Genomic DNA, 144,179 nt, shown 5'->3' on the forward strand with positions numbered 1-144,179 from the left:
AAACTAGCCTGAGATTGACCATTGCACATTTTGAATAGTTAAACATTTGTGTTATAAGAGACAGTGCTGAAAAATGAAATTTTATTTTGAAAAGTTGCAACATGCAAATGGCACCATCTGCCATTTAGAAAAACTGTAAAAAAAAAAAAAAAAAATAGCTTGAGATTGGCCATTGCACATTTTGAAAAGTTAAACATTTGTGTTATTAGATAGAGTCTTGAAAAATGAAGTTTAATTTTTAAAAGTTACAACATGCAAATGGCACAGATTTGGTTGAATGGTTCAAAGTTCTCTTTGAGATGACATTTTTTTCCGACAGCACTTAAAGGCGTCATTTGGCACGCTGAAGCCTGCAGCCGAAATCAGTGATGAAAACCAGCCAATCAGGAGCCGAGTTGAGCGGAGGCGTGGCTGTCTGGTGGCAATATGAACACTAAAGAGACTTCCAACTGTGTGTGGTAAGCTCAGAGAGGAGCAAGAGGGGAAGTGTACGTAAGAGTGAAACCGACTCCTATTGAACAACTGGTAACAAGCTAATACACACTTTGTCTGCTCATGCATAGTCCACTGTTGTTCAATTCTTGATGTTTCTAATCCTCTCTTTTTATGTTCCAGATATCCAGCTCCAGTGTGTCCACAACGAACATGTCCCAGCAGGCAGCGAACGGGGTCCCGTGCAGAGGCAGCAGGGTGCTGACTTTGGACAACATGAACCCCCATGTGAGGCGGGTCGAGTACGCAGTCCGTGGTCCCATAGTCCAGCAGGCTCTGAAGATAGAGAAGGAGCTCAAAGAGGTAAAGTGTGCTGCTGCAACATGTGTGCATGCAGTCGAGTTTGATAATGCACACATGTTACATGTTAATATTAGTGCTGATGTGTAGGACTTTATAGCACAGTTCCTATAGAAAGTTGATGCTTTAATGTGGCACATCACATTTGGGGTGTTATTGTTTTTTATCCATGGGGTATACTGTTATATATGTTGTATATTATATACTGTATATATGTTATATATACTGTATATATGTTGTAAATCCAAAACTGAATGTATGCAGATGAACTGTGTGTCACATTCTAGTCATTTTTTTTTGCATAAAGCTCACACCTTTTTTTCCAAACACCTTTTGGAAATTAGCTTTTTTTTTTTTTTTCATTATTAAAAAATCACTGCAGCTCCGAGAATATTAGAATCAGAAATTATTATTATTATTATTATTATTATTACTTTATTGATCCCTGGGGGGAACTGGGGTGTTACACTTCCCGCTATATAAACTTAAAGAAATGTAAGAAAATAGAAATAGTATGCAATATGTCAAATTGTGTACATAATGCTACTATATAATAACACAATATATGTAGAGAAATATAAGTAAATACTAAAAAAAAATAAGAAATAATAGGGCTAACCTGGATGCTTTGAAGATTCGACATTCATTGCCATGGTAATCGATCTCCAAATCACTATTAGAATGCTTAGGTTTTGTTTTATATAAGTATGTAATAATAATGTATAAATAGCCCATGAAATAAGGAATAATCCCACAACGTTATTCAATATATTCATATTCAGCATTAATTATTATTTAAAATTTACAGACGGATAACACTGTTTGTTATGTCTTGGGCACTGAAGCTGGGGAGATGGAGACAGACAGACAGAAGAACATGTCAGCCTGCCGCACCTCAAAAGTTTGAATGACTTTGAATACTTCTCATCAAAGCTTCGAAGTTCCAAAGAAATATGTTCTCTGATTTGCATGAACACATGCAATATATGATATATAACCATTAAGACATGCAATATATATATACTTAGTGGCACAGCTACTGTGGACAGTGAGCAAAAAGAGTGATTTCCCTGCTCTGTTTCCTCAAGATGTAGGAAGTTAAAGAGAGAGGAAAGACATGTTGTTAGCTCTGATCAATAAGATCCTTGCCTTGGACAGTTTTTGCTGACTGAGAGAGTGGAGGCAGGACGGAGACAGTAGGTCGGCTTTTAAAAGCCCTTACATGACATCAGTGATGGCCCTGTTATGTTATGCAGCACTCAACTCACATTACATTCTGCTGTGGTAATATTGATCCACCATGCTTTCCTAAGGAAGGGCATGCAGCGAGGCTGTAATGTAACCCTCTAGCAGTTACAGTATGTCCTCATCACAAGACACGTAACGACCTGGTGGGGGCCGTTCTAGCCAGGTTTGCCTACTTTTCCGCTCTTGCCTGAGGTGGTCTGAGAGAATGTGCATATCGTGGAGCGTTATTATGTAAGATGAGAGAGTACATTCTCTGTCTTCTTTTGTCTCTCCGGGTTTGCCCACCTCCCTCCCTCCCTCCCCACTGGGGAGAGAGTTCATTGGACGAAGCTGCAGCTGCGAGGCCCTGTAGCGTCACTGGCCTTTTCTCTGCAAGGAGGTCCATTACAAGCAAGCCCCAGTTCTGCTGAAAGTGCTCGAGTTCTTAGTAATCCACTTGTTTTTCCCTCCACTTTATAAAAGGAAAAAACAAGCCTAATGCGGAATGTCTGGAATAACTAGAATAATTTGCTGCAGTGCCATACAATGATTGCAGGTTCATTTTAGACAGGTCAAATACAAAGTCCAGAAGAGAGAGAGTGTAATTTTAATCACATACAGTAGTTTAACCAGCTTTATACATTTATTATGCTTGCAGCAATGCAAGTGCCGGTAAAAACAATCTGAAATGGAGTTTTCTGAGGAGTCAGAAGGGTTTGCATCACTGCAGTTCCAGTCATCTGCTTCCTGTCAGATCTGTGACTGGAACACTTTTACTGACGGCTCAGCAGATTTTATGCAAGTGTGTTTGTGCATGCGCGTGCTGGTGTGGTGATGACCCTTATAAATCCTCACGTAGACATCTGGAATGATAGTGCCTGCACTGCAGTAAGCTTTTTCAGGCTTTGATCCAAGCTGCTGGCAACTTAGTCGGTGTTGTCAGTGACAATGAATGGAAGGGTGACATTATAGAGCAAGAACAGAGGTTTAAATTACAAAGAGAGTGATTGGGAGGGTTACTTTCATCTCTTTTTAGAAAAAGTATTGAGTTAGACACTGTATGTCACATGAGCAAAGCAACCCGTGGTTATTCATCAATTTGCATCAGAGAGAGCTTGAATTATTACAGTTCCAACTATTCTGGCATGACTGAACACTGTTTTCGAGGGATGTCAGTGTCACGTTATATCATAAGACTCAGATTCAGGTCAGGCTCTATTCAGCCCGGTGACCCAGAGGGTTTCGTGGCTTGGCTCACTGGTCCGGCCGGTCTGTGTAATCAGTGCCTGGTGCTGAGTGAGCAGGAGAACGCAGCGCGGAGCCGGTGGAACCGACTGGCTCCTCTCTTTTCCCCGAGAACAGCAGCCTCTTTGTTGCTGCTCGAGAACAAGGAAGAGGGACGAGGGACTAAAAAGGAAACGTGCTGCATCTACTTAGGCTACTTGGATTTCAATCAAGCTCGTATCTGGTTTAACGTGAAACACGTGCTCTTGCCGTCAAGGAAGTACATAGAAATGATAATATTATTATTGACTCAAAAGGAAAGTCCTCCCTGTGCCCTTGAAGGCCTTTTGCCTGGTATTTTATCATGTAGAATGTGCTGAATCATGACAATGATCATGTCAAGAGCATAACTTTGAACTTATTTTTTTTTTTTTTAAATCCTATTGCATTGTAGTTTTTTTGCAGTCGCATCCTCTCCGGAGTGACACGGAAGACAAGATTAGGGAAATGTTATGAAGTATGTATGAGCTTAACATATGTCTTTGCAGCGTAGCTGTGGTCGCCCTGGTGGCCTTTTTCCCGAGCTCTCCATAAAGGAGGTCTTTGGGAATTCTGCCATCCTCCTTTCCTGGTGAGCTTTGAGTGTCTGTGTCTTGCTGGCATACAGGAGTGTGCTCACTATACAGGCCCTGTATTACACCGGCGGTTTGGTGTGCTCAGTGAGTTTATTGTTTGTCCACACCCTTTTGGTCAACCTTGCTAGGGTGGTAGAGGCCATTCCAATCTGACTGCTGAGCTCCGTCTCTAAATGCTGGCAAACAATAGAAGACAAAACAAGTTCATAACAAGGGGAATCAGAAAGATCTGGCACGGTTATCAGATCCATAAAAAGAATGAAAAGAGACACAAACACACCAGTTTTTTTCTGTTATTTTACTTTTTGTGTGATTTTATGTATTGACTTTGTGCAGCTTTGACTTGACTCGAAAAGGGTTGACGGCTGAGCTGCACATGAAAGGCTAAATATGGATGTGTGTGTGGTTGAGACACTTCCTCTGTGCTCTACAGCAAGAGAAGCAGCTGTGTAATAACTCACATATTATCATTTTTCTCCTGTCTGAGTAGAATTTTATGACAGAAATGATTGTGCTATGCAATTGTTTTTAAAGGGGACCCATTATACTTTTGTGCTTTTTCCCTTTCCTTTAGTGTGAGACAGAGTTTTTTGTGCATGTGACACATTATGCAAAGTTACAAAGCCCAAAGTCCACTTCAAAGGGAGTTACTCTACCACACATAAACACTGCTCCTGAACTGCCTGAAACGCCTTTTCTTTTGTTACATGGTGATGTCACCAAACAACACATTTTAATAGGTCTTTAAATTCAAGTAATTTTCAGTTGTGTTTGCCATTGTATTTCACATCAGCATGCAGTAAAACGTCATGATTTTGAATGCATAAATCATTCAGCCAAAAAGTGATTGATGGGATTTATCACGATAACATTATCTATTTAATCCTCATTGCTCAGCCTTAGTAGGAAGTAACAGGGGACATCTATTGTCCCATTACCTCATTTGATAAACAGCAACAGCTGCAGCATGCTGTGACCAGCAAACAGACCTACAGGCACCAAACCATAGTTTGCAGGCTCCAATTACGTCAAAGAGATGAAGATGAAGGACTTTCTGATTCGATGAAGATGAATGTTGACTTGATAGAGGGAGCAAATGGTTTAGATGTGGAGAGAAATGTAATGAAAAAGCCTCGAGCTTGTTATGCGATTGGATTAAGCCGCCGATTCTTGAGTGAATCCATAACCAGAAACAGAGGGTTTTTGTGTCTCCTGTGAGCCCCAGCAGCAACATGACCCCGGCCCAGGCCAGCGCTTCCCGCTCCTAAAGCCAAACCAGACTCTGTGCCGGGGTTTTTGCAAAACAAAAGGGTGCTACAGAGAGAAGATGCATGTGTGAGATTTACATGCTGAGCCATCAGGTGGCAACAACACAGATGTGATGTTATTAACCTTCTGTCTCTGGAAGATTTTATTTTCCCACCACAGAAGGCCTGTGAGAGACAATTTGAAGCGCTACAAGTACAAAACGTTCCTTAGAGTGATATCCTTTGACATTTGAAACACAAATGTTGGAAGAATGTCTGATTCCTGCAGCCAATATCAATGAATCACATTTGTATGCTGGGGTTAGATATGTAAACCGGTTGAGCAGAAAATGCACACGCGCAGAATTTTCTCTCTTATTTTACTCCGAGATCACAACGGCACAGTCAAGTAATAATAGTTGTTTTCCTTTATTATAGGAAGAAGGCAAAAGACAGAAAGAGGGACATCTGAGTGGGGGGAAAAGAAGCCTAACTTTTCTCCGTTCTGTCTTTTTCTTTCCAGGGAGTCAAGAAACCTTTCACAGAAGTCATCAAAGCTAACATCGGCGACGCCCACGCCATGGGTCAGAAACCAATCACATTTTTCAGACAGGTAGGACAGCTTTCTAGTCATCAAGTCGTTTCAGCTCTTATATTTGATAATCAGGCAGCATTCACATTTTCAAGTAAAACAGGATTTGCTACATTTATACACACGCTATTTTTTTTTTTTTATCCTTCCCTCTCAGGTTTTGGCTCTGTGTTCTTATCCTGACCTCCTGAAAGAAGACATGTTTCCAGAGGATGCCAAGAACAGAGCGCGGCGTATCCTCAATGCCTGTGGAGGCCACAGTATAGGTCCGACAACTCCCCCCTCGCTCCGCCAACCACATTTACATCCCTACACACGTCACTATCATCCACCTCCATTTGTCTACTCATTAATAATTGATTTGGATGGTACACTGTTTAAACAGAGCATCAATGTAGTGTGTTTTTTGTTTGAGTCAAAGTTCATTTTTCATGTGTTCAAAGGGGCCTACAGTTCTAGCCAGGGCATTGAGTGCATCCGTCAGGATGTGGCGCGCTACATAGAGAAGAGAGATGGTGGAATCCCCTCCAACCCCGACAGCATCTACCTCTCCACTGGAGCCAGTGATGCCATCGTGGTAGGTGTTAAACTTTTTATTGTCTCTTCTCCAGAGTGCTGTAGCAGACCAGGGCATTGATTTTATTTTTTTGCCTCAATCCAGCACAGGTGACATACTTTTGACACAGTTGTCCTATCTTTATTCAACTTCTGTTAATTATATACTCAGCTGTACTTTGCACATCTGTGGCTTTACTCCACCCACAGACCTTTGTCACCTTTGACACTGTCAATACAGCTTTCCCCAGTTTTATGCAACTTGATCAGGTTACTGAATGACCTAAAGATACACTCAACTACAGCACTGCAAGATAGCTACTGTTGTCTGTTGTCTACGATACTTATCATGATACAGGGGTAACGTTTCAACATATTGTGATATATTACGATACTGTAAGCAAGGCGTATTATTATTTAATTACATTTTAGGAAAACTGTCATAGTATAAAGAACACACCATAAATAAACCATTTTAGAATAGGCAAAAATAACATATTTATACTGCATGCAAAAAACTGCATGGTTTTTGCCCCAAACTGCATGTGATTATCATAAAGAGGGCGTGTCTGAAAAAGGGAGACTCGTGGGTACCCTTAGAATCCATTTTCATTCACATATCTTGAGTTCAGAGGTCAAGGGACCCCTTCAAAAATCACCACGCCAGATTTTCCCCACCAAAATGTTGCGTAAATTTGGAGCATTATTTAGCCTCCTTCTCGTCAATGGATTCCTTGGGTTTTATAGTTTCATGTGATGCCAGTAACTGAGCCCTCTACAACCTCCGAAAGATCGAATAGCGGCGGCAGGCCGTCGGATTTTAAGAGGTTAATTAAAAATGGATACAGTGTTTTGGAGATTCAATATAGTATCACACAACTTAATATCGCGTTACTCATGTGTTCTGATATTTTCTTACACCTCTATTGTGAAGTGAATTTTTATTGTGAAATGTTCAGTGGAGACAGTGTACATTTCAATTTCCAATACCCATACCACCATACTATTTAGTACGCCAGAACAAGATCTAGTATGTCCCAATACATAGTATGTCAAATGCAGCATGCATGGACGGCAGAGCAACACAGTTACCGTTGCTACTCAGCCGATTCAACGCGTAAAGCGGTCTCATGTCGTCCCTGGAATGTGGTCATTCAAGTTTGTGGTCTCCAGCAAGTTTGTCAGTCTTTTATTGTGTAACGGTCTGGGTGCCAAATCACCAAACCCGATTGGTTATATGTCTACCCTCCTTATTAAATACTGTAAATGCCTTCTGACACTGAGAGGAACATCCTGCCAGTCTACATACTGTATGTTCTTCCAAATATTGTCCTCTATTACTCCTACCACCTCAACGTACATGCTTTCTTTCTTCCTCTCCTTTCCTATGTCCTTCCTCCCTCTCTCCTAATCCCAGACCATGCTGAAGTTGCTAGTGTGTGGCGAGGGTCGTAGCCGTACCGGAGTGATGATCTCCATTCCGCAGTACCCTCTGTACTCGGCCGCCCTGGCAGACCAGGATGCCGTGCAGATCAGCTACTACCTGGACGAGGACAAGTGTTGGAGTCTGGATGTCAAAGAGCTCAAGAGAGCCCTCAACGCAGCCAGGCAGCACTGCAATCCCCGCGTCCTCTGCATCATCAACCCCGGAAACCCCACTGGTATGTCTGGCGAGTTTCTGTGTGTTAAGTGAAACAGTTGCTGGAATTGTGTCATTTTGTTGGCGTGTTTGTGCACGCCCGACTTGCATCATCAAACTCTGGTTGTCCTGTGTGATAGGTCAGGTCCAGAGCAGACAGTGCATTGAAGATGTGATCCGATTTGCTAAAGAGGAGCACCTCTTCCTCATGGCTGATGAAGTAATACACCAATTTCATTACCTCAATTCAGAAGTTTTTCACTCACAGTTTCTTCTGTGTTAAAGGTGCTATTGATAACATTCAGCCACTAGATGTCATGTTCTCCCTCGCCGGTTCCATTGCGTTTACTTCACAACAAGTCGTTGCCAAGCGCTTACCGTGAATCTCAGCCATTTATTCATTTTTTCAACACCAACTGACGACTCAGAGATACCACGTGATACCAATGTCGTCTTACTATTGGCTCTCAAGCCTTGTTAGAAGTGGGAACCAAAAGTCCGATATCTTCCACAAATATAAACAAAACTTTCATTTTGGACTCGCCAAATCTTTGAACATGATCAATTCACAATCATAATTTTTTTCAGGAAAAGCCATACTTTTATTCAGCCTCTTTCCAAAGGCTCTGTGGGTGTATTATTTTTTTTTAAATATTCTGCTACATAAAAATGTTATCAATGAGACCTTTAAAAGAGCAAAATTAGTGACGTTAAAGAAATTAGTGGCGTTAAAACGTAATTGCGTTAACGCATTATCGCGTAAATTTTGACAGCCCTACTGAATACATTTCGATTTGACAACTGATTTCCAAAATATTGAATGAAGTTAATTCATGACTCTATGTAAATACTCACTCAACATTTACCAACCCAATTAATTCATTACATTTCCAGAAGTTAAATACAGTGTATCTTTTGCTACGAGCACGTTTTCTTCATGGCCCTTAAATTATCCTTTTTCAGTCAACTCTTGAATATGTACTGCACATTTCAGTTCATTCCTTTATGGATGCAGGAGGTGTTTTTGATAAGCCGTTTACCAATTTCAGGTCTACCAGGATAATGTGTATGCAGAGGGCTGTAAGTTCCACTCCTTTAAGAAGGTGTTGTTTGAGATGGGACCAGAGTACTCCAGTACAGTGGAGATGGCCTCCTTCCACTCCACCTCCAAATGCTACATGGGAGAGTGAGTAGCTAAAGACACATACACACACACACACATTCTCACACACAAGTTGTCACTTGTACTAAGAGTACACTTTGTGTTTGACTTATTCCTTTCCTCTGTTTGCTTTTGCCAGGTGTGGATTCCGTGGCGGCTACATGGAGGTGATTAATATGGACCCTGAAGTGAAGGCTCAGCTTACCAAACTGGTGTCGGTGCGTCTGTGCCCTCCCGTTCCCGGACAGGCTCTCCTGGACCTGGTGGTCAACCCCCCGCAGCCTGATGAGCCCTCCTACAACACGTTTATGAAGGTCTGAAAACCACACCAGCTAGCACACATCATGGCAATGCTCGTGAGTGTATGCAAACACAGAATGTACTTATGTAAACACTTATAAAAACCACACCATCTAATCTAAGTGCACTGAGCCTGCATTGAGTGTGCTGAAGTTCTCACGTGGCACTGAATAATGAATAATCAGCTTTTAAATTCTGTGCTTGAGCTTTGTAAAGAGGATCATATAAATCAGGGGTCTTAAAAAGTATTAAAAGTTGATAAAACTATTTAGTTACAAATAAGGCCCTTACAAAGTCTCAAACGCCATTTCCGTTTCGTTTTCAATATGTATATTTGTCCAGAGAGGTTGTATGCTAAAGTTTGTGTGAATTGAATCATTGTGTAGGCGCATAGTGGGATTCTTTGTAGTTTATTTATAGAATCCTGCTAGATTTGACGTTATCTGAAACGGTCAACCGTTAAGGCGCTTACTGACCCACTGGCTGACTGTCTGGACTGCTTTATAACATGATGCAAAGCTCCCTTTACGCCGGGGTGTTGAACTACCTAACTAATGGTTGAAATGTAAGTTTTTTGAACAAATAGTTTGAGTACAAGGCGTTTGAACCATGGCTGAAGCACAGCGTTGCCAAATGTACGATAATCGTATTTGTACAATAATCTTGCCCTTTTTTCAGCAGTCTAAACTATGACTTTTTTCAACATACTATACTGTGGCTTTTTTTACTTTCTCGACATACTTTACTATCACTTTTTTATTTTTTTGACATACTATATTATGCCTTTTTTGTTTTTTCGACATACAATACTATGACTTTTTTTATGTTTTCCACATACTATACTATAACTTATTTTCAACATACTATACTGTGACTTTTTTATTTATTTTGTTTTCGATATACTACACTGACTTTTTTTCGACATACTCTACTCTGACTTTTTTTATTTTTTCAACATACTATACTTTGACTTTTGTTTTCGACATACTATGCTATGACTTCTTTTTAAATTTTTCGACATACTATAATATGACTTATTTTATCAACATCATATACTATGACTTTTTTTATTTTCTCGACATACTATACTATGGCTTTTTAATTTTTTCGACATACTGTACTATGACTTTTTGTATTTTTTCGATATACTATACTATGACTTATTTTCAACATACTATACTGTGACTCTTTTTTTCTTTTCTTTTTTCGACATACTACACTGACTTTTTTTCGACATACTCTACTCTGACTTTTTTAATTTTTTCAACATACTATATTATGATTTTTTTCGACATACTATGGTATGCATTTTTTTTATTTTCTCAACATACTATACTATGTTTTTTTGTTTTTTTTGACATACTGTACTATGACTTTTTTTTTTCAACATATACTATGTCTTTTTTAGGACTTTTTTTTCAACATACTATACTATGACTATGATGTGACCGTAATAAACCTTTTAACTTCTGTGCTTCTCCTTCAGGAGCGGACAACAGTGTTAGCAGATTTAGCAGAGAAGGCCGGGCTTACAGAGCAGATCTTCAATACAGTACCCGGTATCACCTGTAACCCTGTGCAGGGGGCCATGTACACCTTCCCCCGCATCGCTCTATCGCAGAAGGCCATCGACAAGGCAAAGGTTCGCACTGCACACACTCATCTCACTGATGAGCCCCCGATTTACTTGTTTGTGTGGACGTGTTCAAGTGTGGATGTTCCTCCACAGGCGGCAGGCCAGGTCCCTGACATGTACTACTGTATGAGGTTGCTGGAGGAGGAGGGTATCTGCCTGGTGCCAGGCAGTGGCTTCGGCCAAAGAGAGGGAACCTTCCACTTCAGGTTAGTACAGCTAAACACTCATTTACTTATTCAAACAGTTCCTCAACTTCATAGTGGAAAAAGAAGAAAACATCTTGCAATGATAATGTGATTTGGCCATTAATCTTGTTATGGATTTTTCTGCGTGCTTTAATCTGTACACTTACACAAGTTAATGTTCAAAATGTCTTTAGTATCCTTTACTGGCATTGCACTCATACTGCATAAAGTGTTTTTTAGCAGTATGCTTCTAAACTTAATCGAGGTCATGAAACTCATTTGGATCATAACTTAATCATTGTCTCAAAGTAATTCACACCTGTGACAGTATTGCCATTAACTCACATCCGTCTTCCTGCTGTGTATCCAGGATGACCATCTTGCCTCCCACTGAGAAGCTGAAGATTGTGCTGCAGAAGATCCGCGACTTCCACTTGCGGTTCACACAAGAGTTTTCATAACCATCATTTCAAGAACCAACTCATTCAGTGCCAGTATCTTCAAGTGCCTTTGTGTGAAGGAGGCAGTAGTCTTACTGTCACCTCCTCCAATACCCATCTCTCACCTCAAGGCTGTATTCACGCTAGATCAGTTTTTTTCAGATATTTTCACTGTTTTGCATCAGTGAAGAACGTTGAACGTTTCCTTGTTTAGACAGTTAGTGAAAGTTAGATGTTCGAAATGTTATCTAAAGAGTATAAGATAATTAAGATGTCCTTGTCAAAGATGCTTCCGCAGATGCATCTCTCCTGCCAAGATTTGTACAGCCAAATTAGTTTGGAAGTATCAATTTAACAACATGTTAGGTGAGTACTGCCATGTGTTTCAAAGCCCGTCTCAGATTGTAGGCATTTATAGTACTAATTTTTAAATTGTTCTTAAATATAAATAAAAAACTTGAATTTCTAGAACACTTGTTTTCTGAAATGTATGCACATTTGGAATATATTTACAAAACATTTTCCAGTTTGTATTGATTTAAAGTAACAAAGAGTCACATTTGAGTGCTGGCCCACAAAGCTGCCATCATTTTTTTAGTTTTATTTAAAAAGACTGAACTCTTAAACAGTGCTTACATGCTTTTTAGAAACGGAAAAAAGCTGAATCTCTTGGAATGAACAGAAACTAAAAAAAGATGATTGAACATTGTAATCATCACAGCAAAATCAGTAACACCGTTAAACACCACTGCGTTCCCTTCACCTTCACAGAGGCCTCCTAACACTCCCGAGCTCCGTTAAGAGTTCTTAGTTGCTCGTCGAGAGACATTTTCAAAGTTCGTCTCTATTCTGCGATAGCTTTGTGGCATGCTTTTCCACGAACTTGCTGAAGCCCTCTACTGTTCTGTCACCACCTTCAAATTTGATGGGGCTCTGCTTGCTGTTGCTTGGAGCAAAGTATATCGTTGGGAAGCCTTCTGTTTTGTAGTTCTCATTTGGCACGTCGTTGGCAGAGCCGTCCATCTTGGCGATCACCAGGTTCTTCTCACCCTTGTACTTCTTGCCCAGAGCCAAGTAATCAGGCTCCAGTTTCTTACAGTGGCCGCACCAGGGAGCATAAAACTCAATCAGGACATCCTTCTGGGTATCCATGACGATCTCGTCAAAGGTCTTTCCTACCACAACCGTAACTGGTCCTTTGTTGTTCTTTGGCACTGGCTGGGACTTGATAATGGGTTTGAGCTTTCCTGTAGACACGAGAGAGAAATACAGAGGATATGATTTTACTTCCATTTATCATTTACTTTTTTTGACTGTAATTTAAAGGTTTTGGTCAACGTTAGACTTAAGTGTCAATTAGGCCATATTTGTGTAAGATGATTCCTATTGATTCAGGTTAAATGTATATGCAAGCAACAGATTATGGCAGCAAATGAAATTAATTTGACACTTTCAAAAGTGAAACTTGGTTTTCATAATGCTAAAACAGTGCAAATTACGGAAGACTAATTGCATGTGCCTCAAATAGTCAAACCAAACCATGCTCCTTTTACATGATCCCATGTTTCAAAATTCATATAATTTACAAAAAACAAAAAAAAATAATCTCATTAATTTAACACTGACCTTTCTTAAAAGCCATAACAAAGTCTCTCAGCACATCAGCGTCAAACTCGTCCGGCTCCATGGCAAACTTTTTGCCTCCATCTGCCAGAATTCCCACATTCACTTCCTCTCCGCTATCGCTCAGGCCAAGGCTCTTCAGCTCATCTGCATAGTCCTCTTCATCACCGATGGCAAACATGTACTCTGGGAAGTCCATGGCCACCTCAAGCACCTTGGATCTCCAGAACTGCGTAGCTAAAAATGAAAAACAAGAGGTTTGTTACTGCATCATGAATCCCTCCACAGTTGTGTGTTAATTGTTAAGAGTAGTTGCTGTGTCAATAGACGCAACATTTGGAGGAGCCCTGGTATAGTATGCCATACCAAAAAAAAGGGAAAATGTTGTGAAAAATAGTATAGTATGTAAAAAAAAAAAAAATCATACTATAGTATGTCGAAAGAAAGTCAGTCTAGTATGTCGAAATATTTTTTGAAAAGTCAGTGTAGTATGTCGAAAAAATAAAAAGTCATAGTATAGTATGTCGAAAAAAAAGTCACAGTAAAGTATGTCGGAAAATAATTCAGCATAGTATGTCGAAAAAAAGTCATAGTATAGTATGTCGAAAAAGAAAGTCAGTTTAGTAAGTTGAAAAAGAAAAATTAGTATAGTATGTCGAAAAAAAAAAGTCAGTATATTATGTTGAAAAAGTCATAATATAGTATGTCGAAAAAAAGTTATAATATAGTAAGTCGAAAACAGTCATAGTATAGTATCATGAAAAAGTCAAAATATAGTAAGTCGAAAAAAAGTCATAGTATAGCATGTCGAAAAAGTCATAATATAGTATGTAGAAAAAAAGTCATGTCGAAAAAAATGAAAAAAGTCAGTATGTTATAAAAAAAAAAAAAAAAAGTAATTGTATAGTATGCAGAAAAGAAGTCATAGTATCGTATGTGGAAAAAAATAAAAAAGCCATAATATATATTGTATGTAAAAAAAAAAAAAATTAAAAGTCAGTACTGTATGTCAAAATAAAAAAATTCATAGTATATCGAAAAAATAAGTAATATTATAGTATGTCGAAACAAAGTCATAGTATAGCATGTAAAAAAAATAATAAAAAAGGCATTGTATAGTACGTAGGAAAAAAGTCAGTATTGTATATCTCAAAAATAAGTCATAGTATAGTAGGTCGCAAAAATAAACAAGTCAAAGTATAGTATGTTGAAAAAATAAAAAAAGTCATAGTCTGGTATGCCAAAGAAAAGTCAGTATAATATGTAAAAAAAAAATAAGGAAGTCATATTATAGTATGTCGAAAAAGTCATAGTAGTATGTCGAAAAAAAGTGATAAAATCACAGTACCGTATGTCGAGAAAAAAAAGTCATAGTATAGTATGTTGGAAACATTTAAATAAAGGTCATCATATAGTATGAATTGAAAAAAAAACAGTCAAAGTATAGGAGGTCATAAAAAAGTCATATTATAGTATGTCATAAAAAGGACAAACATGTCAGAGTATACTATGTTACAAAAATGTCATAGTATAGTAGGCCATACAAATGTATTAAAAACATGTAATTTTATAGTATGCCATAAAATGTAAAAAGAAAACATAGGATAGCATGATAGAAAAATGTCAATATTTTCCCCCTTGATACCAGGCCACATAAACAGCATTACAACAATTTAAAAAAGATGGCATACATACAACAATGAATGAGCAGACGCAGAACTAAACTCACATTAAGGACAGTGCAAAGTCAAATTCACACTCATAAGATCACTAGCTGTTTAGCAAGACCCCAGGTCAAACCTATTAACCTAAAAATATGAGAAACTCACCTTTCCGGTAGTCAAAACTGAAGTCAACTCCATAGTACACAACCACCAGGGGTCTTTTGGTGTAGCGCTTGGCATCATTGCTCGGTTTTCTGTGGCCCACCAGAGGAGTCACATGCTTTTTGAAGAACTCCTGCACTTCTGACACCGATGTAGAGTCCTATGTGATAAATAAATTAAGGTGCCGTGAGTTCAAAAGTGACTCTATCCAAATAAATCAGAAAATAGGGACTCTTTTTAGAGAGCCTTAACTTCAAGCACTTCTCATGTGAAACCCCTTACTGCTATTCTATTTTACACTGATACTAGAACTGAAAGAAAGTACAGTCAAATTCTGAGTTTCATACCCCATGAAGCTAATTCAAATCACAACTAGTGAAAAAACACTGAAAATGATCAAACAGACCGTACCGTTACTGCAAGTGTGTTTGACGCTGACTCGTACTTTGAGCGGAACTTTTCAGGCTGAACGATGACAATCTGACCGGGCGAAGCTTTGAGCAGTTTGGTCACTTCAGAGCTGAAGGAGTGACGGAAGGTGAAGTCTTCTCTCAGTGCATAACCTGCCAGACAGACAGACAGCAATGAGAATACCAGCCACATGTCCATTTGACTGGCATTTGAAGTTTTCAAGACAGCCACGCAGAGATATTAGAACTTTGACACTACAATAGATTACCCATCTCAAGCAAAGTTTCCTAGAACACACAGGCATGAAGAGAAAAATAACTTGGCCACATGCTTTGATTATAGCACTAAGCTCATGGTACTTACAGGCCTCAATGTAGATCTCATAGGCTGAATCCCGTTCAGTGGAGAACACGCCAACTATGACCGCATCGTCACCATCCTTGATGAGCTCCTGCACCTGTTTAACTGCCTGGACCTGCTTGGAGGGAGGCCCTGCCTGCTCACCCATGTAGTCAACGATGCCTAGAGTGAAAACGAAAGAGGTGGATCAACTGTGATTGGATGAACAGATATTAAATGTGCACACTGGCCTGCATGCGCACAAACATTAGCATACATGGTAAACAGCGACTCGCATTAGCGTCCACCTACCACGCTGCTCTCTGGGTCCGTTGTAGTCAAACATCTTGCCTCTCCTGAAGATTTTGATGGTGGGATAGCCTGTAACCTCAAAACGTGTGGCTATGTCATTCTCAACAGTGGCGTCCACCTTGGCCAGAGGAATGGGAGGAGAGCGCTGGCTCAACTCCTTGGCGGCCTTCTCGTACTCTGGAGCCAAACTCTTACAGTGTCCGCACCTGAAGAGGAGTAATAACAGGCAAATAATAAGGAACGCTTTTGTCACTTTTAAGTCAACACTGACATAGAGTGCTACAGGAATGAGTCCTAAAACACGGAAAATAGTTAGTATTTTAGCACTTCTGGTTCCAATGTCTGGAGGAGATTGTCGTGCGTTGTTATTGGCTCAATTTCAGCGAGTGCAGATCAGAATTTTCTGCGCATGTGTTGTACCCCAAAGATAGGACGCGTTGACGCGCAACATTTCCTCTTTACACCCTCCTTTGTTGGCCTACAAAAATACACCATCCCTGGAGCACTCTATTAACAGGTACAATTAAACCAACTGTATTATCTATCTGTTCTATGGATCTATTATTCTGTATAATTGACAGTCTGCTGACTGACCATGGAGCGTAGAACTCCACCAGGATGATGTCTGCGTTGTTAACAATCTCATCAAAGTTGTCCTTGGTCAGCACCAGCGTCGCCTCAGGAGGGGGCTTCCAATCTGGTTGAGCCACCTCTTTCACCCGGGCCACAATAGCTGCAACAAACAGGGATTCAACATATAAACGCCAATTCTTTTTAAAAAAAAGAGGTCAGGTTTGGTTTGAAATGCTGTGATGATGCTTAAATGACCCCTACCCGTCTCGGTTCTTTCTCCGTCATAGTCCAAAGCTTCCCCATTTTTCATGATCTTGATGGTGGGATAGCCCGATACTTCGAACCTGCTCGCTAAATCACCGGCTACCGTTGCATCCACTTTGGCCACAGGTATAGGAGGGTCGTTCTCCTTAAGAGCCTGAGCAATTTTTTCATACTCTGGGGCAAACTGTTTGCAGTGCCCACACCTAAAAAGGATAAACAAATAATTTTTTTTTAAATTTGCATGGATATGGAAAGTAAGAGGGATTGCTGTAAAAGAATAACAAGACGCACCATGGGGCATAAAACTCAACCAGAACTGTGTCTTTGCCCGCCATGAAAGGGTCATAGTTGTTGTTGGTGAAAACCAGCACTCCGTTCTCTTCTTTCACCTCTGTGCCATCATCTTCATCTTCCTCCTCCTCCTCCTCTTCACTGTCCTCTTCATCAGCATCCTCCTTCTCTGCAACATCTCAACAAAACAAGGAAAGGACAAAAACTGATTTCAGGAGTACAAGCTTGGACAGTGTCTTTAAAATGCTGCTTGCTTTGACTCCTTTTGGTTAAAGAAATAAGGCAGGTACGGACATAACTTACATGTGCTGTACCTTGTAAAAAAAAAAACTGAGGCTAAAACTGGGTTTTTATTTTCAAAACAAGTTGTGTCTATGGCATGCCAATGTTTTTAGCCCCCTTGTTGTACAGCTGACTCCCAGAAAAGTTTCTTTTTGTCCCCCCATTTGTCTTTAGATAGTTCTCTTTTAATGCAAATTTTAGTGCTTTTGTGAATTGTATTTTATCTCTATTTGTGTCTGCAACTTTGTGTTCTTGCTGCTGACCGTCTTGGCCAGGTCTCCCTTGGAAAAGAGGTTCTTAATCTCAATGGGACTAACCTGGTTAAATAAAAAAAAAAAAAAAAAAAAAAAATATATATATATATATATATATATATATTTATATTCTGTTTGCAAAATGAGGGATACACCTGTACTGTCACAATGCTGTACACTAACATGTGACGTTACAACAGTCAAATTGAGCTGCTGTGTGTTGCTGAGTGCTGTTGTTGGAATTATTGTGGGGTTTTTTTTGGTTCTTCTTCTTTGAGTTATTTATTTATTTTATCTTATCTTTTATTTTATTTATTTATTTTTGTTAGATAAATGAAATACATGAAATGTCATGTCTCTCTTTCTTTGAAATTCTGACTAAGCATTTCATTGTATAATTTAATTATTAATATTGTTAGTCTGTCTGTATGTGTATATATGTCTATATGTAAAATTCAATAAAACTATTGTTTTAAAAGAAAAAAACAAGAAAAAAAACATGTGATGGTACAACAGGGAAATTAAGATTTAGGACGTTGTTAAAACTCACAAGTCAAGTAACACCATATTTGTGTGTTGCAGTCCAGGTGACATCAGCTTACCTGTCCTGTTAGCTGTGGTGCTAACAGATCTAGCAGAGGTTTGCATACCAACAACAAGCAGGAAACACACACACACACACACAGCAGCTGCGACATTGCTTTACTTAAACAACTCATTCAGCTATTCAGGTTGTTAAAAATGGGCTATGACTTACCATCTTCACATGTGCAGAGAGTTGCAAAATGTGCAACGCCGAGCAGCACAATCAGCAGCAGAGCAAGCTTCTTCATTGTCCACAGAGAGATGATGACGACGTGGTTTTATCACAAGTAGCTGGCTAATTAACTTAGCTAATGATGCAGATGAATGTCATCGAAGATACTGTCTGCTAAACAGACCCGGGTCAATACTGATATGTGGCTGTAAACGCCTTTGGGCTCGTGGTTTCACACAAACTAATCACTTCCTTAAATCACACACTCACACACACACACACACACCGCCTCCTCCGTCTGTAAGTTGTCTGACTTGCCACGCTCTGATTGGTCCTCATCATCTGCTGTCATCCAATCACAATCCGCCACTCAATTATACGTTGTATGATGCTATTGGATACTTTTATTGTTTCCTTATTACTTTTATGGGCCAGTGGTTGACAGACTAAAACTTTTATTTAGTGGTAGATTGCATGATACATTTTTTTTTCTTAACCTCATATGATGCACAACAAGCAATGGATATTCATCACAATCTAGTCTCTGAAACCTAAGGGTCACAGAGTTCAATATTTATATAGCAAAATATATATATATATATATATAATATATATATATATATATATATATATAATATATATAATATAATATAATATATATATTATATTATATTATATATATAATCTAATATATTATATATATATATAATATAATTTAATATATTATATATATAACATAATGTATTATATATAATATAATATATTATATATATATATATATTATATATTATATATAATATATATATATATATATATTCATATATAATAGAATGAAGATATACCCTCAGGATATTTGAGGATACTGATTTGCTATAATTTATATATATATATATATCTTGAGGGTATATCTTATATATAGGGTATATCTTATAAAGGCATATCTTATATATATATAAATTATAGCAAATCAGTATCCTCAAATATCTTGAGGGTATATCTTCAGGACTATTCAGAAGGTATTCTTATAAAAAAATATATATATATAAATTGACACCAATGACTTTCATTTTTTTGCAAAGAAATAGTGCTTTACAAAACATGTTCAACTTTGATGCATCAATATAAATACATTAAAAATACTTTTTGGATTGCCAGTGCATTAAGGTCCCTTTATTTGGTGTGCATCGCCACGATAACATAGCAGTCAGCTCTTATGGAATCAGGTTGGGTGATTGATAAATAATATGCCAAATTGCAGATTTGATTTCTTATTGGAAAAGTGGAAAACAAATCACTTTATTAACAAGTTTTGCAACAATGCAAGTACTAAGTATCAAAAAATCTTATTTCAAATGGTTATGTAATCCAAGTTGTTTAGGTGACCAAATCGGCAAGGGCTAGAGACTAGGGACATTTAGACATTGGACATGAGGTAACCAGAATAAGGGAAAGAGAGCCCATAAATTCCACCAAAAAAGGACTTTATTTCAAATGAGTTTCCCCTTTGACATCACCAAGTGGTGTATCTGCATTAATACACAAACAAATGGAGATGCATGACATAAAACATTGCACATGCATCTACTATATCGTCTTAATTGTCAAAGCAAAGTCAGATAATATTTGAACATAAACAATATTCCAGTACATGGGAATTCAGTCATAAAGTGAACACAGAGGCATGACATTATCTAAGGCAAGGCAAGGCAAGGCAAGGCAGCTTTATTTGTATAGCACATTTCAACAACAGGGCAATTCAAAGTGCTTTACAGAAACATTCAAGAACATTGCGACAAAATGCAAAAGAACATTAAGAAATAATTAAAAACATTAAAACATTAAGGATTAGAAAATAAAAACAAGGTAAAAATAAAAGCTAGGATAGAAGCTAAAATTGCATAAAACTCAAAAGAGTAAAAGTTATAGTGCAGTGTCAGAATAAAAGGCACCCGCAAACAGGAAAGTTTTAAGCTTTGCGCTACTAAAAGGGCAGCTTTCCTCCTTTCAGTTTTCAACACGCTACTAAAAGGGCAGCTTTCCTCCTTCCAGTTTTCGTTACTAAAAGGGCAGCTTTCCTCCTTTTCAGTTTTCGTTACTAAAAGGGCAGCTTCCTCCCCTCAGTTTTCACTAAAAGGGCAGCTTTCCTCCTTTCAGTCTTTACCAAAAGGGCAGCTTCCTCCCCCTAGTTTTCACTAAAAGGGCAGCTTTCCTCCTTTTAGTCTTTACCAAAAGGGCAGCTTCCTCCCCTCAGTTTTTACTAAAAGGGCAGCTTTCCTCCTTTTCAGTTTTCGTTACTAAAAGGGCAGCTTCCTCCCCTCAGTTTTCACTAAAAGGGCAGCTTTCCTCCTTTTAGTCTTTACCAAAAGGGCAGCTTCCTCCCCCTAGTTTTCACTAAAAGGGCAGCTTTCCTCCTTTTAGTCTTTACCAAAAGGGCAGCTTCCTCCCCTCAGTTTTTACTAAAAGGGCAGCTTTCCTCCTTTTAGTCTTTACCAAAATCTAAGTGATAAACCTGAGGAATAACTCACTTTAGTCGAACTGGATAAAACAGGGTAACATGTCTGGCTGGTAGCAGGGCAAACAGAGAAATGTTCTTCCTCCTACCCTCCTAGTGATAGGAGCCCTGATTGAGCCTGTGGCTCCTCTCAGAGCACATCAGGATATGGCAGACATTCATTATTTGCTAATTAAGCAGATGAAATAAGATGCTGGGCACATACATCTTAATAGAATAGAAAATACAGACTTTGCAGATCTTGTCTTTTGAAATGCTTGTAGTGTCCCAGCCACAAATGTCATCTCCATAAGGACGCTACTGTTTATCTGGCTCTACACTCGCAGGCTCCTCATGGACCAGAACTTCCACCACCACCTCTGTATGTGTGGCCTGAGTCTTACTTAAGCAGCAGTTGTCATTTGTTTTAGTCCATTGGTCAGCTTGCTTCTCCAGAACATCTTCTGTCCAAACCCTGATTAGTGATGCTGACTCTGGTAGGGACGGATAGTTTTGTGCCTTTAAATAAGTCTGGAGCTCTCTGTCTTTTGGGTTTTCTTCGGCTTTTGTTCCAGGTTGATGTGAAGTATCCGATGCTAAAACATTGTCTGAGGCGGAATGGTCTCCCCTTTGGCCTCTCTGCTGCAGGAACTGCAGTGTTTCCAATTCAAGCTTAGACCTGGTAATGCAGTGTCATGCAGAAAAACATGAGAATTCGTCTTTTGCTTGATACTTTATGTATCGATTTTCAGTTTACGGAACAAAAACAAACATTTTGCAATTTATGATATTTGAATTTTGCTTAAGAATGGTCTATAGCCTAAGTAGATGCTAGACAAATGCTATTACCTGAGCAGGTGAGATACAGGAAGGGGTCCTCCATGGCCACTGACATCTGTGTGATCATTAATCATCGTCTCTTCTGTCTTTTGTGTTATTGCAAGGTCCTGTAACAGAATCACACAGTGTTCAAACAGCATCGGCTTTCCAAAATGCACCTTTTTAAAATAGTGTGTTTGAGAGCAAGTGTGCATGCACTGTATGCATATGTCTGTGTCTTTTTTTTCTCGATTTTTGAGTCTGGCTCACCTGTGCGTCCATGTTGGAGGGCTCCCGTGTGGGTGAGATGACAGGACTGTCCTCCTCCCTGTAGCGATGGGCTTTGGGTGGCAGAGTGTGGTGCGGACTGTTTGAGAGGGCGTTGAGTCTGAACAACAGTTCATCTACTAAGCTTTCAAACTCCTCAAAGTAATACGTCTGGAAAAACCAGAAGACAATGTTATTGTAAACTCTACAAATATAATGTATTACATTTGAGGAGGTATGATACAAGGCAACAGGATTTATGGGAAATGTGGTCTTAATTTTAAGAAACGCACACAGTACAGGAGATAATAATCCTGACCATAGTCTCAGATGTTCACACCAAGGTAATCTGACAATGTTCTATATTTAAAATGATACACAGAAACTTCAGTAGTCTGTAAAATGTATTTTTTTTTTATAAAGAATCTCAGATTTATCGTTGGCTTGACAATTTTTATGGACTGAGCAGCGTTTTCCTCACCCTCCGTTCCACATGATTTTCAATCCATGCTTGTCTATGCTGCCCAGAGACCCTCCGTCTGATGTAGCCGGCTAATTCTGCTATGGTGAAGACATTTCCTCTGCTGTGAGATCTTTTGGCACTTCTGACCAATGAGGATACCACACCTATCACCTACAAGAAAGAAAGACGGCTGTTCAGACTCTGACTGATAGTTTCTTCCACTGAGAATAAGTAGTGCAAAGACGTATTTGTATGCATAAATCAGCTAATCACACCCATTCAGTCACATTTTTTACAAATAAAAACAGCTTTATATCATATAGTATACTGTATATGTACCACTGCTGTCCACACCACAGAGGACAGATGGAGAGCTCCACGGTAAAGGATATCACGTCCAGAGAAGAGGAGTCCCCTAACGGCCCTCTGACCCCAGCAGTGACAGAGCAGGGTCTGAAGGGAGCGGGAAAGTGAGCTGAAGGCCCAGGAGCTTTGTACAAACAGGAGATTGCCCACGCAGGCCAGCGCCACCATCAGGATAAGACCTGAAATCTGGGACAGAAGATTGAGACCGTTTTTATCTTTTCTGTCTGTCTAGTGAGCTTGCTCTTTGCCTACTTTAGAATAATAACATCCAGACATTTTAGAGACGAATACCCATATGAACAGGTCTTAGACAGCTGCTTTAAGAGGGTGAAAATCTAGAAAGAATATCAGCATTTCATATGTGGGTAGGACACTGTATCTCCAGAAATAAATTGCCTTTATAATTTCCAGTCCTTTTCCAACTGGACAGGAGTGCAGTATATTAATTAGGCTAATGACAATCAAGCAGATCAATAATGTACCATTATGTCATCATTACCAAAGGAAGAATCTCAAACTGTAGCACACATGAAAGCATTTGGAATACCACACTGATGGTGTTATTATATTTCCCTACAAACAACACAATTTCTGATAAAATAATCATACATAATTTGTGACCTATACCTGTGAGTTAGGTGTTAAATAACATTTCAAGGTAGTTATTGGAATGAAGACCTTTCCTAACTGGTGGTAATGCTGCACAATGTGTTTACCGTTGGCCAGAAAAGGCTGGAGAGTGAGCGGGTGAGGAGTGTAGCAGAGGCGGCCAACGTCCTGTTCACCCTCAACACAGTTACACACTTCAGGGTGAGAAGGAAGAGCGTAGCGCCACGCAGAATACGAATATACTGCAGACACAAAAGACATCTTAATCCCTGTCAATCATTAAAACCCACACCATGATCTCTAAAGGCTTTCCTTGTGTATTTAATAAGAGTGTGTTTGACAAAAACAACAACCCTTGTACACAGTGTGTCTTCTTAAAAAGTATTATAAATACAATGTAAGGTTAAATGTAAATTTTTAATAATGCTCTGCCAATAAACATATTTATCTCTTTAAAGACAGAACTCTTTCATTTTCCAAAGGATGGCACTGAAATAAATTAAAGCAGGACAGGCAGTGAACTGTTTTCTCAACAGTAAATATTTGTTTTTGTCTCTTTCTTTCTCTCACTTGTTCCCAGGTAGCCAGGAGGCTGACATCAACATATCCACTGTAGTTGTGTCTCTGGAGCAGCTCTACAACCTCCAAGATAATAATGGAGTGATAGATGTAATAAACAAAGTACACTAAAGATACTGTCAGCACACTGACCTGCAAAACAGAGAAAAAAAGAGAAAGTAAGGTATATTATTACAGCGGTAAAAGCATAATCAGGTACATATCATTCCTCTGCAGTGTGCTTTGTCCTTCAAGCTTCACAGGTATGTTAGTTTAAGAGCAACAGGTTACTGTACCCTCTCAGTTAGGTCATTATGATCTTGTTTGTACTGGTGTGTGGCCGAGTGTGTGTGCCGTGCCTGTGCATGTGTCTACTGTATCTTCAAACTGTGTGCATGCAGGTCTTTTAATCTTTTTTTGAGTTTATTATGTTGGTATTAATCATTTTTGCCTGTGTATGTTTATGCATATGTGGCGGACTCACTTCCAACCAGTTGCAGGGCGTCCTCAAGTATCCCATCAGCCCTTGCTGCCCTACAGTGTGCACTTGATCACAGAGTTGCAGCAGAGACAAGAGAAGGAAGAGGAGCTGGAGGGGAGGAAGAAAACACACAGGGAACTTTAAAGGGATTGTTTTTTTTTTTTTAAATTGGGGTATGAGGTACTAACCTACAGTAGATGGCGAACAAAACGATATCAGTTTAAGTGTACGCTATATTTTGAATATTTTCACCGCTTTACCTTGCAGTCGGACAGCCCTTTCTGAAGAGGAACTTAAGCCGTTTTCTATGTTCTCTTCAAAAGCCACCAGACTCCTTTAACAAAAACAGTAATTTTACTTCGCAGAACACAGGAATTGCTGGTCTACCGCTGCCTCGATCTGTTAGTTTGTTTGTGTTATTGTGTGACTTTGGTGAATCCAAACTAACCTTTTAAAACACTAAAGTCACACAATAACACAAACAAACTAACAGATCAAGGCAGTGGTAACTCCTGTGTTCTTCAAGGTAAAATTATTGTTTTTATCAAAGGAGTCTGGTAGCTTTGAACAGAATATAAATAATGGCCCCAGTTCCCCGTCGGAAAGGGCTGTCTGATGGCAAGGTAAAGCGATGAAAATGTTCTTAATATAGCATACACTTAAACTGAAATCGATTTTTTTAGGTGAGCCTTTCTTTTAGGTGGTTAAAATATGTTTTGCTGCCGGCCCCGTCCACAGAAGTACATCGCTTATCTTCTGTGTGGTAACTCCTGTCTGCTTCTCGAAGCTTGGAGCGTGCCGACCGTCATCTACTGTAGGTAGTAATACACTGACTTATATGACATACAACCCCACTTCGAAACATGTAAACTATCCCTTTAAGGCTTTTGACAAAAACTGACCTAAAATCTCATGAGATGGAATCAAAATGTGCAGTGTTTTGTTTGTTTTTCCTTTTTACCTGGCACACCATAACGACATAGTCCCACACAGCAGGAGTGTGATACACCCTTACTGACTGGACTTTGACCGAGGGCAGCAGAACACCGGTGGGGCTCTGCTCAGCGAGCATGGTCACACTGGTGAACAAGTTGGGTGCAGGGCTGAACAAGGTGAAGCGGACGGACATCGTATGTCTGGCCAGCCAGCCACCTGAATGCAGGAGCTTTAGTTTGGACGCAGCGTCAGACCTGCAGAAGAGCAGAGGACAACTGAATGATGGCGGTGACAATATAACAGACATTAGAGTCATTTGGAAAAACTCAAATAACAATCCTTTCTACTTTATGTGTGTGTGTGTCTGTTCCTCACTTTGTGTGGCCTAAGCCAACTGTAGCACTTGGTCCCAAGTAGCAGCCCAGGTGACCACATGTCCTTGGAGGCGTTGCCATAGGAACTAAGACCTGAATGGTCATACACAGTACATAGACAATTTTGAAATTTTGGGATATTTTGCTTCCACAACATGTCTTTTTTCAGACTAGTGGAAAGAAAACACCCAAATTACACATTTTGGTGTTTATTTTACTACACTTTGTCTATTTGTGTCTGTAAATTTCTCCTAAATTCACCAAAAGATGGCATTAGATAATGCCTCATTTGCATATTTAAACATAACATTTCAGAAAACTTGAAATACAAAAAAATAAGTAATCAACTGGGGAAGTTTCATAGAGATATCTATTAGTTAAACATGTTTACCCTATTCACTTGTAGTGTCTTGCAAAAGGTATGGAACAAAATATTTTTTTTTCTCAGAGTCTGAGCCAGAAATCTCCACTTCAGTAGCACTTACATACACCAAACTTTCCAGTTTCATTCCTATCTATATTCTGAAGGTTTTTGCAAGGGAGTTTGTTCATATATCATTCATAGTTTGATTTATAGAACATTTTATTCCTAAAAACAGGGGGGAAAAATTTCTGATTTATAGAGTGATATAAAGAGATATCTCAAATTCCCGCTGCAAAAACGTCAACAAAATGAAACGATAATTTTGAAGCTGGCTTTATCCAATGTTCAGATTTCTGTTCTGTGTGCAAATTAGTATACTTCATAAGACAATGCCTCATTTGCATAAACATAAAATTTCAGAAAACTTGTAACACAAAAAAGAATTGCCTTAATGTAAGTAATCAACTTGGGGAGATTCATGGTGGTATCTATTAGTTAAAATGTTTACCTTATTCACATGGGGTGTCTCCCGTTAATAAACAACAGTACAATAATTCCATCATCTTTCAATATAATAAATGCATCACTGGACTACTACAGTATATACAGCCTGGGCCCATGTTTGTGAAACAGCGCTCTCTACAGGGGGAGTTAGAGCAAAGTGCAATGATGTTCTGTCTTGAATGATGTGTGAGAATACCATGTGACTGATTATACGCTTTAAATTGAAGCATTGCACTGGCTCATTCAAGAAATATGTGGTTGCTCTGCTGTTATTTCACAACATAAAACACATATTACATACTTTGGATATTATGGAAAACTACCACCAATCTTTGTTTTTTGTGTGTAAAATCAGAATTGTTTCCTCCTCATGCACATTTTTGTCAATCCAACATAAAAATAATCAGAATAATTTTTCCAGTAACTGAATTTATGATGACACAAAAATAGTGAATTTAGTTGAAATAAATAGTGGAATACTACATGTGAAAGCATGTCTCCTTTTGTTACTTACCGGGCCCTGCAACAAGCTGGACACCTCCGTCCTCCACAGGATTGGCTCTCCAATCAAGATGTGTGACTGTTGATGAAAATGTTTGTTTGGTTTCATAATGATGAAATAGAAAACACCATCTTTCCTCCACAGGGACATTTCTTTCAGTGGGTTGTAGAGATATGCATACATGGTCAACAGAAATTATTTTCATATTTCATTGAATGCCATTAGATGGATGAATCTTGTCATTAGATTTTGGAAACTTTCATGGAGTGATGAATCACTGCAGAGCTTTTGTAGCTTACCTCAGTTGCTGTTGATGCATTCTTGTACAGTAAATTGAGGAGACTGGTCTGTGCCCACTTCCACCAGTGCTCATGTTTTTGTATTGACATAAATGCATCATCGTGGCCCCTGTTGAAAGATAAAATTATGATTTTGGAGTGTGTCAGAGAGCAACAGGGATGAAGAGAGAGACAGCATGTGTGTGTGCACAACATATTACCTTATAAACTGTTTTCTGACAGCTTTATTGAGGTGGTAATGGTCAGTGAATGAGCTGCCATAATTTATACACAGCATCAGGAAAAGCATGGAGCCACAGACGGATAAATCCCTGGATGAAAAGAGAAGAAGATAATTCATAACACAGCTGTAAATCATATATAAACAGGTGCACACATGCATAAAAACACACAGACACACCTGAGAGTGTTATGGATGAGTGTCTCTCTTCTTCTCTTCCCACGGGTTTTCCTCAGCTCCGCTGGAGTCGGCGGACGCACAAGACGGAGGTACCGGGCTCGCTGACGAGCTCCAAGCAGCTGTCAATCAGAGATAATTGATTTAAATAATTATTTAATATACATATTTCACGTTTTAATAGAAAACGAGAATAACCGCCTCACGGTTGTATGCCTCCGTCAACCAGTCAAGTTGCAGTTTACATCCATGTCTGTTCAAAATTTCATCACTTCATCATTTTATCCTACTAGACATTTGTGTGAAATTGTCATAATTACTAAGAGTTATGGCCAAAAACGGGTTTTGTGAGGTCATAGTGACCTTGACCTTTGAGAACCAAAATTGGTCAGGTCATCCTTATATCCAAGTGGCCGTTTGTATCAAATTTGAAGAAATTTACTCAAGCCGTTCCTGAGATATAATGAGAATGGGACGGACGTGAGGTCACAGTGACCTTGACCTTTGACCACCAAAACCTAATCAGTTTATCCTTGAGTCCAAGTGGACGTTTATGCCAAATTTGAAGAAATTTGCTCAAGGCGTTTCTACGATTGCATTCACGAGAACCGGACAAAAGTATGTACGGACGTACAGACAACCCAAAAAACATTATGCTTCTGGCCAGGTGTGTTGCCGGTGCAGAGGCATAAAAAATGGATGAGAACAGAATAAAGCAGAGTCTGGCTATCACCTTTTCAAGGTATGAGCATCTTTCCTGGGGAAAGGCAGATGTCCCAAACTGCTCTGCTGGTTGCTTAACACCGTTGCTACTCCACAGTTTTATAGTATCTTTCTCAATCTCTCTTATACTGGAGAAACTATGAAAGTCTGATCTTTTCCTGTACCACAAGGAGATAGCCACGGCCACTGTAATTATCTGGAAAAGGAAAAGAACATGTTTTTATGTATAGTGTAAATAGTTAAGAGTAAATTACTTCTTTTTTTTTTTTTAGTTAATTTTACTTTAGGATTGCAGATTATATGTATATTCATTTGAAATATAGTTTACAAAAGGCTGGTATTAGTTTACCACGGCTGGCTGGATGATGAAGATGGAAGACATCAGGGAGAAGAAAAGAGAGTGTATCCATAGCAGAACCTTGCTGCTGCTGAACCTGACACATGAAAACACACACATGTACATAGGTTTGACTCAGACATGACATACAATAACACAGGCTTTAAATCATGTTTCAAAAAGTCAGAATTAATAATAAATCAATTAAGTAACATAATCCACAACACTGGCTTCATACATCGTCACAATCATCTAATTAATGCAATCAAACATCTGCTACCTCATTCCCAGCACTGCAGAAAGCAGCAAGCAGGAGAGGGCCAACAGCAGACACAGAGTCCAGGCCAGATAGTGACACCACTGAGATACTGGTCTGAATCCTCTCCCTCTCAGCCTGTCGATGAGTTGGTGACCAGGACACACTGCCTGGTGATGGCCGTCTTCCTCAAAGCTGCAGTCAGATGAACACTTTCCTTGAGGATCTTTCTCTTTCTCCTTTTTAATAGCTTGAACTCCATCCCTCCTACTGGACAAAACAGCTCTCTGGGTCCCAGGAAACCTGCTGCTTTCACTCAACAGATCAAACTCTTTTTCCTGAGGTGTTTGATCAACATTGTTCCTCTCAGTAATCAGCAACACATTTTGAAGCGTTGGTCCCATGTTGTTCTCAACTGCTGGAGCGTCCTCCTTTCGTAGGACTTCATCTGTTTGGATTACAGGTTCTTTATCTGTGTTTTTATTTTCCAGAATCATAGTGGACACTGACAGCAGGTCCGTGCCCTACAAACAGAAGAAGAAGGGTCAGATAGGGATGAAAAATATTGTGGGAGCAAAGATATAGAGAGAGGGAAACAGTGAGTTTAACCTGGTATTTCTTCCTCCAGGCTTCCTGCGCCCACTGCTGAAGACTGTTCCATGAGAGATGGGGGTCAAACATACTGTCATTCACTGAAAGAGCATCTGTGAGGAGGAAAAAACAACAATGAAATAACACAAAGGGAGGCAAGAAAATGCAAAAAGGGTAAATAAAAAATAATATATTGGAATGATAGACAAAGCAGATTAATTATGTTCTGATAAAAAAACAAAATCAAACAGCCAAATGGTAATTTATGTTACTGGTTCCCAACCTGAGGGTCCTGACCCCCACTAGGGGTCGCCAAAGCTTCACTGAGGTTTCGAGGCCTAGTTGATTTTAAGGGGTGTAAGACAACTTTTAAAAAAAATATGCAGTTGGCCTATATCTCAGCATTTCATTCATTTCTGTGAAAAAAAAACTAGATGAAATTATTATTTTTAAAGTTTAGATTATTATTTAAGTATGAATGATTGTTAAAAAATTTAAATAATAATAATACAGACAGAGAATAAGAGAAAAGCTCCTAAAAATAACAGGAAAACTCATCTCTGATGCAATATTCATAGGAAATAATCTGCTCAAAATTCATCCAAATCGCCTGTTTTACACACAATTCCTGCAGTTATTGAGTTCACTATTTGGATTAATTGTACAGTTCATCAGTTGTTCTGTGCTGTTATTGTTATGCACTGAATATAATATGAAATTTTGATCAAATATGTCACTTAGTCAGGAGTCGTCACTTTACTCAATGATAGAAAAGGGGTCCCATTAAGGAAAAAGATTGGGAACCAATGATCTATGTCATACTGTAGGAAAAAAAACTTTAAATTTCATTGTCCATTCTTAAGAAAGAGAAGAAATTCAGTGCTGAACCAAATCTCACTCTTTTTAAGTACAAACCTTCAAAAAGGTCCTTTTCAGTCTTTCTGCCCTTCGCGCGTTGGCCTCCTGACCCCGTCAGCTTGACCTCACGCAGTCGGAACAGGAATGATATAATTGCTGCTACGGGCAACGCTGCCACCACACCTAATACTCCAGTTGTCACAGAAACAGCCGATACATCTATGATTCCCAACTCGAAAGGCAACTGCAAACAAGTGATCAGGAAAAACAGCGTTATTACAGCATGTTCTCATTCCCAAGGCGTCAAATACCAACACTTTGTCAAGGCCGTCGGCGTTTGATACCGCCACATAAGGCACCCTTTTGCGGCGGTAGGAAACGCGACGGGCTTTCCATTAACTACAATATGAACCCATCTGTGGCAACAGTAAACGCACAGGGAAAGTGCTGTGGTGACGTATTGGAGACCGCTGTCCCGTGTGTTACGTTTCCCTTTCACTTTACAATCAGCTGATCGCTCGTGTCCCGAGTTCAAAACGTCAAGTCACATTTGCACTGTAAAAACGTAACAATTTTAAGCCCAACCATGTTGTATTTTCCTAAACCTAACTAAGTGTTTTTGTTGCCTTAACCTAAGCAAGTGTTTTTGTTTAATTCACAACATTAAGCCTGTGTTTAACTGCAACAAAAAAGTGACGCCGAGGGGTCTGACAAAGTGTCAGTATGTGACGAGCTGACATGAGAACGTGTTGGTTATTATGGGTAACATGTTTTGAAACTCTCATGCACCAAATGTCAAACTCTGAAGGTTTTTTTTTTTGTACCTACCCGATTATCCATTTGTGATATGATCACTGTGTTGACACAAGCGTTTCCCAACAGTAGCAGCAGGCTCACGCCAAGTCTTTGAGTGTGTGTGAACGAGTTAGGGCAGGGGCAGCTGTATACAGATATCCAGATGTGATAGTCGGCCAAGTAGTCAGATAGCTTGAGACACAACATCTGAAAGCATACAGGTGGAGACCCAGGATCACATGGGAGAAGAGATTAAAACATGTTTTTTTTGTATCTGTGTGTTCATATGTGTGTGTGTGAGCACTCTACCTTGAAAAAGCCTATTCCCTGAGTGCAAACTCGCAGCATTCTCTCCACCCGGCCATCAGCTTTGTTCACAGCCAACCAGCATTGACCGACAAAGAGCCAAGCAAGTCGTTTCACATGACACCTGCTCACCTGTATTAAAAGTAGACAAACAAACCATCTTGATGGTGAAATTGAAAGTCCACGCACCGAAGAAACAACACATTCATGAACACTTAACAGGTGGATCTTACCTCGGATACCTCAACTTGTTTGAGGTACCAGTTCGGGGAGGGTCCAGAGTTGTCATGCCAGATGTGAACCCCCCACACTGGGCCCAGGCTGTCTGCTGCACTGTGGCGACAGAGACAGAGAATACATTGAAGAGTTTATGAATGAGCAAACCAAACTTAAAGCTACTCTTAAGTATTATTGTAGTAAAAATGTATAGCATACTGTGTATTGATTTTATGTGGAAAACTAGTGTACTGCCTTGGTACATAGGACGTCGGCTCTACCAGGTGAGCTACCTGGGTGCCCCAACACTTTATTTTTTGTCTTGTTGAAAGTAATAATTGGAAATTTTGGGATTTTACCTGACTATAAAGGTGTCTTGAGAGTTCCTCCTGAACAGAGTGCATCCTGGGACTTGTAGTTCTCTTGTCTGAGAGAACCCATCTTCACCATTCAGCACTATGTAAACCTGGTAAACACGTAGAGATGGTTTCCCAGACACATTAATACAAGACTTGACTTTTATAAGAATAGCTTAGATTAATCTTAGTCTGGAAAATCAACCCATGCACACTGCAAAAAGATTGAACACTGCCATTTAGAGTTTAGCCATTAATGTTATTTTGAAAGCTACAATGGAAAATAAAAACAGCAGAGACTCGCAAACACTGACCAATCAGAGCAGACTGGGCTTTTTCGGGGGGGGGAGAGACGGGCGAGACTGGCGCTGAACCCAAGCTTTTCAGACAGAGGGTGAATAGGGGCATATTCAAGTAGAGAGTATGAGAAAAATAAAGAGGTTTTTGAACATTACAGCATGTAAACATGTTCCAGTGGAAAATTAAAATATGAACCTGAAAATGAGCATAATATGTGACCTCTAAGAACAGGACAGACCTACTATAGTCAGTGCTAGTACAATAGATGAATTTGGCAGGCTCAAAATAAGTTACCGTTGTGCTGCTGAGTTTTGCATCCCTGCTGACTCCTAGTATATTTTGCATGTATCAGCCTATTTGGATTACGCCTAGAACATAACTAGCTTTTCTATGTTCCTGTTATTATATTTCTCAGGAAACGGGAAATGGATATGTAGTCCCGAGAATCCAGTTTCCCAGGATAAAACCCTACTACTGTAAACACCCTACTCCAAGCAAAACTATACGGAGAAGAGTATAGAGTGCAATGCAGTCTGTATGTATTTGGACAGTGAATATTTTTTGTTGTGGTGGCTTTGTTCTGCAACACTACATGTGAAATAAAATAATGACAATGAGGTTACAGTGCTGACTGTCAGCTTTAATTTAAGGATATTTAAATCCACATAAAAAGAACAATCTCCTAACTTAACCCTTTACAACCTAAGTCTGGGAAATCAAACCATACACACTTAGACTAAAATTCTACATACGGTATTGTGCTCATGATCATTCAACGTTAATGTTATTTTAAAAGCATGCATTATGAATTAATTTAACAGAACATCATTCTAACTGTTTGTCGTTTACTTTAAAATCAGCTCAGTGTTCAAGGATCTTTTGAGGTATTTTTAAATTAGAGAGGAGGGGAGACAGGGAACGATATCATCCAGGCAGATGGAGGGAACAACAATATAGAGGTTCAATTTGAGCTTCAGGGTGATCAGAGCAGCAGCCAGACCAGCATCACCCCTGACATCTGGGCTGAGCTGAAGGAGCTGAGAGACATGGCCATTGAACACAGGAGCAAGATCAAGAAGCTGGAGCAATATAATACAGGTGACACATTTAATAAAACATACTGATTGTCAGTCACATAGTGCTGCACAGATTCATGCAATGTTCATAATGTCACTGATTACTTTAAGGACTAATTTATTGCTTTAATCCCAGCCACATAGGCCAGACTGACAGCCAGTGAAAGCAAGAATGCAGGTAAACATTTACATCTGTTTACGTTCATAAATATATATAAAATGAATTCATATTTGTGACAGTTTCCTATTTGGTCAACCTCCAGAGTAAAAAGTAACTATGTCTTTAAGGTTTGCAGTGTGTGCTGTTTGTATCTAGTGAAATTAAGATATAAGACTCATAATAAACCTTTTGGTGAAAAAGCTACTTCACAATGAAAAACATTAACTGTGTTCACAGTTTTGGAGGCCAGAATGAGCGCCAATGAAAATGTGATCAAGGAGCTCCAGAGAGAGAACATAGGTAAGTTACAAAATCTAAATGTATAATTTGGCATAATACTGTATGTTATGCAATGATAATATACTATAAGTGAGATAAAGAAAAGGGTAAGGGCATAATTAACCTTTTGGTGGGAAATGTTTTTGCAGTATTGGGGGCCAGAATAATCTTCATCATTTTATCCTGTTAGACATTTCTGTGAAATTGTCATAATTAGTGTATGAATTCTTGAGTTATGGCCAAAAACATGTTTTGTGAGGTCACAGAGGCTTTGACCTTCGACACCCAAATTCTAATCAGTTAATCATTGAGTCCAACTGGACGGTTGTGCCAAATTTGAAGAAATTTCCTCCAGACGTTCCTAAGATATCGTGTTCACGAGAATAGACGGATGGACAATCCGAAAACATAATGCCTCTGCAATAACATTTACATTTGAGGTTTTACATCCAGTTGTTGAACTAATCTATTTATTAATTTTTCCCTTGATTGCAGATCTTCTGGCTAGAGTAACATCAAGCGAAAATAAGAACACAGGTAGGATTACAAAGTGGTCAAAGAAAAATGTGAAAACTGACAGACATAATTCTATTTTACAATAAAAATGTTAAATGTGTTCAGTGTTGGAAACCAGAATGAGCTCCAGTGAAAACGAGGTGGAGGAGCTCAAGAGAGAGAATGCAGGTAAGTTACATGAACCATTATTAAAATCAAAATATCATATATTGTTAGCAGTGAGAATGGAATTTGTAAACTAATGAGCATATTCAGAGCAGCAAAATGCACAGTGATTTCAGTATTTATAACTACTGTTAATAAATTAAGCAGAAATAGTTTTATTCAGCTGTTACTGATTCTACTGGAATTCAAAGCCTGCTGGATATCAGCCTCCAAATGACTGCAGTGTCACTAAGCTGTATGGTTGAATATCATTATGACAATGAGGAAAACTATTTTCAACACAGTACATGTACAGGTACATTTGTTCATAGACTGTAAATCAGTGAAGTTTTCTCTATGTGCATCTTCTACATTCCCACAGACCGTCCAAAGGTGGCGTTTTCAGTTGGTCTTAATAACGTGGGAACTACTGGACCCTTCAATACTGACACCACACTTAAGTTCAGTAAAGTCTTCACCAATATCGGCCAGGCCTACAACCCAACTACAGGTACACAGCTCTTTCACCTACACACATATTATGTATGGCCAGGTGCGTCAGCACATTGGCGCGTTGCTATTTAAATGGCAAATTCAGCAAATTTGAGAAGCGAGCGGTTTTCTGCAGGTAACAGATCTGCTTGTGCATACAAGGCAACAAAACTAAACCCAGAGCTTTTGGAGAGAAACGCACTGATATAGCCGGACCAAAGCAATTCGAAAAATTTTTCCTACTGAATTAACAGAAGACATAATTTAATAGTGAGAAGGGTGAAAGACAGTTCTGACTCCTCGCTGAATTTCTCCTTTGTTGCAGGTATCTTCACAGCCCCAGCCAGAGGAGCCTACTACTTCAGATTCAATGGGTGGGGTGCAACATATTCAACTGCTATATATATTTCACTGTATCACAATGACAAGATAATTGCTAGAGGTTACAATGTAAATGATGACGTAGGTTATGTCTCTTTGTCTAATGCATTTGTTCTTCAACTGGAAAAGGGAGATGTGATCTACATGGTTCAGATGTCAGGCTATCATATTTTTGATGATTCGTTTAATCGTACCACTTTCAGTGGATTTCAACTTTTTGCTCTGTGAAGTCAGCTGTAAAACACCCAGTCCATTTTTATTAAGTTTCAACATCACACTATTAAAAATATGTGGGCTAAATAAATCAAGATAACTGTTTGTATGTGTTTATTTTTGTCTGGTTACATGAAGAAGACGGGTATTACGATAAGAAAGTCCTCTGACAATAACAAACAAAGTCTACACAGTTTGAAAACATGTTAAGTTCTAGTGTTAATAAATATGAATCAGATGTCATATTTACTTTTATAGTAGCACAACATTATTCTATGAGTCCATCCATGCACCAAACCTCATCAGAGCCATATAGAAGAAATTAAAACTGTTTCATGAAGGGAGACAAACACTTAACTCTGTGCTGCTTACTGTAGGAATATCCTAGTATATATATATATATATATATATATATATATATAGGATATTTAAATCTACATAAGAAGAACAATCTCCTAACTTAACTCTTTATAACCTAAGTCTGGGAAATCAAACCATACACACTTAGACTGAAATTCTATTAACGGTATTGTGCTCATGATCATTCAATTTTAATGTTATTTTAAAAGCATGCATTATGAATTAATTTAACAGAACATCATTCTAACTGTTTGTCGTTTACTTTAAAATCAGCTCAGTGTTCAAGGATCTTTTGAGGTATTTTTAAATTTGTTATCAAAGACACCTGTTTAATTCTCATACGCCTCTTCAGTGACCTGTTTTACGTGTATATAAAGAAGGAAAATGAGCGAGACGTGTCAGACTGCATCTCGCTGTCTAAACAGGTGATATTTCAGAATGAGGAGTGCTGCAGTCTGTCTGGCGTTGCTGTTCTGTCTGCAATGGACATGGGCTCAGAGTGAGAGAGGAGGGGAGACAGGGAACGATATCATCCAGGCAGATAGAGGGAACAACAATATAGAGGTTGAATTTGAGCTTCAGGGTGATCAGAGCAGCAGCCAGACCAGCATCACCCCTGACATCTGGGCTGAGCTGAAGGAGCTGAGAGACATGGCCATCGAACAAAAGGTGGAGCTGAGGTACAGCAAGAGCAAGATCGAGAAGCTGGAGCAAGATAATACAGGTGACACATTTAATAAAACAAACTGATTGTCAGTCACATAGTGCTGCACAGATTCATGCAATGTTCATTAATGCCACTGATTACTTTTAGGACTAATTTATTGCTTTAAACCCAGCCACTGTTCACTTTTATAAATATATATATATACATATATATATAAAATGAATTCATATTTGTGACAGTTTCCTATTTGGTCAATCTCCAAAGTAAAAAGTATGTCTTTAAGGTTTGCAGTGTGTACTGTGTGTATCTAGTGAGATTAAGATATAAGACTCATAATAAACCTTTTGGTGGAAAAGCTACTTCACAATGAAAAACATTAAATGTGTTCACAGTTTTAGAGGCCAGAATGAGCGCCAATGAAAATGTGATCAAGGAGCTCCAGAGAGAGAACATAGGTAAGTTACAAAATCTAAATGTATAATTTGGCATAATACTGTATGTTATGCAATGATAATATACTATAAGTGAGACAAAGATAAGGGTCAGGGCATAATTAACATTTTGGTGGAAAATGTTTTTGCAGTATTGGGGGCGAGAATAATCTTCATCATTTTATCCTGTTAGACATTTTTGTGAAATTGTCATAATTAGTGTATGAATTCTTGAGTTATGACCAAAAACATGTTTTGTGAGGTCACAGAGGCTTTGACCTTTGACACCAAAATTCTAATCAGTTAATCATTGAGTCCAACTGGACGGTTGTGCCAAATTTTAAGAAATTTCCTCCAGAAGTTCCTAAGATCATGTTCACGAGAATAGACGGATGGACAATCCAAAAACATAATGCCTCCGCAATAACATTTACTTTTGAGGTTTTACATCCGGTTGTTGAATTAATCTATTTATTAATTGTTTTCCCTTTATTGCAGATCTTCTGGCTAGAGTAACAGCAAGCGAAAATAAGAACACAGGTAGGATTACAAAGTGATCAATGAAAAATGTGAAAACTGACAAACATAATTTTATTTTACGATAAAAATGTTAAATGTGTTCAGTGTTGGAAACCAGAATGAGCTCCAGTGAAAACGAGGTGGAGGAGCTCAAGAGAGAGAACATGGGTAAGTTACAAAAACATAATTAAAGGTGATAACAAGCTGAATAACATTCAGACACTATATCTCGCACCCTCCCTCACCCGTTCCATTGCTCATTTATCCGTTTTTTCCACACTAACTGACGACCCAGAGATACCACGTGATACCAACGTCGTTTTACTATTGGCTCACAAGCCCTCTTAGAAATGGGAACCAAACGTCAGATATCTTCCACAGAGATAAACAAAACATAAATTTTGGACCTGTCAAAAATTTTAAAATGATCACAATCATTAAACATAATCTATTTATTATTTTTTTTCCCTTTATTGCAGATCTTCTGGCTAGAGTAACAGCAAGCGAAAATAAGAACACAGGTAGGATTACAAAGTAATCAACAGAAAATGTGAAAAAACTGACGATCATAATTCTATTTTACGATAAAAAAGTGAAATGTGTTCACAGTATTGGAAACCAGAATGAGCTCTAGTGAAAACGAGGTGGAGGAGCTCAAGAGAGAGAATGCAGGTAAGTTATATGAACCATTATTAAAAGTCAAAATGGCATATTATGTTAGCAGTGAGAATGGAATTAGTAAATTAATGAGCGTAGTCAGAGCAGCAAAATGCAGAGTGATATCAATATTTATAACTACTGTTAATAAATTCAGCAGAAGTGATGTTATTCAGCTGTTACTGATTCTACTGGAATTCAAAGCCTGCTGGATATCAGCCTACAAATGACTGCAGTGTCACTGTGCTATATGGCTGAATATCATTATGTCAATGAGGAAAATATTATTTCAACACAGTACATGAAAAAGGTACATTTGTTCATAGACTGTAAATCAGTGACGTTTTCTCTATGTGCATCTTCTACATTCCCACAGACCGTCCAAAGGTGGCGTTTTCAGTTGGTCTTTCTGACGCGGGACAGATTGGACCCTTCAATACTGACACCACACTTAAGTTCAGTAAAGTCTTCACCAATATCGGCCAGGCCTACAACCCAACTACAGGTACACAGCTCTTTCACCTACACACATATTATTTATGGCCAGGTGTGTCTGCACATTGGCGCGTTGCTATTTAAATGGCAGATTCAGCAAATTTGAGAAGCAAGCGGTTTTCTGCTGAGGAAACAGATCTGCTTGTGCATACAAGGCAACAAAAACCAAACCAAGAGCTTTTGGCGAGAAACACACTGATATAGCCGGAACAAAGCAATTAGAAACATGTTCCTATTGAATTAACAGAAGACATAATTTAATAGTGAGAAGGGTGAAAGACAGTTCTGACTCCTCGCTGAATTTCTCCTTTGTTGCAGGTATCTTCACAGCCCCAGCCAGAGGAGCCTACTACTTCAGATTCATTGGGTTGGGTGTATTAACTTCAACTTCTATAGGTATTACACTGTATCACAATGACAAGCTAATTACTAGAGGTTACAATGCAAATGATGACACAGGTTATGTCTCTGTGTCTAATGCATTTGTTCTTCAACTGGAAAAGGGAGATGTGGTCTACATGGTTCAGATCAAAGGCTTTCCTATTTTTGATGATTTGAATAATCCTACCACTTTCAGTGGATTTCAGCTTTTTGCTATGTGAAGTCAGCTGTAAAACACCCAGTCCATTTTTATTAAGTTTCAACATCACACTATTAAAAATATGTGGGCTAAATAAATCAAGATAACTGTTTGTATGTGTTTATTTTTGTCTGGTTACATGAAGAAGACAGGTATTACGATAAGAAAGTCCTCTGACAATAACAAACAAAGTCTACACAGTTTGAAAACATGTTAAGTTCTAGTGTTAATAAATATGAATCAGATGTCATATTTACTTTTATAGTAGCACAACATTATTCCATGAGTCCATCCATGCACCAAACCTCCTCAGAGCCATATAGAAGAAATTAAAACTGTTTCATGAAGGGAGTCAAACACTTAACTCTGTGCTGCTTACTGTAAGAATATCCTATTATATATATATATATATATATATATATATATATATATATATATATATATATATATACATATATATATATAGGATATTTAAATCCACATAAGAAGAACAATCTCCTAACTTAACTCTTTATAACCTAAGTCTGGGAAATCAAACCATACACACTTAGACTGAAATTCCACAAACGGTATTGTGCTCATGATCATTCAACATTAATGTTATTTTAAAAGCATGCATTATGAATTAATTTAATAGAACATCATTCTAATTATTTGTCGTTTACTTTAAAATCAGCTCAGTGTTCAAGGATCTTTTGAGGTATTTTTAAATTTGTTATCAAAGACACCTGTTTAATTCTCATACGCCTCTTCAGTGACCTGTTTTACGTGTATATAAAGAAGGAAAATGAGCGAGACGTGTCAGACTGCATCTCGCTGTCTAAACAGGTGATATTTCAGAATGAGGAGTGCTGCAGTTTGTCTGGCGTTGCTGTTCTGTCTGCAATGGACATGGGCTCAGAGTGAGAGAGGAGGGGAGACAGGGAACGATATCATCCAGGCAGATGTAGGGAACAACAATATAGAGGTTCAATTTGAGCTTCAGGGTGATCAGAGCAGCAGCCAGACCAGCATCACCCCTGACATCTGGGCTTAGCTGAAGGAGCTGAGAGACATGGCCATCGAACAAAAGGTGGAGCTGAGGTACAGCAAGAGCAAGATCGAGAAGCTGGAGCAAGATAATACAGGTGACACATTTAATAAAACAAACTGATTGTCAGTCACATAGTGCTGCACAGATTCATGCAATGTTCATAATGGCACTGTTTACTTTAAGGACTAATTTATTGCTTTAATCCCAGCCACACAGGCCAGACTGACAGCCAGTGAAAGCAAGAATGCAGGTAAACATTTACATCTGTTCACTTTTATAAATATACATATATATATAAAATGAATTCATATTTGTGACAGCTTCCTATTTAGTAAACCTCCAGAGTAAAATGTAAGTACGTCTTTAAGGTTTGCAGTGTGTGCTGTGTGTATCTAGTGAGATTTAGATATAAGACTCATAATAAACCTTTTGGTGGAAAAGCTACTTCACAATGAAAAACATTAAATGTGTTCACAGTTTTGGAGGCCAGAATGAGCTCGAGTGAAAATGTGATCAAGGAGCTCCAGAGAGTGAACATAGGTAAGTTACAAAATCTAAATGTATAATTTGGCATAATACTGTATGTTATGCAATGATAATATACTATAAGTGAGATAAAGAAAAGGCGAAGGGAATAATTAATCTTTTGGTGGAAAATGTTTTTGCAGTATTGGGGGTGAGAATAAGTGCCAGTAACAACAAGGTGGAAGAACTCAGGAGAGACAATACAGGTCAGCTATAATAATGGTATATTATGTTAATGAAAACATATTTAGTGAGGCAATGATCAAAGTGAAGTTTACAGTTAAACTTTTGTAACTTTTCACAGTTTTGGAGGCCAGAATGAACACCAGTGAAAATGCGGTCGCAGAGCTCAAGAGAGAGAACATGGGTAAGTTACAAAAACATAATTAAAGGTGGACGGTTGTGCCAAATTTGAAAACATTTCCTCCAGACGTTCCTAAGATATCACGACGGATGGACAATCCAAAAACATAATGCCTCCGCAATAACATTTACTTTTGAGGTTTTACATCCGGTTGTTGAACTAATCTATTTATTAATTGTTTCCCTTTATTGCAGATCTTCTGGCTAGAGTAACAGCAAGCGAAAATAAGAACACAGGTAGGATTACAAAGTGATCAATGAAAAATGTGAAAACTGACAAACATAATTCATCTTTACAATAAAAATGTTAAATGTGTTCAGTGTTGGAAACCAGAATGAGCTCCAGTGAAAACAAGATGGAGGAGCTCAAGAGAGAGAACATGGGTAAGTTACAAAAACATAATTAAAGGTGCTATTGATAACATTCAACCACTATATCTCGCACCCTCCCTCACCCGTTCCATTGCTCATTTATCCGTTTTTTCCACACTAACTGACGACCCAGAGATACCACGTGATACCAACGTTGTTTTACTATTGGCTCACAAGCCTTGTTAGAAATTGGAACCAAACGTCAGATATCTTCCACAGAGATAAACAAAACATTAATTTTGGACCTGCCAAAAATGTTAAAATGATCACAATCATTATACATAATCTATTTATAATTGTTTTCCCTTTATTGCAGATCTTCTGGCTAGAGTAACAGCAAGCGAAAATAAGAACACAGGTAGGATTACAAAGTGATCAATGAAAAATTTGAAAACTGACAAACATAATTCTATTTTACGATAAAAATGTTAAATGTGTTCACAGTATTGGAAACCAGAATGAGCTCCAGTGAAAACGAGGTGGAGGAACTCAAGAGAGAGAATGCAGGTAAGTTACATGAACCATTATTAAAAGTCAAAATGTCATATTATGTTAGTAGTGAGGATAGAACTGGTAACTAATGAGCATATTCAGAGCAGCAAAATGCAGAGTGATTTCAATATTTATAACTACTGTTAATAAATTAAGCAGAAGTGATGTTATTCAGCTGTTACTGATTCTACCGGAATTCAAAGCCTGCTGGATATCAGCCTCCAAATGACTGCAGTGTCACTAAGCTGTATGGTTGAATATCATTATGTCAATGAGGAAAACTATTTTTCAACACAGTACATGAAAAAGGTACATTTGTTCATAGACTGTAAATCAGTGAAGTTTTCTCTATGTGCATCTTCTACATTTCCACAGACCGTCCAAAGGTGGCGTTTTCAGTTGGTCTTACTGACGCGAGACAGATTGGACCCTTCAATACTGACACCACACTTAAGTTCAGTAAAGTCTTCACCAATATCGGCCAGGCCTACGACCCAACTACAGGTACACAGCTCTTTCACCTACACACATATTATGTATGGCCAGGTGTGTCAGCACATTGGCGCATTGCTTTTTCAATGGCAGATTCAACAAATTGGAGAAGCGAGCGCTTTTCTGCTGAGGAAACGGATCTACTTGTGCATACAAGGCAACAAAACCAAACCTAGAGCTTTTGGCGAGAAACACACTGATATAGCCGGACCAAAGCAATATGAAAAAATGTTCCTACTGAATTAACAGAAGACATAATTCAATAGTGAGAAGGGTGAAAGACAGTTCTGACTCCTCGCTGAATTTCTCCTTTGTTGCAGGTATCTTCACAGCCCCAGCCAGAGGAGCCTACTACTTCAGATTCATTGGGTGGGGTTCATTACTTTCAACCTATATGAGTATTACATTGTATCACAATGACAAGATGATTACTAGAGGTTACGATGCAAATGATGGCGGAGGTTATGTCTCTTTGTCTAATGCATTTGTTCTTCAACTGGAAAAGGGAGATGTGGTCTACATGGTTCTGGACTCAGGCCATCATATTTTTGATGATGCGTATAATCGTACCACTTTCAGTGGATTTCAACTTTTTGCTCTGTGAAGTCAGCTGTAAAACACCCAGTCCATTTTTATTAAGTTTCAACATCACACTATTAAACATATGTGTGATAAATAAATCAAGATAACTGTTTGTATGTGTTCATTTTTGTCTGGTTACATGAAGAAGACAGGTATTACAATAAGAAAGTCATCTGACAAAAACAAACAAAGTCTACACAGTTTGAAAAAATGTTAAGTTCTAGTGTTAGTTAATATCTCCTAACTTAACTCTTTATAACCTACGTCTGGGAAATCAAACCATACACACTTAGACTGAAATTCCACAAACGGTATTGTGCTCATGATCATTAAACAATAATGTTATTTTAAAAGCATGCATTATGAATTAATTTAATAGAACATCATTCTAACTATTTGTCGTTTACTTTAAAATCAGCTCAGTGTTCAAGGATCTTTTGAGGTATTTTTAAATTTGTTATCAAAGACACCTGTTTAATTCTCATACGCCTCTTCAGTGACCTGTTTTACGTGTATATAAAGAAGGAAAATGAGCGAGACGTGTCAGACTGCATCTCGCTGTCTAAACAGGTGATATTTCAGAATGAGGAGTGCTGCAGTTTGTCTGGCGTTGCTGTTCTGTCTGCAATGGACATGGGCTCAGAGTGAGAGAGGAGGGGAGACAGGGAACGATATCATCCAGGCAGATGGAGGGAACAACAATATAGAGGTTCAATCTGAGCTTCAGGGTGATCAGAGCAGCAGCCAGACCAGCATCACCCCTGACATCTGGGCTGAGCTGAAGGAGCTGAGAGACATGGCCATCGAACAAAAGGTGGAGCTGAGGTACAGCAAGAGCAAGATCGAGAAGCTGGAGCAAGATAATACAGGTGACACATTTAATAAAACAAACTGATTGTCAGTCACATAGTGCGACACAGATTCATGCAATGTTCATTAATGGCACTGATTACTTTAAGGACTAATTTATTGCTTTAATCCCAGCCACACAGGCCAGACTGACAGCCAGTGAAAGCAAGAATGCAGGTAAACATTTACATCTGTTTACTTTCATAAAATGAATTCATATTTGTGACAGTTTCCTATTTGGTCAACCTCCAAAATAAAAAGTATGTCTTTAAGGTTTGCAGTGTGTACTGTGTGTATCTATTGAGATTACGATATAAGACTCATAATAAACCTTTTGGTGGAAAAGCTACTTCACAATGAAAAACATTAAATGTGTTCACAGTTTTAGAGGCCAGAATGAGCGCCAATGAAAATGTGATCAAGGAGCTCCAGAGAGAGAACATAGGTAAGCTACAAAATCTAAATGTATAATTTGGCATAATACTGTATGTTATGCAATGACAATATACTTAGTGAGACAAAGAAAAGGGTCAGGGCATAATTAACCTTTTGGTGGAAAATGTTTTTGCAGTATTGGGGGCCAGAATAATCTTCATCATTTCATCCTGTTAGACATTTCTGTGAAATTGTCATAATTAGTGTTGAATTCTTGAGTTATGGCCAAAAACATGTTTTGTGAGGTCACAGAGACTTTGACCTTTGACACCCAAATTCTAATCAGTTAATCATTGAGTCCAACTGGACGGTTGTGCCAAATTTGAAGAAATTTCCTCCAGACGTTCCTAAGATATCGCGACGGATGGACAATCCAAAAACATAACGCCTCCACAATAACATTTACTTTTGAGGTTTTACATCCGGTTGTTGAACTAATCTATTCATTAATTGTTTTCCTTTATTGCAGATCTTCTGGCTAGAGTAACAGCAAGCGAAAATAAGAACACAGGTAGGATTACAAAGTGATCAATGAAAAATATGAAAACTGAAAAATAAATTTCTATTTTACGATAAAAATGTTAAATGTGTTCAGTATTGGAAACCAGAATGAGCTCCAGTGAAAACGAGGTGGAGGAGCTCAAGAGAGAGAACATGGGTAAGTTACAAAAACATAATTAAAGGTGCTATTGATAAAATTCAGCCATTATATCTCGCACCCTCCCTCACCCGTTCCTTTGCTCATTTATCCGTTTTTTCCACACTAACTGATGACCCAGAGATACCACGTGATACCAACGTCGTTTTACTATTGGCTCACAAGCCTTGTTAGAAATGGGAACCAAACGTCAGATATCTTCCACAGAGATAAACAAAACATTAATTTTGGACCTGCCAAAAATTTTAAAATGATCACAATCATTAAACATAATCTATTTATTATTTTTTTTCCCTTGATTGCAGATCTTCTGGCTAGAGTAACAGCAAGCGAAAATAAGAACACAGGTAGGATTACAAAGTGATCAATGAAAAATTTGAAAACTGACAAACATAATTCTATTTTACGATAAAAATGTTAAATGTGTTCACAGTATTGGAAACCAGAATGAGCTCCAGTGAAAACGAGGTGGAGGAACTCAAGAGAGAGAATGCAGGTAAGTTACATGAACCATTATTAAAAGTCAAAATGTCATATTATGTTAGTAGTGAGGATAGAACTGGTAACTAATGAGCATATTCAGAGCAGCAAAATGCAGAGTGATTTCAATATTTATAACTACTGTTAATAAATTCAGCAGAAGTGATGTTATTCAGCTGTTACTGATTCTACTGGAATTCAAAGCCTGCTGGATATCAGCCTCCAAATGACTGCAGTGTCACTAAGCTGTATGGTTGAATATCATTATGTCAATGAGGAAAAACATTTTTCAACACAGTACATGAAAAAGGTACATTTGTTCATAGACTGTAAATCAGTGAAGTTTTCTCTATGTGCATCTTCTACATTTCCACAGACCGTCCAAAGGTGGCGTTTTCAGTTGGTCTTACTGACGCAAGACAGATTGGACCCTTCAATACTGACACCACACTTAAGTTCAGTAAAGTCTTCACCAATATCGGCCAGGCCTACAACCCAACTACAGGTACACAGCTCTTTCACCTACACACATATTATGTATGGCCAGGTGCGTCAGCACATTGGCGCGTTGCTATTTAAATGGCAAATTCAGCAAATTTGAGAAGCGAGCGTTTTTCTGCTGAGGAAACAGATCTGCTTGTGCATACAAGGCAACAAAACCAAACCTAGAGCTTTTGGCGAGAAACACACTGATATAGCCAGACCAAAGCAATTCGAAAATGCTTCCTAGTGAATTAACAGAAGACATAATTCAATAGTGAGAAGGGTGAAAGACAGTTCTGACTCCTCGCTGAATTTCTCCTTTGTTGCAGGTATCTTCACAGCCCCAGCCAGAGGAGCCTACTACTTCAGATTCAATGGGTGGGGTTCATTACATTCAACCTATATGAGTATTACACTGTATCACAATGACAAGATAATAACTAGAGGTTACGATGCAAATGATAACTTAGGTTATGTCTCTTTGTCTAATGGATTTGTTCTTCAACTGGAAAAGGGAGATGTGGTCTACATGGTTCTGCACTCAGGCTATCATGTTTTTGATGATACGTATAATCGTACCACTTTCAGCGGATTTCAGCTTTTTGCTCTGTGAAGTCAGCTGTAAAACACCCAGTCCATTTTTATTAAGTTTCAACATCACACTATTAAAAATATGTGTGCTAAATAAATCAAGATAACTGCTTGTATGTGTTTATTTTTGTCTTGTTACATGAAGAAGACAGGTATTACGATAAGAAAGTCCTCTGACAATAACAAACAAAGTCTACACAGTTTGAAAACATGTTAAGTTCTAGTGTTAATAAATATGAATCAGATGTCATATTTACTTTTATAGTAGCACAACATTATTCCATGAGTCCATCCATGCACCAAACCTCATCAGAGCCATATAGAAGAAATTAAAACTGTTTCATGAAGGGAGTCAAACACTTAACTCTGTGCTGCTTACTGTCAGAATATCCTAGTATATATATACATATATATATAGGATATTTAAATCCACATAAGAAGAACAATCTCCTAACTTAACTCTTTATAACCTAAGTCTGGGAAATCAAACCATACACACTTAGACTGAAATTCCACAAACGGTATTGTGCTCATGATCATTCAACATTAATGTTATTTTAAAAGCATGCATTATGAATTAATTTAATAGAACATCATTCTAACTATTTGTCGTTTACTTTAAAATCAGCTCAGTGTTCAAGGATCTTTTGAGGTATTTTTAAATTTGTTATCAAAGACACCTGTTTAATTCTCATACGCCTCTTCAGTGACCTGGTTTACGTGTATATAAAGAAGGAAAATGAGCGAGACGTGTCAGACTGCATCTCGCTGTCTAAACAGGTGATATTTCAGAATGAGGAGTGCTGCAGTCTGTCTGGCGTTGCTGTTCTGTCTGCAATGGACATGGGCTCAGAGTGAGAGAGGAGGGGAGACAGGGAACGATATCATCCAGGCAGATAGAGGGAACAACAATATAGAGGTTGAATTTGAGCTTCAGGGTGATCAGAGCAGCAGCCAGACCAGCATCACCCCTGACATCTGGGCTGAGCTGAAGGAGCTGAGAGACATGGCCATCGAACAAAAGGTGGAGCTGAGGTACAGCAAGAGCAAGATCGAGAAGCTGGAGCAAGATAATACAGGTGACACATTTAATAAAACATACTGATTGTCAGTCACATAGTGCTGCACAGATTCATGCAATGTTCATTAATGGCACTGATTACTTTTAGGATTAATTTATTGCTTTAATCCCAGCCACACAGGCCAGACTGACAGCCAGTGAAAGCAAGAATACAGGTAAACATTTACATCTGTTTACGTTTATAAATATATATAAAATGAATTCATATTTGTGACAGTTTCCTATTTAGTAAACCTCCAGAGTAAAATGTAAGTACGTCTTTAAGGTTTGCAGTGTGTACTGTGTGTATCTAGTGAGATTTAGATATAAGACTCATAATAAACCTTTTGGTGGAAAAGCTACTTCACAATGAAAAACATTAAATGTGTTCACAGTTTTGGAGGCCAGAATGAGCTCGAGTGAAAATGTGATCAAGGAGCTCCAGAGAGAGAACATAGGTAAGTTACAAAATCTAAATGTAAAATTTGGCATAATACTGTATGTTATGCAATGACAATATACTATAAGTGAGACAAAGATAAGGGTCAGGGCATAATTAACCTTTTGGTGGAAAATGTTTTTGCAGTATTGGGGGCGAGAATAAGTGCCAGTAACAACAAGGTGGAAGAACTCAGGAGAGACAATACAGGTCAGCTATAATAATGGTATATTATGTTAAAAATGAAAACCTATTTAGTGAGGCAATGATCGTAGTGAAGTTTACAGTTAAACTTTTGTAACTTTTCACAGTTTTGGAGGCCAGAATGAACACCAGTGAAAATGCGGTCGCAGAGCTCAAGAGAGAGAACATGGGTAAGTTACAAAAACATAATTAAAGGTGGACGGTTGTGCCAAATTTGAAGAAATTTCCTCCAGACGTTCCTAAGATATCGCGACGGATGGACAATCCAAAAACATAATGCCTTCGCAATAACATTTACTTTTGAGGTTTTACATCCGGTTGTTGAACTAATCTATTTATTAATTGTTTCCCTTTATTGCAGATCTTCTGGCTAGGGTAACAGCAAGTGAAAAAAAGAACACAGGTAGGATTACAAAGTGATCAATGAAAAATATGAAAACTGAAAAATAAATTTCTATTTTACGATAAAAATGTTAAATGTGTTCAGTATTGGAAACCAGAATGAGCTCCAGTGAAAACGAGGTGGAAGAGATCAAGAGAGAGAACATGGGTAAGTTACAAAAACATAATTAAAGGTGATAACAAGCTGAATAACATTCAGCCACTATATCTCGCACCCTCCCTCACCCGTTCCATTGCTCATTTATCTGTTTTTTCAACACTAACTGACGACCCAGAGATACCACGTGATACCAACGTCGTTTTACTATTGGCTCACAAGCCTTGTTAGAAATGGGAACCAAACGTCAGATATCTTCCACAGAGATAAACAAAACATTAATTTTGGACCTGCCAACATTTTTAAATGATCACAATCATAATATTTTTTTTTCAGGAAGAACCATACTTTTATTCGGTACCTTTCTAAAAGCTCTGTGGATGTATTGTGTTTTTTTTTTTTTAATATTCGTCTAAATAAAAATGTTATCAATAAGACCTTTAACTAGATAACCGCCTCGTGGTTGTATGACTCCACCAACCAGTCAAGGTGCCGTTTATATCCATGACCAAAATGTCATCACTTCATAATTTTATCCTGTTAGACATTTCTGTGAAATTGTCATAATTAGTGTATGAATTCTTGAGTTATGGCCAAAAACATGTTTTGTGAGGTCACAGTGGCTTCGACCTTTAACACCTAAATTCTAATCAGTTAATCATTGAGCCCAACTGGACGGTTGTGCCAAATTTGAAGAAATGTCCTCCAGACGTTCCTAAGATATCGTGTTCACAAGAATAGACGGATGGACAATCCGAAAACATAATGCCTCCGCAATAACATTTACTTTTGAGGTTTTACATCCGGTTGTTGAACTAATCTACTTGTTAATTTGTCCCTTTATTGCAGAGCTTCTGGCGAGAACAACAGCAAGCGAAAATAAGAACACAGGTAGGTTAACAAAGTGATCACTGAAAAACATAACAAACATATTTCTATTTTACGATAAAAATCTGAAATGTTTTCACAGTATTGGAAACCAGAATGAGCTCCAGTGAAAACAAGGTGGAGGAGCTCAAGAGAGAGACTGCAGGTAAGCTACATGAACCATTAAAAAGTAAACATTGTCTATTATGTTAGAACACGTGTTGTTGTGTAAAACTCTCTCAGATGTTATGTCCAAAAGTGAGAAAAAAAAAGTAAAGATATATTAAGCATCAACAAGTTCAACATATTGATGAGATGTACATCTGGTAGTTGATCAACTAGTTGTAATTATTAGGATTACAAAGTAATCAACAGAAAATGTGAAAAAACTGACGATCATAATTCTATTTTACGATAAAAATGTTAAATGTGTTCAGTGTTGGAAACCAGAATGAGCTCCAGTGAAAACGAGGTGGAGGAGCTCAAGAGAGAGAACATGGGTAAGTTACAAAAACATAACTAAAGGTACTACTGATAACATTCAGCCACTATATCTCGCACCCTCCCTCACCCGTTCCATTGCTCATTTATCCGTTTTTTCCACACTAACTGACGACCCAGAGATACCACGTGATACCAACGTCATTTTACTATTGGCTCACAAGCCTTGTAATAAATGGGAACCAAACGTCAGATATCTTCCACGGAGATAAACAAAACATTAATTTTGGACCTGCCAAAAATTTTAAAATGATCACAATAATAATATTTTTTTTTCAGGAAGAACCATACTTTTATTCTGCACCTTTCTAAAAGCTCTGTGGATGTAGTATTATTTTTTTAAATATTCATCTACATAAAAATGTTATCAAAAAGACCTTTAACTAGATAACCGCCTCGTGGTTGTATGCCTCCATCAACCAGTCAAGTTGCCGTTTACATCCATGTCCAAAATGTCATCACTTCATAATTTTATCCTGTTAGACATTTCTGTGAAATTGTCATAATTAGTGTATGAATTCTTGAGTTATGGCCAAAAACATGTTTTGTGAGGTCACAGTAGCTTTGACCTTTGAGACCTAAATTCTAATCAGTTAATCATTGAGTCCAACTGGACGGTTGTGCCAAATTTGAAGAAATTTCCTCCAGACGTTCTTAAGATATCGTGTTCACGAGAATAGACGGATGGACAATCCGAAAACATAACGCCTCTGCAATAACATTTACATTTGAGGTTTTACATCCAGTTGTTGAACTAATCTATTTATTAATTTTTCCCTTGATTGCAGATCTTCTGGCTAGAGTAACATCAAGCGAAAATAAGAACACAGGTAGGATTACAAAGTGGTCAAAGAAAAATGTGAAAACTGACAGACATAATTCTATTTTACAATAAAAATGTTAAATGTGTTCAGTGTTGGAAACCAGAATGAGCTCCAGTGAAAACAAGGTGGAGGAGCTCAAGAGAGAGAATGCAGGTAAGTTACATGATCCATTATTAAAATCAAAATATCATATTACGTTAGCAGTGAGAATGGAATTTGTAAACTAATGAGCATATTCAGAGCAGCAAAATGCACAGTGATTTCAGTATTTATAACTACTGTTAATAAATTAAGCAGAAGTGATGTTATTCAGCTGTTACTGATTCTACTGGAATTCAAAGCCTGCTGGATATCAGCCTCCAAATGACTGCAGTGTCACTAAGCTGTATGGTTGAATATCATTATGACAATGAGGAAAACTATTTTCAACACAGTACATGTACAGGTACATTTGTTCATAGACTGTAAATCAGTGAAGTTTTCTCTATGTGCATCTTCTACATTCCCACAGACCGTCCAAAGGTGGCGTTTTCAGTTGGTCTTAATAACGCGGGAACTACTGGACCCTTCAATACTGACACCACACTTAAGTTCAGTAAAGTCTTCACCAATATCGGCCAGGCCTACAACCCAACTACAGGTACACAGCTCTTTCACCTACACACATATTATGTATGGCCAGGTTTGTCTGCTTATTGGCGCGTTGCTATTTAAATGGCAAATTCAGCAAATTTGAGAAGCGAGCGGTTTTCTGCAGGTAACAGATCTGCTTGTGCATACAAGGCAACAAAACTAAACCCAGAGCTTTTGGAGAAAAACGCACTGATATAGCCGGACCAAAGCAATTCGAAAAAAATTTCCTACTGAATTAACAGAAGACATAATTTAATAGTGAGAAGGGTGAAAGACAGTTCTGACTCCTCGCTGAATTTCTCCTTTGTTGCAGGTATCTTCACAGCCCCAGCCAGAGGAGCCTACTACTTCAGATTCAATGGGTGGGGTGCAACATATTCAACTGCTATATATATTTCACTGTATCACAATGACAAGATAATTGCTAGAGGTTCAGATGCAAATGATAACACAGGTTATGTCTCTTTGTCTAATGCATTTGTTCTTCAACTGGAAAAGGGAGATGTGATCTACATGGTTCAGATGTCAGGCTATCATATTTTTGATGATTCGTTTAATCGTACCACTTTCAGTGGATTTCAACTTTTTGCTCTGTGAAGTCAGCTGTAAAACACCCAGTCCATTTTCATTAAGTTTCAACATCACACTATTAAAAATATGTGTGCTAAATAAATCAAGATAACTGTTTGTATGTGTTTATTTTTGTCTGGTTACATGAAGAAGACAGGTATTACGATAAGAAAGTCCTCTGACAATAACAAACAAAGTCTACACAGTTTGAAAACATGTTAAGTTCTAGTGTTAATAAATATGAATCAGATGTCATATTTACTTTTATAGTAGCACAACATTATTCTATGAGTCCATCCATGCACCAAACCTCCTCAGAGCCATATAGAAGAAATTAAAACTGTTTCATGAAGGGAGACAAACACTTAACTCTGTGCTGCTTACTGTAAGAATATCCTAGTATATATATATATATATAGGATATTTAAATCCACATAAGAAGAACAATCTCCTAACTTAACTCTTTATAACCTAAGTCTGGGAAATCAAACCATACACACTTAGACTGAAATTCTATTAACGGTATTGTGCTCATGATCATTCAATTTTAATGTTATTTTAAAAGCATGCATTATGAATTAATTTAACAGAACATCATTCTAACTGTTTGTCGTTTACTTTAAAATCAGCTCAGTGTTCAAGGATCTTTTGAGGTATTTTTAAATTTGTTATCAAAGACACCTGTTTAATTCTCATACGCCTCTTCAGTGACCTGTTTTACGTGTATATAAAGAAGGAAAATGAGCGAGACGTGTCAGACTGCATCTCGCTGTCTAAACAGGTGATATTTCAGAATGAGGAGTGCTGCAGTCTGTCTGGCGTTGCTGTTCTGTCTGCAATGGACATGGGCTCAGAGTGAGAGAGGAGGGGAGACAGGGAACGATATCATCCAGGCAGATAGAGGGAACAACAATATAGAGGTTCAATTTGAGCTTCAGGGTGATCAGAGCAGCAGCCAGACCAGCATCACCCCTGACATCTGGGCTTAGCTGAAGGAGCTGAGAGACATGGCCATCGAACAAAAGGTGGAGCTGAGGTACAGCAAGAGCAAGATCGAGAAGCTGGAGCAAGATAATACAGGTGACACATTTAATAAAACAAACTGATTGTCAGTCACATAGTGCTGCACAGATTCATGCAATGTTCATTAATGCCACTGATTACTTTTAGGACTAATTTATTGCTTTAAACCCAGCCACTGTTCACTTTTATAAATATATATATATACATATATATATAAAATGAATTCATATTTGTGACAGTTTCCTATTTGGTCAATCTCCAAAGTAAAAAGTATGTCTTTAAGGTTTGCAGTGTGTACTGTGTGTATCTAGTGAGATTACGATATAAGACTCATAATAAACCTTTCGGTGAAAAAGCTACTTCACAATGAAAAACATTAAATGTGTTCACAGTTTTAGAGGCCAGAATGAGCGCCAATGAAAATGTGATCAAGGAGCTCCAGAGAGAGAACATAGGTAAGTTACAAAATCTAAATGTATAATTTGGCATAATACTGTATGTTATGCAATGATAATATACTATAAGTGAGACAAAGATAAGGGTCAGGGCATAATTAACCTTTTGGTGGAAAATGTTTTTGCAGTATTGGGGGCGAGAATAATCTTCATCATTTTATCCTGTTAGACATTTTTGTGAAATTGTCATAATTAGTGTATGAATTCTTGAGTTATGACCAAAAACATGTTTTGTGAGGTCACAGAGGCTTTGACCTTTGACACCAAAATTCTAATCAGTTAATCATTGAGTCCAACTGGACGGTTGTGCCAAATTTTAAGAAATTTCCTCCAGAAGTTCCTAAGATCATGTTCACGAGAATAGACGGATGGACAATCCAAAAACATAATGCCTCCGCAATAACATTTACTTTTGAGGTTTTACATCCGGTTGTTGAATTAATCTATTTATTAATTGTTTCCCTTTATTGCAGATCTTCTGGCTAGAGTAACAGCAAGCGAAAATAAGAACACAGGTAGGATTACAAAGTGATCAATGAAAAATGTGAAAACTGACAAACATCATTTTATTTTACGATAAAAATGTTAAATGTGTTCAGTGTTGGAAACCAGAATGAGCTCCAGTGAAAACGAGGTGGAGGAGCTCAAGAGAGAGAACATGGGTAAGTTACAAAAACATAATTAAAGGTGCTATTGATAACATTCACACACTATATCTCGCACCCTCCCTCACCCGTTCCATTGCTCATTTATCCGTTTTTTCCACACTAACTGACGACCCAGAGATACCACGTGATACCAACGTCGTTTTACTATTGGCTCACAAGCCTTCTTAGAAATGGGAACCAAACGTCAGATATCTTCCACAGAGATAAACAAAACATAAATTTTGGACCTGTCAAAAATTTTAAAATGATCACAATCATTAAACATAATCTATTTATTATTTTTTTTCCCTTTATTGCAGATCTTCTGGCTAGAGTAACAGCAAGCGAAAAATAAGAACACAGGTAGGATTACAAAGTAATCAACAGAAAATGTGAAAAAACTGACGATCATAATTCTATTTTACGATAAAAAAGTGAAATGTGTTCACAGTATTGGAAACCAGAATGAGCTCTAGTGAAAACGAGGTGGAGGAGCTCAAGAGAGAGAATGCAGGTAAGTTATATGAACCATTATTAAAAGTCAAAATGGCATATTATGTTAGCAGTGAGAATGGAATTAGTAAATTAATGAGCGTAGTCAGAGCAGCAAAATGCAGAGTGATATCAATATTTATAACTACTGTTAATAAATTCAGCAGAAGTGATGTTATTCAGCTGTTACTGATTCTACTGGAATTCAAAGCCTGCTGGATATCAGCCTACAAATGACTGCAGTGTCACTGTGCTATATGGCTGAATATCATTATGTCAATGAGGAAAATATTATTTCAACACAGTACATGAAAAAGGTACATTTGTTCATAGACTGTAAATCAGTGACGTTTTCTCTATGTGCATCTTCTACATTCCCACAGACCGTCCAAAGGTGGCGTTTTCAGTTGGTCTTTCTGACGCGGGACAGATTGGACCCTTCAATACTGACACCACACTTAAGTTCAGTAAAGTCTTCACCAATATCGGCCAGGCCTACAACCCAACTACAGGTACACAGCTCTTTCACCTACACACATATTATTTATGGCCAGGTGTGTCTGCACATTGGCGCGTTGCTATTTAAATGGCAGATTCAGCAAATTTGAGAAGCAAGCGGTTTTCTGCTGAGGAAACAGATCTGCTTGTGCATACAAGGCAACAAAAACCAAACCAAGAGCTTTTGGCGAGAAACACACTGATATAGCCGGAACAAAGCAATTAGAAACATGTTCCTATTGAATTAACAGAAGACATAATTTAATAGTGAGAAGGGTGAAAGACAGTTCTGACTCCTCGCTGAATTTCTCCTTTGTTGCAGGTATCTTCACAGCCCCAGCCAGAGGAGCCTACTACTTCAGATTCATTGGGTTGGGTGTATTAACTTCAACTTCTATAGGTATTACACTGTATCACAATGACAAGCTAATTACTAGAGGTTACAATGCAAATGATGACACAGGTTATGTCTCTGTGTCTAATGCATTTGTTCTTCAACTGGAAAAGGGAGATGTGGTCTACATGGTTCAGATCAAAGGCTTTCCTATTTTTGATGATTTGAATAATCGTACCACTTTCAGTGGATTTCAGCTTTTTGCTATGTGAAGTCAGCTGTAAAACACCCAGTCCATTTTTATTAAGTTTCAACATCACACTATTAAAAATATGTGGGCTAAATAAATCAAGATAACTGCTTGTATGTGTTTATTTTTGTCTGGTTACATGAAGAAGACAGGTATTACGATAAGAAAGTCCTCTGACAATAACAAACAAAGTCTACACAGTTTGAAAACATGTTAAGTTCTAGTGTTAATAAATATGAATCAGATGTCATATTTACTTTTATAGTAGCACAACATTATTCCATGAGTCCATCCATGCACCAAACCTCCTCAGAGCCATATAGAAGAAATTAAAACTGTTTCATGAAGGGAGTCAAACACTTAACTCTGTGCTGCTTACTGTCAGAATATCCTAGTATATATATACATATATATATAGGATATTTAAATCCACATAAGAAGAACAATCTCCTAACTTAACTCTTTATAACCTAAGTCTGGGAAATCAAACCATACACACTTAGACTGAAATTCCACAAACGGTATTGTGCTCATGATCATTCAACATTAATGTTATTTTAAAAGCATGCATTATGAATTAATTTAATAGAACATCATTCTAATTATTTGTCGTTTACTTTAAAATCAGCTCAGTGTTCAAGGATCTTTTGAGGTATTTTTAAATTTGTTATCAAAGACACCTGTTTAATTCTCATACGCCTCTTCAGTGACCTGTTTTACGTGTATATAAAGAAGGAAAATGAGCGAGACGTGTCAGACTGCATCTCGCTGTCTAAACAGGTGATATTTCAGAATGAGGAGTGCTGCAGTTTGTCTGGCGTTGCTGTTCTGTCTGCAATGGACATGGGCTCAGAGTGAGAGAGGAGGGGAGACAGGGAACGATATCATCCAGGCAGATGTAGGGAACAACAATATAGAGGTTCAATTTGAGCTTCAGGGTGATCAGAGCAGCAGCCAGACCAGCATCACCCCTGACATCTGGGCTTAGCTGAAGGAGCTGAGAGACATGGCCATCGAACAAAAGGTGGAGCTGAGGTACAGCAAGAGCAAGATCGAGAAGCTGGAGCAAGATAATACAGGTGACACATTTAATAAAACAAACTGATTGTCAGTCACATAGTGCTGCACAGATTCATGCAATGTTCATAATGGCACTGTTTACTTTAAGGACTAATTTATTGCTTTAATCCCAGCCACACAGGCCAGACTGACAGCCAGTGAAAGCAAGAATGCAGGTAAACATTTACATCTGTTCACTTTTATAAATATACATATATATATAAAATGAATTCATATTTGTGACAGCTTCCTATTTAGTAAACCTCCAGAGTAAAATGTAAGTACGTCTTTAAGGTTTGCAGTGTGTGCTGTGTGTATCTAGTGAGATTTAGATATAAGACTCATAATAAACCTTTTGGTGGAAAAGCTACTTCACAATGAAAAACATTAAATGTGTTCACAGTTTTGGAGGCCAGAATGAGCTCGAGTGAAAATGTGATCAAGGAGCTCCAGAGAGTGAACATAGGTAAGTTACAAAATCTAAATGTATAATTTGGCATAATACTGTATGTTATGCAATGATAATATACTATAAGTGAGATAAAGAAAAGGCGAATGGAATAATTAATCTTTTGGTGGAAAATGTTTTTGCAGTATTGGGGGTGAGAATAAGTGCCAGTAACAACAAGGTGGAAGAACTCAGGAGAGACAATACAGGTCAGCTATAATAATGGTATATTATGTTAATGAAAACATATTTAGTGAGGCAATGATCAAAGTGAAGTTTACAGTTAAACTTTTGTAACTTTTCACAGTTTTGGAGGCCAGAATGAACACCAGTGAAAATGCGGTCGCAGAGCTCAAGAGAGAGAACATGGGTAAGTTACAAAAACATAATTAAAGGTGGACGGTTGTGCCAAATTTGAAAACATTTCCTCCAGACGTTCCTAAGATATCACGACGGATGGACAATCCAAAAACATAATGCCTCCGCAATAACATTTACTTTTGAGGTTTTACATCCGGTTGTTGAACTAATCTATTTATTAATTGTTTCCCTTTATTGCAGATCTTCTGGCTAGAGTAACAGCAAGCGAAAATAAGAACACAGGTAGGATTACAAAGTGATCAATGAAAAATGTGAAAACTGACAAACATAATTCATCTTTACAATAAAAATGTTAAATGTGTTCAGTGTTGGAAACCAGAATGAGCTCCAGTGAAAACAAGATGGAGGAGCTCAAGAGAGAGAACATGGGTAAGTTACAAAAACATAATTAAAGGTGCTATTGATAACATTCAACCACTATATCTCGCACCCTCCCTCACCCGTTCCATTGCTCATTTATCCGTTTTTTCCACACTAACTGACGACCCAGAGATACCACGTGATACCAACGTTGTTTTACTATTGGCTCACAAGCCTTGTTAGAAATTGGAACCAAACGTCAGATATCTTCCACAGAGATAAACAAAACATTAATTTTGGACCTGCCAAAAATGTTAAAATGATCACAATCATTATACATAATCTATTTATAATTGTTTTCCCTTTATTGCAGATCTTCTGGCTAGAGTAACAGCAAGCGAAAATAAGAACACAGGTAGGATTACAAAGTGATCAATGAAAAATTTGAAAACTGACAAACATAATTCTATTTTACGATAAAAATGTTAAATGTGTTCACAGTATTGGAAACCAGAATGAGCTCCAGTGAAAACGAGGTGGAGGAGCTCAAGAGAGAGAATGCAGGTAAGTTACATGAACCATTATTAAAATCAAAATATCATATTATGTTAGCAGTGAGAATGGAATTTGTAAACTAATGAGCATATTCAGAGCAGCAAAATGCAGAGTGATTTCAGTATTTATAACTACTGTTAATAAATTAAGCAGAAATAGTTTTATTCAGCTGTTACTGATTCTACTGGAATTCAAAGCCTGCTGGATATCAGCCTCCAAATGACTGCAGTGTCACTAAGCTGTATGGTTGAATATCATTATGTCAATGAGGAAAACTATTTTTCAACACAGTACATGAAAAAGGTACATTTGTTCATAGACTGTAAATCAGTGAAGTTTTCTCTATGTGCATCTTCTACATTTCCACAGACCGTCCAAAGGTGGCGTTTTCAGTTGGTCTTACTGACGCGAGACAGATTGGACCCTTCAATACTGACACCACACTTAAGTTCAGTAAAGTCTTCACCAATATCGGCCAGGCCTACGACCCAACTACAGGTACACAGCTCTTTCACCTACACACATATTATGTATGGCCAGGTGTGTCAGCACATTGGCGCATTGCTTTTTCAATGGCAGATTCAACAAATTGGAGAAGCGAGCGCTTTTCTGCTGAGGAAACGGATCTACTTGTGCATACAAGGCAACAAAACCAAACCTAGAGCTTTTGGCGAGAAACACACTGATATAGCCGGACCAAAGCAATATGAAAAAATGTTCCTACTGAATTAACAGAAGACATAATTCAATAGTGAGAAGGGTGAAAGACAGTTCTGACTCCTCGCTGAATTTCTCCTTTGTTGCAGGTATCTTCACAGCCCCAGCCAGAGGAGCCTACTACTTCAGATTCATTGGGTGGGGTTCATTACTTTCAACCTATATGAGTATTACATTGTATCACAATGACAAGATGATTACTAGAGGTTACGATGCAAATGATGGCGGAGGTTATGTCTCTTTGTCTAATGCATTTGTTCTTCAACTGGAAAAGGGAGATGTGGTCTACATGGTTCTGGACTCAGGCCATCATATTTTTGATGATGCGTATAATCGTACCACTTTCAGTGGATTTCAACTTTTTGCTCTGTGAAGTCAGCTGTAAAACACCCAGTCCATTTTTATTAAGTTTCAACATCACACTATTAAACATATGTGTGATAAATAAATCAAGATAACTGTTTGTATGTGTTCATTTTTGTCTGGTTACATGAAGAAGACAGGTATTACAATAAGAAAGTCATCTGACAAAAACAAACAAAGTCTACACAGTTTGAAAAAATGTTAAGTTCTAGTGTTAGTTAATATCTCCTAACTTAACTCTTTATAACCTACGTCTGGGAAATCAAACCATACACACTTAGACTGAAATTCCACAAACGGTATTGTGCTCATGATCATTAAACAATAATGTTATTTTAAAAGCATGCATTATGAATTAATTTAATAGAACATCATTCTAACTATTTGTCGTTTACTTTAAAATCAGCTCAGTGTTCAAGGATCTTTTGAGGTATTTTTAAATTTGTTATCAAAGACACCTGTTTAATTCTCATACGCCTCTTCAGTGACCTGGTTTACGTGTATATAAAGAAGGAAAATGAGCGAGACGTGTCAGACTGCATCTCGCTGTCTAAACAGGTGATATTTCAGAATGAGGAGTGCTGCAGCTTGTCTGGCGTTGCTGTTCTGTCTGCAATGGACATGGGCTCAGAGTGAGAGAGGAGGGGAGACAGGGAACGATATCATCCAGGCAGATAGAGGGAACAACAATATAGAGGTTCAATCTGAGCTTCAGGGTGATCAGAGCAGCAGCCAGACCAGCATCACCCCTGACATCTGGGCTGAGCTGAAGGAGCTGAGAGACATGGCCATCGAACAAAAGGTGGAGCTGAGGTACAGCAAGAGCAAGATCGAGAAGCTGGAGCAAGATAATACAGGTGACACATTTAATAAAACAAACTGATTGTCAGTCACATAGTGCGACACAGATTCATGCAATGTTCATTAATGGCACTGATTACTTTTAGGACTAATTTATTGCTTTAAACCCAGCCACACAGGCCAGACTGACAGCCAGTGAAAGCAAGAATGCAGGTAAACATTTACATCTGTTTACTTTCATAAAATGAATTCATATTTGTGACAGTTTCCTATTTGGTCAACCTCCAAAATAAAAAGTATGTCTTTAAGGTTTGCAGTGTGTACTGTGTGTATCTATTGAGATTACGATATAAGACTCATAATAAACCTTTTGGTGGAAAAGCTACTTCACAATGAAAAACATTAAATGTGTTCACAGTTTTAGAGGCCAGAATGAGCGCCAATGAAAATGTGATCAAGGAGCTCCAGAGAGAGAACATAGGTAAGCTACAAAATCTAAATGTATAATTTGGCATAATACTGTATGTTATGCAATGACAATATACTTAGTGAGACAAAGAAAAGGGTCAGGGCATAATTAACCTTTTGGTGGAAAATGTTTTTGCAGTATTGGGGGCCAGAATAATCTTCATCATTTCATCCTGTTAGACATTTCTGTGAAATTGTCATAATTAGTGTTGAATTCTTGAGTTATGGCCAAAAACATGTTTTGTGAGGTCACAGAGACTTTGACCTTTGACACCCAAATTCTAATCAGTTAATCATTGAGTCCAACTGGACGGTTGTGCCAAATTTGAAGAAATTTCCTCCAGACGTTCCTAAGATATCGCGACGGATGGACAATCCAAAAACATAACGCCTCCACAATAACATTTACTTTTGAGGTTTTACATCCGGTTGTTGAACTAATCTATTCATTAATTGTTTTCCTTTATTGCAGATCTTCTGGCTAGAGTAACAGCAAGCGAAAATAAGAACACAGGTAGGATTACAAAGTGATCAATGACAAATGAGAAAACTGACAAACATAATTCTATTTTACAATAAAAATGTTAAATGTGTTCAGTGTTGGAAACCAGAATGAGCTCCAGTGAAAACGAGGTGGAGGAGCTCAAGAGAGAGAACATGGGTAAGTTACAAAAACATAATTAAAGGTGCTATTGATAAAATTCAGCCATTATATCTCGCACCCTCCCTCACCCGTTCCATTGCTCATTTATCCGTTTTTTCCACACTAACTGATGACCCAGAGATACCACGTGATACCAACGTCGTTTTACTATTGGCTCACAAGCCTTGTTAGAAATTGGAACCAAACGTCAGATATCTTCCACAGAGATAAACAAAACATTAATTTTGGACCTGCCAAAAATGTTAAAATGATCACAATCATCATACATAATCTATTTATAATTGTTTTCCCTTTATTGCAGATCTTCTGGCTAGAGTAACAGCAAGCGAAAATAAGAACACAGGTAGGATTACAAAGTAATCAACAGAAAACGTGAAAAAACTGACAAACATATTTCGATTTTACAATAAAAAAGTGAAATGTGTTCACAGTATTGGAAACCAGAATGAGCTCCAGTGAAAACGAGGTGGAGGAGCTCAAGAGAGAGAATGCAGGTAAGTTACATGAACCATTATTAAAAGTCAAAATGTCATATTATGTTAGCAGTGAGAACGTAAATAGTAAACTAATGAGCATATTCAGAGCAGAAAAATGCAGAGTGATTTCAGTATTTATAACTACTGTTAATAAATTAAGCAGAAGTGATGTTATTCAGCTGTTACTGATTCTACTGGAATTCAAAGCCTGCTGGATATCAGCCTCCAAATGACTGCAGTGTCACTAAGCTGTATGGCTGAATATCATTATGTCAATGAGGAAAACTATTTTCAACACAGTACATGTACAGGTTCATTTGTTCATAGACTGTAAATCAGTGAAGTTTTCTCTATGTGCATCTTCTACATTCCCACAGACCGTCCAAAGGTGGCGTTTTCAGTTGGTCTTACTGACGCGGGAACTATTGGACCCTTCAATACTGAAACCACACTTAAGTTCAGTAAAGTCTTCACCAATATCGGCCAGGCCTACAACCCAACTACAGGTACACAGCTCTTTCACCTACACACATATTATGTATGGCCAGGTGCGTCAGCACATTGGCGCGTTGCTATTTAAATGGCAAATTGGAGAGGCGAGCGTTTTTCTGCTGAGGAAACGGATCTACTTGTGCATACAAGGCAACAAAACCAAACCTAGAGCTTTTGGCGAGAAACACACTGATGTAGCTGGGCCAAAGCAATTAGAACAAATGTTCCTACTGAATTAACAGAAGACTTAATTTAATAGTGAGAAGGGTGAAAGAGAGTTCTGACTCCTCGCTGAATTTCTCCTTTGTTGCAGGTATCTTCACAGCCCCAGCCAGAGGAGCCTACTACTTCAGATTCAACGGGTGGGGTGTATTAAATTTCACTTATATAAGAATTTCACTAAATCACAATGACAAGATAATTACTAGAGGTGACGATGCAAATGATGACGGAGGTTACGTCTCTTTTTCTAATGCATTTGTTCTTCAACTGGAAAAGGGAGATGTGGTCTACATGGTTCTGCACAAAGGCTATCATATTTATGATAGTTCGTTTAATCGTACCACTTTCAGTGGATTTCAACTTTTTGCTCTGTGAAGTCAGCTGTAAAACACCCAGTCCATTTTTATTAAGTTTCAACATCACACTATTAAACATATGTGTTTGCTAAATAAATCAAGATAACTGTTTGTATGTGTTCATTTTTGTCTGGTTACATGAAGAAGACAGGTATTACGATAAGAAAGTCCTCTGACAATAACAAACAAAGTCTACACAGTTTGAAAACATGTTAAGTTCTAGTGTTAATAAATATGAATCAGATGTCATATTTACTTTTATAGTAGCACAACATTATTCTATGAGTCCATTCATGCACCAAACCTCATCAGAGCCATATAGAAGAAATTAAAACTGTTTCATGAAGGGAGACAAACACTTAACTCGGTGCTGCTTATTGCAAGAATATCCTATTATCAAAGTACTTGACAACATTTATGTGCAGTAGAAAGCAATGTGACAAATGCAGCTGGTTTAAAGGAACAAAAAGCAGCCTTACCTTTGCACTCATACAGGCTGCAGAGCAGAGACCAGTGTGGATTGTAACAGCATAGAGATATGGGTCACACGGGGAGTTGTCAGAGAGGTAGTGGACTCTCCGATTCGCCTCGGAGGCGACATCAGCTCTCTTACACACCACCAACCACGGGATGTACAGGCACACACAGAGCACCAGCACTCCCAGTACTGTCAGATCCCCGGTCACACTGAAGTGACAGAGAGGGAGAGAGAGCAGAATGACTGAGTGATTAAATGTCTGCTTCTCATTGTATAAATGCCAGATTTTAAAAAAGCGTCTGGCCTGCAGTGGTTTGACTTTTGAAAACTAGAGCCAATGAAAATGTGGGACATTGTCTCAATATGTAGGACGTGGGACAAGGGATAAAGATGCTGTGCAGTCCCTTGTAAAGTGGGACACCTGGTCACCCCTATGTGTGTCATACTGGACCATTATTCCAAAATCCAAGGTCCAAGTTACTACTGCAGTTTAAGTATCCAACATATTTTGTTTTCTCTGGTTAAATACATCATCCAAGTCTAAGGAGAATGGGGTCACCTTAGAAATGGGTCCAGGCCGGTTGTGTCATGGCTGTTCTGGATCTGCTTCTGCACCACAGTCAGCGGCCTCAACTGGTGACAACTGAGACAAACAGCAAACACCAACAAGTAAGAAGTGATTCATTTACGTGAATCCTCCCTATGTACAGTTATTTCTAACATGTGTGTTTCCCTCAGAGAAGGTCTCACGTTCTCATGCCCACATGCTTAATCCATGCCTTACCTGCAGTTGACTGCAGTAGTTGTGTCTGCTTGTTGTGTCTTGCAGCCGTGGTGTGTCCAGGCCCCCTGGTGGCCGTCCCAGGACAAACACATGCTGGTGTCCACTGTGAGACTGTAGCTGACCTGTTCACTCAGGTGCTTGAGTTTGGGTCCTTTCCCAAAATCAGCATTCAACAGGGCCAGGTGACCAACCCCTGCAGCTAGAAGTTTTAAGTAATTTCAACACAAGTAAATATTAGATGGATAGATAGATGGATAGAGTACTTTATTAATCCCATTGGGAAAGGGTACAATTGTGTTCTTAGACACTTCATTTATTAATCATCTTTGTCTTTTCACTAAAACACAGCAAATAGGCTTTTAACGTTTTGATTATCAACACTGATTCGTCAATGTTAGTCAGTTATTAACTGATGAGTTTTATTGTATCATTATTTATCTTTTGTTCTGTTTTGTATGCGTTTTCGTGTTGAGTTTTGTGTATTTGTATAAATACCCATCTAGGTACAGCATAGCAAATTAGCTTAGGCTATAATGCTGTGAATGTGGCATTGGTCCACGCTGTATACTTGTCACTATGAAAATATAAATAAATAAATAAATACAAAGTCATGTAATAACAGGTATTGCATTACATTAGACACATGGAACCAAGGAATTTCTTACCACTGAGGTAGGATGGGGGCAGAGTGAAACGGGTGGTGTTGCTCTCCCAGTGGTGAATCCTGTGCAGATGGTGCATGCTGGGAGTCGGCCTCTCAAACATCCTGCCACAACAGAGACTCTTGGTTTGACCTTTTACTCAAAAACTAATTCAAATTATTAGATTGTGTTCATAGACTGTATATAAGAAGTGGACGTAGTCACCATGACGTCACCCATTTGTTTGTGGACTGCCGTTTTGAAGCCTTGAGTTCTACATTTTGGCTGTCGGTATCATGTTTTTTTGCAACCAGAAGTGACACGAGAGGGTGGAGCTAAGTAGACATAAGCTAAGTAGTTTTTAAGCAACCAAAATGTTACAATTAACTTTCTTGAACTGAAAACACACTGTGAAAGGGTTAAAGTTTTACGACGAAAACATGGACAACTCCCAGAGCGGACAACGCCGTGATAGTGACCTGTCAATCACAAGGTAGCCACGCCCTAAAGCATACCCTACTTTATGGTATTTGACTCTAAATAGGACCACAATTTACTAAATGAACATCATGCTGTATTGAAGAAGACTTGAAACTAGCGATTGAGACCATAAAATCATGTTTACAATGTTTACTGAGGTAATAAATCAAGTGAGAAGTAGGCTCATTTTCTCATAGACTTCTAAACAATCTGACTTCTTTTTGTAACCAGAGGAGTCGCCTCCTGCTGGCTATTAGAAAGAATGCATGTTTAAGGCATCACTTCTCAGACTCGGAGGTAGCCACCTGATTGTGTTATTATGTTACTCTAACTATCAGATGATAATGGCTATAAAACAACAACCCAAATCACTGTGAGTCTACCTGAATAGCAGCATGATGGGAAACGCCTTGTTGAGCGGCGGCGTGAACGCCACACTCAGCTGGATGGCCTGCTGCAAGTGCTCCTGGGTAATGTTGAAGGTGTGGTAGTTGACCTGGCTGCGTAGAAGGACGTATTCGGGCACAGAGCTCTTCTGCAGAATGGACGTGATCACATGGTCACCCACTTTCATTTAGCAATGTGCTTTGCTGTTGTAATATGGTGCAAAGGGAGTCAACTTGCAGAAAGAAGAAATACAGTCATACGTTTCTTGGTGGTTGTTGCAGCTCGATGTTTATGGGCTGAATGAGGGAGCGAACAGGGATCTTTCTCCTCGTGCTGCACTTGTACAGACTCAGGTCAACCACTGGTCCACTCAGCTGGAAATCAGCAGAGGAAAATGAGAGCAATGCCTTGCCGTTTAATCACTCAGAGTCATCATACTGTATGCCAGTCTCACCGTTCCAGGATCGTGGGCCCAGGTGTAAGGGCTGTGGGTGAGCTCAGTCAGCATGCTGAGCACACATGGTTGATGCGGTCTGCTCTCAGTCTCTGTACTGCCATGAACAAACAGAAGCTGGATCAGGGAGGCAGGCATGTAGAAGGTGGTTGAGTCACCGCTGATGACTGAGAAGGTTTGGTTTTGGTATGTGGCATATAAGGCGAGAAGACCAGTGCTGACTCTGTGCTCCTCAACCTTGTGGATCAGGATGTACTTCTGAAAAGAAGAGATTGATAGTAAAAAGATAAATTGAAGTACAAATATGAAAATGTGTTAGTTCATGTGTAGATATCGTAGACTGTATATAAAGATGGACGACGCATCTACACTTCCTGCCATCTTGAGATTTTGACGTGATTTGCAGTCAGAGTCTGCACAGTAGTGATCGGGCGGTGGAGCCGTAGTATCAAGGTCACCCATCCAAACCAATCGTGAGCTGAGCACGACCGCAGCTTGTCAGCGAGAGAGACTCACAGCTGCCAATCATGACGTCTCGCCCCCTTTTTATAGCATCAAATAACTAATTAAAACCAAACTTATCAGAAAACACTTGAACAAATATCAGCGTGATAAGAACTACCTAAAACGACAGAAACTATATTTGGGAAAAATATATTTGACGTGTACTTTGACTTTTTAGTTCGGCCCATGTCCTATCCGCTAACATTAAGGGCGTGCGATTTCTGACCTATACTGCAGCCAGCCACCAGAGGGCGATCAAGATGTTTTGGCTTCACTTTTGGGGAGCTGTCATTCCGTCCATCTTTATATACAGTCTATGGTAGATATGCACAAGAGCATGTTTGTCTCTTCTCTCACCAGCATCAGGTGTGTAGCAGTCTGCAGAATATCAGCTACAAGCCGCGCCGCCTGCTTTGTTGAAATCGATCCTACTCGTCTGATGTAAACACCACTGGATGAGTCCTGTATTCCATCGTGTGGGTCTGATTCTAATGCCTGTGTAATGTCAGCACTGGTGGACGTTTCTGTTGTGAAGTTATTACTAGTGACGGCAGCTTGCAGGCTGTATGAGAGCAGGGCCACCAGGGTGTTGAGTGTCTTCTGCTCCAGAAAGTACCAGACTGGAGCACTGGACTCCAAAAACTGCTCTGAGATGACCTGAACGTGAACTGTCACTCGTCTTGCACTCGCTAATGTCACCTAAACAGGATAAAGTGTTGTATTAGAAACAATTTTTTATCTTTCAACATCTAATAGTGTCTCTTTGTCAATGAAAGGAAACACACTTACCTGACTTGTAACTTCTAAAAGGTTTTTCAGAATGCAGATGTTGTCCACCATCGATGCCTAGGATTAAATGAAATGTTATAAAAGGTGGAAAAGTTTGTTGAAATCTAACTGTGATATATGATAATTTAGATAAATTCTTAAATGTTAACCCAGTTTCTGTGTACTTGAACTTTTGTGTTTTCATTTCTTGATGTACCGGTTAGTTATAAAACGCACTAAATTTGTATTATATATAATAATATAATTGATATTATTTGTTTCCTGTGGCCTTTAATAAACAGCAACTTTACTCGTGATTACACCGGCTTATGTTCTTCTCTTAACCCTAGACTACAAAGGGATGTAACATTGAGAAACAGGAATACAGAGTAGATGATAGATTTTTTGCAATCAAAAAATGTGGTTCTGTCAATCTTGAGATGTAATATACTGTAGGTCTGTATGTGTCTGTGTGTGTGTGTGTGTGTGTGTGTGTGTGTGTGTGTGTGTGTGTGTGTGTGTACCTGTCCACTGCTCTCGAGCTCACACACCATGCAAATGAGCACATTGCGTGTGCGTCTCTGTGCGTGTGTGTTGGCCTCGGTGTCCAGGCTGAGTCTGTTCAGGATGCTGGAGAGGAGACTGATGTAGTTACGAATCTCCACACTGTTTCCAATCCGCACCAGAGCTGACAGGTTCCTCAGACCTGACTCTGAGCTGGAGAGAGAGAGAGATATTAATAACACAACAATATACTGTATAAATAGTAACTTATTAAAATATACACCAACTCCAGACATGATGGTAACACAAAAGTTGACATAATTAAAGGTATATTAAGTATTGATAAATATCTTGATAGCCATCAAAAAGTTATTAGCTACAACTTATATAGACTTTATAAATAATGTCTTATTAGAAGGTGTTGCTAGGTTATGAAAATACAATAAATTGATAAGATTTTAAATAATTTCAGAGTCAGTCTTCTCAAAATGTAAATTGTCTCTCCATATGTAAACTCCAGCTTTCTGGCACTCAAAATATGCCATTGCAATTGTCCACTATGCTCTGCAAAAACTATTGTTGCCTGAGCTATAGTATAGTACACAGAGTAACCCTGCAATATAGACCTAATATGGTGATTCTTACAGCTCCAGATCAGGATCAAGATGGGAAGAAAAAGAAGAAGAGGTGTCTATGAAGAAGCTTGGTTGGACTCGGACGGTGACAGGACAGGGTTTAGTGGCCGTTCCATACGTGCTGCTTCTGATCTCTGTGTAAATTGTTACTACAAGCACAAAAATTAATCACTCAATTACTTAAAAGGAACTATCTGCAATAAGTTGTCATGATAGTGCAACCCTTGTGTGCAATATAAAAGTTATAAATCAGGGTGTCTGTGTGTTTGAGTTTACCTTTATAATCATTACTGGGGTCACCAGAAGGAAGGCTGAAATAGTACTGGAAGTCTCTCCCCTGATACAGCATCCTGGGAGGTCTGTCTCCTACACTGATGCTGTACTTGTACAGTAAGTCCTTAAGCACATACACACATACACATGTGAGTGTTGACATGCTGAGAACAGTGTAAACAAATCAAAGCTGGAGTGAAAAGGTGGATACATTTGTAGTTTGTCAAGGGTGTACTTCTTTCTGTGCATGTTGTTTAGTAAAATATAAAGATTTGCCATTTATAAAAAATGAAAACTTTCCCAGTAAATTGTATGGGTAATTATTAAGTATGAGGTAGTAAAGAAAAGACCCCAGATAAGAAGGTATGATTACATTTTTGTCAATCATGACATCTCAGCATGTACTTTAGGTACCTTAAAGGTACAGTGTGTTGGATTTGGAGACATCCAGTGGTGTGGTTGCAGATTACAACCAACTGAATGACGCTCCATTTACTTTTCCCTTTCCAAGGCTGTGGTAAAGTGAGCCACTGCAAAACTGTGGTAACACCATTTACCGCCATCCTTACCATAATAACACTACTTTAGGAGCAACGGAAGTCAGACGGCGACTGGCGGTACCACAGTTTTGCACCCTGCGGCTCACGTAACCACAGTTTCACAAGCATGTCGGAGAATACGGTGGCCTTCAGGTAACGTAAAAACATGAAAGGCTCTTTCTAGAGCCAGTGTTTGGTTTGTCTGTTCTGGGCTACCGTAGAAACATGGCGGAGCAACATGACGCACTCTATATGTATATATAATATTATACTCCATTTCTGCTAATAGATCCCCCCCAAAAGTTACACACTGTTCCTTTAAATTATCTAGCGATTGAGAGTACTCTTTAAGACTACAAATACATAAAGTGTACAAAGATAAACACTCTCCCCGTTAAAGCAGTCAAATTTGTCTCTCTATTAAACTTTTTTCCCGTACTAAAAAAATACTTGGAAATGGCTCACATACAAAGGACCTTAAATAACACGCATCTGGTTCAGTATGCACAGGGCCAAAAAAGTAATACGATTATGAGAGTGTGTATGTGTGTGTGTGTGTTTACTGTAAGAGACAGTGTATACCTCTTTCCCTGAGGTGCAGAAGATGCTGAAGTGTGTATATAACTCCATTCCTTTGACTGGTTGCACTTGGCACATCACGCCTTTTGGAGCAGGGTTGGTTTTTAAGAATAGCTGAGTCCGGCCCAGAAAACTATTATGAGATTCTGAGTACAAAAGGTAACAATTATATTAGCATCCAGATCCATCCCTTCAATTTTCATTAGAAAAATAAAAAGATGGGCTAACATAGGACTGATGTTGTCATTATTATTTTAAGTTTAGACACCAAATGTGGCCCCAAACCCAGAAAACCACATTACATCTATCCTGCATCACAATTAGAATAGAAATATTAGATTTTAGGGCTGGGCGATATGGCCAAAATCTTCTATCACAATATAGGTAATTTTTCATATTTTTATAACAATATATATCATGATATAGCATGTTTTATGGTAATTCAATAAATACATATTCTATATGAAATAACCACATAGTAAAGCCTATTTTTGTATACTCCTGTTTGAATTAAATACTTGACAAATAAAAAGTACTGAGTATTTTCTTATTTTAAGAACTTGAGTGCAAAATAAACATAACATTTTTAAGGAATTTATAGAGAAAAAGGAAATAAATATAAATAATAATAATAATATAAATACAAATATAAATGATAGACATTTTTATATAGTTTTGATGATATATATATATATATATATATATCCTCATATTGCACAGCCCTATTATATTTTGCCTTAAAGTAGATACAAATGTAAAAGCACTGTAGCAAATGTGAGGAAAATCAAGAAATCAGGACTTCTGCGACGACTGCATTTTCCCCTTGATGCTGTTATCACATTCAATTAACATTTAGCCTCAACTATGATTTCTTAATTACCAAGTAATCTTAGCTGCTTATGTGCTCAGAAACAGTTCTCTGGCCAATGAATGATGAAAGACAATCAGATCCAACAACAGGAAGGACTTTTTGTTCCTGCTTAAAAACCCTTCCTCACCTGAATTATGACTGATATAGGAGTTATATTGGACTTCCAGAATCTGTATTTCACGCTCAAGCTTATATGTCATTGCATCTATTCTTTCTACCATGGTTCAGTACTGATAACGCATTACATTTTGGCAAAAATATCAGTTGTTGATGTTAAACTTACTAGCAGTGACCTCCAACATGTATCTGCTCCCAGGCCTCAGACTGAACGGTCTGAAGCTGAGCGAAGGGGAGGAAATGCCTGGAGAGATGGAAAGAGAGAGAAAGGTATCTAAAGGCTTAGATTGGTGGAAAAAGAAAGGACACGTGTGTCTGTGAGTTTCTTGAATAATGTACCTGTGTAAGTGTAGGACTCAAAAAGGCCTCTGTCTACTGGGTCTCGGGGTAAATCGAGCAAGATGGGCTCCTGGATCACAACAGATGGTCTTGAATCCACCAGATTACTCCCCTCGTCTTTATGTAACGCTGGATCGAACGCTGAATCATCTCCTGGACTGAAGCTCTCACCATCCACATCTGGGAATAATATGCACGTGATTAACGCACAACCTCCCACTAGAGGACATTAACAAACACAGACATGTACTGCACCTGTGGGTCTTCCTGCTGAAATCCCTGGGTCTCCTTCCTCAGCGCTCATCAAGGGAACATCATAATCTAAATCTGTCACAGAATCAGATTAAATGCACAGTCATACAATGCAAATCCCATACTTTTCTTTTTTACTTTTAGTACATACTTCAGTTGCCCTTACAAAGTACGTACTTTTGCATGCTGTATGCATACAATTGGAACATAGTACTTCTTCAAAACATTGTGCCTTGAACTTTGACCCGCTTGTTCATATATCCGCTGCGCAGAGGATTGTGGGACAGAATAGTGAGAAAAGCATGCTGGCTTGCATATACTGCAAAATGTGACCAAAAAATACATTTCAGAAAAACATATCATATTATTTGATTATATTTATTGATGCATTAATGTATATTATGTTAATGTTGCATTAAAGGTGGAGCTAATTTAAATTACTTTACATAAGGGCTGTCAAAGTTAACGTGATAATAATGCGTTAGCGCAAATTTGTATTAACGCCACTAATTTCTTTAATGCAATAAAGCAACTTGCGATTTTTACTTTGTAGAAGGCTCAGTTTTAAAGCTAAGATCCTGGTATCATATGAAACTAGAAAACGTAAGAAATCCATTGGTAGCAACCATGTCATACTAGCTTGTCGCGAAGGAGGCTAAATAACGCTCCAAACACAAGCTACATTTTGGCAAGGAAAAACTGGCATGGCCATTTTCAAAGGAATCCCTTGACCTTTGACCTCAAGGTATGTGAATGGAAATGGGTTCTATGGGTACCCACGAGTCTCCCTTTTACAGACTTGCCCACTTTATGATAATCACATGCAGTTTGGGGCAAGCCACAGTCAAGTCAGCACACTGACACACTGACAGCTGTTGTTGCCTGTTGGGCTTGGGTTATGATTTGAACATATTATTTTTATGCTAAATGCAGTACCTGTGAGGGTTTCTGGACAATATTTGTCATTGTTTTGTGTTGTTAATTGTGTCGTGTTGTTGTGATTAATCATGATTAAATATTTTAATCAGTTAACAGTCCTACTTTATATACGGCTGGGTAGCTTGTGAATTCCCCCCAGGGAAATTTGTATTATTAATCTGAATCTGCAAAGTAACTACTAAAGCTATCAAGTAAATGTAGTGGTGTAGAAAGTATAGTACAAGTACCTCAGAACTGATTGATTCAGTACTTGTGTAAATGTACTTATACCACCACTGGTAGTTTGTTAACCTCACATAATGCCCAGCATAGCTCCACCTAGCTTCAGAGAGTGGAGAGGTCTAATCAGCCAGAATAACTGAAAACACCATCAGTTTTATAATTCAAAGACCAAATTAAATAACTGTTTGATATTCACTAAAAGGTTTCAGCTCAGTTTTGTCTCACCTTGTCGACCTCCCGAGTCACCGCTCTCCAGGACAGGAAAAGAAAACTCCCAGTCAGCAGAGGAGTCAGAATCAATTGGGAATTCACTGATAACGTCACTCCGGCCAAAGTGATCTGAGTATAGGACGCCACTGTTGTCAAAGGTAAGTGGCGGGTATTCAGTGGAGGAGTACAAAGGCTTTGCAGGGTCAGACTCCCCCAGAGGGTGATAAAAGGGCTCCTCTCCTGGACATAAAGAGGAAAAGATGTTAAATAATTCATGAACTGTCCATTTTACTGTAACTATCACCTTGCGCAGTGCTTCTTGTTGATTCTCCCTATTGATGTCAATGTCTTAAATGCTTCTACGTTGCAGTTCTTTAACGCTGTGAGAATGGTGAACGTTGCATATTCTTTACAATTTACCTGCATTGTGAGATAATTTCCATTTGAAACAGTGAAAGCTGCCAGAGCTTACCTGAGCCTGCTGTTCTTATGTTGACGAGAGAAGAGATAGGCGAGGGCTCGGGTTCTGTCAAACCTGTGTGAGGAGGAAAAGAGGGGAGTTAAGTTTAGTGACATGGTGTTATTTTCTATTTCAGCATGCCATTGGTGTCCTCAAGGGCTCTTTTTACAGAGGCGATCACTTGGGAAGCACACAAGCCAGTCACATTTCATTACACACCAGCCATACTTGACTGTTATTCCTTCTGTTATACCTCTAGGAGCAGAGGTATCGTCAGCACGGGTGTACTGTGAAGCATCTGTGGCAGGTGGATGCAGGGTGGAAGTCTGAGGGGAAATGGCAGGACCCTCCATGATGGTGGACGGAGCACTGAGATCCACTGTGTAACAAAACGGGACTAGAATAGAAAAGAATCAAATTAAGGGGATTTATTTTCTTGAAAATGAAATAATGGCAGCTTCGTGTACGAGTTTTTTTTTTACCTTCTATGACAGGCTTGGATGAGGCATTGACTAAGTACAGGCTCCAGGTGTACTGGATGTGTTTTGGGGAAATATCACAGCCTTCACACAAGGCGCTGACAGAGAAGGACTGATCCCAGTTCACCTGGTCTCCGATGCATTGAGGGCAGTGAACTGTCACCTTCCTGGATTGGAGACATTTAAATACATGATCACAAGGTGTATCAAGGTACAGTACACGGTTTAATGGAGGCAAATATATCTATTCACTTCATAGCATCCAAATTTCATCTGTTATATCATTTTTTTTATAACTCTCACCCTATCACATTTGGCGTCAATGTGAGGAAGGTCTCTGATGAGGCTGAGCGCTCACCGCTGTGGATGGCGAGCGTGAACTGGAACTGGTCGAAGTTGTGTTTTAGGAGACTAGCAGGAAATACGAGCACAGGGGATGCAGTGGGAACTTCATGGTGGAAACAGGAGGTGGAGATGGAGCTGACTGGTTTACATGTCCAACTGAAGCTGTGAAGAAAAAAAAATCAGAAACAGTGTTGAGATTGAATACATATTTGAGTGAAATCTTACAACCATTAAAGGTTAAATGCATACATTACACTGGCTGTGTCCGAAATCATTCACTCATTCAATACTCCCTACTCACTATCAAAGGAGTTCTATGTTGAGGAGTATATAGTGAGCTCATCTTCAAAATGAAAAAACACTTTTGGACACTACTCGGGTCATTTTCTCAACACGGTTAATTACATCTTTGCTTTCGCACAATTAAAACTTACCAGATCAAAGTCTGCTTTTGGACCATCTATAATAAATACTGGCGGTTTTGGCTGGGATAAATACATAAGTAAGCTATTTTGTTGAGTTGTCTCTTAGCAAAATCCTCTGATTGAAACTGGTAAGTGATGCAGGGTCTAGGGCTTTTATTGTGAAAGGTAGGAATTAACAGTGAATGTGGGGGTAATAAGCGTATTTTCCCAAATTAATAATACAAAGTACTTTGTGGCTGTTTGTGTTGCTCTGCTCTGCTCACATTAAATACATTATGTTCGCACCACAACTCATGGATTTGTCTCAATCGCACTGCTCTCTTTCCTCTCGTTCGTCTCTCAGTTTTCCTCCAGCGCAATGCATGATGGTATATAGTGCTCGGTTAGTGACCATCGTTGTCCACTACTTTACATGATGCATTGTGGGATACTTTGAGTCCACTATATAGGGTATAATAATTCTCACTATACATTCAGATAGCACTACGAAATGGAGAACTGACTATATAGTCCTCTATATAGTGAGTGGTGGGTGATTTCGGACACAACCATTGTTTCTGTACCTGACTGAGTTCATGGGGAAGTCTTGGTCATGAGATCTCTGCCCGTCCAGGGTTACCACGGTGTTGTTCCTGTTGTTAATGAAGATGTTGGTGCCGCCCTGGATGAAGGCCACAGGAGGGCTCGGTATCACCTGCACCCTCACACTGTAGTTGCTGTACACCACACTGCCAACGACCTGAACCTGCGGAGCAATGATGGCTATTGGAGTCTCAATACTGTATATTCAGGAGTGGAACATCAGGTGGTCCCAGTTTAAGGGTCAATACGTGGAAGTTTTCTACTGCTACTTACCCTCGCTATGGCAGTGTAGGTGTCATAGTGCAGGAAATGGCTGGGCAGTATGAGGCTCTGTCTGCTTGTCTCTACAAGAGGCAAAGGGAAGACCCGTCCTGCAGAGTCAAACAAGGTCCAGGTGTAGTGAAGGCCTCCTGAAATGTCACAGTCAACTTCCGTCTCATAGGTCACTCCCAGACGTATAACCTCAAATCTTCTCACCTTGAAGAGAGAAGATGAATAGGATGAAGGCGGCAATGTAATTTGATGTAATTAATTAATTAGTGTTGAGGTAACAAAATGAAGGCTACCTGAAGTTTGAGAGGTCCCATGTTTTTGACCGGTGGAGGCTGACAAGGCCAGTCCACAACAAAGATGTGACCACTTAGAGAGGCAGAACTGACCAGGTTAGACACAGTTACGTCCACTCTGAACTCTCCTGTCCTGCAGAGAGTGAAAACACCTATATACACTCAATTTACACAGGTAAAAATACACATATACCCACAGTTAAGAAGATTGGTCATGTTAAAGAGGACCTATTGTGCATATTTTCAGGTGCATACGTGTATTTGGGGTTTCTATTAGAACATGTTTACAGGCTTTAATATTCAAAAAAAGCTTTATTTTTCTCATACCGGCTGTGCTACAGCACCTCTTTTCACCCTCTGTCTGAAACACTCTGTTTGAGCTCCTGCCTCCCCCCCAAAAAGAAATCCCAGTCTGCTCTGATTGGTCAGCTGGCCCACTCTGTTGTGAATGGTCAACCAAACCAAACTCTTTGGACTCTGCTCCAGCTCAGCTCTAACTAGCTTTGTTTGATGGCGTGCCAAACTAGTTGCTAGGCAAAGTGTGTTACTTGGTGACATCACCACGTTACAGAAGAAAAGGCAGGACTTCAAGCAAGGCGTTTCAGGCAGTTCAGGAGCAGTGTTTCTGTGGGGGAGAGTAACTCCCTTTGGCGTGGACTTTGGGCTTTGTAACTATGCAAAACTTTTACATGCACAAAAAACTATATAACACACTAAAGGAAACGGGAAAAGCATAAAAGCATAATAGGACCTATTATGCTTTTGTGCTTTAAGATTTATAGGTAACTGAAGATCAATGAAAAGGCAAACTGATGTTAGCAAAATATATATTCTAATTGAAATAAAACTCCTTTATCAAGGTTCATTAAATGAGGATTGTCTTGTTCTGTTTGTATCACTGGTTGTATAAAATACAAAATAATAGTAATAATTGCAAATACATGTTGGACATTTGGTGGATGTACTTATTTATGAGTTTATTGCAATAAAAGTTAAAAAAAAATTCAAAGCTGTCACATAAAAAAATGGAAGGAACTTTACCTTTCTGTTATACAAAACTATAAAACTGGTCCATAACTAATAATTTGGGCAATAATAATATTGATATTGAGAATTTATAAATGATATATCGGCCAATAAACATAACAGATAAACACATAACAGAAACACTTTCTATACATATCCTTTAAATTTGTTTTATTATAGAATTGAGACCAAGATATGTACTGAGAGGAACATTTACAGTTTAAAACTAAACTTCTCAGTGTTTCTGAATTACGTCTATGTCGTTGGTGTTTTTGTATCGGAATTTTGTATTATACATCGACCAACGTAAATACACCAATACCAATATATCTGTAATAAGCTGTATTAACACATTTCAAATTTGAATTTACCTGAGCTATATAATATTGAAAGTCAATAATGACAGTGAAACTCACGTGTGGAAGACGTGCTGCTCTGTGCTCTGTCCCAGCCGGGATGATCCGTCTCCAAAGCTCCACAGGAAGGCGACGTCAGTCCCCACACTGACCCGGCAGCTAATTGTCACCGTTTGGTTCTGCAGGACAGAAGCCGGGTGGAGCAGCCTGTTGAGCTTCACTGCTCTCTGGACCACCATTGGGAACACGTCGGAGGTAAGGGATGTCCGGCCACTTGACATGACTACAACTACATCATACCTATATTGAACAGAGGGGGGTTTAAGTGTTGTAAACACCAGCTTGTATGCTGGCAAAGGTACTCCATTTATTCTTGTTAACAGGTTATATAAGTACTTTTATGAGACAATTTTGATTAATTTGTTGCATGAAATGCAATGAAGCTATACGCAGTTATAGAGACAAAGAAGCATCTACATTGTGTCTCATACCTGCCAGGTTTGTGGTATCTCTTGGTGACTGTCCTTGAGGTGGTTCGGTCTGATCTGGAGTCTCCAAAGTGCCAGAGGAACTCCACAGGGTCCGGTACTTCAGCCACAGCTAGGAAAGTTATATCTGTATTTGTGGGATACGCTTGCTTTGCTGCATAAATCCACACTGTTAGGGGACAAAACAGACATCTCATTGTCATTGTATAAATATAGAGAGAGAGTATACCACAAATTATAAATGCTTCATGAAAGAGGTAAAGAATTATGTTCTGGAAACATAAACAATTTGTCTCTAGAAAGTGAGAAATGATAGAAAAGGTAGACCAGAAAACACCGAAGTCCCATCAAAAACACACACTTTATGAGCATGTATCTACTTGATCACTTTGAAGCTTACATTTTCTTTGACAGTGTTAAAAACAAATGCAAGAAACAAAGCCAGTTTAGCAGTTTCACATTCAGATAAAAGCATAAGATGGAGATTGGATGGTGTCATGTGAAATAAAAATATTATTAATTTATTTAAGAAATTTGTCATAATCAAAGATGAACATGACACAGATTAAATATAACAATCTCAGACATGTACTTAACATTAACAAGAAAATAAATTCACACTTTTCTAATTAATGTTCAGATGTTTTGTATTGCTCAGTGGGTGTTAATTAAAAGCACTTTCTCACCATTGTCAGCCAGGTTGTGAACAGGACTTTGACTGGTGGGTGGTTGCCACGTTGGATTAACTCTAACTTGCGGCGTCGGCTTCCTGTTCCTCTCAACGCACACTCTTGCGCTTTTGTTCCGAGAAGACACTTGATTCTCAGCTCGAAGCTCAACCACAACTGTCCCGGTGTGGTCGAAAAGCAAAACCGCCGTTGCCTCCTCTCCTGTAGTGTAACTGCTGTTTCTGTACAGCAGTGTTGCATTCACCAGCAGAGACACTGTCACTTTAGACCCAGATGTGACACTAAATAAAACAAAGTGTTTTCGATTTGCAGTGATCACGCTGGGAACATTCAGCACCAGATCTCCAACAGGATCTTGAACGAGGATGTGTGTGCAGAATGAGGCCCAGCTGATTGGGTTAAAAGCCCTGACTATGACTTTATAACGGCCTGCTATTGTAAGAGACACATTCACGTTCCACTCTTCAGTTGTCCTGCTCATCCCAGTGACATTATCCAAACTGAAAGTCCAACTCACTTTCGACCCCATTCGACTGGCAGGGCCGACAACCTCCAGGCTGAATTCTGTGTATGTTGAAACTGCTGACTTCCAACTCCCAGAAGGCCTCAGGGCACATATATGCACGATCAAAGCTCGAGGCAGGACGGCGGAGAGCAGCACTGACGAAGGGTCAGAGGTGGAGAGAAGAGACGCCATGAGGTGATACCGGCCTGCAGTGGTGGGGAGGCGGCAGTGAAGGTGGAGGTGCAAATGGCAGCTGGAGCGGTTCGAGGTGTGGAGGAGACGAAGAGGGATCAAGCAGATGTTATTGTGGTTTCGATTAAGACTGTGATCGTAGTTGATGTTGCTATGGTTACTGTCGTTACAGCTGTGATTATCACTGTTTTCTTGGTGAGTAATTTCGATGCTGTCGCTGATGTTTTTACTGTCATTTTCCTTCATGTCAACGCTGCCATGCTCAGCGTTCAGTGTGAGGTTGAGGACGAGCAGGTGCTTCATGGTGGTGAACAGTTCCACATCCACAGAGACGTCTTCTCCGGAGGTCAGCTGATTCCCTGATACACTCACTCTGAGGTCAGAGACGGCGAGAGGCACGACCACCTGCAAGTACACACCCATATACTGTATGTTGGACAGCATGCACATAAAAACACACAAATGTGAGGTTAAAGAATAAGTCTGGTCATATTTCATATTTCTCTTTTTGTCAACAAATCCCATGAAAAGACCAAAAATGAATGAAATTAATTGATTTGATTAACAAATATAGACTGCCAGAGTAAAAAAATAAATAATTCCTCCTTTTTTCGTTTTCCACGAATGTCCAGCAACACGTGTCAATTTCCATTCATTACATGCATACAGTCTTTTCAAAATAAACTTCCGTCTTCACAGAAAACAGTTTCCTTAGGTTGAGGCAAGAAAACTACTTAGTTAGGTTTAAGAAAAGACCGTGGTTTGGCTTAAAATAACTCTGGAAGTGGCGTTACTTAACAACGGAAGTTACGTGACAAAAAAATCAATGTTGAATTCTGGTTTCACACGGAACACAATCACCGGCTCCTTGGCAAAAGTCCAGTATTTTTAGACCCTCCCATCCACCCCGACCTCCTTCCTACATGGCGTTCGGCGCTATTTATATTTCCTGATTCACAATTACGTGAATTACACACAAATTGATTTTGTGGGATATACACAAATTATAGTGCATTACTTTTCGTAGGTATAGTTACGAACGGTGTATGAGACCAGCCTGTTACAATGAACAGGGACTTTTTTTCGAGGACCATCATCCTGCTGTAAATACTTGCCTACCAAATGTGTATTAATCCGCAGCTGAAAATAGTCCCAAACAAATGCTCCATTTAGTCCTGTTTGAGTAACATTTGCTAAAAACTACAGTGCCCAGCTGTTTTAGGAAATTATTGAGCCTTTTTTTAAAAATAAACTCTATATTTGTGAGCAATTTTTAAAGGTGATTGAAGATGTCTTCAGTAGGACCCAATGGGATTTGTTTACAATAAGACAAAATTAAAATATCACCGGCCTTATCCTTTAATCAATGATAAACATGAGGATGAAATTGTCAGTGAATAAAAGCAGATACTCACAACATGTATTGTCTCCTGTGTCCATCCATAGGCACCAGAGGCATTCACTGACACCATGTGAACTCCCTCTGTTTCAAAGGTCCAGTTCTGGGGGGCATTTAGAATTATTTTTTTTAATTCTTATTTTTTTATATAACTAAAACACCTTTTTTGTTATCCTAAATAACTCAATTACCAAATCACCAATAGATAAACAGTATTCCTTCCATATTAACAGAAATCCCATGACTCCTCACTGTTGGCCTTAATGAGTTTTTGGTGTTTACCTACAAAACGATTAATCAAAACCAAACTCGTCTAAACAGCACTAAATGGAGCTAGATCTTCCTCACCAATATTATAGCATTTCCCTCTTCCCTGCAGAACGCTGGAGCTCTACTTGTTGTTTAAATCATGTGCAAATGAACTGATTGGTGTATCTCTCAACACATCGGTAGTTGTGGTTATTACAAACAAAATGAGCTATCACACTTGGTTGTACATGGAGGAAGAGACTAAAAAAAGAGTTCAATAAATGATTCACTAAAAAGTTGTTATTAATTAGTTATGATGTGGACTTTTCACATGCTAAGTGTTGACCCTTGACCCCTCTTAAATAAGAACGGTTAATAATATAATTTAATGTGAGTAAATCTTGAGTAAATGTTTATTGTTGCATTTTATAAATTTCTGGCTGTTATTTATGGGTTTTGATTTTGTTGTAAGACCTCAGTTTCACAAAAAATCTGCCAGATTACTTGGATTACTGTTCTGTAATGAACAATCAGATTAGACATGTTCATAATTCTAATAAAATGCATATTGTAACTGAATTTTTCTCACCACACCTAAATTCTACATATAATCAAGAGCTGCAACGATTAATCGATTAGTTGTCAACTATCAAATTAATCGCCAACTATTTTAATAATTTATTAATCAGTTTGAGTAATTTTTTAAGAAAAAAAAGTCAAAATTCTCTGATTCCAGCTTCTTAAACGTGAATATTTTCTGGTTTCTTTACCCCTCTATGACAATAAACTGAATATATTTGGACAAAACAAGACATTTGAGGAGGTCATCTTGGGCTTTGGGAAACATTTTTCACCATTTTCATATTTTATAGACCAAACAACTAATCGATTAATAGAGAAAATAATGCAGATTAATCAACAATGAAAATGATCATTAGTTGCAGCCCTAATATAATCCATCATAAATCCTGAATGCAATTATTTCAATTATATATTTCTTAAATTTCAAACTATACTGGTTATTTTTGAAAAAGAAAATGTGCAATCCAAGTAGGACAAAAACACAGTTTTTCGCTTAGTATTAAAAGGGTTTTATATACTATATATATATATATTATATTCTTTGTTATAAAGCAGTCAAACAGGCCGGACTGTAAACATGTGCAAGCTGTCCTTAGCAATATTGATTCATTATAAAGCAGCTTTCTCTTGGCGTCATTGAAGACCACCAATGTGCCAAAACTGCTTAATTTAGCTTAGACTACGAGGTTTTGTTGATCAACGTTGGTAAATGTTAAAAATACATTGTGATCAATTAAAAAGAGGGAGCTTCAGCCTTAAATACTTTTAATTATGAGATACATCTGCATCACAGGCAGCAGTGCCGCCTACTTACCACAGTGCTGTTCAGACAGTCTGAGTCAGGAAGGCACGTCGTCTTTACACCCGGCATGTTTTTCTCTTTTTCCTTGTGAGTAAACCGCCAGAAAAACTCTACTGCCAGACCATCACGCATGCATGCCTGCAGTGTGACAGGGTCGCCCAGGTACCCTGCCTCCATGGTCACACTGGTGGAGTCTGTCTGTGGGAAAGGGACGCAGGAGGGGACACCCAGGGGGCCATGAAGCACAGAGACCACCAAGCTGCCTGGAGAGGGCAGCAAGACGGAGAGGTGGAGGGTGGAGGAGCGGGTGGAGAGGGGGTTGGAGACACTGACGTCTAAACAGAAAATGATAAAAGAGAAAAAGAGGGTGACTACATAATAATACACATTTTTCATTAATTCATTATTTACTGTTTAACTAAATTTGTTTGCTCTCGTTAACTTACTGAGCTCATATTTTCCTGGAGTTTCCAAAATCCAATCAGATGACACAACAAAGGAGCCGTCATCCAACACATTGACATGATGTGAACTTTGACCTTCAGGGGTCGTTTCTTGAAACTCAACAGTGACGTAAGAGAGGTCCTGCCCTTCCAGACACGGAATCCCTAAAAATCACAGAAAAAATGTAAACACTAATACATGCTACACATATTTTTTAAATTATGTAAACGTTAATCAAATATCCTTTTTTAAATATATTATTTCACATAAAAACTCATTAACAAGCAAATACTGAAGGATATATTGGTCAGCACAACATAAATCAAATATTTTACAATTAGATCTAGAGCAGTTATTTTGTATAAAATCATAGTTCATATTTACAATTATATTATTGAAATTATTTTTAAATATATAACATATTTTTGATAATTTGTATCCACATTACACAGTACGTCTGCAGCTGCTAACAAACAATAATGGAAAATGTGTTTTCCACTGAAACACGCAACTTCATGTAGTTTGTTTCTAGTTTTTATCCAAATATGTATATTGATTTATTATTTTTTGCGAGGTGCCTTTGAATGTTTTTTTTGCAAGTATATCATTTATTTGTTTAAAAGTTTAAATAAATATATATATAAACACTGACAACAGAAATGCTGTCTTTCTAAAATTCAGTCACTATTTGGAGCAGTCCTGAGCAGTCTTTCTCTATAATAGTTTAATTAAAGTTATAATAAATCATAATATAAACCATATTCTATACTGAATGTAATTATAGATATAATATAATTATAAATTCATAAATAATATAATTCATTAGATTATTCAACTAAAAAAACTCAAAATAATTTGTGTAAAACGATGAAGAACAAACAAAAAATAAATGTACACAATTACAAACAGACAATATAAACTATTAGAAAAACAAATAGACCTCTTTGACAAGTCAGACACTATTTATAACACAGGAGTCGAGCTCTATGTGCAACTTGAAGAATTGTATTTCCGAGAACTAGAGTAGCAGCTGACCTGTGGGCTGGTTGGGGCTTCCAGCCAGGTTTCCAGAAACCTTCACAACAAAAGTCTTCCCAGCCTGCACTCTGTCTGGAGACGTAGACAGACGAACGCTGTGCAGAAAGGGTCCTTCAGTTCTGTAGAGTGCTGCACCTCTCTGTCCACCTCCAACAGGCAAGAGGAGGACACTAGAAAAGAAAAGAAAAGAAAAGATTCACAGTAAAAGCATGCTCATGCCAGTTCATAATTTACTCACATGTGCATGCGGGTAAATTATCCTTAAAACTCTTATAAATAGGAAATGTTTGTTCTGTACTTTAAAGAGATAATAACACTCAGGATCAGGACATGAAACAGACATAGAGCCGTTTAGACACTGAAAGAAAAAGGAAAAAGCAGCAGTCTGTGTCACCTTTGTCTTTCTCTTCTGACATCCTTTGTCCCTCCATTGGAAGAGGTGTTGAAACACTCACTGGCCACCAAACCATGTTGCCGGTTGCCACAGTAACAAGCCTCTGAGGTCAATGCTGCAACCTGGTACCTTCAACAAAAAATACTAGAAGTTAAAGGTGCTATTAATAACACTGATACCATTCAGCCACTGGATGTCTCATTCTCTCTCCGCCGTTCCATTACATTCACTTCACAACAAGTCGTTGCCAGACACTTAACGTCAAACTTGTATCCGTTTTTATCCAACGACCCAGAGATACCAATGTCGTTTTACTATTGGCTCACAAACCTTGTTAGAAGTGGAAACAAGATATCAGATAGCTTCCACAAAGATAAACAAAACTTTAATTTCAGACCCGCCAAAAATTTTAAAATGATTAATTCACAATCAGGATTTTTTTTTTCAGGAAAAGCCATACTTTTTTCGATACCTTTCTAAAGGCTCTACGCTTTCTTTTTTTTGGAAATATTTGTCTACGTAAAAATGTTATCAATATCACCTTTAATGAAATACTGTCTGAGTTCTACACATGCATCCAGCTAATTGAAACACAAAACTCAGCACTCATGTTAAAATGTGGTGTGTTTTAGAAAGAGGGTGCCTAACTGCTGGAAATGTTTTACATTCAAATTTGGTGCCACTCTTTGCAGCAATATTGCAAACAATAAAACAAAATACTTATTACCAACATAATGTTTGACTTATGCAAAGGTCAGTCCATATCTCTGACTGAGCCCAGAGACCAAAGCACACATTTTATTCTAATGTTTAAGGCTTTTTGGTTATGGAAAAAAAAAGCCCCTTGAGTGTATTTCCAGATTTTTCTCATAAGAAGAAAACAAAGCAGGAAAAGATGGACTTCAATGTCATACTTTATATATTATTATAATTTTTTTAAATGGTCTGGTGTTTGAAAGGAAAAATATATCAGAATGAAAACATCACAGCTGCACAAATAAAGGATGAGTGTGGAATTTATAGAAAAAATATCTGTTTTCATACATAAGATAAGATAAGATAAGATGAACCTTTATTAATCCCTGGAGGGAAATTCAGGTGTCAAAGCAGCAACATCAGAAAACATCAGAAAACAGAGTGAAACATAGGACAGGTATAAAGGTATACAAAAATGATAAAAACAATAATAGAGATATAAAAGATACAGAGTGAATGGGTGAACATAGTGTGTGCAGTCCATCAATAAATAAATGTAGTATGTGCAATAAATAAATGTAATATGTACATATGTGCAGTCTATAAAGTGGTATATAGGATGTATAGTGTAAAGTAAGTGTAAAGTGCACCAGTGGTTAGAGTCCAAGATGGTTGCAGATAGTGCATGTTTAAAGGCATATAGTGCATGTTAAAAGGTAGATAGTGCATGTTTAAAGTCAGATAGTGCATGTTTAAAGTTCTTAAAGTCTTAATAATTCTCATATAGGGGTCAGCCATATGGGGGTCATGTAAATGAAGGATGTGTCACCCTGTTGTCCTTTCGTTGCCTGAAAAAAAAATATTTTAAGACTCAGAATAAAAGTCAATAAGATTCACATTTTTCACACTGCAGCTTATTCTGAGGGTGATTTTTGCTTTATAGGGATATAGTGGATCATTTGGGTTGATTTGGCAGATGAGGATGGTTCCTAAAAGAGAATATCCCCCCCCTATAATAAAACATAGATGTGATTACATGTGGATACTTTTGAAGATGTTTTTAATGTTGATGAAAGAATAGAGATCAGTTTCTGGACCTCAAGTGGGCCAAAATGGGCTTCAAATAGGCTGAGATCATATCAATAATGGGATTTGAAGCTTGATCTCACAGACGTGGCTGTAAAAGAAATAATTCATCTCCTTGTTGTGATTAAAGATTGTAGGCCTATCTGGGCGCTCGGCCAGTTCACTGTAGGGCCAGTTCAATTTATCTCTATGAAACGGCTTAATAACAACAGATTTTCATATATTATTTAGAAAAATATTTAAAATTCTTAAAGATCATCACCATTGAGAAAGTACTGGTCCCAATAGGAGCGATAAAAAAAATTCATAAAGTGGATTTTCTACGTAATTGTACACAAATATATACAAACTATACGGCTTTAGCTGAAATGCATCTGACTCATCGTGCTCTTTTAACAACTTACCCCTCATCCAGGCAGCGCACAGAGCAGGTTACCGGGTCAAGGTCACGGGCACCTTTGGGTGCATAAAGTCTGCTGCTGCTGGCGTTGACGCAGCCAATGAACCACCGTGAATCCTCGTGATCCGGTGGAGGAGCTGCCACAGAGGAGCGAGGGGAAAAAAACGGATGCAATGAAATGAGCGTGTAGACAAAAGCACCGAACATTTTCTGAGTCTGATCCGTGCAGGTCTCCTCCGGACAAAGGCCGCAGAGCAGAGAGCTTATAGCTGGATGGTCACACTGCGTTTGGTCATTACGCACAGGTGTCAGGCTGAGAAGAAGAAGAAGAAGTAGGAGGAGTGGGATAGAAAAGCAAGGTGCATTAACACCGCAGTCTATGTGCTTACAGAGAGGGACTGTATGCAAATGAAGGAAGCAGAAAGGGTGTGACTTTGGAGGAGGAAGCTGCTTTCACTGAAGAGGGATCAGACCAGTTGCAATAAAAATAGTCCTGAAAAAGCTACCACGATGCTTACAATTAAATGCTGAGTGTGAATGCTTTTGATTAAAGGCCGTTTATAGTGTTGTGTAGCCAATTTAGTGCCTGTATTGTATGTATTGAAACATTTTTAAGAATTTAAATAAAATGTGCATCCACCCTTTATATATGATTATGCTCCATCAAACTTGCAGTTTTAATGCCACGTGTTGTCTGTTATGCTCTTCATTCTGTGAAAATCACAAAGGTCAACCAGACCAGTCAATAACAAAACAGTTGAATACCAATAAGCTGTATTGCCGATATTTAGGGCTTTTTTACGCGTGAGTTTTCCCTTGCAAAATAAAGCAACTTTCAGAGGTTTTAAAGGCCTGTGTTTGTGTTGCTGTCTGAGCTTCTTCAGTCACACACACTGCAAAAAACAAACACTTCCCTAAAGAGGGAAAGAAAAACTAAGTGAAAATATGTTGTTTCTATTATTTGATATTATATTTTCTACCCCTTAAGTTCACTTTTTAATCTAAAGATATATGAAATTATATAATATATATAAAAATCTGTTGTTATTAAGCCGTTTCATAGAGATAAATTGAACTGGCCCTACAGTGACCTGGCCGAGCGCCCAGATAGGCCTACAATCTTTAATCACAACAAGCAGATGAATTATTTCTTTTACAGCCACGTCTGTGAGATCGAGCCATTACGCAAATCCCATTATTGATATGATCTCAGCCCATTTGAAGCCCATTTGAAGCCTTGAGGTCCAGAAACTGATCTCTATTCTTCCATCAACATTAACAACATCTTCAAAAGTATCCAAATGTAATCATATCTATGTTTTATTATAGGGTGGGGAATATTCTCTTTTAGGGACCATCCTCATCTGCCAATCAACCCAAATGAGCCATTATATCACTATAAAGGAAAAATCACCCTCAGAATAAGCTGCAGTGTGAAAAAATGTTAATCTTATTGACCATTTCGTTTTATTCTGAGTCTTAAAATATTTTTTTTCTGGCAACTAAAAGGACAACAGGGTGACACATCCCTCATTTACATGACCCCCATATGGCTGACCCCCATATGAGAACTATTAGGACTTTAAGAACGTTAAACATGCACTATCTGCCTTTAAACATGCACTATCTGCAACCATCTTGGACTCAAACCACTGGCGCACACTTTACACTTACTTTACACTATACATCCTATATACCACTTTATAGACTGCACATATGTACATATGCACATTTATTTATTGCACATACTACATTTATTTATTGACGTACTGCACACATTATGTTCACCCATTCACTCTGTATCTTTATATCTATATTACTGTTTTTTTTATAATTTTTGTATACCTTTACCTCTCCTGTGTTTCACTCTGTTTGCTGATGTTGCTGCTTTGACACCTGAATTTCCCTCCGGGGATTAATAAAGGTTCATCTTATCTTATCTTATCTTATTATTTGAGTGTGGATCAGTGTTTTTTTCCAAATGAAATCACATCTATGGTTTATTATAGGGGGTGGGGGGATATTCTCTTTTAGGGACCATCCTCTATCTGCCAGTCGACCCAAATGAGCCATTATATCACTATAAAGCAAAATCCCCCTCAGAATAAGCTGCAGTGTGAAAAATGTGAATCTTATTGACCATTTCGTTTTATTCTGAGTCTTAAAATATTTTTTTTTCTGGCAGCTAAAAAGGACAACGGGATGACACATCCCTCATTTGAGTGTGGATCAGTGTTTTAAATTGTCACTCTGTTTGGCTCCTGGTCGCCACTTGTTTGCTTAAATCAAAGAAATGCTTCAAACACGTTTGTTTTATACTGGAAATGAGAAAACATGATCTCACCATGCTGTGGTTTGTCTGAATTTAGTTCAAGAAAGGTGACATTGGGAGCTCCAGTGCAAATCCACTCTTAATACGCCTATTTTTGCAGAGTAATTCTGAAGTAGCAGGGTGATAAATGCAAAAACATTTCTACACCGTTTCTTCTGAGAGTCCAGCTTTGCCCTGTGAGCCCTTTAGTGGAGAGAGAGAAAAAAGCGTCCTCGTCTTGCAGCTAACTCCACCAGTCCACCTTAAAAAACTCTTCCTGTTCTCCAGACATCCCCTTTAAGAGACATTTCCAGTGGTGCTTTGCTGCCAGCAGGAGGCGCTGTCAGACCGCTCCATCTCCTCCTGCTGCCTGTGAGCACAGAGAGGCACAGCGGGGGGAAATCACACACATTTTGTCCATTTTTTATCCAGAATACGCGCACATTTTGGGCGATTTCGTTCTGTCTCTTACTCAGGAACTCTTCACATCATAAAAAAACACCAAGTATGGCACCACAGAAGCACATCTTATTTGATTAAAAAAAAAAAAAACTAAAAAGCGGGATTTTTTTTTTTTAATTATTGATTTAATATAAATTGTATGGAAACAAAACAGTCGTGGGAGTGAAAAATATATATTTGGCGCCCATATAGCCTTACACATTAAATTGGGATCATTCCATGTGACATAATTAATATTGAAAAATACATAATGCTTTATTTGCTGCAGGAGCCCATTCATTCAAGCACCACTGGAAGTCCCCGGATCACACTTTGAGAAGCATTTTCTAACCAAAACATCAATATGTAGCGCTGTGCGTAAAGTCCACCTCCAGGCCTTTATAAGCTCCAATAAACCTGCTTCATTCGTTAAGCGCGTGCTGTGTTTTCAACGTGTGCGCGCGGTGATACAATCAACAAATGATTAAGTCAACGAAATCTTAAAAAAAAGGAGGTGCTGGATGAGCGTACTGTGGCGCTGCGTAACGGAGAGTCGCAATAATAACGAGGCGAAGCGTTATGTAAGCGGCTGCAGTCTGCTGGAGAAAAGCAGCACAGCTGACTCTGGTCGGCTGGAGAAGGAAGCTTGAGATGGAGCGGTATTTGAAATAGATACAGACAGAATGGTTTTGTTATAAAAGCAGGGATGTTAGTGGAGGGAAATCAGCTCATCGGTTCACTTTTCTTTTAATTTGCATGATTTTTAACGCGTCTATTGGGTGACATTAAACAGTGTGAGAGGAAACTAAAGAAGGGACACTGATATGTGGCATGGATATATGTGCTTTAAACTGAAAAGATGTAAATAAAAATAAATAAAACAAAACATATCATACTCATTTTCAGGTTCATACTTGTATTTTGTGTTTCTACTAGAACATGTTTACATGCTTTAATGTTAAAATGTGAAAGTCAGAAAATTATCAATAAAAACAGGTTAGTTCAAAATGTCTCTTTTGGTGTCACAAATACCAAACACACCTTTAAGAAGTTAAGTTAAAGGTGCTGGTTGAAATCAAACTTAAAGTTCCCATATCATGCTCATTTTCAGGTTCATACTTGTATTTTATGTTTCTACTAGAACATGTTTACATGCTGTAATGTTAAAAAAAACTTTATTTTCCTCATACTGTCAGCCTGATTATGCCTGTATTTACCCTCTCTGTCTGAAACGCTCCGTTTTAGCGCATTTCGAACAGAATTGCATTGACAGCTTGGGTCCATGTGTACTTCCTGTCAGCTGATGACATTCACGTACACTGCAACCAGGAAATAAACTGGGACACATTTAGAATGTTTACGTTTAAATCTGTGTGAAGGGTCTAAATATTGTATATTTGTGACATCACGAATGGGCAGAAATCCTGACAGCTTGTTTCAAATGCAGAGTTTCTGAATACAGGCTGTGTGTATTTCCCTGTGGATTGAGCGTTTCGATACTTTCACAGTATTTATATAGGACTTAAGCCTTCTTTATAATAAAAGAACATGAAAATCTCGCTTTTTTATAATATGGGACCTTTAAACAGGGTGAGAGGAAACTAAAGAAGGGACTCTGATATGTGGTATGGAGATATGTGCTTTAAACTGAAAAGATGCAAATAAAAAAAATAATAAAACAAGATGTAGGTTGTTCATATGATGATCAGCGACTGGAGATCATATTTGACCCACTTTTTTTATTTGCCAAACGGAAAAGTTCTCCTCATCTGAGAATAAAGAATAGAGACATTTAAATATAAATGTTGCATGACTGCTCCAGCCTGTGTTTGGATGCAACTTCCTCTTTTCTAACCAAATTATCTGTTTGGTTTTCTGGAGCAATATTAACCCTTACCTTCTTTGGCTCACTTGTCAGAGGACTTTCTACAAATTGAACTATATTTTAGTACTTTAATTTGGAAGATAAATAGGCCTGATCTCACCAGACCCCTTATCCCTTAACAATATTAACAAATGACCCATGTAAGGAGCTCAAATACTTTTATTTTTAACCGATTACTGTTTTTATAAAGAAGTCTTATTGAGGCAGTGGTTCGGGTGAATATGTTCCAAGATTTTTTTTTATGAAAGAGTTCCTGAGAGACCAAAAAATAAATGCAGTAAACATGAAACCTTCTCCACACACTCACTCTGAGCCGGGATCAAACAATTTCATTAAGATAGATCTCTTTGAATCGTGTCAGGTTACTAAAGAAGGTTGAGGTTTGGACCACGGAGGTCTCTTATTGAACAACCTCATGGTGAAGCTTTCTAAATGTGATTAATACATCAGCTGTTGTGATATTTGAAATTGATGCAGTCGAAAACATTTTCTATTTGGAAGAAGCCCAGAGAGAAAAAACCGCTGCATCATGTTGCCAAAACACGAATGAAACAAGATAAGCAGATTAGGCAGTCATGGCAGCGAGTTTCCAAAGGAGAGAAAGAGACAACTCAATCCTCAATCAATAGAAAAATTATATAAAAAAAAATATTTAAAAAAAAATGTGTTTCATTTGGAGAAAAAAATAATGGAAAAAGAGTCAAGAGGCAAACAATTTTTTCTTCACATAAGTCTCATAGTTTATCAGCGTTTTTAGCTTTATTCTATTCTATTCCAACACATACAGTATATATATATATATATTTTGGTATACTAGCATTCATACTTTGTATTTTATTGTGGCTTAATTCTTTCTAACCTGAAAAATAGTCAACAACCAACTGCATGTTTGGTGGATAACTAATGGAAGACTTACAAAGCATGGATTCTTATATCAAATCTCAATATTAATACGTGATCACGTGATACTTGTCACGTTGTGTTTTTATTAATTCATGAGGCCTAACTCGCAGTTAAGTCACACATTAATTAACGTGTCATCCAATCAGCTGCATTAAGTGGATAAAAGCTCCTCTGGACCTGTGTGTGTCTTGATGGTCCTCCTCCTCAACAAGCACAACACTATACCTGATTCTTCTCTTTGTGCACGCAGCTTGTTTCGAAGGGACTTTGGTCTGCAGCACCAATAGGTTACTTGAGTTGCATCTGGTCTCTGTTCAATGAATTCACAAATTCATTTGCAAGCTGCTGCAGCCACGGATCCATAAAGGAAGGCCTGGAAACGCAGGGGAAATGAGCATATAGGTCAAAGAAGAATGAATATGACTGGAGAAAATAAGTCAAAATAAACACTTAAAGTTCATTAAGTAATGGGTAATTAGGCTGAGAAGCGAGTTAAGTAATTACATAGAAAAACACTGCATGATGGGTCTTTTACGCACGAGGTAATCATGCATTTATTAGATCTTTATTAAAGCTTTAGTGGCGCACCCTTATAATAAAGTTCGGAGTCACCTCTCTGCTTAAACATATAAGAGAAATATCCTTGTTTTAAAAGCTCTTTGATGGAGCTCTGTCGCTGTTTCCCCCCGAGGAAGGAGAGGCAGCTCTGGGCTCAGATTACTCTCCAAACAAGCCTCAATCAGGCCAAATTATTAACGAGGATTCACTGTAACATGTAGATGTTATCAGAGCTGGATCACCAGGAGCAAATCTCCTGTGTTTGACAACAATGGCTGGAGAGAGAGAGGGGGGGAAAAACACATCAGAAAAATTAGTTTAACAGGATATTATACAACTAATATTACAGCAAAAAGAAAACATATCAGAGGACTAAAGAAATGGGAAATAAAAGTGTTTAAAATAAACACAATTTTATATTAGAACATTCTGTTGATGCTATATAAGGTTGTTTTTTTAAATCTACGAGTGTGAATAAGTCACTATAAACTGACAATCATATCACGTATTTATAAAGAGTGAGACAAAAACAGAATATATATAAGTTTCAATACAAATATGAATAAAACTGAAGGAAGTAATACAAGTAAGATCATTGTAAACTCACTATTAAACATAGCAGCCACATTTCAAATCTATATAAAATGATAAAGAATATAATTTAATATGATATAATTAATGAGTACTAAAGATTGAGAAGACTGAGTACTGTGATGATTTTTAAAGGAAAAGTTCTACAGATTTTTCATTCAAAGTTGAATACGCCTCTACAACTACCATGTGAAATTAGGCCTATAAATAAGGCGTTAGTTACAATAAGTCTGGCTTTCCTTTTTGTCCCACATCCTGAAATATCCGATAAAAGTTGCCTGAAACCTTATCTGGCAAAGGCCCAGACATCCCCCCCAAAAAAGTGTCCTATTATGTTTCTCACCAATTTGAGAAACTTCACTTGAAGAGGAGAAGAAAGGGAGCTCATCTCTGTCAAATCTGGTTTTGACACATCGCGTCTCCTGCCTGCGTGCCCTGCAGCAAGGCATTATGCTGGGTTTTTCATGTGTCTGACGTTTGACATATAGCCCTAACTGAGGTGAGAATATCTGTCGACTTAGGCAAGGGGCAATGGCACTGATATAGTAATCAATAATCAACAAGCTGTGGCCTGAATGTGAGCAGGCCACTACTAGAACTCATTTTCTGCCAGTGTTTTGGTCATATTAGAAGGATTATTTATATTTCATATGTACAGATTATATAGATTTTTCATGTGTCCCTGTATGAGCAGTAGAGGAGGTTCTCTGTTGTTTGTGTTGGTGGCTTTTATCCCCAATCCAGCCTGGGCTCCTTGTCCTAACTCCCTGGTATGAGGGGTCAAAGGTCACCGCTGCTTGTGGCCGTGTTCAAATCCCCCTATAGTGTGTAATGTTCTCAAATGCTCTGTCGTTTTATAAAGGGAACTAGTGTCCAGATATTAGTTTTCAGGCCATGGAACATTTCAATCAGCTGATGTAGCCTAAAGGATAAACACACTTTAAATGATCATCTTGTGTCCTATAGGACTGCATACATATTACAGCTGCTTCCATACAAATAGACAGCAAAATATGCATTTAAAATTGTTACATAGTTATTGTAATTTAATTCCTATTTTTCCTCTTTTTAATAAAACGCAAAATACCTTTTGATGGAAAGTTCTTTTAGGTCAACCTCTAAAAAAATGTAGCCAGTAAAAGCAGTGAGATGAACCATTTTAGAGAAAATACAGTGTGAAAGCTTGATGGGTTTTTACATAAATAATATAAAGATGTAAATTAATGTGAAGATGTACCTTCAAAGCAAATAATGTGCCCTTGTCGAAACAACAAAGAAACCACTATGAGATTCATGTGTGTGTGGAGGAGGGGTTCAGTTTAAAGACAAATAATGTATTGTTTTTAATACAAAAAATTCAGACAAGGCATTTATAAATAGTCTCCCCAATTCATATTTCCTTGACAGGGAGCAGCTTGATTTTTATGTGTAATTTTTTCATTGAAAATAATATAAATTAATTATAATAAGAATAATTGAAAATAGCAATAATAATACGTGGAGGATGGTAGTTGAGACATGCTTATACATGGCACTTGTTCAATCATTCATGTAATGGGATTAGGCCATTTAAAAAAAAAAAAAAGAACAACAGGAATTTCAAACTTTAACTTTGTTTGTCTAAAATGTGGGTCACTATAACATAATTTTTTTTTTTTTTTAAATACATCTGGGGTTAAATTTGGTCTTATGTTATGTCCATAAACTGTTTTAGTTAGGCTGCATGTTTTAATCTACATTCCTATTTGACATTTGTTCTGTCACATTGTCTGACTATATGAATTCTGATACGGTTTGAAAAACTGTATTGTATAGTTTTTAGTTAAAGTGCAATTTCTCACCCTTAATAAAAATTAATTTCCAATAAAATCAGCTAACACAAACCCTTCAGTATTGGAGCTCAAAACACTTTGTACATCAGAAATGTGTAAATCATTTTGTATAGCTCTTTAAATGATCTGCTAAAACTGATGAATAATTCATTAATAAACCTCTGATGGGAGCCACAGGCTATGAACACGATATAGGCCAACAGAAAACAGAGGCGAAAGGGAAATAGTTTTTTTTTGTTTTTTACGAATAAGACCCATTTAAATGCATTGATACATGGCAGGATGAATAAGAAGAGACCTATTGGCCTGTCGGTAGATAAACATCTTGCTGTTGAGTTGGCTGACTCACGCTGATCGCCTAAACAATCAGCTTATAGCTGCACTCGAGGCCAGGACGAGGCTCGTTGTTGATAACTGATTGAATTGTGCGCTCAGAGTTGCTCCAGCTCCATTCAACATGAGGCTACATCTGGCTCTCTCCTGCCCACAGAAAAGCCTTTACAAATGGAGTTGAGCTCCATGACCGAGCAGAAGCCCTCTGGTGCTGGTTTTCCCCTTCCTCCCCCCCATGCAGTCCCTCTGGCCAGGGAAACCCAGCAGACAGCAGCTCTGTAGGCTCCCTGTGTCTTTTCTAAACGCGTTTGCAGCGCTCTGGGGTCAGTTATTAACTCGAGAGCATTTGAATTTAATTTACACGTGCAGGCTGGAAGATACAGCAAAAGATATCCTCACTAATTTGAGCAGACATTTTAGTCAGAATGCTAAAAAACGTAAATAAAAATTAAAAATAAAAATAAAAATAGCCTACTATTTTATTAGATATTAGATATCCTCACTGATTTGAGCAGACATTTTAGTCAGAATGCTAGAAAATAAAAATAAAAATAGCCTGCTATTTTATTAGATATTAGATATCCTCACTGATTTGAGCAGACATTTTAGTCAGAATGTTAGAAAATAAAAATAAAAATAAAAATAAAAATAAAAATAAAAATAAAAATAAAAATAAAAATAAAAATAAAAATAAAAATAAAAATAATATAATCTATTTTGTTGTGTTACCAGGAGCCCAAGCAAATAGGTGGTAGAAAATTTAAAACGCATAGGCTCCCGTTTGACCCTATGTGCAGTTAAAGTTCACTCATTTTGAATTGTTTAAATTGCAGTGACAAACAGATATCTTATTCAGTACTCAAATACCAGAAAAATAAATAAATAAAAATATATAATAAAAATCGCCTACTATTTTTTTTTTTATTAACATAATCTATGTTATTGTGTTACCAGGAGCCCAAGCAAATAGGTAGTAGATATTTTAAAACGCATAGGCTGCCGTTTGACCCTATGTGCAGTTAAAGTTCACTCATCTTTAATTGTTTAAATTGCAGTGACAAACAGATATCTTATTCAGTACTCAAATACCAGAAAAATAAATAAATAAATAAATTAAATTAAATTAAAAAAAATAATAAATAAATTAAAAAAAAAAAAATTAAAAAAAATAGCCTACTATTTTATTAATAGAATCAATTTAGTTGCCCAAGCAAATGGGTGTGTGTGTGATTTAGAAAAGTAAAATCTTGCAGCAGCTGTGTTGCTCCCATCTCTCCTCCACACAGGCCGCCGTCCCTCCCTCTGACCCCGGGTCTGTGCAGAGGGATGCCGGGTAAAAGCCAGCAGAGGCAGCGCTGTTTCCCCCCCGGCTGTTTCCTCCTTCGTGTTAAGCCACGATCGTGCTGATGGAAGCTACAATGCAATGCAATGCAAACACATGACTTCAGTGGAAATGTAAATGAATATGTGGGAATGTCTGTTATTATAGTGTCCAGTGATCTTAACTTAGGGATATAGGTTGATGGAGAGGGGCAGATTAAAAATGTGTGCTTTTGTATCATTCCGGTCTAATGGTTGCATGGTTATATTAATATTATAATGCCATGAGCCTCTGACCTTTGCACTACTTATTTTTAATTCATGGAGGTCTCACGTTTAGGCATATTGATTGATTGCCTGTCACCATACACTTAAAATGTAAAAGTAACATGCCCATATGCTGGAAATTTGAGGGTATTTTGCAAAACTTGTTACAATAATTATTAAAAATGAAAATCTTAGGATACAATAAAATTCTCGATATAGCCTCTCTTCATACATTATTAAACGATGCTCCTTCATGTAACTCAAACTTTATTTAAAGTGACAACTGTTGAAGTGTAAAAGTGCTTATATAGCTCATATATATCTCAAAAGGGGTCAAATATTAATAGGGAGAAATATTGGAGTATGGAGAGAAAAAAACAAGATTTTATTGCTAATTTAATCCACATTGTTTCTCAGATCTATAGTTTATGAATTCACGTTAAAGAGGGAAAAGCACAGAGGAGCAGTTCAACGCATGGAGGAGACATTAGTTTATTCGGACTTTCTCAAGGGGTAAAGTTTGTTTTACACCTTAAACAGAAGTTCTGCTCTCTGTTTAGTCCGACACATTAATGCTTTATTTTGAAATTATACAATGAATTAAATGTAGCCCATTCCCTTCGTCTATTAGAATCTCACACATTATTGAATCCATATAGCCTCTGTAGAGTTTACATATATAGTCACTCATCTATAAACGTCCAGAGAGGCCTATACGTGCACACACACACAGATCGGTTTGTTGCAGATGGATCGAGTGTTATCAGAAGCCCAAACCAGACTGTGATCATCTTGCATTGTGTGTTTAGACTCTACATGTGCATGCATTGTGTCAGTGTGAACTGAAAAGTCTCTCTAAGTAATCGCTTTCCTTTCATTGCAGCAATAACATTAGGGGGGAAAAAGTGCCCAATTAATTTAATAATTTGTTACATTTATTCTGATTAAATAGGTTGACCTTTCTTTGATTCTAGATAAATATGGGAGTTTCTTTCAGCTTTTTTAAAAATTTTAGATTGACAATGCAAATTCATCCACATCAGGTCAGTCAGTCAGTCCTGCAGCTACAGGCTTCAGAAAAGTAAAAAAAAAAAAAAAAAAGTGTGTGTTTGCAAACTGCAGGTTTCACCTTCACACAGCGAGGCTTCAGTTTGTGCTGAACTATTTTATCATGCAGAGAAACGTTTTGCTTGGACTCACAAATCCATTCACACACACACACACACACACACACACTCAGAGAGAGAGCACTGGAGGAAAAAAAGGGCAGGGCTAAGTAATTGTTGATGCATTAAAAAAATCTTTTACAAACTCTCCCCTTGTTTTGTTTATTCATATTTTAAACCCAAATATTATGATCCTCTAAGTGACATTGTGTGAAGGGGCAAATACTTTACAGTTCAGAGACTAAACGTAAAAACGACCTGACAGCTTTTATCGTTCTCCCATGTATTTAATTGTCTCAAAGATCAATGCAAAGTGCTGACCTTAACGCGCCATGTGTCTGTCAGCATTAACCAGAATTCCCAAACATGCAGTCAGACACAAATATAATGTTGGGGTGCAATAAGCTGCTTTAGAAAACCTTAATTTTTTTTTATATTAAAACCAAATTGTGTGAAAGCTTGTTTTTTTCCACCTATTCTTTCTATTGTTATTCTATAGAAGTTACAGTCTACTGATTCCCAATCCGCACTGGAATTTAACCCTGAAACGCCTGCAGCAGTATAATGTCTCGTCTCTGCTCCCAGTATGGCCCCTCCAGGCTCCCATGCAGCCCGGCTCCAGCAGCATGCCGTGCCGGGGCCAGACAGCCTGCCAGCCCGCCAGCCCCTTATCAACCTCGGGGCTTTGGCCTGGACCATATACCGCAGAGTCCCATTAATCAGGGAAACATCACGTCAAACATGGCAGATTGAGAGAAGAAGCAAGTCTGGTCAAAGCTTCTTAGGAAAAAGTTGCTGCACACAATATTGTGAATAGCCTTTGGGCGAGTTTAGCTGTAATCCTGTGTGTCTATACAGGTACCTGGATTATTAGTTTATTTTATTGTATTTTATCCACAATGGTATCACTTGGCTTGTTTCTATAATATTCCAGTATAGTTGTATAGTTTTGCTGCAGGACTGATATAGTTATAGGGAATAATGATGTTTTACTCAACACATTCTGCACACAAGCTTCCTGCAAAAAATACATGCAAGCTACAATATGAGTTGCACAAATGTTCAGCTTCTCTGCAGGAGTGTTGTTCAGGCCAGTTTATTGGGAGAGTTTAGCTGTAATCCTGTGTGTCTATAGAGATACCTATGGTTGTGGATTATTAGTTTATTTTATCGTATTTTATCCACAATGGTATCACTATAGATTTGTTTCTATAATATTCCAGTATAGTTGTAGTTTTGCTGCAGGACTGATATATGAAATAAGGATGTTTTACTCAACACGTTCTGCACACAAGCTTCCTGCAAAGAATGCATGCAAGCTACAATATGAGTTGCACAGGAGTGTTGTTCAGGCCGGTTTATTGAGTTTTTCTCCCTGCTTCTTATCGTATTTTATCCACAATGGTATTATTTTTTTTCTATAATATTCCAGTATAGTTGCAGGTTTGCTGCAGGACTGATATAGTTATAGGAAATTATGTTTTACTCAACACGTTCTGCACACAAGCTTCCTGCAAAATGCATGCAATATGAGTTGCACAAATGTTCAGCTTCTCTGCAGGAGTGTTGTTCAGGCCGGTTTATTGGGCGAGTTTAGCTGTAATCCTACAGGTACCTATATGGTTGTGGATTATTAGTTTATTTTATCGTATTTTATACACAATGGTATCACTATAGATTTGGCTTTTTTCTATAATATTCCAGTATAGTTGTAGTTTTGCTGCAGGACTGATATAGTTACAGGAAATAATGATGTTTTTACTCAACACGTTCTGCACACAAGCTTCCTGCAAATGCATGCAATATGAGTTGCACAAATGTTCAGCTTCTCTGCAGGAGTGTTGTTCAGGCCGGTTTATTGAGGTTTTCTCCCTGCTTCATTAAAGCGAGTAGGCTCGCACCACCTCATGCGCAGTGGTTGGAAATGCTGCATGCGTAAATGTCTGCGGTTTGCCTCTTGTTATTATTGCAGGCTCCGCAGGCCTACCACTTCTTCCGTCACACACACAGAGCAGAGGGATTCCCTCACTGCTAGAAGAGTTTAACCAAACTGAAGATACTCTAGTAGCCATGTTTTAGGGCTATTTACCATCAGCTGCCCACAATGTGGATAAGCATTACTGTGGAGCTATTTGGGGTCTATTTACTTTCAAATCTGCCACCTTTTTTTTTGCCTCAGGACAAACCCCTTATCTGCTATTTAATTGAAGACTGGATACGTCTAATTTCCCTAAACGCCTTTAAACATTTATGAAATTACTCGTGTTACAGAGTAAATTGAAAGGTTGAGGGTATGTAATGGCAAAGTAGTTCAACATATATCAAAGATGAGCTGTGTTCCCAAAATGAAAAAAAGAAAAGGGAAACCCCATAAAAAAAAAAGTTTCACGTCACTTCTTTGTTTTCATAACTCCTCTCCTGACGCAGATTCCAGTGCAATTTCTTCATCATTAAAATCTGCTATACAAAAACAACAAATCATTGTCCAACTGAAAAGAAAAGAGAAAAGAGTCTGATAATTACACTCAGTCGCGTTTAATGAATTCTTCATAATTAAAAAAAAAAAGAAAGAAAGGGAAAGTGCTTCAGAAATCCACCGTTCAAGTTTCCATTTCGAGTGCAGTTGTTCTAAATATATTCACAACAACAACAACAAAAAATCAATGTACAAGAAGAAAAACCCCAACAAAAAAAATTCACAAAAATAAATATTCAGTTTTCATATATAAACAAACCAGTGACTTCCATAATTCCATGTAAAAAAAAAACCTGACCTCAAGTGTTGTATCAAAAAAAGTGAATGAGGAGGAGGAAGGAGAGTGCGCAGCCTCTAGCACTACTCCACGATGCAATTGTTTACATTGATAGCGTCACTGTCAGAGAGCTATTTGTCTTAACGGTGGAAAAGACCCTCCCAACAGGCCATTACCACCATCCCAGTCCTTTCGGCCTCCGCATTGTGAGCGCTGCGTGAGAATAGGCTGGTGCGTCAGGGGGGGTTCGAACCCGCACCTCTCTGGACGCAGGAGGCTATTCCTCTTCTCCCTATGCCGTGCAGCCTATGCTTTTGACATGCGGATTAAAGGTTGAAAGCTTCAGCTCTTGCAACACAGCAACTCCCCCCCACCCCACCCCACCCCCCTACTCTCAACCCTGCACAACCCCCTCCTTTTTTACTGCTATAGCCTGCTCATATACCAGCTTGTGTCACAAAAATAGCCAAGCTGAGAATAAGAGTTCAAGTTTGAATTGTCTGCCTCAGAAATATATATAAGGCCCTAGGTGATTTTTTGGGGGGTGCTGCTTTATCAAACATCTATATGTATCCACACTGAGTGAAACTCACTTTTTGTATATTTTTCCCCTTTTTTTTTTTTTACAATCACCCATTAAATAGTTTCTACAATCCATCTGAATGAATGCACCCTTTTTGCTGTGCTTGTGTGTGAGGGGGCTGACATCATTCACTGGGCTTTGGGTTTGTTGTGATCTGGCTCGCCATATAAGCTGGGCCTCTCTTTGTGGCAGACAGAAAAAAAAGCCTGCCAATTAGCAGAGCTTGCGTCCTGCACTGCCATTAAAAAAAACACATCTACACTTAAAACACACCTCACATGTAAGGTGCAGCTTCACTTCCTGTTTAAAAAGGTGTGTGTAGTCTATCACTGAATTTAGGGAGTAAATGAAGCAGATCTGTGGGGTACTACATTCACTGAGCGGCCATGTTCAAAAGGCTAAAGATAATGAGATGGTGACATAATAAAGAAAGCAATATTTTTTTTAAAAACTGATTGTATTTTGGGTGTGCAATAAAAGGGAAATAATTGGCGTTTTTTCCTTCAACTAAAAAAATAGAACAGTGAGCATATTATTAAATGATAGAAAATCAGAAAACCATCATGGCATGGTTGGAAACTGGGTGAATCCTAAATATTCAGTTAAATGAATGCAGTTTGGCCTTACAGTACATCCAAATCAAACAGTCTCATCTTTACATGTTTTTTTTCTATCAGCATCTCTCAGACATCATTTCACAGGCTAGTCAGAAAACCCTAAAGCTTGAAACAAGACCCCCCACCCAAACAGTATCAAAGTGCAATGCATTTAAGCCTATCTCTTGTGCTTTGTCGCATTGTTTCTGAGTAGCCAGAGCTAGAAGGTGTTCCACACTGTTTTGGTGCTGTTTTTCCCCACTGTGACTCCTGAATCACATCCCATCCATATAGCCTATCTTGGACATTGTCGGTATGTCTGCGTTTTTCCTTTTTCTTTGTTTTCTAAACGCAAGTACAGACAAATATGGTGTGCCAGGTGGCCCAGGAGGGACATGACTTGAGTCCATTGTGAGACCTATATAACGTGCTATGAAGCCTTATTATGTTTGATTGTCTGTACATAAGGCCTGTGTTGTGTCTGGGTCTGCCTCTGTGCGCAGCTGCACATTTTGCAAACCAGGAAATACTAAAAAAAAAACGACTGAAAATCATAAGCACCCTATAAGAAAGAAAAAACACCCACAACCACCAGGAATAAATAATTCCTGTCAAATCTAATAAAGGCTTAACTGTGAGCTAGATAAAAACATTTTTTTTTTTAAAAAACAATTCTCTGAAATTGAACACTTGGACACATGGGCCACTGTGGCCAAGCTGGTCAGCAACAGCTTTGATATATAAAACACACCAGGTGGCACAGAATGGGAAACCCTGATTTTTTTTTTCTCCTTCTGATTTACCAAGTAAAAACTTGCTCCCAGCTAGATTAAGAGTCGTCTCAAGGAATGCTGTTTTTCTTTTTAACCCCTTTTCCTTTTTCAGACAAAGCCACTGAAAAACCCTGGCACCATTACAATCCAACAGGTCGCGCGTAAAAGCGAAAATCAGAAAAACAGTCAAGTAAAACAACAATAACGAGAACATATTGCTTAGGATTGATAGCTTATTTAAACACAAGTTTTTTTCTTTAAGCGTAAAATCCACGAGCGGTTGTCTCACAGTCCATGTGGGCGTTTTTTTTCTGAGGCTCCAAAAAGGGGGATCTCTTGTGGGGTTTTCCTCGATTAAAAACTTCAAAACAAAGAGGAATGTAAAAAAAAAAAAACATTCACAGAAAAAAATAAAATAAAACAATAACAATAATAAACACCTTTGCAAAAGTTGCGAGCAATTTGGTGCGCTCACGTTAAGACTAGGAGATGGACACGGTGTGGGGCTTTTTTTTTTTTTTGCTTTATAGCTCAGTATTTCCTGGTTCTCTGAGGAGCGGGTGGGGGAGGGAGAATGTGGCCGCCTGGCTGCCACCTCCACACGGGGTGGGACGGAGGGGGAGGCCCGGGGCCCCTCAGAGAGTTCAGGGAGTAAGCTGGGCACAAATCCCCGTCGCTGCCAACAACCAGCGACGGTGGGGATGGGAAATTTGCCATCAGGCTGAAAGGCGTTTTTGCAGGCGATGATGCTACAGTGCTGCGTAACGAAGAAGAAGTAGAAGAAGAGGAGGAGGAGGAGGAAGAAGAGGCAGCCTTGTTGGGCACGTTTTGTTTTGTTTGCGTCCTGGAGACACGAGGTTTCTTATTATTATTATTATTATTCCCAGGCACTGGAACTTTGCAGTTTTTGTTCCTTATGTGCTCCACCTCCTCCTCCATGCACGGTGCGTCATGCAGGGTGCTCCTGTATTCCTGAGGAGCCACATCATCTGGGCTCTTCTCTGTGGATTTAACCCCGCTGTTGAAAAAGTCTCTCTCCGTCTTATTATCTCCTTTGCATTTGACTACAGTGGCCTGCTGGTATTCGTATTCATCACAGCTTTCCTCCACTTTAACTTTCACATTGTGGAGGTTGAAGGGGAGCGTCCTGGCTGTCCTGCTGCCCGTATCCGAATAGAGGGAGGCGGTCACAGAAAGCTCCTCTGGCTCGGTCTTTATTTTCTTCAGTGGAGAGGGCAGTTTCAGGCTGCTGCTGCTGCTGGCTCTCGCCTCTCTTTTCTCGGTGCATTTGGGAAACTCTTTGTCCTGTGCGCTCAGTCCCGGTGGGCACTTCATGGAGGGTGTCCTGCGTGAGAGGTGAAACGCTTTATTCCGGTTGGGTCCCGGTGAATAAGGAGCCAGCACATGGTCCACATGGTCAGCCTCAAAAAACGCCTTTTCCCTTTTGGACTCAGTGAAAAAGCTCTCCCCCGTTGAGTTAAATTTTGGTGTTGTCTGTATGTGTCCAAAGTCCTTTCTGGTTTCACTGCATATAAATTCACATTTCTGACGTTTCTCTCCTGCAACATGATGGCCCAGTGTCCTGTGTTGATGCTGGTAGTGAAACGTGGGCTGCAGGACCAATGGTGCTTTACTGGAGTTGACACCGGAGACCCGGGCGCGTCTGAACCGGATGCTCTGCACCGAAACGCGGCTAGAAACCGAGCTGGAGTCGGACTGAGAGGAGCTCTCCTCCTCCTCGTCTGAGCTGACCTCTGAACTCTCCGACTGCGTGTCATCTTCATCCTCCTCCTCACCCTCCTCCTCCTCTTCCTCGGAGCTGCTGGTGCTGCTGGTGGTGGAGAGGCCGGACCCAAAGTCCGAGTCCGGGTACGCACGGTCCGAGTAGGTGGTGCTGGACTCAGTGTCGCTGCTATAACTCTCCGGGAAACTGCCGGGCTGCTCTTCGTCGTCGTGGTGGTGGTGATGATGATGATGGTGATGCTGGTGGTGGTGATGATGGTGAGGTCTGGGGTCAAGATAGAAATCCGGACCCAGGTGGAAAGCACCGAAAGAGGTGGTCCCGGGTGATTTGGGTTGCACGAGCAGCACCGGCGGTACCTGGTGGTGGTGTTGGTGCTGGTGCGCGTGTCTGCTGCTCCTGCTCCACGAGTGCCTCGCGCTGCCCCCCTCGCGCCTCCTCTTCCTTTTGTGAAGTAGGTCGCCGGCTGAGCGCGACAGCAGCCTGGACTGAGCAGCAGCAGCTATGGCGGACTGAAGCGCCACCGGCTGCCGGCTCACTGCGCTCCGGAAAAACGAGTGCCTTTGGCTCAAAGTAACGCGGTTCCCTGCTATTTTCGCTGTTTCATAGTTTTTAAAGTGTTTGTGACTGGACTTGGTCACCGCACGGTACTCCCGTCCGTTGGTTTTGTGGTAAAATTGAGGTAGTTTGGAGTCGGTAAGGCATGGAGTCAGCTCTCTCCTCCTGCTGCCCGGTTTGTTGTGGAGTGTAGTGACAGTCTCCGGGACTAAACTAAACCAAACTTTTTCCTTCCACAGTTTTGCGTCTGCACCGAGGAGCCCCGGTGACTTGTCCTCCTCCTCCTCACCCACGGGGACACACGCAGCTTTCGCTTTCCTTTTGTTGGACTTCAACACCCGCTCCGTCTTGCAGGAGACATACAGAGCCTCCACGTCCTCCCGCGATATCAGCGTGCATTTCGCCGCGTGGAACGCTATCGAGTTTATTGCTTTGAGCTTGCGCAGCTCCTCCAGGTCGCAGTGGTGCTTCTTCACCTTCAGGTGGTCCATGCGCTTGTGCACCGTGGTGCGAGGGATGTTCTGCAGCAGGTCGGTGAACACCTGAGACAAAGCAAACATTTGCTTGCCTCTGATGAGCAGGTAGCCCAATCTCACTCCTTGCATCTCCTCAAAGCCACACTCCAGGTCTCCCATGTTATATGGATTTCGCTCCCAATATTAATCCATGTACTCTCAGTTATGTTATGGATTTTATACCATTTGGGGGGGTCGCAAAAGCTCAAGGCATCCTTGCTCTAATCCATCCACACTGCTGCGTCATGCAAAATGCAAACTTTGGACGCTTAAATGGAGCTGCTGCCGGTGTCTAATAGGTTGACAGCATCCACTCGTCGCTTCTTGCCCCGGTCCGGCATGGTGGAGGTGGAGGAATGCGATGGATGCGTCCACCAGAGCCGGGGCTGCTGCTGCTACCTGCCTCTGCCGGCTCCACTCCCCTCTGGTCGGCAGCAGGACGAGGGGTAGGTGTATACACCACTGCCTCAGCCAGCCAGAGGGATAAAACAGCGAGAAGAGAGAGAAAGAGAGAGAGAGAGAGAGAGAGGGAGGGAGGGAGGGAGATGGAGTTGTGGAGGGTGGAGGGGAGGGAGAAAGAGAGAGAGAGAGTCAGAGAGAAACAGAATAAGAGCTAAAATGCAGCTGCTATTCTGGCTGCTGGTTGAGCCACAAATAAAATGACAAGAGAGGGGAGGTGCGCCCAGTCTGGAGACACCTTCATCAATTAATGCCCCTCGGAGTCGACGCCCATTGGACGCTTCTGACAGGTGATGCAATAAAAATGGATATTCCATCCCCACCCCCTCACACACACACACCCTCTGCCATCACAATAGTTTATGCCCACTGAGTCCACTGTTAAGAGTAAATAACGCAGTTATTATGACAAGTTCATGTTTTCCAGCTCATATAGTGCGTGTATACAACCCAGAATAGGTTTACAGCCTGCACAAAGTGTCACGATAAGACTGGAATGTATTGTGTTTTATTATTCCCTTTCGGTCCACATGCAAAATGCATGCGGTATGCAATCGATTGCTGGTAAAAATGACTCCACACTCCGGGTAGTGCAGTTTAAACAAAGACATTTTACACTTGGAGAGACGCTTTTCCACGTTCAGTGCTGCTGCCCCTGACCAAGGCTCAACTCATCTGCTTTTGTTGGCTCTATAGCTTTTCGTCCATATGATTTTTTCCCCCTCGCTGGTTGACTATAGACTGACCTACTTATCCTGCAATATACGTTCAAACATGCGCCATGCAGGGCCATATTCATTTGTCTGACTATACCTTAATTACTTCATCTGCATTTCCAGAGGTTTTTAAATACCTCTCCCTTTACAATGTGTGTGTGTGTGTGTGTCTCTCTCTCTCTCCGTGAGTGTGTGTGTGTGTGTGTGTGTGAGAGAGCATTTGAAATGTGCTGTAAAGCAGGGTGTAGCACTCTTCACACATGGTGCATTTGCGCAGACAATTGCTATAGTTAGGAGATAGAAAAATGTACATTACCGTCATTGCACTCGAAATTATATTTATTATATTAGTTATATCCACTGTTAAATTGTAGCCCACTTTTCAGTAAAACAACACGAGCGAGTGATTGGACAAGGCTAAAAGTGCAGAGTCAGGGTTGCTTTTCCCACAAGATTTTTCGAGACAATGTAGGTTAAAGCCAATAAACAAGCCAATTAAAATCTCCCATTAATTTTTATTTTAACGAGACATCTTGGAGCGACAATTATGAAATCTATTTGATATAATTACAAACATATACAGGTCATGTGTTAATACTATTTATAATCAACAAGTAGCTTTTTTTATAACAGGGGGGAACAGGAACACAGTGGGATTATTAATGAACATCACCTATTTTTATTTCTAGGAAGTCATTTTGCTGTCTGGGTGTCGTGCGTAATGCTTCGTATACATTTTCCCATACTCTCTATGCGCACGTGCATATTGCATGTGCGCACCGATCACATCACACACACACACACACACACACACACACACACACTTCAATGACTTTTTTACAGAACATGCATACAAGCGGATCCGCACGCACACACACACACAAAGAAATACGCGCAATCTGAAAGATGCACGCGCGCGCGCACACACACACAGGCTACACAGAAAGCAGAAGGAACCGTGCTGAAGCCACCACCCACAACGCTGTCCAAATACTGTGACTGTGTAGTATATTATACAGGCTAATTGTTTGAATTACCGGTATAGGCCTTCAGAAGGCTGTTTTGGACTGGCTATTGTGTTTCGCCCCTGCAGCCATATATATATATATTCTCCAATGCTCCCTTGCGTTATGTTATCGTCTTTGTTATCCATAAAACACGTGAATCCCTTGTGGCCCCAATTCCGTTCCTCACGGGCACCGCTGTGCGTGCGCGAGGGGCCCAAACTCAAGACTGCATTGGCACGCTCATTTGCGCGCGACGTTAAGCCTATTTGCTTATTTACAGACCGTTCACTGTATGGTGAATATGTTACCTCGGTGTTACATCAAACAGCGTGTTATATATATGTAGGCGTTGTTATTACAGCTCCTTGTTTAAACCTCTGAATGTGATTGGACCGCGGCCACAAAATCCACGCAATATTGGACTGTGGAGCATAATCACTAACGTGGTGGTCATGGGCTTACAGACAAGATCGTGCACACCAAATAAGACAAGGAAATGGAGTTAATGGAATATATATGTATATATATCAGTACCTGTAGCATCATACACACAAGTGTGCGCACGTTGTTTGGATGTAGGGTCATAGTTTTGCACCTTGAAATAGGACAACATGCTTTGCAGTGGATCAAAAATATTTACTTATTTTTTAATCTAATTTAAAGGTCCCATATCATGCTCATTTTCAGCTTCATACTTGTATTTTGTGTTTCTACTAAAACATGTGTACATGCTGTAATCTTAAAAAAAAACTTTATTTTCCTCATACTGTCGGTCTGAAACGCTCCGTTTTAGTGCATTTCGACGAAATTGTGACGAAATTGCAACAGAATTGCGTTTATAGGCAACAGTTTGGGTCCATATTTACTTCCTGTCAGCTGATGACATTTCACATACACTGCAACCAGGAATAAACTGGGACACATTTAGAATGTTTAAGTTTAAATCTGTGTAAAGGGTCTAAATATTGTATATTTATGACATCACAAATGGACAGAAATCCTAAAGGCTTGTTTCAAATGCAGAGTTTCTGAATACGGGTTGTGTGTATTTCTCTGTGGATTGAGCTTTTCAATACTTTCACAGTATTTATATAGGATTTAAGCCTCCTTTATAATAAAAAAAACATGAAAATCTCACTTTTTTATAATATGGGACCTTTAACAGCTTACATTACAGCGGATGTGCGTATTGTGGCATAGAACCGTAGAGATAATTAAAAAGTTATAATTATACAAGCCTCTAGTGTGGAAAAATCTGAAATGAAGTAGGTTATATTTTACTGGATGAGCCTCAAGGAAGCTTTTACGCACAAGTTACTTGTGGACACTATTGGGTTATATAGGCTTGCAGTTGATACGCGATCACAGTGTGTGTTCGTGCAGCTATCAGTGAATATAAGTCTTATATAGGCTTCACCCAATCAGTAAACTCCAGTTCAACTCCCATATATATATATACCCTATAGGTCATCTGACCTGCATTCTCGCTTTCCACGCGCTGCTTCTCGAGGCCTGTGGCAGCAGCAGCATTAATACACGGAGCATGCGGAGTTTCACGGATGCAGCACAGTGAAGTAAGAGGAGGGGCAGCAGCTTGTTGAGGTCCGGATCCCCGGGGGAATAACTCCAAAGATCCCAGAAACCACGGTGCACCGTGCCCAGCCTGCATGGGAGAGATGCATGGGAGGAACAGGCTGGTTTCATCCCACGTCCACGACCACTGCATGTCTTACCGTTTTGGGAACATGGGTTTCCTTTTGTGTTTGACAGAATTATTGTTTTTATCGTCAAGGGTTCTCACTTGGATGTAGAGGATTTAAAGCAAAGTAAACTAAACCAATGACCTAAATTGCTTCACATCCAAAACTGTCCACTCGTGCGCCCCTTTTCATAGAATATAATTGTCCTATAATATAAATACATCATTTTTATGACAAAATAATGAGATTGCACAGCGATTGTATAGACTGACTGTTTGTTGGGCTGCAACGAAGATCAATCAGCAACAATTCCACATGACTTTTTTCAGTGTTGTCAAAGGTCTATACATGTGGAAACCACTACAGGCTTTCATACGTCAAATTATATATTTTTTTTAGAAATATGATTTAATAAATTACTCAACTGTACTGTCACACAAGAGCTTAATGATGATCTAAAGCAAACAGCAATATAGTCTGTTCGAGCTAATTCTTCATGTGAAATATCCATAAAAACATGTATTAAATGTATTATTATCATCATTGTTAGTATTATTATTATTGATATATAAATTCTCAGATTATGGCAAATTACAAAAATAAAATAAAGATCTTTACCTGCTTTAAAAAATGAATACATAAAATACTTAAAAACAAAAAAAAATAGCAATTATTATCTGTATGGAATTTGCCAAAAACATCTGCCAGTGAAGTTTGTCACACATCGGTGCTACAGACGTGATAAGTGTCCCATGCTGACACCACGATCACTGTTTTTATAATCAGAGCTCTCATCTTAAGGTCTGAATTGAGAGCCATCCAAAACATCCTAAAACAATAATGTAATATAGCAATAATTACTGAATAAAAAGAACCTTGTGCATATATATATACACATATATTTGAGTATTTCCAATTAAGACCAGGGGCTCTTTTGTTATGCAGATTTGTGGTGCACCAGATGCCACAGGGCACTTATTCCACCCTCTCCTTCGCCTGGAGGTTGGTCGGAACCGGAGGGGAGGAGACGAGACCGAGTGGCCGAGAAAGAGACCTGAAGCACGGGGAGGTTTCTTACAGCAGCCGGCAGTGTGCTGCTGGTGATAGGGGGGATGCCTGAGACGACCAAACTTGCACTTTATAGGTTCATTCCTCCTCTATACTTCTGTTTATAGGCTTCATATGTTACACTGTTACTTGGGAGTCACTGTAACATAGATTCATGAGAAGAACATCTATGATATAGCCTATATCTTATGCATATGAATAAAACGTCTATTTTTAAATGTAAAGGCCTGCACATGGCGGATGTTCGCCTCGTGACTGTTGCTTTTTTTATTTTATTTTCCGCTACTTCACGGTGGAAGACCGGCTTAATGGGGGAGATAGGCGGATTACGGTAAAGACACCGCCTACACACACACACACGAGCACACACACGAGCACACATGACCAGTGCCATATAGTTTGCGCAGTGTAACCTACATTTTTAACAGGAGTGAAATTGTTTGAAACTTCAATGCCCTGTGCACATGACACGTCTCCAGCACCGTTTATAGAATATTTTAAAACAAATGGACGTATTTCAATTTAACTAGGCTTGCAAAAATGTATAGAAACACTTCATATAGGCTATACAGTCGCGATGTGCATGGAAAACCAGTTTTCTTGGACGAGGCTGGACCGGTTTCATTTGGTGAATTTCATAAATTTTTTTAACAAGCTCCACTGGCCATAAAAATTTTTTTTTTGGTGTACTATATAGGAAAGCCTCCAAAATCTCTTCCACTTTTTTTTTAACACTCATAAACTCAAAGTGTTGCTCCTGCAGCTCCGAGTCATTTGTTTTTGCGCAGAGATTTTATGGAGACACTTGGTCAAGGAGGCGCAGGCACTTGTAAGAGCATAGACTTTTTATGACACAAACCCACTGCCCCATGCCAAAACAATGAATTCCTCTCCACCACCACCACACCACCCCCTGGAGAATGTGATTTTACATGCAATCCGAGCCTGAAGTGTGTGCGGACAGTGGTGGGGGGAGGGCTCTCTTCACCTTTGACCCCTCCGTGTTGGGACTGTTTGTGTTTTTTTCCTGGGCCCCTGTGCTACTCGCCAACCAGAGAGGAGACCATGGCTAAACACTGATGGGTCTCAATGTGCATGGTGGGACCAAGAAAGAAGCATTATTATGGCTCAGGAGCGTTGGGTTCACTTAGCTGTTCGGGTCATTTTCAGTGTTCAGTGCCACTTGTCCACATTTCATGCTTTCCCACACTGGGACTCTACCAGCATGTAATAAACAGTTCTATTAGAATAGCTGACTATTAAACAAAAAAAAAAAATGGTTCCAATTGTTCCCAGCACATCATATAGCCTAGTCAAAAATCACATGACACAGATTGATCTATAACATCCATTACCTCTGTTTACATTACATCTATTTTTATATTTTATACTTCTAGTGTAACACTTCTGTTTATATTTATTTATTACATCTACTTTACCTGTTTTATTTGCTTTATAACTGTGCGTGTTTTACCTGTTATATGTTTTATCTGCCTCGTTTAGTCTTGTCAAGTATTTGTTTTAAAGCACTGACCAGAAGTGGCAACTGTGAATCTCGTTGTATACAATGACAATACAGCTTTCTATTCTATTCATTACAACAGATATTACATTTACCATAAATTGCAATAAAGTACAATAAAGACATGCAGAATCAGCCCAAGTATGTCCATACTATAGTGATGAAAGATGTGTATAGGTATATAACCTATAATTACTGCCTAAATAAAACCCGGCTATGTTAAATATAATGACACATTTATTGGGGTTGCTGCAGGTGAATAATCTTAACTAAAACTTACTGTATTAATGCAACAGATATCCAGGCACCTTTGAATCCAGCAAACATATGATGGGGTGAAGGACTTGTGTGTGCTCACTAGGGATGCACCAATCTGACGTTTTCAGTCCCGATACCAGTAACGATACCAGGGTTTAATTAATAAGCTGTATGCTTCACTGTGTGGAAGTCACGGGGCTCATTCTTTTATTTGTAAGGCAACATCAGGCTTGACATTAAACATTGCTTTCCTAACTTTGTAAAGCAAAATGTGACCAATAAATACATAGATAATAATGTATTTAATTGTGCACCAGCAATTTGGTAAAAACTCTTAAAAATTAACAGAATTTAAAATTCAAGTGTAAACCCTTTTAATGCAGTAAGAAATTGGTCAAAACTTAAACAGGAATTCAAATTCCAGTATATAGTATATAAAAATAGAACTGAACTGAATTGAATAGATAGCCCCATTGTCACCGATATCCGATCCAGCTATTTGAGTCAGTATCAGCCCGATATCCGATCCGGTATCGGTGCATCCCCAGTCGGGACAACCCAAAATTACAAAAATGGGAATACACAGTTGTCACATCCATTGCAACAGATATTAAATTTAACATAAACTGCATTAAAACACCAGAAAGACATGCAGAATCAGCCCAAGTATGTCCATAATATAGAGATTAAAAAATGCACTTTAGATATATATATAAAGCCTGGTATATAGCCGATAATTACTTCATAAAATAATATCGGGCTCTGTTAAATTTAATGATGCATTTATTGGGTTTGCTGCAGGTGAATAATCTTAACTAAAACTTACTGTATTAATGCAACAGATATAATATATATATAAATTCAGGGACCTTTGAATCCAGCACACATATGAAGGGGTGAAGAACATGAGCGTGTGTGTGTGCGCTGCTAACTCACTGCTTTGTCTGTGAAACACTGTTTTCATTGTCTCAGTTTAACTAGGTTTAAAGGGCTAAATCTAAAGGCAAGGACAGATTGTGTAAAAAGTGACCAAATATGTCACGCAATGTAGCCTATTTTCTCGAACTTAACATACAAAATTTTATGCCGTTTATTTTGTTTAGTAAGGCCATAGATAGTTTACATTTTACATGACACCCGTGAAAAACACCCGTTCCTCATTGATGAATTGATTTGGAAACAAGCATATGGCATCTGTTTGAGAACACAACTGCTTCAAAATAAAAGTCCTATATTTAGCTGTCAGTAGTCATTTGTTGAAGCTTATGAGCTAAGTCTGTGAAAACATTCCTCTCCAGACTGCTTTAGTTTTCTGCAGAGTTCCCCTGCAATGCATGCACACACACACACACACACACACACACACACACACACACTTGGGATGCAAAATTTAGATTTTACTACTGGTGAGATGTTTCTAACAAACATTCCTTGCTTCTGGGTCTTTCTGAGGATTTAGGAATGTCAAGAAAACACAAGCCTTTAAAGAGATGGGAGTTAGGAAAGGCAATCTATAAAGAGCAGTAAGCATTACACAAAATAAATAACTGGCAGGTCATTAAGATGCCTTAACACAATGCCATTTCAGATGCAGCTTACGTAGAAGTGTGCGGGGGCTGCTTTTCCCTGTGTTGTCTTTCCTCCCGGCATATTTTATACGTTCCTCATCCTGCACAGGGAGACCACAAAACTTCACTCAGCCTATGCAAACATAACCAGGAGCCGATCACGAGAGAACCTTTGACTATTTAAATCTCAAGAGCTGTGAAGTCAAATTTCTGACAATTAAACATAGACCAAGAAAAGAGTTACAAAGGCATATGAATGAGCATACTGCAAGAAGAGCAAATTAAATAAACCCTTTTATTTATATACATTGTTTCTATATAGTTCTCTTAAACGCTTGCAAAATCAATGGAATGAAAAATATAACAATCAAATATGTTTTTTGAGGATGCTGTTTCCATCTTTGGTGTATTTCTGCGCTCACTATAGGTCCAACAGATTACCATATCTTGCACAATACTCAGACAAAATGTTTGAAAACCCTGAGTGTCAGTAGCCTATGGCATAAATCCTGCTCTATAGGCTACAGTTGCATTGTGGAAAAAAATGGTACATGTTTCTTCAGTGTGTTGAATCTTAATCTTTTGTTTGGTGAAAGAATACGGTCGAGACAAGACAGCCAATTTTTCCAAACAGATCAAGGCCTGTAGCAGAAACGCTGTTGTAGTGGAGTTAGAGATCCACATCCAAACACCTACTTGATGTACAGTATGAACAACAAAGCTCCAACATATAGGACTGCCTGGTTATAACCATAGAATACTTTAAATTACATAAAAGCTCTGAGTGCTATCTGTACTTTGGGGTCACCCAATAGAGGTTGGAAGCAGATAGTGTCGCTGCAATTTTTTTGTCTGGGAGAAAGCTCTTCTCTTGACAGCTCGAGGAGCATTACATGATTCGTGCAGACTTTGACTTAATCAAGTGCAAGTTGTAAAAATCATTTGCCATTTTCAGTGTTTCAGTAGCTATATGGGCCCCTCCACAACTGCTGCCCCCTCCTTCGCCTCCCTTTGTTCTCTCCAGCTCTAATAGGTTTTCCCCTGCCACACACAATTCACTTTTTTTCCCCTTTTCCCCAGCTTCCCCCATCCCTCCCGCACCCCCCTTTTAGTGCAGTGCCCAGTGTCGACTGGAGCATTTGAGCAATTTGAAATTAAAGCAAACAATGGGCAGGCACTCCCAGGGACCTCTCGCTCACCATATTACACGGAGGACGCTCGTGTGCTCTTGCGCATTATTGGCAAGTCATTACGTTTCTCTGGAAACCAAGAGCGGGAGCTCGCTCAGAGGAATCGGTGATGCAAGCAGCAGCTGAGTGCTTGGAATAGCATGTGTGTGCGTGTGTCTGTGTGTGTGTGTGTTCTGGAGCATCCTTGGCAACAGCATGGGGATGCTGTCAAAACAAAACTGTATATTGACAGGTCTGATATGCAGCCTGATACAGGATTCTCAAAGCCTATTTAGTATTTTCTGAAAGATAAAAAGGTATTCATTCTTACAATGAAAAGCTTTTCAAATTGCTGTCTCAAGTCTGCTGGCTCTACGCTCACAAGGCCTACACATTCTTCTACCATTCTTAATCATATTGAAATGGCATGGTGAAAGACAGAAAATATTTTAGTTACTTTTGTATGCATGGGCTATTATTTTGTCTAGGAAAACCTGTTGAAGTTTCTGAAAACCTATAGTTGTCATTGATTTTAAAACTGTAAAAATGGTTGTTAAAATCTGTTGTTTTACTAGTTTGTGCTGTAAAGGACAATATTTATAACTGTAATTTTTTTATCATCTAACTTTTGTCATGTTGTATTAAATGAGTTTAGTAAAATGCATTAAAACATCTACAAGCCTGACTTTTAAAGATGCATATGTACAAATTAATGACATCTGGAAAACATTCTGCAATACAGCTTGAAAATGAATTATTAAGCCTTGAACATAATTACAAATATGCATAGTCTCGCTAATAGAGAAGTGATATAGTGGTGTGACAGTGATCCAAATGGCTTCTTACAGGACAGGATAAAATAAATATTAAATATAGAAAGAGAGAATCAGCAGCTGTCCAAAATTGACTGCAACAACTGATATGTGTAAGTGTGTTGTTTAGTCTGCTTGAATCACCTAAACAAAAAAAGGTTTTCTTTATGTGTGAACACATACAATTTATCCAGGCGTGCAACTAAAGGTTATTTCATCATTGATTATTCTGCCAATCAGTCCATCCTTTTTTTTAGGGAAATATTAAAATTAAAATGAAATGTTCATTCAAATTTCCCAGAAGCCAAGTTGACTTATTCACGTCTTGTTTTGTCCAACCATCAGTCCAAAATCAAAAACATGATAAATAAATAATAAAATTATACAAAACAGAGAAACGCAGCAAATCGTCATATTTGACAAGTTCAAACTTGAGATTGATTGATTCATTCCCATCTGTTTCCTAAACATCCTGCTTTTAATAGATAGATAGATACGTTATTGATCCTGAGGGAAATTCAAGTTTCCAGCATCACAGTTCCATAGTGCAAAACATGTTAGTAAAAAGGCAGTAAAAAAGTTAGTAGTGCAAAGTACAAAAAAATATACCAGATATAAAAATACAAGGAGATGAAAAAAAAAGTTAAAACTGAATATAATGCAGGGTTAAAATGAACACCACCTTTACCAGCTGCAACATTAAAGTGATTGTACACATTAATGCATCAGTAATTATAATCCTATAACATATATTATTCTGAAATGGGTCATTCTGCATAATGAGTACTTTTACTTTTGTTACTTTAAGTATATTTTGATGTTAATACTTATGTGCTTTTGCTTTAGTAAGCTTTTTGAATGCAGAACATTTACTTGTAGCAGAGTATTTCTACACTGTGGTATTTCTATTTTTTACATAAGTAAAAGATCTGACTTCTTCCACCTCTGCTTATGACCAGCAAAGTGGATCAAATAGATACAACATTTGACTAGATCTGATTACTGCAATGTATGTGACTGTTGGCTCCTATCAGACATATTTAACATCCCAAATACTAACAAACTGTTACAAAAAAAAGAAAGTGTGTCACAAGATAGATAGATAGATAGATAAATAGTAACTTTATTGATCCCGAGGGAAATTTAAGTTTCCAGCATCACAGTTCCATAGTGCAAAACATGTTAATAAAAAGGCAGTAAAAAAGTTAGAAGTGCAAAGTACAAAAAAAATATATACCAGATATAAAAATACAAGGAGATGAAGAAAACTGTTTAAACTTTTTATTACAACTAATCTGACTGACTTGTCACTTTCAGGTAGTGTGTTTCCAAGGATGCTGCTGTTGCATAACTGCTGGTTGGCAATGGGCTGCACAAAAAAATACACAGTCTATACTGTATTATTCCAACAAGATTAAGAAAACAACAGCAAAACCCATATTTTAAAATACAGGATTTACAAGCTATAAATTTAAACTTATATTTTACACTATCCATACCTATTGTAAGGCTACTGGGAGAGGTAATGTTAAAGTTATTAACCATTACATATCATGTATCTATTACTGGCATTCTTCCATTCATAAATCTCATTGGTGGACCTTGTTAGATAGATAGATAGATAGATAGATAGATAGATAGATAGATAGATAGATAGATAGATAGATAGATAGTAACTTTATTGATCCCGAGGGAAATTCCAAGTTTCCAGCACCACAGTTCCATAGTGCAAAACATGTTACTAAAAAGGCAGTAAAAAAGCTAGTAGTGCAAAGTACAAAAATATATATCAGATATAAAAATACAAGGAGATGAAGAAAACTGTTAAAACTGAATATAGTGCAGGGTAACAGCTGTGATACAGGACTATTAAAAAAGTGAATAAAGTGCAGAAGAGACTGTTAAAAGTGAGTATAGTGCATTATTATCTGTACAAGTGTGAATACACTGAAATGCATCTACAAAGTACAACAAAATATACCAGATATAAAAAATACAAGGAGATGAAGAAAACTGTATATAGTGCAGGGTAATAGTTCTGTTTTGTCAATAATAACACCACATCTTTTGCCTACCTCCATGTTGCTACAGTGTTGACAGTGAATCGAGCAAAAAGGGAAGTCTCTTTTGCTAGAAACTTTCAAACAACCTCGGCCATGTGGGAACCAAAATGGCACGTTGCTCTCTGCCATCCAATCACATCACGTCTTTTTACGCACACATACGCACGCCTTGCGTCATTACGCATATCCGGTTTCTATGGTGAAGTCCCCCCTCTTCTCCACCACCACCGTCGCGCCGTGGAAGTGGATGTTTTGGTGAGGAAAATACGGTGTCGAAAAGGGATGCAAATACCTTCAAAACATGACATAACGACTGAGTGGGACCTAAAGCGTCGTAGCAAGGACATTAAGGGCGTCTTCGAGGAAGGTTTCGGGTTAATATTTGCATCGTAATTCCTCCGCATGTCCGCTTTCTTCGTACATGGTCTCCGGCGAGCGTTGTCTGGCGGCGGACGACGAGTTGTCGACGAATAACAATAATATGAAGGAGATGATCGGCGGGTGCTGTGTTTGCTCCGACGAGAGAGGCTGGGCGGAAAACCCTCTGGTGTACTGCGACGGACACGGCTGCAATGTCGCCGTGCATCAAGGTAAGCTGTGCTATTATAGCTCAGTTAGCTCACAAGGCTAGTTAGTCTGGTTGCAAGGTTATGGAGCCTCCTCTTCCTCCTCCTCCTCCTCCGCCTGCCCTCACCACCAAGGCCAGGCTGAGGTCAGGCTCTCTACTCATGCAGCAAGCAGGGCTGTCCACTGCTTACTGTCTGTTTAATCCGCTTTTTTCTGTATTCCTGTCAGAAGCTGTCATTGTGGGTTATAGAGGAGGAGGAGGAGGGATATACTCTGTTGTCAAAAAGGTGTTAACTTGCGCGGAGGACTTTAAAATATGTGACACACTGACCAACTTACCAAATAATAGGCTAGTGCAATCTGCGTTTGAGATGGAGGGAAACTTATTTAGATGCTGGGAGTTCAAAATTTGGAACAGTTCATGCTGCAAAAAAATGATTTCTAATAGCTATATATCTTATATGTTATAGTACTGTGACAGTGATACAGTGCTGACAAGACACAGCTCACCCCAAGATGACTCAGATGATGACGTCCAGTGTTTACAAATTTAACAGCTGGCCATGTGTCCCTTTTGGAAAACACAGGGGGGAGATAATATTTGAAATGTCTTTAACTCTGAACTATAGATGCATTTCAGTGTATTCACACTTGCACAGATAATAATGTACTATACTCACTTTTAACAGTCTGCACTATTTAGACTTTTTAAGTTGGGAGTTCAAAACATTTTGGAACAATTCAGGGCTGCAAAACAATGATTTCTAATAGAGATATATATATATCTTATATCTTATAGTACTGTGACAGTAATACAGTGCTGCCAAGACACAGCTCACCCAAGATGACTCAGATGATGACGTCCAGTGTTTACAAATTTAACAGCTGGCCATGTGTCCATTTGGCAAACACAGGGGGGAGACTATTTGAAATGTCAGCAACTCTGAACTATAGATGCATTTCTGTGTATTCACACTTAGTATTAGTGCAAAAAAACTGACAATAAGCTGATATTTTCAGGTGGAATTTCATTCATTCATTCATTCATTCATTCATTCTCACTGTGCAATATCATTTTCCACTTGTACAATTTTGTTAATAGTCTGTTTGTTGTCAATACTGTATATACTGCTCCTATTTTTCATATTTTGTTACACTTTGTTTTGCTCTTTTTCTACTGTGTTAGCTGATGCATCTTGTTTTTTGCACTATTCCCTTTGCTGCTGTACACTGCAAATTTCCCCACTGCGGGACTAATAAAGGAATATCATATTATATCTTGTAGTACTGTGACACAGTGATACAGTGTTGCCAAGACACAGGTCACCCAAGATGAATCAGATGATGACGTCCAGTGTTTACAAATTTAACAGCTGGCCATGTGTCCATTTGGCAAACACACAGGGGAGAGACTATTTGAAATGTCAGCAACTCTGAACTATAGATGCATCTCCGTGTATTCACACTTGTAACACACAGTTTGTTAGTGTTAGTACCAAAAAGCTGAAAACAACCTGATATTTTCTGCGTTGGAGATTGGAGGGAAACTTATTTAGACTTTTTAAGTTGGGTTTTCAAAATTGGGAACAGTTCAGGGCTGCAAAACAATAATTTCTAATAGCTACCTTCCTGCAGCTATCAGACTCCACAACCAGCACTGCTCCCAGTAGACCACTTACACTTACACACCAAAAAACTGACAATAACCTGATATTTTCAGGTGGAATTTCATTAATTCATTTCATTCTCACTCTGCAATATCATTTTCCACTTGTGCAATTTTGTTAATAGTCTGTTTATTGCCAATACTGTATATACTGCTCTTATTTTTATACTTCCTTCTATTTAAATGGTTCATATTTTGTTACACTTTATTTAGCTCTTTTTTTACTGTGTTAGCTGATGCCCCTTTGCTGCTCTCCAATCTGCGTTTGAGATGGAGGGAAACTTATTTAGACGCTGCTTTCTAAGTTCAAAATTTGGAACAGTTCACGCTGCAAAACAATGATTTCTATAATAGCTACATGTTGGCTTATAGTACTGTGATACAGTGCTGCCAAGACACAGCTCACCCAAGATGACTCAGATGATGACGTCCAGTGTTTACAAATTTTAACAGCTGGCCATGTGTCCATTTGGCAAACACAGGGGGGAGACTATATTTGAAATGTCAGCAACTCTGAACTATAGATGCATTTCCGTGTATTCACACTTGTAACACACAGTTTGTTAGTATTTGGGCTGTAAAATATGTCTGATAGGAGCATGTTTTTAAGTCAACAGTCACATACATGGCAGTAATCAGATCTATGGATGTCACGATACCTGAAATCTAGTAGTCGATACCAATACCAGTGAATTTCCACGATTCTCGATACCAATTCGATACCAATACCAAATATTTGAACATTACAAAAAACAGAGGCATGTAGCCTTTTAAGCAATAAATAAAAATAATTGACCCATTTTATTCATTTTGGCGTACCAGCGGCATGTTATCAATCAATAGTCTAACGTTTGTAGATGGAGGGAAACTTATTTAGACTTTTTTGAAGTTGTGAGTTAAAAAATTTGGAACAGTTCACGCTGCAAAACAATGATTTCTATAATAGCTACATGTTGGCTTATAGTACTGTGACACAGTGATACAGTGCTGCCAAGACACAGCTCACCCCAAGATGACTCAGATGATGACGTCCAGTGTTTACAAATTTAACAGCTGGCCATGTGTCCATTTGGCAAACACAGGGGGGAGACTATTTGAAATGTCAGCAACTCTGAACTATAGACGCATTTCATTTCATTATTATCTGTACAAGTGTATTCACACTTGTACAGATAATAAAGAACAGATAATATACTCACTTTTAACAGTCTCTTCTGCACTATATTCACTTTTTTAATAGTCGTGTATCACAGCTGTTACCCAGCACTATATTCAGTTTTAACAGTTTTCTTCATCTCTTTGTATTTTTAAATCTGGTATATTTTTTTGTACTTTGCACTACTAGCTTTTTTACTAACATGTTTTGCACTATGGAACTGTGATGCTGGAAACTTGAATTTCCCTCGGGATCAATACAGTTACTATCTATCTATCTATCTATCTATCTATCTATCTATCTATCTATCTATCTATCTATCTATCTATCTATCTATCTATCTATCTATCTATCTATCTATCTATCTATCTATCTATCTATCTATCTATCTATCTATCTATCTATCTATCTATCTATCTATCTATCTATCTATCAACACACATTTTTTTGTAACAGTTTGTTAGTATTTGGGCTGTTAAATATGTCTGATATAGGAGCATGTTTGTAAGCCCATAGTCAACAGTCAGTGGTGCTTTTGTGTGATTCTTTGTGGAGAAACTCAGCTTTACAGATCTGTCGATAAAATTGCACCAGTGTTAGTCAATTTTCTTTGGTCGCGGACAGTCCTCCTAATTTCTGAATTTCAGGAATCAACAGACGTTGATCTGTTGGAGCATTTTTTTTTTTTTTTTGAGAAAGTCCAAATTTCACACTATATACTAATACTATAGAATATACACCATTCACCAATGTTGAGAGATCATTTAGGAAGATGATGTACTGTACAAGAAGTTGTAAATGCAAGGGATTTACTTGCAGACAGCTATCAAGACTGCTGAGCATTCTCAACTTCAAATGTGAAATTATTATAATTAAATATTTTAAATTTTCTGAACTGTCACTCATTTAGTTTTTCCAATTGTTGGGACAAAAGCATCCATCAGCAACATAGTTAAAAATTTATATTTTAGTCTAAATCACGTCATTTAAAATATACTTTATTTTGTAATTTTTTCTATGGCCCTTCACAATCTCTTAACATTTGTTAAGAAATGATGTCTCCTGTGTGTTTGAGCTCTCCTCTGAATCTTAGTGAAAAACTTTAAATAACACCAAAGCATTCACATACAGTCCTCTATGTGCCATCGGTTAGAATGGCAACAAATAGAAATTGCAAGTTTTTAAGTGACTGGATCAGCCAGCCATAATTATTAAAATGAGTCATGTATGCAGTGTGTGCAGAATAATATCATAACCAACTGGTGCTTGATGTTTCGTCTGCAAGTCTGGCCATCAGTTTCTTCATTTGAAGTAACCTCTGGGTGTTTTGTTCTCAGAAATCTGGATTATAGCTGTTTATTCCATTGGATTATGGGCTCTGGTCAGATCAGAGATAATCTCAAAATGTGTAGAGGTAGGCTATTCATGGTAGCGCTGCTGTATAGCACCGGCTGCACTGCAACTTCAAATCTGAGTTGTGTAAACGAGGTGAAAGAACGCAGTGTGTTTTTGAAGGTGCAGTCCATCTTTTAAATCATATTGTTTGCTAATGTGGTGTAGTAGAGATGCTCCGATACCATTTTTCCTTCCCGATTCCGATACCTGAACTTGTGGTATCTGCTGATATTGAGTACCAATCCGATACCAGCGTGATTTAAAATATCGAAATAGTTGTTGTTGTTGTTGTTGTTATGGTATGTATGGATAGTGGACAGTAGTTGCCAGTGGCAGCCATGATACATCCAGGGCGACAGCACAGTGAAGGCTACTGTGGTTTCCGGTTAAACAAGTTGATTTTTTTCCTGGGTTAATAAATTATGGTATTGGATCGGTGCATAGACTGGTGTGATCGCCGTTAACCGATCCCGCATTTTGGGCAGTATCGGAGGCATTTTCGATATTGGTATTGATATCGGAACAACAGTATTATTAAGAATTGACAGAACTTCTTAGAATGTATGAAAGTAAAGAGACATCAATAGCAACTGAGTCCTCTCCGATCTCGTGGCCCTGTTCATGTAGCATCCACACAGTGTGAGTAAAATAGAAATGTACCTTCTACCTTGACATTGTGAGTGTTCTTTGACCTTTTTCATATAAATGTTTGGAGGAAGTCCAAGTAAGATTGTGGACTATTTGAATGCAGCCTCTTTATGTATGGTGTAACAAGCTAGGCAACATTAACATAAGGCAAACACTTATCATTGATGCCTATACTGTATGTGTTGAAATTAACAATGCATCACCAGTGATTCTCCCACTGTCCCCAGAGGCTTCAAATATGTTGTAGTATGTCAGCTGTCAGTAGAGTGATATAAAAACAACAGCGGTGTGTTCAACAGTCTGTCAGATCAAAACACTTCTCAGTTCTGCTTTCAAACCAGTTTAGTCACAAGTTTATCTTCTGGCACTTGTAAAAAAAAAAAAAAAAAAAATCATTGGTTGGTGTGATCATGTAAATATGTTATCAAGCGTCGTCAGGTTGGTGTGGTTTTGTTATCACTGTATAAATGTATTCTGTGGTATAAAATGTCTTTTGTTATGGTTGTGATGAGTTACTTTAACGCGCCCCCTCCGTCTCTCCTCAGCATGCTACGGCATCGTGCAGGTGCCCACAGGTCCTTGGTTTTGCAGAAAGTGTGAATCTCAGGAGAGAGCAGCTCGTGTGGTGAGTCACACGATCCATCTATCCATTCATCATTTATGAGGAAACTCCTGGAATTACAGGACTGTCTGGCATAGATGGTGGACCTCATGCTCTTGAACAGTGCTATCATTTCTAAATGTGCAACCCAGTCACCAGAAAAGATGTTGGCAGATGTTGGTTTCTGTAAACCCCGGGGTTACGTTGAATGTTTACGATTCTGAACCAAAAATATGTTTCATAAATACTTTTCATATCAGCCTTGTATCACACGTGCAGAAACGCAAAATGCTAAATGGTTAATGTTGTGAAACGATTGGTTAGGTGTAGGCAACAAAACTACTCTAATATTACTTGGTTTGTGTTAAAATAATAACATTACAACATAACGTAGCAACCATAACGACGTAACGGTTTCACATGGTAGCCCATCAGCAGTCTCCTGGGTGAGTCCTGTGTTTGTTTGACCCTCCCACCACGCTTTCCGCCTGCCCTTTGTGGACTTTCTTGCTTGTTATACTCGTTATTACACCACATAACTATCAATAACGGTTGCTCGATATACAGCGTCGCTCCTTGTACTACATCACTTACTCTGACCGAAAGCCCACATTCAACATATTTGTGGTTTGCAGAAAAATACAATGCTTTAAAAGAATTTTTCCTGGCGACTGGGCTGAAATTTGCAAGAATAGCGCTAGGTTGGGTCTTGTATCAATGTCCGTTCAATCAACTTGGAATAAAGCAGTTATAATAACACAATGCATGTTGAAGACAGTAATATTTCATCACCATCAGTAGTCAATGGCATATCTTGTGCTGATGAGAAAGTTTTTTGAGTTGGTTCTGAATGTGAGTTGTCCACTATTTCTGATTATTTTAGTTATGTGAGGAAACACATATCAAGTCATTAAGACGGCCTGTATTGCCTAATACTTGTTTGCAGTAGGGATGCACCGATACTGGATCGGATATCGGGCCGATACTGACTCGAATAGCTGGATCGGATATTGGTGACAATGTGGCAGATCTATTAAATTCAATTCTATGTTTACAGTGTATATATTATAAACTGGAATTTTAATTCCTGTTTAAGTTTTGACCAATTTGTTGCGGCATTTAAAAGATTTACACCTGAATTGTAATTCCTGTTAATTTTGAAGATTGTTTTGCCAAGTTGTTGGTGCATGATTTATTATTTTAGTAATAAATAACAATTCAATACATTTATATCTATGTATTTATTGGTTACATTTCATTTTACAAAGTTAAGAAAGCAATATTTCAGTCAAACCTGACTGTAAAAAAAACTTGTATGGCAAGACCTGACACATTAAGGAATGATCCAACTCATTTCCACACAGTAAGGCATACAGCTTGATAATTAAACACTGGTATCAGATCGGTACTCGGTATCGGCTGATACCCAAAGCCGGTGTCGGTACATCAGTTTGTGTATATTTGACATAAAAGTTTAACACTATATTAAAATCCTGCAATGCGATTACAGTGGTAGAGGACCTTTCTTTGGCTTTTTTAGGGAACCTAAGAAGGAATTGTGTCGTATTAAATGGCATCATTTATCACAGAGCAATAGTAGTTGAGTTGTTTAACTCATTAGTGAGACTTGAAAGCCTGCTAGTGCTGTTTAGCCCACCATATCTATCGTTTTGAATCTATACAACTATCGTAACTAGAGAAATTATATTAGAGGTCTGCACAGACCTGCCTGCTGCTGCCTCTTTTTGTGGAGCAACCGAATGTACCGGCAGTATTTTCTTTTGCACGTCCTGCCGTCCTTTGACCTTAGCCTGACTGTCAGCCCACAATCTTTATTCTGCACCAGCTACCATCATATTTCACCAAATTATATTTAATCCTGATTGAAAAGCTCTATAAAAGATTATCTCAAATGCTGTTGGAGTGTGTCCAGTTTACAAACTCTACCAAATACCATTTGTTGTGTGTGGCATACTATGGTGCAAATATTAAGCTATCTAGACTGCACGTGAAACGTTTAACAGCACATGAAAATGTTACTGCCCAGGCAGGAACGCGGCCCTGGAAAAAAACTACATTTCCAACACTTGCTGGACTGACCCACTCTCCACAGACCTCTGAATCATGTCACTTAGGACTGAACTGAAAGAGTTTCCATATTTTACGTGTTCTTTTTGTGGAACTCGGTGAAAAAAAGCCACTAACTGCTATGGCTTGCTGAGTTTCAACTTAATATGACCCCGGCAAACTTCTAAGGACCTGTCGAGATTATGTCAGGACAAGATTTACTCGCGCAGTTGTTGATACAGGTGCTAGGAATGATCTGCCGACTTGCTGTATTCATGTGTGCACACAGGGCAAAGTTTCTCCTGCAGAAATTTAGCAGGATAACTAGGTTTTCCACTAACCTCTTAACCTGACGAAGGCAGCCAGGTCATTTCTTATTTACATGGCATTTAAGTAATGAGTTTAGTGGAGACATACAACAATAACCAGGTCACTTAAGTACATGTAAATGCTTTTCGCTGCAAAGCAGCTCCAAAGTGTACAAAATCTTTACACCGCAGCTGATACGTAAAGTGTTAAACATCCAAACTTTATTCTCCTTGAAGGAATCAAGTGTACAAACCTGTTTGTCCAGCATGCCAGGCTGTGCAACTGGCATATGGGTGAGGTGTTCTTTTAAAGATAATAACAATAGACTCATACGAAAGTATTTAAACGAGCTGGTGTGCAAAGTTAAAGGATATCTAGAACTGGTGAAGTTAGTGATTTTCTGATTTTTCTGCCTCCATGAAAATTAAAAATGCATATAGTAAAGTACTCAACTTCTGGATTCTGCCTTCTTTGTCTTATAAAGGAATATTTGGAAAGGGTATTTACACCTGTAGCATTTGAATGATGTTATGAGATTAAAGGCCTTTACACACCGTAGTGTTGTCACGATACTGGAATTTCTTACCTTGAGACAATACCTTGAATAATATCAATATTTGATACTGTTTTCGATACCACGGGGAAAAATATGAGGGCATAAAATGTTTGATTTTTATCAAAAGTTAAATTGTGGTGTCAACAAGTGTGTGTGTCAATTCGCTGTCGGAGAGAGGAGAGAGCAGAAAGTGCAGCTGGTATCCCTGTATCAATACTGTGGAAAATGAGCATTGAAACCGTTCCAAATATTCAATATTGATATGTATAGATTTTTCGATATTTTTGACAACATTAACACACCAGCGCCGTTTTTTTGTGTGCGATTAATTTGTGAATGAATACTTTCACACAGAATGTGAATATTACGCGGCAAAAAGCGATGTAATTCTTTTTCAGAAGGTCGTTTTTCTGAGCTTTTGCACCGCAAATAAAGGCATCGACCTTGCGAAACTTACAACATGGTAGCATGTTGAGTTGCGTCTATATTTATGAAACGGCAACACAAAGGCCCTGTAATCCGAACCAGCATGGCAAACTTTATTACTTCTTTCAACCTTGACAAAGGCAGCGCAGATCAGATCCACTCTTTCTGTTCTTACCTTTCACAATAAAAGCCCCCCAAAAATGTGAAATACTCACTTGAGAAAATAATATGTCTAATATTATATCTGCAGGCGTGTTGTTTATTTGTCATGCCCCCGGTGTATAAAGGCCTTAAGAGATAAATGAAAGTTAAAAGTATAAAAAGTTAAAGACAGATTTTTGAAAACCTGTTCAGAAAAATGAATTTTGAGATAGTAATGTGGAGTCGGAGCACCTTTACTTACTATCTTGTTTATGAGGGGTAATCTTTTAAGAAAAAACAAGTTTAACTTCTCTGATTCCAGATTCTTAAATGTGAATATTTTCTGGTTTCTATTCTCCTCTATGACAGTAAAACTGAATATCTTTGAGTTGTGGACATAATAAGAGATTTGAGGACGTCATCTTGGGCTTTGGGAAACACTGATTTACATTTTTCACCATTTTCTGACATTTTATAGACCAAACAACTAATCCATTAATCAAGAAAAAAAGCAACAGGTTAATCTAAAATGAAAATGATCATTGCTTGCAGCTCTAGTGAACTTAAACATGCAACAGAAAAGTATTGGTGTGAGAAAAAGGGGAAGAAAGAAGGGACATGAAAGTCTTTCTTTATGCACACACACACACTGCGCTCTTTGTAGCATTTAGTTTCGGCCTCAAGAAGAACAACACCAGCTTATGTGTGAGTTAAGGAAGAGATGAACTGTCAGGCTCAGAGCAGCAGAAATGATTGCCCAAGGACTTGTATTAGCTGACACACACACACACACACGCTTGGAGAAAGACACATCCTTAGGTGGCAGATAGTGAGGGTGTGTTCCCGTAGAGTTTCTGGCCTCGTGTCCAAGTCAGGGCCACTTCCCATTTTATCTCACATTCTGGCATATTTGTCATACCTCTGTGTTAAAGTAGATGAGGTCGACCAGTTGTTTCTGACCCGTTGTTTCTTCTTTACCCACAGAGATGTGAGCTGTGTCCACACAAAGACGGAGCGCTCAAGAGGACAGACAACGGAGGTAAAATCCCACACACACACACAGACACACACACACATAACACACACATCTGTGGTGAGCCTCTTGTATATTTTGTCATTAATTGCATGTCACCGGCAAGTTTAAGGGGTGTGAGCGTGCTGGGAGAGTTATGTCGCTGTTTGTTGTGTGTGCTGCCTCTCACTGCCGTCCTTGCCAGTCCATGGTTTATGTGTGTATGTGTGTGTGTGTGTGTGTATGTTTATGAGGGGGCGGGACAGGATGGGTATAGTGCATGGCCTGTGAGGAGTCTCCTCTCCGGGTTCATTGGGAGGTCAGCTTGGTGGAGACTGTAAATATTCTGTGTGTATGTGTGTGTGTGTGTGTTTGAGTCAGTCGGAGAGAGAGGCACAGCTGTGGGATTGTGTCCAGGCCTGCAGGGAGGCATCAGGACAACACTAACACACACCGTTTTACTACTTTCTCTTTTATTTTACCCTTCCCATGACCCCTCTCTCCCTCTCTTTTTTTCCTCCCCATTTTTCTCTCACCGTCTCGTTCCCCTACCGTCCGTTTCGCCGCTCTTGTCAGTTCCTCTTCACTTGTTGATCTGTGTGGTAGTTGCTGTTATTTCAGGTGGGACAGTAATAAAGCAGGGCAATGGGATTAGTCTGAAATGGGTATTTGATCTAGCATCGTAACATATAGCAGGCAGAGAAGAAAGAGAAGGCATAGAGCGAGACAGAAGTTAAGTTTACAGCTGCTACGTCTGGCCTCTTTGTTGTCTTATTTAGTTGCAGATATACCCAGTAAAGAGTTTAAAGATGTTGAAAGAATTTGCACACTAAAAGGTTTCAAACATAATCTGCCACAACCATTTAAGGTGGTTTGATGGAAATAGGTACACTTGAAAATCAGCAACAAGTTCACTTCTTACAAGTGGGTGCTAAGAAATATTAGATATGTGTAGGGCTGCATCTAACTATTATTTTAATTGTCGACCAATCTCTCCTTCATGTTCTTGATTAATCAATTAGTTATTTGGTCTATAAAATGGTGAAAAACGTCCCCCCAAAAAAAGGTTCCTAAAACCCAAGATGACGTCCGCAAATGTCTTGGTCCACAACTCAAAGATATTCAGTTTACTGTCATACAGGAGTAAAGAAACCAGAAAATATTCACATTTAAGAAGCTGGAATCAGAGAATTGTGACTTTTTTTTCTTTAAAAAAATGACTCAAACCGATGAATCGATTATCAAAATAGTTGGGGATTATTTTAAAAATAGTTGACAACTAATTGATCAGTCGTTGCAGCTCTAGATATGTGGCAGCATAGCAAATTAGAGCTGTCACTCTTGAGCATATTTTTGATTATACTGATGTGGTTTCACTGTCCATGCTGTTCATTACCTGCTACAGTGAGAACAACATGCAGTTAGTCTTGTTTTTTTTTACTGGTTTCAGTGTTATTGTTTTATCGTGGTTTACCACAGAAGCCATTATCATGAACTGACGGCATTTTGCCTCTTTTTTGTTTATTTCAAATCATAACATCAGCTAAATTTAAGCTCATTGTCTCAACACATTGGACGTCTTGGAGTGAGGCATGTTTGTAAAGGGATGCTTTGTTGAGTTTTCGGGGGGTAAAAGCGTGAATGCTTAGTTTGAGGAGGAAGGCTGTGCCACTTTTTATAGTCCTGTTTTATAGGCCTCTTCCAGATTCTTGGAGGGACTTCAAAACAACAACATGCCCCCCATTTCACACCCGCTGCCTCTCCCCTGTCCCGCCCTCTGCCCTCCTCCCCCTGTCCCGCTCACCAGGTCAAAGGCAGGTCAGGGGTTCAACTGTAAGTTTAAGCCTGTTTTTGTTTCCGCTACGGGGAAAAACAGACACCTCCAGCGTGGCAGGAGACTCCCACCTCCATTTGACCTCCCGTTGACCGCCTTCTGCTCCTCCTCGGCTGGTCGTCAATTCTGCTGCCACTCCACCATGCCCCACTGTCATTCCACCGCCCCCAGTTTGTCTTCACTGACAGGCAGCTGTGTGTGTTAGGGCCCAATAAACGGCTGCTTGGATAGATTAACTACCAAGTTGCAAATTAAAACATTTACGACTCAGCATTTCAAAGTTGAACTCAAGTTTAATTTATGTTTAATATGTGAAAGTACCCAAAACTGCAATTTAGAGAGCACATTTAGATTGTGTTTGGTTCTCTTGGTTTGGGCCAAAGAAGTGTTATCCATCATGGCCTTTTGGTCCGGTTCATTTTGGGTTCACATTGACCACAAACCAAAAGTTGCAAAGTTTCGTGGAGTGATTAGGAACACAAATAAGGACTTTTTTTTTTAGTTGTGCTGCGCTTTACTGAGTCTGAAGGCTTTATTTTATCTTCACTAATGGTTACAAAGAGCTCAGAAGGAAATATCTGGACATGAGAGCATTCATCAAAACTGTACTGGACTTTATGGACTTTAATTACACTGTGCATAAACAGTATAGCCATGATGTATCATATAGTGCGCCATGATGTATCATATAGTGCAACATGATGGGTGAGAAGAGGCATTCATCGTCTGTCTTGGTTCGGTTGTTTGATGCACACCAGAGTTCAAACAGCAGTGTTCCCACCAACACAAATCTACCAGACCAAACACAGAAGTGTAGCAACGTCAGTTATGCATTGAGTGCAGGGACTTCACATGTTTTAGGGTGTGTGCCATGAGTTACAACTCTAAAGAATGTGCAGGAAAAAGGCTGTTTTTGTTTTGTTTTTCCCAGCTGATAAAATCCTGTGGGTGATGTATGGGAGCAGTATTGTATTCTTCCGTTTATCAGTCCTTTGCAACTTGCTACCAACAAATGAAACAAATGGATTATAAGTATCCATTCTGTGCACTCTTATTCCTATTCAAGACCTTCACAGATGTTGCTACAAACTACCCTTTGCTGTCATATCTGTGCAGAGGTTGATGTTTTCTGTGTGTCTTTGCAGGCTGGGCCCATGTAGTTTGTGCCCTTTACATACCTGAAGTGGAGTTCGCCAATGTCTCAACTATGGAGCCAATCGTACTCCAGTCTGTGCCACATGATCGCTACAACAAGGTAACAAAACTATACATTTAGACATGTCACGAAATCGCATGTAAAATGTAATTATGAGTCAGTTAAAATATAATGGTTCTCTTTACTGTGTGTTTGTGTGTGTGTGTAGACATGTTATATTTGTGAGGACCAGGGCAGAGAGAGCAAAGCAGCTTCTGGAGCCTGCATGACCTGCAACAAACATGGCTGCAGGCAGGCGTTCCATGTCACATGGTGAGACCCGTTCACAGCACATTGACCTCACTAGACAAAGGAGGAGATTGTTTCTTCACTTCTTTGCTTGAACTCAAGTAAAGATTGTAGATCTCATATACTATGTAATCCAAACCGTAATGACAACACAGCCTGGTTTAGAGTGGTTTCTTGTGCCACTTCTATTTCTGCTTCCTCGTGTTCAGATCACATTCGCTGTGTTTCCATTCATGTTTTTATGCATATTTGGAAGTTAGAAAAGCTGTATGGAAATGGCAAAATTTTAGAAAAACTTACTCGATTGCGAAAAAAGAGTTTTTAAGCTCGCTTGAGTTTTTTTTTTTTTGCCAGTGTCGAAAAAGAGTTGATGTGCTAAATGGATTATGGAAATGCCTTTGCCGAATACATTTAAGCATAGCGAACATTTAACTCACATGACTGATCAGCTGTTTCCGCTGTCGGCGTCTTCTCGGTTATTCCTATAACGTGCAAATGCTTGTCTTTGTCTCTGGACAACATGAAACCTGGCCTATACTAGCTGACCTGAAAGAACAATTAAAACTTGCCCAAATTAAACAAATTCCTGAAAACCTCTCTCCATTTTTCTTCTACTGTTAACTGGCGGATTACAGCCACGCGTAGCCTAGAGCGCCAACTTCGGACCAAACTACGCTCCATTTATTCGCTCCAAACCAGTTGATGAAAACATGCCTAATTCACATTTCATTTTTAGCGTAATTTCAAAAGTTTGCTTGACAATTGAATGGAAACACGACTGTTGTTTCGTTTTCATCACTTGTTGGTGTTATGGTACTTATTGTGTTACAATGTTACACATAAATGTTGAAAACTTTTCTCTCCTCTGTTTTTTTACATCTTTTTAATTTCCCTTACTCTCTGCCACAGTGCCCAGTTTGCGGGGTTGTTATGTGAGGAACAAGGATCGGACGCAGACAATGTCAAGTACTGTGGATATTGCAAATACCACCACAGCAAATTGGTAAGTGTACTCTCATATTTTAGTTATATTCTACAGATGGTATGTCTTTTTGATACTATGATACTTTAAAATAACCACAACTCCACACATCACTATGTCATTCTTCTCAACTGAATGTTTTTTGTAGCCATAACCTATTTCTGCATGTTGTATTTATATTTATGGTTTATTTGGTAGGGACAGATACAAAATATTTAGACAAACTGAAAACAGCTATCCGATGCAAGGTATCATAGTGTTTAAGAGCTAATTTATAACACCAGTCCCTAGAAGGGCTTTTATGAAGCTAGGAGAGTGGAACAGTGAGGTAAAAAAAAAAGGTTTTGACAGGATACATTGAGAGACAATATATCACACATTAAAAAATTACATTTAAAAGCTAGACATGAGTACAGGTTGGTTGCTGAATTAGCCAGGATTTGGTAGCTCTCTTGAAAGTGACGAGGTTCGCTGCAAATTTCAAGCGATCAGGCATGTGAGGACAAATTAGATTTTCTATGTATTTTGATTTGCTATTAAGTTTAAGATGATTTAATTATTAACTGTACTAATTAACTGAGGAGAAAGCTTGTGTTTTTGTAAATATGTATAAACGTAGTTGACATTTGTTCACGCTACATGCCAAGTCTCACTCATTGGCTTGTATTGGACTCACTGTCTTTCCTTTTCATAACTGAGCATTGATCTCAGTTTTGTTTCGTTAAAGTATGAAACCCCTCTGACTGGTGTGTATATTGAGGGTCACGGTGTTGCACATGAGCGTGTCTGTTAACAATTTGAATGATGTGTTTTTTTGTTCCACTATCTACCAGCATGGATAGACCATGTAGACGTAACACACACACCTATTGGTTTAACTGTAACACAGTGAGAAATACCTTTCATCTTGTGAATGAGTTCTCATTTCTCTGCTGCCACTGAGAGATGACCCACCATCACCTCTTCTTTTTATTGTGTCTCTACCTCCCCTAGCCCTTCTCATCTCTGTCCTTCTCCTACTATACTGGCCTTTTTTCCTTCCTCTGTCTTTTGTCCAACCTCTCCTCCGCTGTCGTACTCTTTTTTTTTTCCTGCTTAGCCATCTCCCTCCTGCAGTCAGCTTCCGGTCTCTGTTGGCTTCTGCCCCCCTTTTCCCTCCATCTATCTTTCTCCCCCATATGCTCCCTCTCTCACTGGACCAATGAATCCATCCCCCACTGCTTGCCTCTCTTCCACCTGTCCTTTACCCTCCATCTACCCCTTTTCCATCTACTCTTATTCCTCCTCCCTTCCTGATGCCTCTAATCTCTCTAACAGTGGTCCCCTCCACTCCCTTGTGTATTGGTGCTAAGCCCAGAGTGGGCACAGCGGGTTTGGTTTGCAGGTGGATAGAGTCCTTTTGAGCCTGGTTTTCACTGTAAGGTCAAACACTCTGGCTTAATCATTATTTATGTATTTCAAATTCTTTGGAAATTAACATTTCAGTGATTTATTTCCAACAGACCTGTCCTGTCAGTTAGCTTTTATTATTTGGTCAACAGTGGCTTTTGTGCTGCTACTCTTAAATTAGACACATGGTTTCAATAAAAAGTTGCAGTGCAAGTTTAGCGCTGTTAGAGAAGCTATTTCTACTCATTTTCTATGGTATAGGTATACAATGAATATGATGTATAATAGCATCAATATTAACCTAGAGAAGACAGAAAAACAGTCTCTTTTGTCTCTTTTGACAAACAATTTGCATTCACTCCTAAATGGCAGATTGCTGGTTTCTTGTCCATGATCGCTCCCTTATCTTTTGCAGTCTGTTAGCCTTACTCTGACTATGCAACCAGCATAATGCAAACCTGATAGGTGGCTAGCTGGCCCATTGTCAAGCAGAATTCAATCAGATAAGAGAAGAATGAAAAGGATAGGCATATCAACACACACATCCAACTGGATATGCAGAGGAAATGTGTTTTCAGGGCACACATTCACTGTAGAGACGTCCTGTTGCGTCCCAGATTTTGTTCCGCCTCTCCGATAGTTAACAACCTATCGCAAGGTATACACATGTATGCATGTACACACCCTGCGTCACGCAAATATGAAAAACAGGAGCGTGACTTAACTATCATGATTTGTGGAACAGTGGGAGGATGGAAAGACAGGGCAGGCTTTATAGTGTCTACACACACACAGATGACATTTTGCAATGTTAACAAATGCTGATGGAAGGGCTCATGCTGTTATATTGATCGTGTATGAATGGCTTTGGATGCTGGGGCATAATGTCATTAAGCCGGGATTGTATGGATGACAGGACTGTACGAGAGGGAATCAATGATGAGGAAAGCAATGTTGTTAGCAGAGTGGGTTTCATAAAATGCCACTTGATGGATGTTTACGGCGTGTTAGCAACATATGGTATTCGACTGGACACCGAATCTAATATCAAACTTAGATTATCCTTGTTTGTCGTTGATTTTATTAATACTGTGTGAATAATTTTTCCTTATTTCTAAGGAGTGTAAATACACTCTTTGACGCGTTGGCTTTCCTTTCCAGTCATCTACACTGGGGCATTTTAGGGCTGGGACGATACACCTGTCTCCCGATGCGATACTTTGGTGCTGATTCGATATGTATTGCGAGATTTTTAAGTATTGAGATTCTACAAGTAGTGCGATTTGATATTACGATTTATTGTGAGTTTTGTTAACTTTTTTTAACACTAGACCATGGGAAAAAGTTGAATCATACACTTCTAGAGACACGTACTTTGGAAAATATCTATATTGATACAGTAAAATTGTTTTATTTTCAGCATGTGTATTTGGTTTCAAACATCTTCTGTGACAGTGATTAGCAAAATTGTTGCATTACTTTCTGTCACAACTACCAAAGCAACTGGTCTTTAGCAGTAAAAACATGTTTACAGTACCGTTAAGTTATATTCATTAAATTGAAAATGTAACAAAGCTGAACATCTATCCCTGAAAAAGGTGCAAAGAAAATAAAGAGAGTGATACAAGTAAATTCTGCTCCCTTTTTTGGCAAGTTTACACAAAGTATTTTTATTTTTTAGGTCCTGTAAGGTTGAATGATAATCTAGTGTTCTTCAGTAGGAATAGTAATTGATGAACTCCTTTGTACGTGTTGTACAGTATGTCAGTATGTAAATCCAGATTTAGACTTTTTAAAGGGAAGAGACTGCCATGTGACTCAGACAATGAGCTGTATGGGAGGCCAGACGAGGAGGATGTATCCCATGGTGCACCAGGTTGCCTCGGAGTGTCAGTTTTACATGAAATGCCAAAACGAAAAACACAGTCTCTGGTCATAGATCTGTGCTTTTGAATAGAGACTGGGTAAACACAAGCCTTGATCTATGCCTGGAGGTAATTTGGCTGTAATTTGAGGATGTAGTTGTTTATCACCATGGCAACGGATACTATGAGCAAGAGCAAGCTGACTCGGACTGAGATCGATAACCAAGACCCCTCGAAAGTGTCCCATGATGCCTCTTTAGATCTGAGATTTGGCAAAGAGGTTTTAAAACAACAATAAAACACAACTTATGCTTGTGTTGCCTTCAGTCCTGATTGTTTTTTTATTGACGGTTGTTCTACACTAGAATTACTTTTTCTAATGGTTACATTTGATCAATTAAAGAAGGAATGGCCTTTTCTACAGTGGAGCTGTAATGTATTTTTGTTTAAATACCTACTGCCACCATGCATTTTTTAGCTCACTCCTATAACCACCACTTTAATGCTTGTGATGTTTTTTCACTGTTTTTGAATTTTGAGTTCAGTCAGCCTTTTTTAGTTTAAGTTTTGTTAATTTTTTTAATATCTTAGAGTTTTTTTTTGTCTAATGTTAGACTCATTTTCTTTGGATTCATCCAGTAACTTGGAGTTCCTCTTTACCTTTTTTTAGCGAAGGAGCAGGGGCCGCACTAGTATGTCTCAAAGCTTAAGTGACTCTTCCTCTCTGTGTATGGATAGACCCCCAGACACGGACAAGAAGGTAAGACAGCCCTCAGATCTTAACCTCTCTATGCCTCCAAACCATGAAACATACGCCCTCGCTGCTACATGCTCACACTGTGGAGGGACAGGCAGATACGCAGTGAAAGTGCTGATCAATAATACTTTTCAGTGGTTCTTATAATGGCTCTATAATGAACATTTATGGAGACAGTCTTTGAATATATTGGCAGAACATTATTTATGACAAGCGGAGTCTCAGAAGGCATATTTTTGTTTGAATTAAAGGCCAAATAACTAGCTCGGCTTTGTTGGACACTCAATTCTGATTGGTCAATCTACAGTCTGTTATTTCTATATAGCAGACCGTTGCAATGTATAACAGACTGCTGCTATGGACGCAGTTCTGATCTCGGACACAGGAGGACCATTTTTGGGTGAAATTATAGATTTCTTAAGTAAGTAGCCGTGTAATAAAAGGGATAGTATACAGTTAGTGAGTCATTGTTGTGAAATAAACCCCTTCAGGGTGATGCAAGACCCTCTGTTTCGTTGTTGGGGTATATTTCACAACAATGACTGTCTCGTTGCACATTATCTCTTACATATTACATGTTGACAGTTACATTTTAAAAGGATGGGTGGCCTTGAAAGTAATTCATTTGGTATCTTTATTTACATTTTTAATTAATGTTTTCCTGTGGAAAAAAAACAATACTATAGATATGAGCATACTATGTTTTGACTGTTGGGAGTGTAAAAATGTCTCACACTTAAAAATGCACCAATGTGTCCTTGAGTTTTACCAAATAATCCCTTTAAACTCATAGAAGTCCTTTTTAATTTGATGTCCAAGTGAGCGCTGAAATTGTATTTTATAGACCCAGCAGCAGTTGCATTTGTATTGGTTTTTAGCTGCTAGCATGACTGCAGCCCACCTACACCCACCAGTGATCGCAGCCTCTAATACATTAGTGTGACTTAATCAGTCACAGCTGTTAGCAGAACATGTAATCACAGGCTGCGAAAAATCTGAATTTACAGGAGGTGTCAAGTCATTTGTTCCACTTTTCTTTTCTTTTTTTTTGTCATGTTTACCGATCCCTTGTCAGAACAGACGACAAGCTGGATTTTTCCCTGTTCGCCTGCGGTTGTATCATTCTCAAAAAGCACCATTTCTGATGGTTGATACTCCATCTCCAACTTTTGCAGGCCAGTATTAGTGTATGATAGGTTGGTAGGGATATTCAACCCAGCATAGCAAACACGTGACTGTCCCTTTACAGTTGAGCTGTTAAGAGAGTTTTCTGCTCAGTGTCATTGATTCTCTCCACCCAACTCTCCAACAATGTGCCCCTTGTGGACAGCACTTTGAAAATGCATCCATCCTCGCTCCCTTCTTGAGGAGCAATCACTGGGAAAAGTTTATAGGAATCCTGATATTGAAGTTGGTGTTGGTGTGTGAAATTTATCAAGCACTTAAAGCTTGACAGGTTCTCCGCAAAGTGCATTGCAGCAAACAAAGGACGCTCATTAGATAAAACAAGTACTTAACATACTCAGACATTTGAGCCAGAGCTTTTGTAAGTGCGTTTGTGAGAATATTTTAGCCATGGGAAACTTGGTCCAGACCACCTCAAAATATGAAACAGACACTTATTACTTGTGAATCACAACATAAATTTCATCTGACAAGAATAAAATGCATCAGATGACGTCTCAATCAAATTGCTCAGTCATCTAAAAATGCTCTCCATATGTCCCTGATATTTATGCTGTTCTACATAGTGCAGCTGCACAGTGCATACTAAGTGTGTTCGCAAAACCAATTCAATTTAGAAAGGGGATGCTTTAAATCTGCATTAGGAAGAAATTGCCTGTATCAACAATATAAACCAACTGTGAAAACATCACAAATAAAAGCTCTGAGCAAAAATGTAAGTATTACAAGTGGCTGCTGCAGCTTTCTAATTATGAAAAATATACTCTACAAGCTTGTTAGCCGCCTGTTTTATACAGATGTCTTGCTGCGACAAGTTTTGGGTGAAGTCAGTTTCTAACTAGGGCTGTCAGTGGATTAAAATATTTAATTGTGATTAATTGCATGATTAATTGCACATTTTTATCTGTTCAAAATGTACCTTAAAGGGAGATTTGTCAAGTATTTCATACTCTTATCAACATGGTAGTGGATAACATGCTTGCTATATGCAAATGTATGTATATATTTATTATTGGACATCAATTAACAACACAAAACAATGACAAATATTGTCCAGAAACCCTCACAGGTACTGTATTTAGCATAAAAAATATAATCAAATCACAGGCACCAACAGGCAACAACAGCTGTCAGTGTGTCAGTGTGCTGACTTGACAATGACTTGCCCCAAACTGCATGTGATTATCATAAAGTGGGTATGTCTTTAATGGGGAGACTCGTGGGTACCCATATAACCCATTTGCATACACCAATCTTGAGGTCAGAGGTCAAGGAACCCCTATGAAAATGACCATACCAATTTTTCCTCGCCAAAATTTAGCCTAAGTTTGGAGCGTTATTTAACCTCCTTCGCAACAAGGTAGTACAACATGGTTGGTACCGATGGATTCCTTAGTTTTTATAGTTTCATATGATATCAGTACCTCCACTCCAGCTTTAAAACTGAATTTGCATTAATGTGTTATTATCCCGTATACTTTGACAGCCCTATTTATAACACATCAGTATAACAACTGATATAGAGGGCAGATATAATGTACCAATAATGGAAATTTGCCAGGGCTGCATATAGCTGATATCGATCTTTCAAATCAGCTCACTCACTTATAGTAAGTCTTTATTATTCTGAGTATAAAAGTAATTCAGTTATAATAAATGGTGTGTTTTTTTCTGAAGATGCACTATGACATTTTGTTATATTAGTGTTTTTATGATTGAAGAAGTAAGAATGATCGGATGCATTTTTGCAAGTGTCTCTTGGCCCTGCAGCCGGCTCCACCACTCTAAAAATCAGAGGAAGTCAGCTCCTCAACCAAGCTTGTTTTTGTCACGGCTTTACAAATAATTGTTCCATCTCCACTGAATGAAATGCTCATGTTCTGAAGAGATGTTGCATTTATTTTTAACCCTGTGTTTGTGCAGACGGCTCAGCAGTAGAGATGCCGTTACCAGAAATACTTTGATGCTTTGAGTTCCCTTTTCCATCTTTATTTTCAGTTTATAGTTAATTGTTTTTGATAGAAAAAGCATGAAACAAGACAATAGATGTTTCATTGTGTTCAACCATAAAGTAATTAGCGGAATCTAAATTGAGCGTTTAGCATGTTGTGTGACGTTTTATCTGTCTACTTAGTCATTGTGTCAAACAATACCAGCTTCAGCATTAGTGTGTGTGTGTGTGTGTGTGTGTGTATTTGTCTGCATATTATCCAGTCCCTCTGCCCTGGCTTTTGTTAATACTGCCTTATTTGCATTAGTTAGAGTATCCCCCTTCTCTCTCACTTAAACTCACACACACACATTCTAGGGTCAGAGATCAGTAGGCTCAGATGTGTGTGTGTGTGTGTGTCCACACATCCACTCATGCATTTGTTATGTGGTTTGGAGGCTCAGATGTATACCCACCTCATGTTAGACCCTGCAGTCAAACTACAGCAGGGGCTAAAAGATCCCAACACTGGCCACTTAGAAAAGGCCTGCAGGAAACACACACACACACACACACACACACACACACACACACACACACACACACACACACACACACACACATCTATACGTACACAATGGCTGGTCAGAAATCCTGCAGGAAACTGCACAGGGGAATTCCTGCTAGGCCAGGGCGGATTATTTCCCCCCTTACTTCCTGTTCCTCCGTTTCCCCCTCCTGTCTTCCCTCGCCTCTCCTCAGCCCTCCTCCCCTGTGTGTCTGCACACTCTCATCTTCCTCCTGAGGCCATTGTGTTAACTTGCGAAGCATTTAGGATGTATGTTGCATCAAATTAAAAGGCAATTCTCTTTTCTTGCATAATTTTATAGGCTCTTTATTTCTTACATAACCTCGCTAATGAATTTTCTTGTCTATGAACATTACAGCAAGGTAAAGTACCACAAGCATGAACACTAGGGCTCAGAATATCAGATTTTCACTAGCCTAAAGAATTTCTCTGTAAGGGTTAGGGCTGTCAATCGATTAAAATAATTAATCGTGATTAATCTCGTGATTAATTAAATTAATAATTTTTTTATCGGTTAAAAATGTACCTTAAAGGGAGATTTGTCAGGAATTTAATACTCTTATCAAAATGGGAGTGGGCAAACTTTCTTGCTTTATGCAAATGTGTGTATATATTTATTACTTGAAATTAATTAACAACTCAAAACAATTATAAATATTGTCCAGAAACCCTCACAGGTACTGCATTTAGCATAAAAAAATATGCTCAAATCATAACATGGCAAACTGCAGCCCAACAGGCAACAACAGCTGTCAGTGTCTCAGTGTACTGACTTGACTATGACTTGACCCAAACTGCATGTGATTATCATAAAGTGGGCATGTCTGTAAAAGGGAGACTCGTGGGTACCCATAAGACCCATTTTCATTCACATAACTGGAGGTCAGAGGTCAAGGGACCCCTTTGAAAACACCAAAATTTAGCCTAAGTTTGGAATGTTATTTAGACTCCTTCACGACAAGCTAGTATGACGTGTTTTTTTTAGGTTTTCTAGATTCATATGATACCAGGATCTTCACTGTAGCTTTAAAACTGAGCCAGCTACAACCTAAAAATCACAAATTGCGTTAATGTGTTAAAGAAATTAGTGGCCTTAAAACAAATTTGCGAGAACGCGTTATTATCGTGTTAACTTTGACAGCCTTAATAAGGATATTATGATTTCTATAGAAAATTAGGAAAAAAATAATAATAATGCTGTCAGTCAAATTCATCTTTAACTTTGTTTATTGTGCAGTTTGTCTCTTTTTTGGCAAATGAATTACACTCAAAATATGAGTATAGGGAGGTGGAGAGAAAGTCTGAACCATTCAAGAGGCGCTAGACTATTTACACCATTTTATCATATGTGTATTATTAACATGATATCAATATTTAATGTTTTAAATATCACGATTATCGTCAATGATGTAGTGATTAAACAATTAATTCAGTAGTCAATTAACAAAAAATAATTTAACTATAGTTTTGATAATTTATTATTTTTGAAGTAATTTATCAAGCAAATATGCAAAAACATTTTATGGTTTTAGTCTCTCAAATGTGAGAATTTGCAGCTTTTCTTTGTTTTTATTTGATTATACGGGTTAGGGTTAGGGTTATATATATATATCCCTATATATAGAGATGAATATTTTGGGATTTTGAACTGTTGGTTTGTTAAAACAATCAACTGGGGGTCTGGGAGATATTTATGTGTGGTGTTCAACTTGTGCTCTCATATTATTGACAAATAAATGATCAATCAATAGATAGTTACAGCTCTAATGTAATGCATTTAGTTTTAGTGACCAACTGCAAAAATGAACATGCGTACTAAGAGAGTAAAGACATTTCCAGGCACATATTTTAGGAACTGTAAAGAGGCCGTTTTAAGGGATAGTGTTTGTCTCCTGAAAAGTGACTTTCCCAGTTCAGACCCCCGTGACCAGCGTTCGACATAGACGGAGAGGATTTCAGCCCACCGTTGTGTTGCTCATAGCTCATAGCTCATTGCTCGGGGGGTTTGTTGATAAATAGACACGGCGGCTCTCATTCTCCGCTGCCACCGCTCATATTTACCCCACACAGTCTCAAAGACCACTCGGACATGTCAAATGATCAGGCTGCTAATGGTCAGCAGCGGAGAAAGAGGGGAAAGGACACGCTGAAAGGCTTTGTCTCTGCCTGTATAATCAATTGACCTGATTGATAAGGGTGTGTCAGGGTTACATTGTGTGTGTGTTATGTTTCCCACGCCCAGTGCTTCGGGTCCTTCTGTCTGTGTGTGTGTGTGTTATCCGACCCTCTCAGCTCAGCCTCTGTCCATCAACACCTTCCTCTGGAATGTTAATGAAAAACAACAAGGGAATCCCAAAGAATTTACCTCTCTGTCTCTCTCTCTCTCTCTCTCTCACTCTCCTTTTCTCTCCAGGATCATCTCCTTTTTGTTGCAGTAGATGCTGTTTAAGTTAACCGTCTCACTTTGTCCCATGTTTGTCTTTGGTTCTCCGCTTTCTGTAGCCAATTTGCAAAGTAGGCACTATCGTTTAAAGTAGTTCCAAACACTTCAGGGACAGCCCTACAGAAAATAAAAAAAATAAAGTTTTGACAATAGTGTAACTAATTTATTTAGCAAAAAGGGGAAAACATTTTAGCCTCTTAAATGTGAGAATTTACTGTTTTTTTCTGTGTTATATCACTGTTGATTGATTATCTTTGGGTTGTCGACTGTTGGTCTGACAAAGCAAACAATTTAAAGACGCCACCCTGTGCTGTGCTGTGCTGTGCTGTGTTTTCTGACATTTTATAGACTAAACAGTTCCTTGATTAGTTGAAATGAATCACCGGGGGTTAAAAAAACAAACAGCGACTCACCAGTAGGTCAGTCATCGCAAAATCATGCTGTGCAGCCAAACATCATTTAGACTCCCAGAAATTATTTTATTTTCTAGTGGGGGATCTGAACGTTTCCAAAGATACGAAAATATGTCAGCTTTTCTCGGAAAATGTGTATAAAATGATGCACAAAACATTAGGGGTGCAACGATGCATCGATCTGGATCGATATATCAATTCAATGATCAACGGCCAAATATCATCGATGCAAAGTGAAAATATCGTTACATATCATCATCATCTTTAAGATAGACCTATATTTAAAAAAAATCACACTTTATATTTATTCTTTTTATTAAAAAGAACATACACCGATCAGCCATAACATTAACACCACTGACAGGTGACGTGAATAACATTGATTATCTCGTTACAATGGCACCGGGCAGTGGTTGGGATATATTAGACAGCAAGTGAACATTTTGAACTTTGTGTTGGAAGCAGAAAAAATGGGCAAGTGTAAGGATGTGAGCAACTTT

The 144,179-nt window shown here is 38.7% G+C and overlaps 9 protein-coding genes and 3 pseudogenes across 15 annotated transcripts in view; 9 read left to right on the plus strand and 3 right to left on the minus strand.

Annotated features, from left to right (window-relative positions):
• The first annotated feature begins 394 nt into the window (after positions 1–394).
• LOC141759922 (alanine aminotransferase 2-like) lies at positions 395–12,105 on the plus strand. The gene is made up of 12 exons (XM_074622419.1): positions 395–525; positions 616–795; positions 5,649–5,738; positions 5,875–5,983; positions 6,161–6,294; positions 7,690–7,933; positions 8,052–8,131; positions 8,961–9,097; positions 9,213–9,387; positions 10,860–11,015; positions 11,103–11,215; positions 11,565–12,105. Exons 2-12 carry the CDS (start codon positions 646–648, stop codon positions 11,653–11,655), a joined length of 1,479 nt encoding a protein of 492 aa, XP_074478520.1. The 5' UTR covers positions 395–525; positions 616–645; the 3' UTR covers positions 11,656–12,105.
• An 88-nt stretch (positions 12,106–12,193) lies between these two features.
• Positions 12,194–18,877, minus strand: pdia4 (protein disulfide isomerase family A, member 4). The gene is made up of 10 exons (XM_074622416.1): positions 18,567–18,877; positions 17,274–17,451; positions 16,980–17,185; positions 16,740–16,878; positions 16,146–16,351; positions 15,858–16,016; positions 15,495–15,646; positions 15,087–15,243; positions 13,261–13,494; positions 12,194–12,881 (listed from the first exon to the last, which is right to left on the minus strand). The coding sequence occupies exons 1-10, from the start codon at positions 18,640–18,642 to the stop codon at positions 12,466–12,468; spliced, it is 1,923 nt and encodes a 640-aa protein (XP_074478517.1). The 5' UTR covers positions 18,643–18,877; the 3' UTR covers positions 12,194–12,465.
• A 2,193-nt stretch (positions 18,878–21,070) lies between these two features.
• On the minus strand, positions 21,071–84,730 carry pkd1l1 (polycystin 1 like 1, transient receptor potential channel interacting). The gene is made up of 54 exons (XM_074622725.1): positions 84,655–84,730; positions 84,258–84,407; positions 83,225–83,386; positions 82,791–83,113; positions 79,047–80,151; positions 78,364–78,529; positions 77,933–78,172; positions 76,491–76,623; positions 76,198–76,401; positions 75,906–76,087; positions 74,876–75,079; positions 74,576–74,739; positions 74,347–74,490; positions 74,106–74,168; positions 73,634–73,873; positions 72,266–72,331; positions 72,011–72,190; positions 71,838–71,915; positions 70,687–70,829; positions 69,569–69,689; positions 69,303–69,441; positions 68,678–68,870; positions 68,175–68,231; positions 67,695–68,084; positions 66,882–67,139; positions 66,688–66,801; positions 66,424–66,572; positions 65,585–65,685; positions 64,920–65,118; positions 64,695–64,778; positions 64,137–64,344; positions 32,438–32,544; positions 32,096–32,195; positions 31,866–31,994; positions 31,590–31,763; positions 30,819–31,005; positions 29,922–30,016; positions 29,337–29,836; positions 29,069–29,153; positions 28,730–28,915; positions 28,000–28,118; positions 27,800–27,910; positions 27,600–27,708; positions 27,313–27,378; positions 25,932–26,023; positions 25,582–25,810; positions 24,624–24,728; positions 24,152–24,292; positions 23,689–23,823; positions 22,946–23,158; positions 22,625–22,777; positions 22,147–22,314; positions 21,907–22,004; positions 21,071–21,736 (listed from the first exon to the last, which is right to left on the minus strand). The coding sequence occupies exons 1-54, from the start codon at positions 84,728–84,730 to the stop codon at positions 21,376–21,378; spliced, it is 9,699 nt and encodes a 3,232-aa protein (XP_074478826.1). The 3' UTR covers positions 21,071–21,375.
• LOC141760051 (cerebellin-1-like) lies at positions 33,261–36,022 on the plus strand. The gene is made up of 7 exons (XM_074622696.1): positions 33,261–33,269; positions 33,634–33,832; positions 34,208–34,270; positions 34,745–34,786; positions 34,871–34,933; positions 35,292–35,420; positions 35,727–36,022. The coding sequence occupies exons 1-7, from the start codon at positions 33,261–33,263 to the stop codon at positions 36,008–36,010; spliced, it is 789 nt and encodes a 262-aa protein (XP_074478797.1). The 3' UTR covers positions 36,011–36,022.
• On the plus strand, positions 40,526–43,657 carry LOC141760052 (uncharacterized; annotated as a pseudogene).
• LOC141760053 (uncharacterized) lies at positions 44,086–47,081 on the plus strand. The gene is made up of 9 exons (XM_074622698.1): positions 44,086–44,432; positions 44,548–44,589; positions 44,795–44,857; positions 45,317–45,358; positions 45,443–45,505; positions 45,939–46,001; positions 46,362–46,490; positions 46,798–46,846; positions 47,057–47,081. The coding sequence occupies exons 1-9, from the start codon at positions 44,147–44,149 to the stop codon at positions 47,079–47,081; spliced, it is 762 nt and encodes a 253-aa protein (XP_074478799.1). The 5' UTR covers positions 44,086–44,146.
• Positions 47,745–52,695, plus strand: LOC141759779 (uncharacterized). Its single transcript, XM_074622119.1, has 9 exons — positions 47,745–48,138; positions 48,254–48,295; positions 49,250–49,312; positions 50,232–50,294; positions 50,566–50,628; positions 51,418–51,459; positions 51,544–51,606; positions 51,965–52,093; positions 52,400–52,695. The coding sequence occupies exons 1-9, from the start codon at positions 47,853–47,855 to the stop codon at positions 52,681–52,683; spliced, it is 1,035 nt and encodes a 344-aa protein (XP_074478220.1). The 5' UTR covers positions 47,745–47,852; the 3' UTR covers positions 52,684–52,695.
• LOC141760014 (uncharacterized) lies at positions 53,438–56,451 on the plus strand (annotated as a pseudogene).
• Positions 57,129–60,260, plus strand: LOC141760054 (uncharacterized; annotated as a pseudogene).
• On the plus strand, positions 60,730–63,758 carry LOC141759782 (uncharacterized). The gene is made up of 6 exons (XM_074622125.1): positions 60,730–61,035; positions 62,046–62,108; positions 62,413–62,454; positions 62,543–62,605; positions 62,965–63,093; positions 63,393–63,758. The coding sequence occupies exons 1-6, from the start codon at positions 60,750–60,752 to the stop codon at positions 63,674–63,676; spliced, it is 867 nt and encodes a 288-aa protein (XP_074478226.1). The 5' UTR covers positions 60,730–60,749; the 3' UTR covers positions 63,677–63,758.
• Positions 84,731–101,772: 17,042 nt separating the features above from the next.
• skida1 (SKI/DACH domain containing 1) lies at positions 101,773–106,223 on the minus strand. Its single transcript, XM_074622621.1, has one exon. The coding sequence runs from the start codon at positions 106,080–106,082 to the stop codon at positions 103,680–103,682; it is 2,403 nt and encodes an 800-aa protein (XP_074478722.1). The 5' UTR covers positions 106,083–106,223; the 3' UTR covers positions 101,773–103,679.
• A 12,266-nt stretch (positions 106,224–118,489) lies between these two features.
• Positions 118,490–144,179, plus strand: part of mllt10 (MLLT10 histone lysine methyltransferase DOT1L cofactor) — a 56,556-nt gene continuing 30,866 nt past the window's right edge. For 2 of the 7 annotated variants that reach the window (XM_074622615.1, XM_074622614.1), the window contains exons 1-7: positions 118,501–118,894; positions 124,282–124,361; positions 128,821–128,875; positions 131,828–131,937; positions 132,047–132,150; positions 133,036–133,129; positions 137,033–137,122. In XM_074622615.1, coding sequence (XP_074478716.1) covers positions 118,726–118,894; positions 124,282–124,361; positions 128,821–128,875; positions 131,828–131,937; positions 132,047–132,150; positions 133,036–133,129; positions 137,033–137,122 — 702 coding nt within the window. In that variant the 5' untranslated portion in view covers positions 118,501–118,725. Of the gene's footprint in view, positions 118,895–124,281; positions 124,362–128,820; positions 128,876–131,827; positions 131,938–132,046; positions 132,151–133,035; positions 133,130–137,032; positions 137,123–144,179 lie in introns of all 7 variants that reach the window. The other 5 variants (XM_074622617.1, XM_074622616.1, XM_074622618.1 and 2 more) reach the window with 5 other exon arrangements.

This window comes from Sebastes fasciatus, chromosome 21, assembly GCF_043250625.1.
Source record: "Sebastes fasciatus isolate fSebFas1 chromosome 21, fSebFas1.pri, whole genome shotgun sequence".
In the NCBI taxonomy this organism is placed as follows: domain Eukaryota; kingdom Metazoa; phylum Chordata; class Actinopteri; order Perciformes; family Sebastidae; genus Sebastes; species Sebastes fasciatus.

What these genes read in the sequence shown, in the direction of transcription:
- pkd1l1 (XM_074622725.1), bottom strand. Translation starts at nt 84,730, where the DNA reads ATGGTTTGGTGGCCAGTGAGTGTTTCAACACCTCTTCCAATGGAGGGA. An exon ending in ACAAGGTGAGACAAAACTGA is followed by an intron (nt 72,332 to 73,633) that starts GCTGAAACCTTT and finishes TGACAGATTTAG; the next exon opens with ATTATGATGTTCCCTTGATG. An exon ending in TGAGTCCTACACTTACACAG is followed by an intron (nt 71,916 to 72,010) that starts GTACATTATTCA and finishes CCATCTCTCCAG; the next exon opens with GCATTTCCTCCCCTTCGCTC.
- LOC141759922 (XM_074622419.1), top strand. Translation starts at nt 646, where the DNA reads ATGTCCCAGCAGGCAGCGAACGGGGTCCCGTGCAGAGGCAGCAGGGTG. An exon ending in CAATCACATTTTTCAGACAG is followed by an intron (nt 5,739 to 5,874) that starts GTAGGACAGCTT and finishes CTTCCCTCTCAG; the next exon opens with GTTTTGGCTCTGTGTTCTTA. An exon ending in TCCAAATGCTACATGGGAGA is followed by an intron (nt 9,098 to 9,212) that starts GTGAGTAGCTAA and finishes TGCTTTTGCCAG; the next exon opens with GTGTGGATTCCGTGGCGGCT.
- pdia4 (XM_074622416.1), bottom strand. Translation starts at nt 18,642, where the DNA reads ATGAAGAAGCTTGCTCTGCTGCTGATTGTGCTGCTCGGCGTTGCACAT. An exon ending in GTTGAGTTTTATGCCCCATG is followed by an intron (nt 17,186 to 17,273) that starts GTGCGTCTTGTT and finishes TATCCTTTTTAG; the next exon opens with GTGTGGGCACTGCAAACAGT. An exon ending in TGAGATCTACATTGAGGCCT is followed by an intron (nt 15,647 to 15,857) that starts GTAAGTACCATG and finishes TCTGTCTGGCAG; the next exon opens with GTTATGCACTGAGAGAAGAC.
- skida1 (XM_074622621.1), bottom strand. Translation starts at nt 106,082, where the DNA reads ATGGGAGACCTGGAGTGTGGCTTTGAGGAGATGCAAGGAGTGAGATTG.
- LOC141760053 (XM_074622698.1), top strand. Translation starts at nt 44,147, where the DNA reads ATGAGGAGTGCTGCAGTTTGTCTGGCGTTGCTGTTCTGTCTGCAATGG. An exon ending in GCTCAAGAGAGAGAACATGG is followed by an intron (nt 45,506 to 45,938) that starts GTAAGTTACAAA and finishes ATGTGTTCACAG; the next exon opens with TATTGGAAACCAGAATGAGC. An exon ending in GGCCTACAACCCAACTACAG is followed by an intron (nt 46,491 to 46,797) that starts GTACACAGCTCT and finishes CCTTTGTTGCAG; the next exon opens with GTATCTTCACAGCCCCAGCC.
- LOC141760051 (XM_074622696.1), top strand. An exon ending in GCTCCAGAGAGAGAACATAG is followed by an intron (nt 34,271 to 34,744) that starts GTAAGTTACAAA and finishes CCTTGATTGCAG; the next exon opens with ATCTTCTGGCTAGAGTAACA. An exon ending in GCTCAAGAGAGAGAATGCAG is followed by an intron (nt 34,934 to 35,291) that starts GTAAGTTACATG and finishes ACATTCCCACAG; the next exon opens with ACCGTCCAAAGGTGGCGTTT.
- LOC141759779 (XM_074622119.1), top strand. Translation starts at nt 47,853, where the DNA reads ATGAGGAGTGCTGCAGTCTGTCTGGCGTTGCTGTTCTGTCTGCAATGG. An exon ending in GCTGGAGCAAGATAATACAG is followed by an intron (nt 48,139 to 48,253) that starts GTGACACATTTA and finishes CTTTAATCCCAG; the next exon opens with CCACACAGGCCAGACTGACA. An exon ending in CAGTGAAAGCAAGAATACAG is followed by an intron (nt 48,296 to 49,249) that starts GTAAACATTTAC and finishes AAATGTGTTCAG; the next exon opens with TATTGGAAACCAGAATGAGC.
- LOC141759782 (XM_074622125.1), top strand. Translation starts at nt 60,750, where the DNA reads ATGAGGAGTGCTGCAGCTTGTCTGGCGTTGCTGTTCTGTCTGCAATGG. An exon ending in AAGCGAAAATAAGAACACAG is followed by an intron (nt 62,455 to 62,542) that starts GTAGGATTACAA and finishes ATGTGTTCACAG; the next exon opens with TATTGGAAACCAGAATGAGC. An exon ending in GCTCAAGAGAGAGAATGCAG is followed by an intron (nt 62,606 to 62,964) that starts GTAAGTTACATG and finishes ACATTCCCACAG; the next exon opens with ACCGTCCAAAGGTGGCGTTT.